Source organism: Wolffia australiana, chromosome 11, assembly GCF_029677425.1.
Source record: "Wolffia australiana isolate 7733 chromosome 11, ASM2967742v1".
NCBI lineage: Eukaryota > Viridiplantae > Streptophyta > Magnoliopsida > Alismatales > Araceae > Wolffia > Wolffia australiana.
Genome location: NC_135845.1, coordinates 13,546,198 through 13,656,284, shown reverse-complemented (window position 1 = coordinate 13,656,284; position 110,087 = coordinate 13,546,198). Strand labels below are relative to the sequence as shown.

Sequence of the window (110,087 nt, the reverse complement as noted above, 5' to 3'; positions counted from 1 at the left end):
TACTGGTCTTAGCTTATTCATACTCCAAGCCAGGATGGAATCATTCTCAAATTATCGTCAATTCCTTGAAATTTCTAATATCTATCAAACACTCAAAAAATCACTGTGAGATCCAAACAGCTCTACGTTGCCGGTATGAGCCAATCTCTCTATGAGATCACAGAACACCCAGAGCAAAGCACATTTACATACATGATAAACGGCCAAAACAAAAGACAGATAAAATTTTAGTTATCAGGCATATATGGTGACCAGATCTTATGGTGTTCTTGAATTTTTAGCTTGGTTGAAATTCCTAGATAATTTAAGGATACTTAAGAACATGCATACTCAAAGACCCGTCATTGTTCAGAAAATTATAAATAGAGATTTATGGTTATCCATAGAACACTGATGTAAGGATATATTTCCTAATTTATATTCCAAATTGTTTTGGATTACTATCATATTTTCGTTGTGGGAAGAACCCTTGAATCCTGAGCTCTTATTTTCGTTTTGGATCATTATCATAGGTCCCTCTTGTATCGTCTCCTTCTTTTATGTAATTTTGTAGTTTCCCTCCTTTGTCCTCCTTCAGGTTCTAGAACTTTCACTCGTTGACCAAAAGGTCACACAAGGTGGAAGAAGAATCAAGATGACAGGTGGGAATACAGATCAAATCAAAATGGTCATTGTTGCCATTCTTATAACCAGTCGTCGACTTGAGAGAGACAAAAATGCCACTTATGTCAAATATTAGACTTTGAACCTCCAAAACTTATTGTAAAATATTGGACAAAGAAAATTATGACATGATTTCAAAATAACCTGATTTCCAGATAGGATTTAGGCTATATTGGCTAGAAGCGTAATGCTGATTTCCTAAAAGTTCCCTTTTCACTTGTGGCCCATCCAGCTGTATTTTCCTTTATATCTTTTGGATACATGACGTCCCTTGAAATATAAAGATGTTAGTACATAATAAAATATCCAGGAATATGAAAATGCTACATAATAATTGAACACAGATTAATTAAATTATAAATTGAATGTATCTCATGCATGCTGGAGATTCCAACTTAAGGCACCCCATAGCACTCAATGGTAATGTTTTGTATTGGCCCTCTAGTGCTTAGGGTGCTGCACCCTCAGGGGGATGTCTCTTTTAGTAGAGATCCTAGGGTGGGCTGAAGCACACCCCTCCGGCCGCATTCCTATGGCCACTATGCTGGGATTTAAGGGCCTTGATTAACACTATGCAAGATCAATTAACCAGGAAAAAACAAAAAAAAGCATCTTCAAGACATTCATATGTCTGACCTTTAGACATATTTACCTAAACTTCAAAGCACTGGATCTTCTCTTCTTCCCTTCAAAGTCTACTACTAGAAATCATATTTCCTCTCCATCTGGTTTCACTGGAAGCAATGCATGAGAAGAGAAAGAAAAGGAAGGGAGAGGATTACTAATTGACTCGCATGTGTATCAAATGAGGGTAAATAATTCTCTTTTTCAAAGTATAGAATATATACAATGAGAAAGGGTTGATCCACAAGGAGGCTACTGAATATGAATTTCTATGCCTTCCCATCATCAATTTCATAATCCAACCATATGGATGGATAGAGGGGAAAAAGAAGAAACTGCCCTCAAAATTTAAGATAAAGTGCATTTCTGTCTTCTAAAATTTATTTCACAATAAATATAGTCATCCAAACATTCTGAATAAATACAAGAAAATTTAGAGGAAGTAATTAATGCCTTTATTAATTAAATATATATATATATATATATATTGAAGAACAAAAAATAGTTTATTAAGGAGCTTAGTGTCAGAAAATTCTGAAAAAATACCAGGCAATCCAGAAAAAATATAAAATCACTAAAATGCTCTATTAATCAGTTTAATAAATGATAAAATTAAAATATGGACATTTTAATAGAAATTTTATTGTAATATGTGTGATATTTTATTAGTAATCTGCATTTTATCACCTTGATGGATGTGATGTGTCCATCAATCACAATTGTATGATGTATTTAAGTTTGCTGAATAATTATTTAAGCATTATTACTCACGTATAATGTTTATCATAAATCCTTGAATGCACCCACAACTTAATGAATTATGATGAAATTTGATACGGTGATTACTAGTCTTCAAGCATGTATTCCAAATATTCTTAGTAGTTGAATATTCGAGACATAGATTGAGTGATGAAGATATAATATCACTATATTATCCTACTTATATGATAAGTATGAAAAATCTTGTGGCCATTAGTGTGGAGACACTAAGGACATACAATGGGTGTTATTTAGAGAAAGAGTTCACTGAATTAATATGTATGGTTTCCCATAATCATATTACACATTAGTGTAAATGAGGTTCATTCATGTCATGGTTGTTTAAGCGGTTCATTGAATTGAGACATTAAGGACATCTTGTATATGGGCGGTCATGTTTTGAATAAGATGTATAAGTCTCTAACCATGGAATAAAACATGGGATTCATCTTGTGTATGTGATTCAAGTATGTCTCAGATCAAACAGAAAAATAAATACATGAAGCTGATTGAGTGGTCATGATGAGATTGTCTGCTCTCAATATAAGAAGAGATTGACTCAAAGAAGAAGATGCACCAAATCCCTATTAATGTACTAGGAATATTGGAGGTGTTCTGTAATGGTCCAGTTATGCATTAGTATTAGCTGAAGGACAACTTAGGGTTTGATGACTACCCATACCCTAAGCCATTTGAAATCCTTGCACATCAGAAGAATTATATAAACATGGAATTGAGAGACTTAAAAGATTACTATGTATCGTCTAGCGGTTGAGGTATAGCTTGGCACCCCATAAAATGGAAAGTTAACCTATCTATTGGGTTAAATTGGTTTTTGATTAATTACTCTATGTCAGTGTAGTTAATTACCAAACTTTATCAATAAATAGTATTGGGCCATTACAGTTATTAACTAGATTGACACACAGGCCTAGAGGTTAACCCACATAAGATTAAAAGGACATTGATAGATACACTTCATTCGTAAGGAATTTTTCATAGGCCAATAATTCCACTAGATGGTCTTGATGGTAAAAGATAAATTAGATCTTCATTTAGACATGGAGAAGAAGAAGAGACAATCCAATAGTCCTTCGATCACGTGGATATGTCTATAGGCCTTAACAGGTGGGGTTCCACAGACACCCAATCAATTGCCAAGCGGTAGCCTGCCCATGTGCTGGACATCAGCCAGGTTTTCTCAGCACACGAATGGCTTGAAGGCACTCTCTTACGGAGGAAGTCAATGGTGGAGAAAGTTCTTCATGGTGTACTTTGAGTTTCCTATGTTTTAGAAATAAGTTGTGAATTAATTTCATGTTATGCTTCATAGAAAGGGCTTTCCAAACATTCTATCAGGGGCCCAAAACCCAACATCCCATCTATTTATACTATATGGGAAATCTTCATCAAAGTCCTTAGGAAAATTTTGTAAAAGTCCTTGTATCAAGGAGGATTTAAAAAAAATCCCTAAGTTTATCCATCATCGTCGCAAAGTGTTGATTTTGTGACCCTCTAGACCCATGTATCAGCCGAGACAACAACCTCATTGGTCCAATAACCTTTATCAGACAACCTTATTAATAAGTTATATCACTTATAGGTTAATTAATCAACAAATAATTTAACCTACCTGATTTTTTAAGAACGTAGTGGCGGTTATTACCAACCCAAAGGTTGTGCTCATAGACCGATCCAACCAAGCCCTAGACACCACCTCGGGGGTTTATATACTTAAGATGGAGTTTTTATAAGAGTTTATAGGTGTGGAGCGAGTGTAAACATCCCAATTACACACGGACCCTACTCGCCCACGCCCATGATGAAAAGGAAAAAAGATACAATAGCGATACCATTGCAGGTCGTGGAGGAGACTTCAGTCGCCTATAGCTTGTTCTTATCCCTTGGATTTGGTGATGCATGGAGGATGTGCATTCTTCGTAGAGGTGCACAAAGGGCACAACATTTAGGTGAGATATTGTGCACGCACACCTCTAGTGCTCCATACAATACGCCACTCGGGAGGATCGCCATGCGTAAGGGTGCGCCATGTGTGGAGAGCTGGCAGGCCGAGTTTCTCAATGCAATGGCAGCCATTAGCCTCCCGAGGAAGATTGTGCCACGTATTATAGAGGGAAGGGGTGCGAGAGCATACCGCATAGTTGGCAAGTGCATCCGCCATTATAGACTCTTTAAAGAAGAAAAGAATTTATCTTGTCATGCGACGCATCAAGAAATGGCTACAGAGAACTCATTGCCTCGTATGACCCATTTTCAGATGCTCACTACCTATGTGTGATGTTCTTCACATCTGGGGAATCCCGATTGCTTTGACCTACATCACCACCCAGCTACAGATTGTTTGTTGGCACCCACCGCCAATGGGGTCTCAAGCTCAACGTGGATGGTGTGCCCAAAGAGAACCCATGCACAGCCGTCGCATGACACGATCAATTCTTTTCTTCTTTAAAGAGTCCCCAATCTTCATTGCATGATCACCCTCCCCCTTATATAGTAAGAGGGAGGGGGTGTGGGTGCCCTAATGGGCCACCTTAGGGAGGGGTCCAAACAAGGACTCTTCCCTATGGATCAAAACAAAAAAAAACAAAACCAACAAAAACAATGATAGTGGGGAGGCCCATGTACACAGTGTGGGGGGGCTCCCTACAATCAAAGGAAATGACACCGACATGAAATAAATGACGATGAACGAAATAAATGATGATAGGAAGCTATCGTCAAAGTTAGCATCAGAAATTCAGGTTCTTTACGTCATCTCAGGCTCCGCGACACAACTGTTGACGAGTCTGGGCTTGATCTTTAAGATGGTCCTCCATCACTCTTGGTGAGCCCACTTGGCGTACTTGGACGATATGAAGTGCCCCAACAAGGAGCTCGTGGTACGCATATGCCACACAAGTGTCTTTTCAAGCATGTTTTGGACGTCTTGAGGGCGCATAATACCTAGACCCCCCCTTGTTTGTCGGTCAACATAATTTTTGCCAAGAGACCCAATAATGTCGGTTGCCTCCCTCTAGGTGATCTGACCATAGGAAGTGCGCACATAGGCACACCACATAGCAAAGAGCAATGAGGGATATAGAGTGTACCGCTAGGGTATGCAGCATGATGCTCATGAAGATGGGGCGTATGAGTGGAATGCACCCCTTGGGGGTGTAGAAAATAAAGTTTCCATCCTTTGAGTTACTTTCTCAGCTTTACCAACAAGGCATCAGAACAATGATGATGCGTGGGCCATCCAAGATAGTTCAAATGTAGGCATCCTTGTGAGTATCGAGTGTGTTGATGGATGATGTATGAGTATTTTACAATGGTAGATGGTCCTACCATAAAGCAGCTCTTTGAGGCATTGAAAAGCTGGCCTGAGGGCCTATCAAACGTAGTAAGTTCACTCGTAAGCCCCTCAATGGTTTTTTTTAGATCGATGAAGGAAAACAATCAAATCATCCACGCATAGAGAATGCGAGATGATTGGGCAATCCCTTTTTTAAATATGATTGGATGAATCTTCGGGCGGTCACTCGTGTGAGTAATCGATTGATGATCTCTTCCATTAATATGAAAAAGGTGGTTGCGATATGGTCACCTTGTTGTACATTATGTGTGGCAGAGAAGAAACGAGTGGAGTTTCCATCCACAAACAGAGAGAAATGGTTGTCTCTATTACAAGCATCAATCAATGAATGCATTAGTGAAACCAAATCATCGCAACACTCTGTTAAGGAAAGTCCATTCGATTCTATCAAAGGCCTTCTCCATATCAAGGTTGATGATGACGTTTGAACCCCGAATATGAGTGCCCAATGACTGTTCTAACTCATGAACTAGCATGATATTGCCATGGATCTGTCAGCTCTTAACAAAACCACACTGCTTAGGATAGATGAGTCTATCAAGGAAGGTCCCATGTCAATTTGTAATGATTTTAGATATAACCTTGTAGCTTACATTACAAAGACTAATGGGTCAAAATTCTTTAAAATAAATTAGATTATCCACTTTTGGGATAAGTGCATGGAAATTGTATTTCCAACTTCTAGGAAAGACTTTATGTATAAAGATCTATTTGATAGACTGCACTAACAAGCTACGTAGAACTCAACTAAAAAGCCATTAGGCCGTAGGGCCTTCTTCCTACTAAGTGAGAAGACCACCTCCTTGACCTCTGTGTTTGCCAGAAGGGCCATGAGTATGGTATTTTCCTGATCAGTCATGAGGTGTGGGATGGAAGAGGTAAGAACGGAATGAAAGTAGGTTGCTCCAGCTGTTGCAAAATGTTCCCGATCTTGATTACACATCCCTAGTATGTTCGTATAGTTAGGTCGAGATCTATGTCGGATTGATGCATGAAATAAATGCGTAGTTCTATTTAGGGAACGACAATCATCATCCGTCACATCACACATCACTGTGATAGAAACGTGACGGATGACGTGACAGTGACGGTGACGGAATTTAAGGGTAGTGACAGTGACAGTGACGCGTGACGAGGTTTATGTGACAGTGACGGGGTGCCTTGGACGTGTGACGTGACAAAATGTCCATCATGAATGACAACCATGACGTGACATTTTAATAATGAATTCAATGACTGAAAATTATGAATATAATGAATTTAATAAATTGATATACTGATTGAAAAATTAATGAAATAGTGTCTTTTGTTTTATTATATTGAGATAATAAATTATTGATGTAAAATTGTGAATATAATTAATTTCTTGATGGAAAATTAAAGATTTAGGAAGGTTTTTCTTGAAAAAAATCTAATAATTATTATATTGAACATGAAATTATGAATATAATAAATAATTTCATGACATTAAAATTAAGAATTTTATTGATTTGTAAAAATTCTTTTTAGTAATTAATTTACAGACAGAAATGTGTGTAAATAATGTATTAATTAATTTCTTGAAGGAGAAATTAAGGATTTACTGACATATTTTTAAATACAATTTAATAACTAGTTTATGGAAGGAAAATTATAAATAAAATATCTTTAAATACAACCAGAGATTAAAAAAGTAGCATATCTTTGTCCTCTTTTGGATGAAATTACCGCAATTTTTCTAGGAGTGCTAAGTATTAGAATTTTTTATCTTATGAACGCACCCAGCCACGAGGGGCTGAAAGTGTTATGGCTGGCCAGCCATTGCCCGAACTAAATTAGCCCACATGGGATTGCCCCCAATATCAGACAAAAATTAATGCTTCGAGAACATAATCATGTTCATGTCTGCCTAAATTAGCCCACATGGGATTCCTCCAAATTTCAGACAAAAATTAATGCTTCGGGAACATGATCATGTTCATGTCCGTTCACAAGCATTCATTCCATACAGAAACTCATGACATAATATAACAAAAAACATTCTCAAAGAGATAATTAGAGGAAAATTGTTGCAATGGAGTTTAGAGAGACCCCGGGGCCAGCTGCGTAGAATGTCTCATGTGCAGTCGGTTCCATCTGAGACATCATATAGACATGGTTAACATCACTTTCTAATACTACATTATTCGTATAAAGATGGTTAACATTACTTTCTCAAACTACATTAAGTGTGCATTATTCATATAAGCATGATTAACATCATTTCCTAAGAGTGTCATTTTTACAAAAATGGTTAATGCCATTTTCTAAGAGTATGTCGTTCATATAAACATTGTCAACATTATTTTTAAATAGTAACAATACACGAAAATAGGAATGGTGAAACAGATAATATAAGAACTTTGGTTCAAAGAAACAGGTTTTAAAGACGATTTGATCTCTAAAACAATGTCAAAAAGTGGATTAAGGAAGATCGACAAGAGACAACAGGGATTCTGGCCATTAGTGATGGAGTAAAAGACATAAACTGCCAGCTAAGCATCATGAATGACTAATAAACAATTGTTGAAGCTTCAGAAAATAAAAAAATTTAATTTCCTAAATGGAAATGCTCCAGAAATAGCTACCAGATAAGTAAGCAGCTACTCAACAGTTTGTATATAGTTTTGAAGAAGTGGTCGAAAAGAATGGAAGGTGAATGAAACAACGATTGAAGACTCCAAACAAAAAAGAAAAGAGAGTTTTCACTGTCAGACCATGATAATGAGATTGGATTCCATCATTAGCCATGAGATAAACAAAAAAGAAGAAAAGAGTTGGCATCGCGATATCAAGTTCATACAAGCAAAGCAAAGGAGAAGCAAAGTGATATGGCGCACAGAAATGATGAGTCATCCATTGGCAAGAAAGAGAAAATTCACTCATAACTCTGAGGCCAAGCCATTCTATAGGGAAGTGTGTAAGTAGTTAAGTTTTGAAAAAATAAAACACACTTTAATTGCAGGGATCATGGTCAGTTTTTCTCGGAATACCCTGAATGACAAGGGTCATAAGAAGATAATCAAAGTGTAAAGGAAATACGACTCTCCAGTATATAAAAATTCAAATTGAATACATGGATAAAATCATTAAGACCATAAAAGTGTGGAACATGAATCATCACAAAGTGGAGAAGAATAATACAAGAATAAAGGTGTTGATCTTTGTTAGACTGCATACATCAGCTTCAAAGGACTAACTATGAATAATCTTTTATCTGATGTGATGGATGGGAATGATCATATATAGATGATGTTTCAAAAATAATGCATTTGCCAATAAAAAAGTAAGGTTGTAAAGAATAAAAAATGTAGAGCATTAAATGATTACTAATGAAAGAAGAAAAGTACATAAAAGAAAATATTTGGCTAAAGAGATAACTTTTTGGATGCCTATCTCCACTGTAGCGGGTAGCAACAACGACTTGGAGCTTAAAATTAATGAAATATAGCTTGAAACTATTGTACTACTAAAGGGTAAGGAACAAATTAGAATCAAAAGTAAGTTGCCTTACTTGGATGAAGAACAAAAAGAACCTAGTGCTTTCCATAGTATGGAGACACCTGAGAAATAAGACACTAGGGAGAAGTTAGGGAGCTATCATATTAGCTCAAATATAGTTAACACGATGTGGGCGTCTTAAAGATATTACTTCATTTTGGGAGGGGTTAGAATCTGGATGATCCATTGGCCAAGTGGAAGCAAACTGAACAAAAAGTGGGTTATTGAAAGCTTGTAAGGAAATAAATAAATCTTAAAGTGGGTTATCTTTCGGAACAAGATTTTATGTAGAAATTAAGAATTCACATCTCTTTAGGACTCCTGGATCAAACTCAAGGAACAGACAAATCCGAACATAAAAAAAATACCATCAATGTTTGGTATGCTAGAGCAAGATATACAAGATATAGACAGGCACGTGGAGGTAAAATAATTCATTAAATGAGAACTATACTATCACACACACAAGGATGTGTATATGGGACTCATCGAGCCTTGATGCATTACACTCATAGACAAGAGGTTAAATCATCGTCTATAGTAAATTATCAATCTACTCTTGATGAAGAGTTTAATGTTTAATATCTAGATATTGAAATTAATGTAAAAATTTGATTTTTAAAATAAAATGAATATCAATATTCTGATTGAGAACTCAAGGCAGATTGCAAGTTAGTTTGGTTATTAAAAAAGGTACTTGCACTTGGATCAGGACAAAAGACATCGATAGGGGTAGAAGAATGGAAGAGACAATTTTCCCAACGATGATCGCCATAGCGACAAAACAATTGTCCAATAAAATTACCTTAGAAGATAGGACCGATAGAAGTAGATTAAGAATAATGACTTACACTAGTCTTCGTCGTTAGAAAAGTCATTCACACTATGTCCATCACACATCTGAGCATTCTCGACACGTAACCAACACTTGACTGTGACCAAGAGCTCAATGCTTTCAATAGTAAGACGTGCCCGCTTGAAAGTGACGACTGCACGTCTTGCGGAGAATAAACATTCTGCTGGGGCACTGGTTGCACATAGTGAGAAACTCTTGTGCAAGGGTAGAAAGTCGCAGGTAGGTTCATGCACCTATGCGTGCCCACCATCCTAGTACTGTGCCTATGTCCTTCCTCTCCGTTGATTGTAGATACGTCTCCAATTCCTCGTTGGAGATGGTATCATCATTCCTTCTCCCTAGCTGGCGCTATGCCATCGATGAGTTGTTAGCCAATCATCATCCTCGCGGTCGTCACAAATTATATCTTGGTCACCCTATAGGGGCATAAGTTGACAGACAAAGGCCAATGCATCCTGAATGCCACTAGAATTGAGTGATGCTCCCTTGTTGAAAGGGTCAAGAATTGCTGTAGTTGTTGTCACACGATTCCTCGAAATCATCTTCTTATATTTCAACAACTTACACTTAATGCTCTCACAAGATATAGAGATGAATGCAATTTGAGTAGCGGTCATCTTTGTTCCCGATGTGAATATTGTAGACATATCAAACTTGAGCAAGATTGTGTCGATATGTCGCATCAGCACCTTCAAGATGCGAATGACTTCCACGATTCTCATTGTCTTCAAGCCACTAACATAGTTTGTCATCTTGTAAAATGACCCTAGAATGTCGTGAAAGTTGGTCAACATTTCCCACTCTTTACATGAGAGTCTCATGTCCTTATCCGTTACAGACAAGATTTTGAAATCCATAAAATCTATGACTTCTCGCTTCTCCAACGCGGCATGCAACATGTCATGCGTACTGGTCCACCGCATTGGTCAGTCTAATGAGATTTGGTTGTGGTTCTTCTGCATGTCTTTGCACGTCTTTACGTACTGTCTTCTTCATTGTGTCGATGCTCAGATGCTTGTCACTAAGTGCCTAAGATGGGCAACCGCATCCCCCAGGACAAGGCCAGTGTCATGAATGACCATTTGCGCATGACTTGTCACAGCCTCCCGCATGGCGTCCAAATCATCTATATCAGTGTCGTAATCACTCATATGGGGCGTTCGCAAAGCAGCTGTTCGTAGTCTTAGGAGGAGGTGTGTTCAACAATACACGTAATGATTTTAATGGAGCCTGGACGATGATGTTCAGCACGTGGGCAGCATACAAAACATGTTGGTCCTCTGTGAAATGGTCATTCATTGGCTTGAGTTCCTTTGCGAGTGTTGCTATCATTCGCTCGTTACTTGACACATCGTCCGTAGTGATAGATCCAACTTGCATGCTCAAAAGGTTAGTTTTACAATAAGGTAGTACGAACCAAAATGAAGCCAGACGGGATGTTGCCGACCTTCATCTTCAACCCGAAGTCTTCCAATTCTTGGAGGACTATTGTGCTCATATTCTCACCATCGTGCTTCCCCACTAGCTCACATATAGCAAGTACACGTTCACATAGTTCCCAACAGTTGTTCGCCCAATGAACCATGATGCCGAGAATACCACACGAATTCTCAACGGTCCATACATCCACCGTCAATGAGAACTTGGGGATATTTACCAATAACTCTATGAGCCTCCCCTTCATGGTCCAGTATAGCTTATGCATTGCAGCCTTTATTGCCTTCGAACCTAGTGGGTCAGTTGTCATCTCCACAATGTACTTCCACATAATCTTGAACCACACATTGTCCACACTGGCCCATGGGGAGTCCGTGAGGCAAAAAAACTGTACTATGATCTCCTTTGTCTTGTCCATTGTCTTCATGATGACACCGCCCTGCCCGTACGCCTCAGCTATTGTCTGTTGATTGGGATTAGTGCCCTTTAGCTTATTGTATACTCTGCCATGACTGGACTCCAAGTGCCTCCAGAATATGTTTGTCGACCCGTCTTTTCGTCGCTTCAACCTATTCTGTAGTGGGTCAACTTTTTTGTTGCAGCATAATAGGCACGACCATATGCCTGACCCAACCTCCATGAAATATCACATATTTCAGCCTTCCCTTTGCGTCTGGGACGTGACGGCCCTACCACCGGTAGAGGGGTTTCTTGAACATCCTCCTCCGATGACTCTACTGCCAAGTCAACACACATTTCGCCAATTGGAGTTTCCATCGGCGACTTTGTCATAGAGAATAGTGAAAATTCTCATTTAGTCAAATTCAAAAATTAACTGATTCCATGGATAAATCACCATGAAATTAACATAAAGATACTATGAACATTAGAAACAACATGTGCAACTATTAGAGCTACGCCATCATCACATGGGCACAATTATTTATGAGATTTGGCATAAATATTTTTAAAATTTTAAGTTTCCTATTTGTCTTTTGAGAATTTGGGGGGTGAAGAAAATCACCCCATGTGAAATAGTGAAGAAAAAAATCATTAAGACTCTTAATTTATGGTGTGTCACCATCATTCTAAACTCAAAAGGAATCACAAAAATGCAAACGTGTAGATAATGACTGGTTTTAGATCACATAATAGATATCAGAATTATGGAGCCATGTGTGTAATTATTGCCTTCAAGCGTACCTCATTTACGGGGCACCCAAAGTTTGACATTGAAACTTTCATACTACGAATGGTAATTCAAGCAGAATGTCAGAATTTTTGGTTTTCGAATGACCTCTCCTTGATGAGATTGATAGACAGATGGATATCTGGATTAGAGGAGTGAGAAACAAGCATAAATTAATTAATATTTCTGAAATCTGCAAGTATTAAGGAGTACATTGATAGATGGAAGATAATTAATCAAGTCGGTACCACAAAATTGCATGTCCATTATGGAGATAAATATTCTGTTAGATAATCAATCAATCATACAAGATGGCTAAAAAAATGCATGTGTGTACAATCAGATAGACATGAAGGTAGATCAGTATATAAGTAGATAGAAAAAGAGACTGAAACATAGAAAAGGAAACAAAAAAGATGTATGCAGTCACATATCAAGATTCGAAGAGAACTGATAGACATAGTAAAATAGAGACATTAAGATAAAAATATAGAGAAATAGATGGTGTAGAGAGGGATGGAGTAGGGAGATAGAGAAATAGAGAGAGTAGAGAGGGATGGAGATAGGGAGATGGAGAGATAGAAATTGGGAGATAGAGAGAGTGAGAGTAGAGAGTGATCGAGATAGGGAGATAGAGAAATTGAGGTTTGGAGATAGATAAATAGGGAGAGTAGAGAGGGATGGAGATAGGGAGATAGAGATAGTGAGAGTAGAAGTCATAAAGATAGGGAGATAGAGAAATTGAGGTTTGGAGATAGATAAATAGGGAGAGTAGAGAGGGATGGAGATAGGGAGATAGAGATAGTGAGAGTAGAAGTCATAAAGATAAGGAGATAGAGAAACTGAATTAGGGAGATAGAGAAGTAGAGAGAGCAGAGGGATGGAGATAAAAAGATGGAGAGATAGAAATAGGGAGATAGAGAGGGTGATAGCAGAGAGTGATCAAGATAGGGAGATAGAGAAATTGAGGTTTGGAGATAGAGAAATCAGGAGAGCAGAAAGGGATGGAGGTAGAGACATAGAGATAAAGAAATAGGGAGATAGAGAGAGTGAGACCAGAGAGTAATCAAGATAGGGAGATAGAGAATTTGAGATAGGGAGATAGAGAAGTAGGGAGACTAGAGAGGGATGGAGATAGGGAGATAGAGAGATTGAGATTGGGAGATAGAGAAATAGGGAGAGTAGAGAGGGATGGAGAAAGGGAGATGAAGAGATAGAAATGGGGAGATAGAGAGAGTGAGAGCAGAGAGTGATCGAGATAGGGAGATAGAGAGATTGAGCTTGGGAGATAGAGAAATAGGGAGAGCAGAGAGGGATGGAGAAAGGGAGATGGAGAGATAGAAATAGGGAGATAGAGAGAGTAAGAGCAGAGAGTGATCGACCTAGGGACATAGAGAATTTGAGATAGGGAGATAGAGAAATAGGGAGAGTAGAGAGGGATAAAGATAGGGAGAGTGAGAGCAGAGAGTGATCGAGATAGGGAGATAGGGAAATAGGGAGAGCAGAAAGGCATGGAGGTATGGAGATAGAGATATAGAAATAGGGAGATAGAGAGAGTGAGACCAGAGAGTAATCGAGATATGGAGATAGAGAATTTGAGATAGGGAGATAGAGAAGTAAGGTGAGTAGAGAGGGATGGAGATAGGGAGATAGAGAGATAGAAATAGGGAGATAGAGAGAGTGAGAGCAGAGAGTGATCTAGATAGGGAGATAGAGAGATTGAGAGATTGAGATTGGGAGACAGAGAAATAAGGAGAGCACAGAGGGATGGAGAAAGGGAGATGGAGAGATAGAAATATTGAGATAGAGAGAGTAAGAGCAGAGAGTGATCGACCTAGGGAGATAAAGAATTTGAGATAGGGAGATAGAGAAATGGGGAGAGTAGAGAGGGATAAAGATAGGGAGATAGAGAGAGTGAGAGGAGAGAGTGATCGAGATATGGAGATAGAGAAATAGGGAGAGCAGAAAGGGATGGAGGTATGGAGATAGAGAATTTGAAATAGGGAGATAGAGAAATAGGGTGTTTCAAAGACGCCAACATTGCATACACAGATCAACTTTAAAATATCATCAGAGTTAACTCAGATAACCACTGATGCTAGATCAAAGAGACACTCTATTTGCACAAAAACTTTGGAGAATCAATGGAGAAGACGACTTACTACTTGACGGAGAAGCTACTCTTGGCGGAAGTAGGCCCGGACTGATGGAGAATCAATGGAGAAGAAACTCAAAGAAGAGCTTGACCTAGGAAGAACTCTCTCGACCTGGCAAGAGCGTTCAACATGGAAAGAGCTCGACAGAAAATCAATGGAGATTGGAGAAGAGCATTTGACTTCGACCTGACGGGGAATACTTCGAGAAGGTAAGCTCTTAGAACTTCTAATTTAGGGACTATTTTCTGTCACCAACGATGGTGATGTTATGGGACGACTCTGGAGGGATGCGTGATGGGTATGTGACAGTTTTTTTTTAAAAACTGGGACGCGTGACATGACTATGACGTGACAAACATATCATCACATCACCATCCATCCCTAACCGTCATCCTTTCCATCACATCTGAGAATTTACGTCCCGGACGTGTTGTTCCCTAGTTCCATTTCCCTCTCTAAGACACTAGATACATATTTTTTTGGAGATAGTAAATCTCTTGTCATCACATGGCATCATCAAGCTGCTTACTAATTGTAATCTTCTACTCTCCAGCTGCATCGGTCTCGGCTCCTAGAATTTGGGGTTAAATAACTATGAGCTCTGTCTTTAGCAGCTCAATTCGGGGCTAAATAACATGTAGGTGCACATCCCCGAATACGTGTCTATTCCACTATTTTTGGTGGAGTTTGAGATTCCTCAGTCGATAACTGAAGTTCTTCACATGCGATGTAGAAATTGCTTCATGCAAGTGGTGTCACACAAAGCTCTGAAAAATCCTCATGTTGGAATCAGATGGCTTGGAACCAGAAAAGAGGTCTAGGGTTTGTAGCACTCAAGTTCGGGAGGAGGATCAGTGAGTGATAATAATAATACGATAATAGAGCATTGCATCAGGGCAATGCCATTTGTTAAACAATGATCAAGCCTCTCATGTATGCGAGCATCTGCTTGTTGCTCATTGAACTATGTCCAAATCTAACCCATAGTAGGTAGTTCAATGAGTGATATCGGGTGTATGAAGTCATCAAATGTCTCCACGGACCTCAACCTAGGGGGTCTTGTCTGCCCAGCATTCACTAACTACATGTGTCCAATTGAAACCCCTGGTTATAAACCAAGGGAGATCAAAAGGCCGAGGGTAGTCCTGAATATGATGTGTGAGTTCCCCCATAGGGCATGACATACTAGGTCTCGGTGTGATGCATAGACAATTATGAGTGTGTAAGGCTGTAGGGAACATGGTACTGCGAATGTAACATATTGTAATCCTTTGGCAAGTAGCTCCATGAATAATCTCTTATCCATAACAACTAGAGCCTATTTGAGGAGTGATAATAAGAATGATTCGTTCCAAGTTTCGTCATGATAGAATGGATAGTGTTCAATGTAATCATTGATTTAATAAGCCTATTGATGAGTCAAAAAAGATGTGACTGAGTGTGATGGTTACTATTCCAAATAAGACTTAGAATCATAACTCGATGCGTCATCTAGTATCAAGCCCATCTAATGGATCTAAAAGGGAAAACACACTCGATGTTACTGTAGTATGTCTAACCCCATATATACAAGCTACACCTCTTGCCCCATACGATACAAAGGGAAAACATATCCAATGGGGTTTCAAGCTAGACCTCTTGGCCCATATGATACAAAGGAGTATGTCAACTCTCTCATGATACCTTTACCATCGTCGGCATATCTGTATAATGTTCCATCCACACAAGACTCTCAAATGACTTAGGGTAAAATTAATCATCAAATATTGATTGGTCATTTTAGTTAGTATTAATATATAGATAAATCATTAGAGAACACATTTGATAATTCTAAAAACATGGCTAGGAATTTAGCTACATCTTAGTCGTTGAATCAATCTCTTTTAATACTTAGGGTGGAGGATCCCATCTTTACCAGACAATGACTTTCATGGACTTGTTGTTGCATCCGAACACTTAAGCTAGCCAAGCGCTAAAACACAATCACATGTTTTGAGACTAATCATCACAATATTATGATCTCGTATGATAATGCTCTTAGTCATTACAAGTATTCATAAACCTATGCTATAGGCATATCACATAGAATGTGATTGGCTTGAAAGCCATTGACTAATATAATAATATGCATGTAAGCATACATATATAAAGCCATATTATTCCATCATTGTTTTTTTATCCCCAGTCTAGTGAAAAATTACATTTCATGCATTGAATGGTCCATTGTACTATTTGTAGATTTTCTACTATGAATGTTTAAATGATTTACATATGAAACATCTAATATATGGTATCATGAATTCATTTTTATTTTGATGTTGTGACTTTAATAGGTGGAATATATTTCTAGGCCTAATTATTTATTGGAGTACATTTTTATAATGTGTTAACAGTTGTATTCAAATAAAAATAGAGAAAACTCTGAAATGGGATATGCAGCATCAGGTGGCAAACAAGCGCATCAACATTGAAGCTAGCTGATGGCCATCAAGTGCCAGTGGTCAAACAGATGCAGCATGACAAGGAGGCAGAAAAAGATCTGAATAAACCCATACAGAGGAACATGAAGGGCCCAAGTAAAACCCCTCAGAGTTGTGCAAGCATGGATGACAATAGTTGTGGAAGCGCACTGAGGTAGAGGATGATGATCAATGTCCCCATCATTTTTTATTTGGAGAATTTCTTTATAAAGTAATTCTTGATTTAGAGATAGATTTGAATTGAAATCATTAGACTAAGTGTCAGAAATGGAGTGTCTTATAACAGCCTCACAGAGGTATTTTATTGAACACCCTCTATTCATGTGAATTTGTGTTAAGTTTTGCATATTTCCCTTCTATCTCTGCAATAGCGCTGCAGAAAAATATAGTTCCCTAAGTCTATAAATCCTTCTATATGAAGCACTTCTTTAACTAGTCTACTCTCTTCATCTTCTATTAATATTTATAATATCTCATTATTATCAAATAAAAATATCTCATTATTTCCTATCATTAACAATTGTTTTCTATATTTGATCTCTTGCACAGTTTCTTAAAAATTAAAAATATAATTTACTCGTTTATCTAAAATTTATCTTCCTCAAATACTATAACTAGCCCTCTTATCACAGATAACCTGATGGTGCATGCCATCTCGAATCGTCGAGGACGTCGTCCGGTCGGCACTGAGTATGATGTCTCATTACTGAAATGGATAGTGGTATCAAACATCGACGGTGTCATCGTCCGACAGATGAAACTCTAACGGGTGGATGTAACTACGACGTGATGGAGATGTGTCCTATGTGTCATACGTGCAGGCTCCGACTCGAGGGAGGCGCCGAGCTCCGAGCTTGGATGGGATCGACAGGTGATGGTGACGGTGGCCTCTTGAACCTCGTCGAAGCGACGAAGCCGTCTACGGCCAAACAGAATCAATCCGTAGGCTGCCACGTAATGGATGGACTCGGCCGCACCGGTAAGACACTCAATCTGTCGTAGTTTCTCTCAATTGTTCCTCTCTCACCTACCTAGCCCGAGCATGGTGAAGTCAATATGAAATTATACTGCAAGAGATAATTAAACGAGCAAGGGAGAGGTCGGTGTACCTCGTCGGCACGTGGCTGGTGGTGCAGAATTTGTCTACAGTCGGCGACGGTCGGAGTGGGTGTGGCGGAGAGGCGCCAGAGAGCTGATGGCGGCTCGACAGGCGGTGCGATGCCAGAGAAATGGTAAAGGTTGGAGGAGGAGGGATTGCGGTCGGGGCCGAGATGAACCGGCTCAAGCATAATTCTGAATCCGGGAGCGCCCTTACGGGGACTGGTGCAGGCAAATTCAGTCTGGCGACGTGAGCAACGGTTTGACACGTCGGCAGCACGTAGGTCGACCCTCGGGCAGTGGTCGAGAGTTGGTGGTAGACAATCAGGGTCGTGGGATTGACGGGCAGTCGCTCTTGGTTCGTTTCGGGTGAAGAGAGTAACCTTGATTGACCAGAGAGGGCCCTAGCTTTTGGTAAAGCGTCACCATTGATCGGAATTGTAGTGCTGTGCCGCTGGAGATGGGTGGTCGTCTGAAGTCTAGTCGACACGGCGGGGGGTCAATGTACCGACGTCGATCGAGCTCTTGCGGTGCCCACGACCGAAATTGCTGACACGAGCTTCCTTCCGTGGATGCCGGGTCGTCGTTCAGGTCAAGGGAATCCCACTCGAATGGAGGGTTTTCTCTTATCTCTACCTGATCGGTCAACTCCAGCAGAACTCCAATTGATCTCAGAAGTCCAGTTGAACAGCGGAATTCCACGTGGTCTGACCGGTCGAGAAGCCGTTTGGTGAGACGGAATTCCGTCGGGAGAGTCCTCCCCTCAACAGATCACCGAAATTAGGACCGCCCACATCAGAATTGGTCGGGCAACGGAAACTGACCGGAGCTGATGAAATAGTTGCCGAGGATCTGTTCCATGTGGTGGAATGCCAAGGGCGAAGAGGGCAATTCTGACCGTGAGAATTGGCCGCTCAGAGGGAAGGGACGACAATACTCACAATCAGAGCGAGATTGTGGGGGTAGGGAAGCGTACTCGACCCCCCAATTTCCACCTTCTTCCCTTCCGCTCCCTCTTCCTCCTTCCTCTGTATCCTTCTCTTGAACGAGGAAGGGAGACCAGAAAAAAAAACAATGCGAATACCCTCCCGCCTCCCTCTTCCGTTATAAAGGGGGAGGTCAAATCGGCCCCCTAAGTGGCCTTTTATATTTCAATTTCCACATTCCCGATAGAGGGGAAATTGAAATATAAAAGAAAAAGGGGGAAGGACTAGAGGGCCCACCCCATGATGATGAAAATGGGCGTAGACGGGACGTGTCGCAGTGCGACGAAAACATGACGACGAGACCTGAAAAACACAAAACATGACAAAGAAACGATGAAAATCAAAAGTGACGAATGAGCCTATTGCACCCGGTTGTTGACGACGATGGTGGGCGGCGCAAACGGCGTTGTCGACAGTAAGAGATGGCGTGCGCCATCATAACCTCTCCCAATCAATTGATTTAAATAAAAATAAAAACATATCCTCTAGTAAGTTTATTATCCAAATTAATTTCTCCTTTTGTCTCTCCCTGTCCAACTTATTTACTGTATATCTGATGAACTTGAATTTACGTATTTTAATTATGCCGTTGTTGTGATTTGAGTGTCAAGCAATAAATTTATAAACCTCACTTATTTTAGTAAGTAAGCAAGGGTCGATCCTCAGGGAGGCTAGGTATAGAGATTAGGTGATTTCAATTTAGATGAGAGAGAAATAACCATGATTATAAGAATGTAATTTTAGGTGAGAGATGAAGAATTGTTGAAGTTTAGGAGTTGACAGTGGATATGAGATGATTTTCATATATAATTAGATATAATAGATGATGTTTTTAGGGGTTTTGGAATGGGTTTGATGAAAGAAACAAGAAATGGAAGAGAAATGAACTAGAGACAATTTTTAAGGTGTTTTTATGTTGAAATGAGTAAATCAAACTGAACTAAAAACCAAATAACACCTAGAATATGAAATAGAAAGAGAAACAAGGTTGGAATAACTCAAATTGTCACACAATCCCGTTGTCACACGCCAATCCTTGGCTGGGCAATGCTAGACTTGCTCCGATCGCTTGCGTTCTTGAATCTTGCTTCCAAAATCACTCCCAAGCATCAATCAAATAATGGTGGGAATGGGCTCTTGCTCCTCTCCTATCCCGTCTGGTAGCCCTCTGCTAAGATGAGATCAAAAGACACAAAGATAGAGAAAATATAGGGATTTATAGAGGCTACTTAGATTAAAAGGGGCATTTTGGTCATTATATTTCATAAAATATTTTAGAACTGAAAATCAAGATCCAACCATACCAAACGATAGATAATATTTGACGAAAGCTTCCTTAAAAATTTCATTTGATTCTGACTTGTGGATCAAAAGATAATAAGGTCTCAGTTTGGATTAATATGAGCTGTTAGATCAGTGGACCTGATAATCCACCGACGATGGGTCAGGTGTCGGGCTCTGGCTGGGCGCGACCGTGTCCTTTTAAAAAAAATATTGGCTTTGACGTGGGCTGCGATCGGATGGTCCATGATATTAATATTCAACTTTGAATAAGGCTTGACTGGGGGGGCATATTTTTAATGGCTATCCAATCGCGTTCATCGTGATCGGATGGCCTGACAAACTGATGCGCGTCAAGTGTCAGAGAGAGAGCGAGATGTTTTTAATAGCAGCCGTCCGATTGCGATGATCGAGATCGGGCGGCTGTCTTCTCTAACAAATTTTTCTCTTAGAGAAATTTTTTCGAAATCCTTATATTTATTTAAATTACAGAAACCCCATTTTCCTTAAAATTGTAGGAAATTACAGATAGCCCCCTCTGTAGTAGAATTGCGATATCTCTCTAATTTAAGATCATTTTAACCCCAAATTTTCTCCACTGGATCAAGAATTTCGTCCTCTATCTTTTTAAACCATCAAATAAAATATATAATATATATAATTTGGTTTTAACACATAATGAACATAACCCTACTGATGGGGTAGACTCGGTCCTCGAGTCAATTCCCTAGAGAGAGGGAATTGATAGGTTGACTTCTTAAATGCGTGGATCATCCTAACAGAGTTGGATGGCCCTTTAAGTGTTTACTAACCTTATTTTTTATTCTCCAAAGTCAATGGTGTGTCTAGTCCTTTCTTGGCATTGTAATTGTGACCATACCGCAACGACTTACCTATCCTTGCATCCAAATACTCATTGTGAGACGGAACCATTTGACTTCTGTGAAGTCAAATGGGGTTAGTTTGTAAAAATAAACACATAAATATGCATAAAATGATGCATGCCAGGATTAAAGCACTTATTTCACATAAATATGGTATTTCATGTTAAGATAGGCACAAATGCATGTTTTAATGATAATTTATCATCGACAAGTAGCATTTTACTCTATGTATGCAATGAAAAATTCATGCTTATCAATATCATAATAAAAAAATGAAAAGACATTTTCTACTATATATCTTAACATCAATCATCATCCCAATACTTAAACAAATTCTTCTCTTCACACTTATCCACTGCATATCACTTGTAAACAATGCATATATATCATATTTTCTCACCCAAAATAGTATTCTCAATATTATCATTTCTCTCTTCTACCTCTATCTGCCTCCTAGTATTAAACCATTCTCTGCTATCTCATAATATACAACCAAATTCTTCTTACTATTATGGTTCTCTTAATTTTAAAATTTTAAGAATTCAAGCAGAAGTGGTGAATTATGGCAAGACATGATCCTGAGACTATAGGAATACACATACAACAAGTAAAATAAGTGATATAGCATACATGAATCCCAGAGTGGTATTTGAGTAATGAATGTCACAGTCATGGTAGTGGTGCTTGTCTATTCACCAAAGACACGTTATGGAACGATGGCTGTATTTTGAGTATAAGTTGAGAGTATATAACAGTGCATTCGATAACAGTATTTGATCACATGCATCAAGATGTCCAAAACGGTACTTATGTGGTTACGACAAGATCCACAATCTCTAAGATAAAGGGATATAAACTAAATCCATGTCCAAGGTAATGGAGATATTGAAGAAGGTGCTCTCCAGTGCTTTCCACACATGAGTACTAAATAGAATGGTCTTTCAGATTTTTATGGTTAACTATAGCCAAAGTCATTCTAAAGTTTTGCATGAATGAAGAATTATAGCTATGCGGCAACTGATGATGGTAAAGGATCCATGAGATAGTTGACATGATCCTTTATATCCTCTTGAGCATAACGTGTATCTTGGTGCCCACATAATAGGAAATCAACTTGAAGATTTAGTAAAATGCTTTAATATGTATTTTTATGAATGTTCAAAGTAATGCATTCCCCAATATGGGTTGTGATCAAACACAATAGGTCCTCAATCAACTAGTTGACTAATTGAAAGTGAAGCTCAAATATCCATCCATAGTTATATTAAAAGGCTACTTAATTTGACCACATCGCGAACAAGTTAGATTTTTGATGTGGTCCTAAATCAAAAAATCTAACTATGACATGAAGGTAAACATATTTTGTAACATTTTTCAAATATTGGTATGAATTTGACCTCATTTGATTGGTTTAATAACTTTGTCAAATTGTTATGGAATTTCTAATACTGACAGGTCGACCATATGATTGTGGTTATTGGTATAGGTTGATTCTAGATTCAAAGGAAAGAAGGCTGGCATCCAAATTTGGTACATCCTTGACTTTTCTATAAGTTTGACATCTTTAACATAATTTTTATATTTATTTTGAGATTTTTTTCAACTTATGAATAGTTGTTAACATCCATACAAATCCATAGAACTTTGAATCACATATTTTGGTTGCATTTTAAAAGAGTTACTGGGGTTTGAACTTGGATGTGGAGGAATTAGATGATCAACCAAGAGCATTGAAACATTAACCTCTGGAGATTAATTTGATTTGTCTTTGAACATTTTGTGTTCAATAACAGTTGTTTGTAATTGTGTAACAAAACCATTCCAGATATAATTGTCTCATTGGGTTTAGGATTAAAACATATGTTGTAGTTTTAAGCACCAAAGGTCAAAGACAAATCAAGGAGTTTCATGCAAAGAAAAACATGGAGGAGAAGATGACTTCAGGTAAGAACGACCACAAACATGAAGCTATTCCGACAAGGAAGTCATAATTACATTTTTTAAATTTTGATCTAAAAATATTCCTGTTGAAATACATGAAATTAGGCCTTCTCTTGAATACTACTTACGAATTGGTTGTAATAAGTGTTGTTGAGGAGAACATATTTTTTAGAAATATATTAATCTTGATAGATCTTTGTATGCAGTCTGGTTAAGGCTTTGGGGGCCAAGTTGAAGTACGTCAAGCAACGTCGTTTGGTGGAAGACTTTAGGGTTGAGGACGACAGAACTTCAACAAAATTTCCCTTTATTTATATCCTTTTTCAACCCTATTTCCAAGTGATTTTCTTGGAGACATTCACACAAACACAGTTAGTGCACATCATCACCTCAGGATGGATACTCTAGAACAACTTTAAAGATTACCCTACCCTGTCTAAAAATATAATTGTGTCTACCATTTCCTCTTCCTCATTTTCTAAGTAGAAAATTCCTAGGTTACTTAAAAAATAAAATTTTAAAAACAATATATCTAGACAACCTAATTCATCCCCTCCTCTTAGGTTACTATTTAGCCACTAAAATTAACACATCTTATTTATTGGAGTAAATTATTATTTATTTAATAAATCTAGATGATAATATGGTTAATTAATAAGGTTCAACCATAAATATTATTCAGCGATTGGAGTTGTTAATTAGAATGACACATGGGCCTTGAGGGCCAAACACATAAGATGTACTCTAAGCTTGAGGAATTCAATGAATTTTCCTTGGGGTTCTCATGAACTTTTCCTAACATGTAAATAGGGAAGGGTGAACAATTTTGTTACCTATGCATTTGATTTCTTAGTGTCCTCATCTTTCTTCTCCTGCTATTTCCAATTTATGCTTGAATTATATTGGATGGTTAGAAACGTCACTCATAATTTTGTTATAACAGTTTGTGGGAACGATGGAGAGATCCAAATATTTGAAGATTGCATGGACATATCTAGAGTCCAGATATCTAATTCACTAGCAGAGACTAGTCCAAGAAGTCTTGAGAGGCAATTTTTTGTGTTTCTTGGTTGAAACACACATTTTTTCTTCAATTTCTACTACAGAATAAATTTCATATTTTGGGTCTAAGCCATGTAATGATGGAGCGCGCCTAGACGACATCGATGAATCGTCGTCGGAGCCTTCTTCGCCGTCATCAACATCACCATTGGTCCATGCCAAGCCCGACCGGCATGCCAAAGCGTCAGTGAGGACACCCAGGTTTAAATACCCTGGGTAGAGCACGTCTGCGTCCGTATCACTGCGTTTTAAGTATCTGTTTTCAGTCGTTTTGATTTCTCTTTTATGCTCGTCACGGCGAGTGCACCTTACTCGTCATGACGCTTCCGTGTCCTTCTGTTTTTGTATCCGTCCATGTCATTTTCGCATCATTTTAATGTCTCTAGTTTTATTTTTTTTGTAAAAGGGGGGGTTACCTAATGGGCCTCCCTAATGGACTCCTTGTAATGGGACCATCACGGCCCTATATAAGGACATGATGAGCCCCACATTGTTTTCAGATCTGGAAGTTGTTTGTTGCAGTTATCGTCATTTTCAGATCTCATCAAGAGAAGAGTGGAAGAGGAAGAAGGGAAGAAGAGAGGGAAGAAGGGAGAGGAAGAAGAAAAAGGAAGGGTACGCCAAGCCGCCGGATCTATCTTGCACCCAGGACGACACTCCATCACCCTGTTGGGTTGACTTGTCACCTCAGCCATGCAGCAACTATTCATCGACTGTGAGAGCAGTGGCTCGACCCTTCTGAGTGGAGGGTTCCCAGATCTTTGATGGTTCACATTGCATCATGCGGAAGTTTGCTTCATCCTGACATGGAGTCTCTGATCTTGACAAACGACATCGTGCACTCCCTGTCTGCGTTCTCAAAAGGTTTCCAAATCGTGGGACGACTGTTGTCGGCAACTGCCTGCATCGCAACCCGCGCATCAATGAGTGTCGTTCTGACCCGACAGTGCGTCATTTCATCTCCACCGTTTGCGCGTCCCGTCGAAAGAATCACTATGGTGATCACCGATCACGGTCGAGAGTTTTCACCGTCAAGAATCTCCGCTGGTCGCCGTTCACACAATGCTTCCGACGTTGGTTCCTCAACATGGAACGCCATTAGCGCCCTCGTGTGATCTCCCTGAACGAAATTTTCTGCGCCGATTGCTGACCGTTGACTGCGTGTGTCCTCTGACGGACTCTCTTCATCGACTAATTGTATCTCTGTATGGAGCGTACACATTGATTCAATGCATCCACACCATCTTGATGTGCCTGGAATCTGCCTAAGCAAACGTGAAGTCAACTGGCTGTCTCGAACAGTCTTTGCACGAATGTATCACCCCTTATTCGTGTTTGTCTCCAGATGTTGCTCTGCACCAGCTCTAGTGTTGTCGAATTCGCGCAGAGCCACGTGGTCACCTACCCTTCATGCCGACAACCAAGACTGTGTAGTTTGTCGTGCCAACTATAAGTGCACTGGTTACGCCCCTCAATCAGGCCTGACACTTGAGCACTACGGTCGATGCTCGCATCTCAGCTTTGTCTCTCCTCGACTCTTACTTCCGACATCGACTCCTACAAGGCCCCCGTCGTCAGTCAAGCAACATCTGTCTCCATCGCTCATGCCCGCATCACCTGTGCACCGACAAAGATATTGATGACGAATGCCACCACCGATGAGGTACGCCGTTCCCCTTGCTTGTCAGTTTAATTACATCTTCCAGTATACTTTTCATTTTCACTCCACCGAGCCGGGTTAGATTAGGTGAGAGATTATTGAGAAAACTTCAATTTGAGCGTCTTCCTGGGTACGGGCCAAGCCTGTCCGTTACGTGCGAGCCCCAACAAAATTATTCCGATTGGCGTCATAGTCGCCATCTTCGCTCTGACGAGGGTCAGGAGGCCACTGTCATCGTCAACGATCGCTCGCTCCGGAGCTCAGAACTCGGTGAATTCCCACTCATCGGTCCTGCACGTACACTCCACCTAGTCACATTCACGTTAGGGAATTACCCATCAGACGATGCCTTGGTCGATGTCCGGCATCATGTAACCTAACACAACAATGGTTCATTAGTAGGAAAAATGTGGCTAGAGATTAGCTCTTTGTATATACTATGGTTCTAATAAGATTTCTTCTTACATACATTGTATTTCACTGACCCCTTACAAAACACCTGGATTGGGCATAATTTACAATCCCTTGCATGAGTCATTTAACTAAGAGCACTTCTAGGTTGGAATAGATCATTAAATACTACAAGTTAAATTTTTATTAGAAATTTGTCTGAAATTGGTTACCATTTTGTCTACACATTATAATTTTTGACATTGATTTGCACCATCTTCACCCTCAAAATAAGATCAGGATATTCTTGATCATTCTGGTAATCTATCAAGCCCTCTCATCTATTTTGCTACTATTTATACCATATTTTCCCTTATTTTACTGAACATAACATTTTGATCAGCTAAACCTTTTTCTCTGCATATCAACCTGCAATCATCACAACAGTATGTAACAAAAATAAATTTATCAGTTGACATCATTGTGAGGGAACCAAGTCTCTATTACTTTAAATTTTAAATAAATAAATAATTCCTCCATTTCAGTTTTTGAGTGAATATAAACTGTCTAATGATTGACGTGAGATTTATCTTGGAGGAACATGAGAACATCTGTGAACTAGGGTTGGTGGAAGAATGATAAATGACATTTTGGACTGAATGGTTGTTCATTCAGATAATTCATCTGCTTAGAGGGCTCTTTTTTGTCTAGATTTCTGTCCATTGAACTTTGTTATTGTCAGCATTATATTGCAAGAATTATTCTGTCATACATCATGACAAAAAATTGAATGGATGATGGAATTTTGGAGAAAAAACAGATAAACTATTCCCCTAATCACCTCTCATTTTCCTCTAGTTCCTTCCCACCTGTCTCTCCCCTTTTTCCCTCACTCTCTCCCAGCCTCAAAATCAATCACTCCCCCACTTCTCTTGTTCATCCCTATCTCTTTTTCCTTCTATCCTCTCTCCAACCATCTCACACTCTTTCCCTCTTACTCTCTTCCTCCCAAAATTATATCACCCTCTTTTCCCCTCCCAATGCCTCATCTTCATGAATTTTTCTTTTTACCTCCTATCCTCTCCCTTTATCAATATGTTTCGTGGCATCTCAGTCTCTCCCTTTATCCAGAAATCTCCATTTTCCTCACACTCCTTTCTATTCACCCATCTTCATGTCCCGCTTACTCTCCCCCTATCCCTCTTATTTTCTTCCTGTCCAATATATCTCTCTCTATGTCTCTTTCCCTCCCATTCTCTTCCTTTCCTGATTCTATCTCGCTTTTTGCCTACCAAACCATGCATCTACCTAACTATACCAATTTCTCTCTAACTATTTCCATCTCCCGATTCTCTCACTCTCTCTTTCCCTCTCCCATTTATCTATCTCAATGTCCCACTTACTCTCCCCTATTCCAATTCTATCTCTTTTCCTTTCACTCCCTCTTGCTATCCACCTAGCTTCATTTGCCTCAAACTCTCTCCCGCTATCCACTGTGACTTCTTTCCTTCTAACTCTCTCCATCTATCTACTTTTCTCTCTTTCCATCTCAGTCTCTCCCTCTACTTACCTATCTCTCTCTCTCTCTCTCTCTCTCTCTCTCTCTCTTCTCTCCCAATTGATCTCTGTCTATCTCTCTATTTATCTGTTGGTCTCTCTCCCTCTCTCTCCCTCTCACTCTCTCCCTCTATCTCCCAATTTTCTCTCTATATATTTCACTCTACGCACCTTTTTTTCTATCCCTCCCACTCTACCCACCTATCTCTCTTTCATCTCATAATTTACTCTCTATATCTTTTCCTCTCACTCTTTCCTTTTTAGTCTACCTCCATTTCCCATATCCCTCTCAATCTCTCTCTCTCAACCCACCTATCTGTTTTCCCTCTTGTCGTCTCCCTCTCCCAATTCTCTCTCTACCCTACCTATCTATCCCCCTCTCCCTCTTCTAGTTTGCTTAAATTGTGCACTTTCTATTAATATTTATTTGCTTTTATTTCATTATCTTCCTTTTCATTTTGCTAATATTTTAATTTAAGATTCTCCTCTGATTTGGTTCTTGTATATTTCTATTGTCCCTATCATTTTTCTTGTACGTATTTGTGTTTTCTTTTATTTATATTATCTTCATTTTGCATTTAAATTCAAACAGATGTCAATAAAAATTGTATTCTTGAGATGGAACAAAGTGTAGATAAAATGCCAACCACTTGGGATGAATGTGAGAAAATACAGAAATCAGTAGAAAATAGAAATGATCACAAATATAGTCATAAAGTGAGTTGCCAAAACATTTAGAGGTCACTGAGAGGAAACATTTTTGAGTACTTCATTCTGGGGCAACTCAATGGATGTAAGTGAAATACATCACTTCATAAACATCAGAAACAAAGTGTACTTATAATGAATCAAAACTTAGAGCATAAACACATTTTTTCGACTTCTAGAAGCAGTCCATCATAAGATACACAATCAACTTCAATGCATAGTGACTTCACAATGGTTTGTTGCATATATATTTAGAAACCTGTCGGTGATGACACAGTACTATAATTTGATTAAATGATTAAAAGTTTAGAGTCAATTTCATTTGGAACACAAGTTATCTAGGTTTTCAGTGTTCGCGAGTAATCATTAGTGATTGAGATCGTCATATAATAATACATTATTTTAATTATTATTGAACAAAAATGTATTTGAGATAATTTGGGCCATTTTAGAGTCATTAACTCTTATCACCTTTGACATAATAGCAAGGTAAAGGTTTCTTAAAGAGATGTTATAATTATGAAGAAAATAATTAATCTGGATGAGAAGGATTGATCTAGTCGATTGTATGGACTTCTTACCAAAAATCACTCTTGATTTGCACATTATGACAAAAATAATATCTCTAACTTTTCTCTTTAAAAGGATTATGAAATTAAAGCCGTGTAGCTATCAACCGATTATAAAGAGGAAAAAACAATGAAAAGAAACAAGGCACATGTATAGATATTCTATTCCTATTTCTATCTTTACCTCATTTAGACATCCTATAGAAGTGGCTATTTCGAAAGGCAATACACTATAGGATCCTATTTCTTAGCCTGGTTTGTCCAAGTCTTTTGAAGTTTCATCCTTTGCTCATCTTTTCAGGAAGTATAACTATCCTGGTTTAGGAAGAGGCATTGGGGGATCAAACGATGGGCGTCAGAAATTTAGGAGCCTACATCTATTTCCTCCCATCCATTTCCTCCTTTCCTTCATTTGTCCTCTCTTTCTCTCTTTATCCACACATTTTCTACCACTCTCTCTCTAGAATTTTTACTTTTCTCAAACTCTCAACCTCAATATTCCTTTAAAAATATTAATAAAATATTAAGATAAGATAAAGTATTATGATAAATTTTCATTCCTTTCTGATACAATATTAAATTCTAAAAATTAGGTACAATTAAAAATAATCCTTGAATTCCTTCAAATAAATTTTCACTACTAAACCCATTTGTCTAATTTCCAACCTTAAGAATAAATCCAAATTTAATTTGATTGTCCCTGTGGATTGGTATAACAGTTTAGTGTAAATATCATAAATTTTTTTTTTCTGAATTCAAAATTAAAACAATGAGATAAAAACCCAGAAAATTTGGACTTAATAGGTTTATGGAGTGAATCAAGATAATGTGAGAGATGGTACAATACATCAATTTACACAATTTGTTGGTAAATTTATCAATGTCAAGGATACCTATTGAAATGGTTAGACAATTGAAAACTGGAAGCATTGGAGCTTAAGGAGTAACACAGAGGAGTGCTAAGTGAACTATGAATTCACATTTCTGAAGGACCTTTAACCACATCTCTTTTATATTTCCAGTTCAATATATTTCCATACCCTTTTATGAATCCTGGTCAAAGAAGGAATGGGTGAGGGATCGTGGGGACATGAGTGGTGTGCATGAATTGACTGGAGTAAACTTTGTATACAGTCATGGATAGAAGAAGGAGATGGCGGTGAATATGTTTGAGAGTGGTAGAGTGGAATAAGATATGTGGATTTATAGTCACTGGTCAAACCAGGAATGGGGGCAGATATGTTAACACAAAGATTGGAGTCGATTATGGTATGTGGAAGGGAGAAACTTAGACTATCCTATGGGATGGTGTTACACAGTCAAGTCCAAAGCTAAAAACATTACCCTGATTACATGCGCTCCAGCCTCAATGCTTGGGCAGGATCATTGAGAATCCTTCATTTGTGTTGCGGAAGTCTCTTTGGAAGGTTTGAGATTGCTTAAGGGCTAAGGAAAGAGCTAGGCCCAGGACCTTAGAAGAACATCAAGACATTTTTTATTACCACACGAGTAAAGTTACATCGGTGGCTATAGCCATTACATAAGCACAAGAACAACACCGAAATGTAGAGGTGACTTGCTGTCCACGTCTGTAGCCAGTGGCACTCTAGTGCCTTGAGGCCCGCAGCCCCACACAGGTGCATGTGTTCACCGCTTCTACAAGCGTGCCCTTGGGCCATGTGCCATATGCACATGAATTATGGCCCTTGGCATGCCCGCTAATCGATTGTATCGCACGCTCTGACGTCCACCCACAACAACACCATGCTCAGGGCTCAGCTTTGATGCTGCCCGCACATCCAATGCCCGTGCTGACACCTCTTCTACTTAGGGCCTATGCACCACATCACTAACTAGAATGAAACTCCAAGTGCCCTGTAATTGTCTTGGCGTTCCGCATGTCATGGCTACCCCTTGTGACATCTGGATGCCTTAGCCCCATGGTGGGATATGGTCCCGTCCCCATGATGGGTGTACATGCAAACCGTGGCACACGCATCATCGGCCCATGTGCACGGCCTACGCTGATCTGACGTGCATGTGCACCATTGACCATGAGGATCATGTGGGTATTGGCTTTAACAACCAAGGGTGGACATCATCACCCGTGATGCCTGTGGAGTTCACGTGGTGAACTTGGATTCCAATCCTGAGTCCAAGTATGGGGGTTTCCCCCAAGGGTATGGGTGCCTGCCCACTCTGTGTAGCTAGCACGCAAGCCTCTCTGCATGAATGACACCTAATTTGGGGCCTTACAGATGGTCACATTTAATAAAGGATGAAAAAATGATTCTAAAAAGAATAGGACATCACACTAACCTTGTCATCACATACCTAATCAGCTTATTGATGCTTATTGTTTAGAAATCTTGATCACCTATGTGTTCATTCTGATGCAGGACAACTAGAGGGATGGATGCTGACGATTAAAGGAGATAGGATGGATGACAATGGATATGGGTGCCGGACGTGGTTGAGGGTAGGAGGGATAAAAAAGACCACAAATCCACACGATCAATTTTGAAAACTTAAATCCAATGAAGTAATGGTGGTAAAGCCCCTTTCCTCGTCGAGGGCGGGAGTATTGTCTTCAACCCCCGTGACGATGCGTAAGCACCAAATCCAATACTTTAAATTCGCGTTCGTGGGAAAACGCACGAGAAACCTAATCCACTAATCATTGAGAATTCCAAGGAATTCAAAGCAAATCCGGTGGCGGTGGATGAATCCTCGAGGAATACTAGACGGAGAACACACGACACCAAGATTTCAGGCGTACCTCAGCACCGGAGTGCGTGAAGAGGCTGCGGGAAATTCTGGTTGTATTAGGGCTCGGCGTTCCATGGCCCACAGGATGAAATGACTGGACATTCTAGGCATTGATCGGCCCTAGCAAGGACGTGGGGTGAGTGGCGAAAGCCGATGGTCGGTGTGCGCTGGTGCAAGCGGTTTGGTGTGCATGAGCACCGACAGGAGATGGCCTGCGCTGGCACCGACGGGCGCTGGCGTGCACGGCGCCTGTGGGCGCTGGTGTGCGTTGGCGTCGGTGGCGCGGGTGTGCGCAGGCGCTGGCGTGCGCTGGCGCCGGCGGGCGCTGGCAGGCGTGGCGCCTACGGGTGCTGGTGTGCACTGGCACCGACGGGAACTGGTGTGCGCTGGCGTCGGCGGGCGCTGGTGTGCGCAGCACCTGCAGACGCTGGCATGCGCTGGCGCTGGTGGGTGCTGGCGTGCATGGCGCCGGTGGGTGCAGGCAGGCGCTGGTGTCGGCAGGAGATCTAGGTCAGATCTCTAACCGGCGGGGCAAGGAGAAAGAGAGAGAGAGAGGGAGGATGAGGAATAAGGAAAGGGAGAGAGGGGCGAGTGGAAGAGATGGTGGTGGAGGAATCAGGGCAGCGATGGCGGCAACGGTGGCGGTGGTGGCGTTGACGTCGGCGATCCGGAGAAGAAGGAGTTGGGGAGTTGGGGCAAAGTACTCCAAGAAGAGAAAACAACTCAATTCTTGAAATAAACTTGCTTAACTGTTTCTTGGAACATTGGCCTATACTTATAGGCCTTGGAGGAAAGAGAAAATACAATTAAATAAAAACAAAAATAAAGACGAGCGACATGGTTTCGTGTCACATCAGGGGGCAGTTCTTGATCTGTCTTTGGCGACGTGTCAGGATGCCTGAAGGGGCGTGCGTGGGTGAAGGCGTGCGTGGGTGAAGGCGTGCTTGATGCTGGCATGTTGACTTGGTCCGGTGACGAGGGCGGCACGTCCTTATCAGTGGCGTTGACTTCTAATGACGGTGGTGGTGCATCCGGTGTCGATGCGTTGATGTTGTCGCCACCACATTCACTCCTCCCTCTTAGATTTTAAAAAATGCATCCAAACGTCTTTTAAATGAGAAAATTACTTATTTAATCGTAATTAGAAATAAAATCCAATGGTACCTTTTTAAATAGATGGGGGTGATAATCCTAAAATTGGTGTGTTTTGGTATGAGTTAATCATGTTGTTAGGATTTAGATATGAAATAGCATTTAAAGTTTCCACTTTCAAATATAGGAAGTATATAATGTGAAAGGGATCAATACAAAAGAAGGAGAAGACCTAAAATCTTAAATGTAATTTATGGTTTTGGGAAATAGAAATTAAACACAAAAGAAGAAGAGGATACCAAACAAAGAAAAAGATGATAGCAAAATGAAATAAATTCTGCAACTTTCCTAAAACATAGTCTCAGCGTGATCCTAGCAATGAGAGAAAAACTATTTACTTTTCTAAAATGGTGTGCACTCGTGAGTGATTAATGGATTTTCAGTAGCAAAATTATACACATTTTAGCATCATTATATGCATCATTTTACTTAAACCATCTCTATTCCACTATGATTTTACTCTTGGTGCATTTTTATGAAATTTCAGAAAAACTCCATATTTACTACTAAAATCATATCCAAATGTTAAAGAAAAAAAGGGGTTTATTATTTCATTTGTAAATTACTAATGATTGGGTAAAAAGAAAGGTGCTATTCCCAGACTAGGGGACCAAACAACGGCCATCAAGCAAGCCGCCAAGCCAGCGAGCGCAGTGCACTCAAGCCAGCCCAGCTGCCAGCGAACTTCGTCGTACAAGGAGCTCTAAAGAGTAGGCCCACATCGAGCCCAAGACAGGCCCACAGAAGCAAGGATCACATGGGAAATGGTCTGTCTTTTATTTTGATTCAGTTAAAATAATCCGTGGACATTTATATAGTGTCTCATTTCTTAAAGATTTTCAATATGGGATTTTGATCCCTAGTCTATTTTGGATCTGCGGTGGGCCGGGCATTTAGTAATCTATTGATCGCGGTCCAATGGGCCGCGATATTAAAGAAAACAAAGTAAAAAAGAGATCGGGATTCGAGCCAACCCCGCCCGAAGCCCGTGTCTTCTTGGGCTCTCATTAAATAGCGAGATATAATCTCAGTCGTCCAATCTTCTTAGAGAAGATTAGACGATGAGATCTATTTTGCTCAATTAAACTGTTATTTCTCTTTTTAGGCTGATATGGATGCTGGGCCCTACGGTGAACGAATCATAGACAGCAAAGGCGACGTGGATTGCTTACGTGGACGCTGATGAAGCGCTGATGTGGCGAAGGCTGGGGTGCACCATAATAGGGGTCCACGGCTGCTATGTAAGCGTTGGCGTTGCCATTTTTGTCTACCCTTGCTCTTGGCCGTCGACGTTGGCTGCAATTTTCGGCCAGAGAGGGGGGACCGCTGGGTGATCCAATGGCTCGGGAGGACCCCCAGGGTCGTCCCCCTCCATCAGACAGCCAAAGGGACTTTCTCGTCGCAGGAACAAAAACAGAGGCGGAGGTCCCTTTTGAGCTTGGAAGCAAGACAGTGGCGTAGTGACAGCGCTGGTAGTTGCGGAGGATCGAGAAGGCTTCAGAGAGGATCCAGAAGTGCTTAATTTTGTGCCAGAAAGGGAGAGAAGAGAGGGGGAACATGCATACCAACGCTATGCGGCGACGATCGGCGTCGCCATCCCCGTTCTTCGATTCACAGCAAAATCTGGTAACTTTGAGCTCTTCTCGGTTGACATTTGGTATTTGATACTTTAAGTGTTATTCAGCAATCTAATTCAGTTCAATCATGATTTATCATCGGGATACAATTTGGGCATAGTATCAAACACCTGGCGTCTTAGATAATTCATTTTCTATTTCATCTAAGTTCATTTTTGAAACCTTTTTGAACGATAATATATATACCTATCTACAGAACTTATCATAGGTATTCTGTCGAACACCTCAGGGCGTTCAATAGGACTACCCATTAACCACCTATCTTCAACTATAAATAAGCGTATATAATATATACGGCGTATAAATATATAATATTCTCTTCTCGACCTCCTCTTAATCGTTTGGTTGAACACCTCTTGGGCGTTCAACTAATTTGAATCTTGCTCCGAACATTGCCCCTAAAATCTATAAATGAATATCAAGAAAATATAAACACATACACAACAACATATAGTAACACTCATAAATTTCTCTTGTAACTAACTTCTACTAAAAAATATAGTAGTCATCCTTAAAATTCTTATTAATATCTTTACTACCTCTTAACTTTCTTCTAATTTCTTATCACTAAAATTTCTATTTCTCTTTTTAATTACTAATCCCACCATCCTCAAATTCTGCTCATATTCTCATAGAGCTCATCAGCAGTCAAGTGGGTAACAGTTTGTTTTTTTATAGAACGTCATAATATCTTATAAAAAAGGTCATACTTATTTCATCATTCCACCTAATACTTATCATAACTCTTACTGCATCTCGTATTTCTTTATTATTACTAGTATATCTAAGTATAAATAAATATTATATCATCTATCACCTACTAGTTAGTCATCTGCCATTGCACCCATTATCACATTAGTAATTTTACTATCGTTGCCCCTTCTTATTATCTAGTAACCCAAATATTAATTATATCTTTAAAGGCCAGTCCCTATGGAGACGACCTTCCTCCACTATACGTTTGAGTAAGCTTCATATTTTATCAAACTTTATTTGATCGTGGGCGAATTAAATTTACAATGAAATATAAAATTAACACATAATTTGCCTCCATCAGTGAGCCAAGGTTATGCTCTCACTAAATAACCTCTCCTCAAGCGTGAATATTTTGTCCACGCTTGGCATTTTGGAAATAAACAAGAAAAGGATCAAGATTAAGAAATGCACTAAATTAACCCAAGGAATCAAAAAAAAATTGACTTAAAAATTATTGATGTTTTCCCCCTTTTTAGACCTTATTTGAGCAATCCAACCGTATTGATAGAAAGAGGACTAAAAGACAAGAGCACCCTGAGAATTTCAGGTTGATCTGTCGGTTGGATCCCATGATATCAAGGATTGAAATCACTGAATCCTGGTCGTCCAATATCTTCACTCTCTCTCACATCATCTTAAGCTCATTTAGAGTTTCTGCATCCATATTTTCTCGAAAATGTGCAACCCAATTGGAGCAATACTATCGCTATTGATTACTCCACTCTGTGAAAATTTGTGCGTTGAATGTGCACAATAATGAAATCCCAATCATTAATTATTAATCAATAGCAGAATATCCCAGATAGTTGGCTAAGGGTGTGACACATGACCTGGTCTGCTTTGGCATGTGTCATGAAATGTGCCATGATTTTCCCGCATGCATCTATTGCACAAATAGTATCTCTATTTTTATCGGGTGAAGGATGTATGGGAATTAAACGCAAACTATTTTCCCAATTATTGTTCACACACCATGTGTCACATACGTGTCACGTGGACATGCAAAATAAATCTATTCCTTTTCCTTTTGGTATATACTCTTTTTGTAGAAAATTATGGTAAGAAATAATCTGAAGGATGCATTGTAATCATTGGCTACAAGTGAATCAGATTGTTACTTCTGAAGAGCATATTAAATCAATTATAAATGTGTTTAAACTAATGGAATAATTGAAATCAATCATACACTTAGAAGATTATTTTCTTTATCAATTTAAGTTTTGAAAATGCTGTAGAATACCCAGAATTTGGTAAAGTCAGAATATCAATATATACATATAGCAAGTTATTTAAGTTTCAGTAACATGCACTTATGATCATTAAAATGAAAATAAATATCTAAAATATATGAATGCATAGCTAAATTAGTATGTTTTTCCTAATCATAAGGAGGTCAGAAAAATTAGATATGGATGGTTGCGACAAATTTGTGTAGATGAGTAGATATTCATATATGGATGCAAGATGGATTGATGTTGAGAAGAAGATAGTGATGTCAGTGCAGCGGAACCAAACCTAGATCCATATTTTCTGACAGGATCGAGGGGATTTGATACTGATGGAGAGTGCCTCAACTTTTCATTCCCTCTTAACTTTGGTCAGCTATGGAAACCAAAAAAACAATGGATCTAAGGAGAAATTTTCTTTCACTCAGCCTACCAATGTAGGTGGAATAATTTACATTGAAAAGGGATCAATTTGTAGATCTAAGGTTATGGATGGATAGAGGAGAAAATAGACAGTCTACCCTTAAATCTCATTAGATAATTCAAGATTACGAGGGTTTTGATGTTGCATCATCCTCAGTAGTTATTTTTGCTTTCTTCTCATCAATCCAGGTTTCAGATCCCCAACATGTCCATGAATCATAGGATTCACCAAAGATTCCCCCAGATTATATAATCATTAAAATGCTGTTGTGTCACATTTTGTTAAAGAAAATTGCAACTTCAGGTTCTAAAAAATGTGGGCTTCATAATATGTGTTCATTCCTTTCGTAAACTAACAATGTTCCAATCTTAAGAATTTTATCTGCCTTTCAAATTGAATTTATGGTCAGTAAATCACCATATTTCGTGGCTGACATACAGGACTTCAAAATCAGTCTTCTATATTTGTTCACATATTCCTGCACCTTTAAATGAGCAAGATGTGAAATCGTGATTCACTAATTAAGACATGCTGACTTGTAATGACAAAAAGGTGGCTTTTTGAAATGATTAAAATGTCAATTATTAACACCAGCCATGGATTGGATGTAGCTATTAATTGATAATAATCCAAATTAATCAGATTGTGCCATCAGGTAACGAGTGTAAAACTCATAAATAAACCTAGAGAAATATCTAAACCCTTTAAATAATTCCATAATATATAATTTTATTCGTTAATATCTTTAAAATATATAGTTTGCCTTAAAAGATAATATCTCACGAAATGTAATATCAGAAAATGATAAATAAAGTGTTGTATCCTAGAGACAGGAAATTGATAGATAGAGATAGAAAGTGGAATAAAATGCAATGAAATGCAAGGGAATGATGGGGTAAAATATTATTATCCATGCCTTTGGTTCCTAATGCCTCTTTCATTAGTTTTTTGCAATTACTTGTGGTAGAGTCGCATAAGAATAAATATCGCATTCTTGTGCCACATTATTTACACTCACAAATTGATAAATAAATATCCTTAAAAAATATGTATTTATTGATATTTTTAAAATTAGACTTTTTTAGGATGTTTTTTAGGATGGTTTACATCTATAATTTTGGTTTGTTTTTTATTATCTTTTTATGTTTCGAATTGAGAAAGTATGAGAGGGTTTACTCCTGAAAAATGTTAACTTAAAGAATCCAAAGTAATCAGCCACGAGAGTGAAAAATATGTTTCATATTTTGTCAATTTATGTGTCATGTGTAATGTTTGCATAGGAAAGATCTGAGACTCGCATAACTATGCTTAAAGGTCCAATAAAAAGTATCAAATATGCATCTTCATAAAAAATGCATGATATAAAGATCCAGAGTGCTCATTATCAAATAGTAACCATACTGTGAGAAAAAAGAGAGAGTGACAACGAATGCAGGAGACAACTCTCCAAATGTGACCCTATAAAGCAGCAACCCACATTCATTATGATCCCTCGTCATCCCTTCTCTGCTTTTCTGATATTGCTAGTTTATTATTAAAAAAATTTATTCCCATTTTGCTCTGGACCCAACCCTAGCCTTAAAGGTACCCAAAACCCACATCAACAATTCACCCCAATCTCTCATCGCTTGTAAAGGCACACCTAAAACATAGGTCAATCTTTGACAAGACACCAAAGAAAAGCAAGGGGAGAGGAAAAGGACCCTCATGCCCACACCAATGCCAGCTGTGCAAGGCCACATCTCTTTCAAAATTGGTCAGCCCACCAAAAGAGGGCCAAGAGAATCTCTTAGGCTACCAGAGTTAGGTTCAACTATTCACCTGTCAACCTCCTCTTTGTTCCCATGATGCCATGTTTCTTCCACCCTTTGTTTCTCGTTTTCAGAAGTAAGAAGCCGCGTTCTTTTTTAGACTGTTGGCCCCTCTTACTTCTCTACTAACACCTTCTCTTTTGAAAAAGATCGTCATTAACACTGCCTTTCGCATGGGCCACGTGTAAAATTCATGATCAACGTAGTCATTCTTCTCGGTGGATGTGTTTGGGGGTACGTGTTCGAGAGGCATTGGTGGATGCCTCCCACGGAACAACTCATGGGTGAAATCAGCAAGTATTGGAAGCTATAGAGATTTCTGTCCCCCATTGTGCGTGCTGCATGGCCCCCCACAGACAGATGGATAGATAGATATATTATTAAAATCATATAAATATATAAAATGGACGGATAGGAATCTAGATTGAGAATCGCTTGTCTTGCTAAACGACCATCCCTGTATTTACTGCCTAATAGAAGAAAGATTAGTAGATGGATAGGAAAAGAGAGCCAGAGAATGAGATAAGGAGAGATAAGAGATCATGTCAAGGGTCTAACCCTCACTTTTCTTGGCTATGAAGATGGGTGGAAGGGGAAGGAGGCTAGGATAGAAAGAAAGATCGATAGGGGTTAGCTAGATATATAGATTGACATGGAGAGAGAGATAGATAGATACATTGATAAAATCATATAAATATTTAAAAGAGACTGTAGGAATCTAGATTGAGTACCTCTAATCTTGCTAAACGCCCATCTCTGTATGTGCTGCCTAGTGAAGAAAGATAGATATGTAGATGGATAGAAAGAGAGAGAGATAGAGTGTGAGATAAGGAGAGATAAGAGATCATGTCAAGGACCTAACCCTCTTTTCCTGCCTATGAAGAGGGAAGGATGCGTGGATAAAAAGAAAGACCGATAGGTAGGTAGATAGATAGATTGACATGGAGGGAGAGATAGATAGATAAATAGTGTGCGTGTGTGTGAAGGAAAAGGAGAGGTAAGAGCCCTTGTCAAGGATCTAGCCGGCTCCTTTCTTGCGTATAAATACTGGTGGAATGGGAAGGCTGAGTCGCCAAGAACAGTCTAAGGACGTGAAAAGAAGAAGAAGAAGAAGAAACCGGCTTAGCTGGGAACGAGGCAATGGCTTCTAAGAAAACCTTCTTCGTCTTCATGAACTTCGACCCCGAGTACGAGCGGCTCCGCAAGAACAGGTCTCTCTCTCTCCCTCTCTATCCCATCCATATGTCGCTCTTTCTATCTCTCCTTATCTCTCTCTTGCTCCTAATATGTATTTCTTTATTTCTCACCCTATATATCTCTCTCTCGCTCGCTCTCTGTATTTGTCTTTATTTAAATATCTCGCTCCCGGTATATGCTTTTCTTACATCCCTCTCAATCTCTTCCTCGCTCACTGTACATGTCTTTCTTTATATTTCTCCGTATCTCTCTATCGTTCCTTGTATGTCTTTCTATCTTTCCTATATCTCTCTCTCCCTCCTCTATCTATCGTTCTCTCCCTCCCTGTTACGTCTTTCTGTCTATCTCCCCCCCTCTATCAATCGTTCTCTCTCCCTGTATACGCCTTTCTTTCGATCCCACAGCCCCCCTATTTATCTTTCTCGCTGGATGCGTTTTTCTTTCTCTCCCTGTCTGTATCTTTCTTTCCACCGCGTTCTCTCTCCGAAGAAGCTGACTTTGGAAATGCTGCGACTTTGCAACAGAGCAAGACAAGATGAGTTGGACATATATCTCTGTAGGAAGCACGAGAGGCTATTGGCGGAGATTCTGGAGCCTAACACGTACAGGAAGAAGTCCTCTCTCGTCATTGTTGATGGCTTCGCCGTGGAGATAACCGATGAGCAGGTCAGTTAAGCGCTCAATCTTATTCATTTTCATCATATGCTAACTTGGATGCCATCTCGTTTCTTTCTTTATATAGGCTAAGCTACTTAGAACTTCTAAGAAGGTGAGAATCGTAGAGAAGAACCAAGAGCTAGAATGAGCTGATGGAGAAACCGAAGAGCGAGAAACTATTGGCGATTTTATTCCGGATATATGTGTTGTTATAACCTTGTTCATTGCGGGATTTATATACCCAATGATGCATCTACATATGTGCAATTAGAATCTTGACATTCCCTTGTATCTATTCTCTCTCTCTCCCTCCCAAAAGAATAATCTTCTTCCTTTCGGTGTCTCCATCTTGGAAATATATCAAATTAAATGTAAGATTAAAGATAAGTATAACAAAATGACAGCTGATTACCAAAGGAGAGAAGGATGATGTTTGAGACCAAAAATAGATCGGAATGGAACAGTCCAAATGAAGCAGGAGAAAGAAACAAAACAGCTGCCAAACAAATGACGGGGAAGAACATGATGTATTTTCTATGGTAGATTTTTCCACATATTTCCAAAGAAAAAAATGCCCGAATGCTTCCAAGTAAACCGTCCTAGTGTCTTCCTGCGGCAAACAAACACGAGGCCATTAATTGGATACATCCACGGGTTCAGCTGCGATTTCTTGACCTTACCGAAGGCAAACATTGATGAAATTTTGTGCGAAAATCAACCTTTATTTTCTTTTTATGTATGGGTGCAGGTAATAAATACACTCATGCTTTCTGATGGCAATGCCGGGGAATCGGAAGAAGTTGATTTGCATGCTGTCCGCCTACCCCATCCCCTCTTGGAAATCGGGACACCTACTCAATCTAGAAAGTTGCAACGGAGCTCACAGTAGCCTTCTATAGAGAGGAGAGAGAGAGAGAGAGAAGGTGCTAAGATAGGTGGGAGAGGAGAGACAGCCAGGGGATCTCCCATTGGTCAACTGTTCACTGCTACACGGCTGTTCGGTGCATTCTACACAGAAACTTTCAAGGGGGACGAATGAAGAATAGTCGCGTGTAGGGGTGGAATACGAGAACATTGAGGTTCTCCAACCTGGCTGTACTATTCACTATGGGTGAAAATTTGCGGGAGAGAGATAGAGATAGAGATAGAGATAGAGATGGACAGATATTTAGATAGAGATAGATAGAGAGAGAGAGATATGTACATATAAATGGAGGGGGAGAGAGAGAAAGAGATAGACAGATATATAGATAGAGATTGATTGAGAGATAGAGATAGAAATCGAGAGAGAGATAGAGAAAGAAATGGATAGAATGAGAGAGATATAGATAGAGAGATATAGAAAGAGATGGATAGAGAGAAAGAGATAGAGATAGAGAGATATAGAAAGATTGAGATCGAGAGAGAGATAGAGAAAGAGATAGAAAGATAGAGATCGAGAGATCGAAAGAGAGAGAGAGAGAGAGAGAGAGAGAGAGAGAGAGAGAGAGAGAGAGAGAGAGAGAGAGAGAGAGAGAGAGAGAGAGAGAGAGAGAGATGGATAGAAGAGAGGATCGAGAGAGAGATAGAGAAAGAGATGGATAAAAAGAAAGAGATAGAGATAGAGAGAGAGAGAGATTGAGAGAGAGATAGAAAGATAGAGATCGAGAGAGAGATAGAGAAAGAGATGGATAGAAGAGAGCGATTGAGAGAGAGATAGAGAAAGGTATGGATAGAGAGAGAGCGATTGAGAGAGAGGTAGAGAAAGAGATGGATAGAGAGAGAGCGATCGAGAGGGAGATAGAGAAAGAGATGGATAGAGAGAGAGCGATCGAGAGAGAGATAGAGAAAGAGATGGATAGAGAGAGAGATAGAGAAAGAGATGGATAGAGAGAAAGATATAGAGATAGAGAGAGAAGAGATAGAAAGATAGAGATCCAGAGAGAGATAGAGAAAGATATGGATAGAGAGATAGAGATCGAAAGACAGAGATAGATAGATAGATAGATAGATAGAGATCAAGATAGAGAGAGAGAAAGAGATAGACAGATATATAGATAGAGATGGATGGAGAAATAGTGATATAGATCGAGAGAGATAGAGAGATCGAGACTGTGATCGAGATCGAAATAGAGATAGAGACAGAGTTAGAGAGAAAGAGAGATGTAGAGATAGAGAGATAGAGACAGAGGAGTAGGCATCAGGGATTGGATCGGATCGGATCGTTCGAATCTTGATCAACAGATTCGAACAAACACAAGCCGATTCAAAAGATTTGTTCGAATCTTTCGATCGAACAGACCCTTTGTTCGTGTTCGATTGAAAGTTTTGAACGAAAAATTTGGTTTGTTCGTGTTCGATTACCATTTGTTCGACCTTGTTCGAACAAGTTCGAACAATTTCGAACAAATGGCCAGCGGCGCCAGCGACCGCCAGCGACTCTCTTTGGTGGCCGCTGACTTGCACTGGTGGCCGCTGGGCGGCGCTGGCGGCGGCTGGATGGTCGCTGGCTGGCATTGGCGGCCGCTTGCCGGCGCTGGCGGCCGCTGGCCGGCACTAGCAGACACTGCCCGGCGTTGGCAGCGGCTGGATCGTCGCTGGCTGGTGCTGGCAGCCGCTGGCAGGTGCTGGCGGCTGCTTGCAGGTGCTGGCGGCCGCTTGCAGGTGCTGGCGGCCGTTGGATGGTCGCTGGCTGGTGCTTGGCGGCCGCTGGCCGGCGCTTGGCGGCCGCTGGCCGGCGCTTGGCGCAGCTGGGCGGTGCTGGCCACCGCTGGGAGCTGCTGTCGGCGCGGGCGGCCGCCGGATTCGAACATTCGATTCGATCCAATTCGAACAACATGTTCAAATCAGATCTTATTCGAACATTCGATCCGAACAGGCACCTTGTTCGAACAATCCAATCTGAACAGATGCTCAGATCGGGTTCAGATCGGGTTTGAATGGGGCAGAACGGTGTTCAGATTCGTTTGTTCGAATGCCTGATCCGATCAAACATTTGAACGATCTGTCCGAATCCCCGAAGCCTACAGAGGAGAGATATAGATAGAGAGATGTAGAGATATAGAGATAAACAGAAATAGAGGTAGATAGAGAGAGAGAGAGAGAGAGCGAGGGGCGCACATCTATCGGCTGTGGTCCGTTCACAGTCATCTCCAAAGCATCACGTCAGACGGCAATTTGTCTTCAGAAAACTACCATCCTAAATCCGTCAGCACAAAAAGCGTGAGAGAATCTACCTAGAGTTGCGGCCATGGTGTAAGCCCTGACCGGCCCTATGAATGCTGGCCCCAACACAACCAACCTAGAAAAGCTTTACTAGTGAAACCAATGAAGACGATGCGAGGAAAAAGGTGGCTTTTCCCTCTAGAACATTTTCTTAGCTCTATAACAATCCCCCAGAAATAGTGAATTTTTAAGAAAAAGCCTTTCTTTATTCATAGCAAAATATTTTGCTTGAAATTTTATTAAAATATTTATCCTCATATTTCCAAACACAGATGATTAATAATTCTTACTCATCTAATAAAGTTATGGTTTCAGGTCTGATGGAGCGCGCCAGCTTACTCCATCGGAGTTCCCATCCTCGCCATTGACGGCCCGCCAGGTTCGCCCCCCACCCGACCGGCACGCCAAGGCGATGGTGAAGGCATCCAGGTTTAACACCCTGGGTGAAAAGCACGACCGCATCATCGCACGTTTTGAATTTCTTGCCGGCTCGTGCTCATCCTATTCGTTGTTTTATCATGCTCGTGTTTTCGTCTACGTCGTCTATGTCATTGTCTCGTGTCGTGTTTGTCGTGCGCCATGTGGCCATGTCTTTATATCTCTTTAGTTTCTTTGTTTTTGTTGTAAAAGAGGCCCCAATGTATAAGGGCCCCCTTAATGGACCCCTTACTGGACCTAACTAAGGGGCCTATCTTGACCCCCCATATAAGGGAGAGATGGGTCCCCTAGGATGGCAGATCTGGAAGTTGCATTTGGCAGTTATCGTTCATCATTCCAGGTCTCACCGTGAGGGGAGAGGAAAGGAGAAGAAGAGGAAGAAGGAAAAGAGAAGGGGAAGGAAGAAAAGGAGATGCTAGGGAAGGGAAATCGCTGCAACGCCGCCCTCTCTTCGGTTAAATTGCACGTTCGTGTGCGTGCCACGGCATCGTCTCTTTCTCTCATCGGCGGAGTTGCACCCTCACCTGCTCGATGCTGACTGCCACTACAGCGCTGCACTGCCTCTGACGACCGCCCTGCGCAACCTACACGGAGCCTTGTACGGCTGAGACCTATTGCCGACGGCTCGTCTGCGTTTTTGATCGTGTCTTCGGTCAACACTCGGCGCGAACGTCCTTGCGTGGCAAGGTCCGCTGGCCAGATCCATCGCGCGCGTTTGTCTTCGCGTTTTCGTTCAACACGCGGTGCGAAAGTCCTTGCGTGGCAAGATCTGTCACGCGTGTTTGTCCTCGCGTCTTCGGTCAACACTCGCCAACAAGATCTGACGCCCCCTTGCGTGGCTGTGAACGTCGCCTCCTCCAACGACACTACGAACTGAATCCTTTTGGGTTCGCCTGGCTACGCCCAAGAGTGCCCGCTGGCAATACCCGTCATCGCCCTTGCGTGGCTGTGAACCCCGCCTCGCTCTACAGCTTTACGAACTGGATCAATCTGGTTCGCCCGGGCACGTCCAAGTGCGCTACCGCCGTTTCACGAGCTGCATGTTCTATCCTGCATGCTAGCAAGCGTCGCCCAGCTACCCCAGTGTTTCTGATCTACCCGTGGACGTATGCGCCGCCCCGCGGGAATTTTGATCGGTCTCCACGCTCGCGCGAGCACAAGCCTCTGCTGCCTACCCACAAGCAGCACACTGCGTCGTCACTCTTGTGCCACCACTTTGATGCTGACGTTGTCCGCACACAGTGCCATTGAGCTCTGCTACTGCTCACATCAGTTGCTCAACCCGGTCGCGCCAATCCTTCTTAGGATACGCTATCTGGGACGGCTGAATGCTTGAGCTGATTTGCCTCCGACTGCACCTCCTCCTCATCCTCGACTACCTTCAGCACCCCACTCCAGCGACGTATCCCGCCGCTTGTTGAGTAGCACTGCGCTCGTCTCCGGCATGCCTCAACCGACTTACCCATACCAGCCCTCGCACCGACAACGACGCCGACGACGAACGCCGCCACTGACAAGGTACGCCGTTCCCCTTGCTCGCCATTAAATTACGTCTATAGTATTTTTTCAGCTACACTCTACCGCGCTCGGGTTAGATTACGTGAGAGAATTTATCGAGAAAATTCTTTGGTATGGGTCGAGCCCGTCCATTACATGTGAGCGCCAACAGAAATTCTTCCGTTTGACGCCATAGTCACGGTCGTTGCTGCGACGAGGGTCAGGAGGTCACCGTCACCGTCATCAGTCGTCCATTCGGGCCTGTACGTACATCCACGTAGGATTCACGTCATCAAGTAGTTACGTCTCCTAGTGAATTACCCTTCGGACGACGCCATCGACGATGTCCGACATCAAGGTCTCTATGATTAGTTACCTCTCTCAGAAACATGGTGACATATTGTGAACCAGTAAAATCGGATCGAACCAGCCAGTTCAGTTCAAACCCGCTTTTGTTTCAGTCTGTCACACCAAATTGACCCAATTGGATTGACGATTCTGCTGATCGCAAGCAGTCAGTTTGGCTGGTGACCGGGTCATCTGCTACCTGCATGTGGTGCATGCAATGATTGGTGGTGGTTGGCGAGAGTGATGTGCAGTACCTTAGAATGGATGTAACTTGGAATATAGATTGAATTTTTGGCGTGGTTTGGAAGATTTTAGGATATCCAAGGAATGTTTTTCTAGAAAAAATGAGAAGAAATTTTAGATCAAAAAGATAGTAGATCACACAAACCTCATTGTCACTTCCCCCAAGGGCCAAGCAGTTTGTTTTCTCCAACAACTTGGATCAAATATGAACCCTCTCTCACAATCTCTTGTAGAACAAGAATGTATCAAAGAAATCTGATATGAAATGCTGCCGAAAACAAGTTTGGAGAAGAAACCTAAGATGGAATAGACATATATGAGAACAGAGTTTAAATGGAGGTGCCCTAAATCTCCCAGCCCTTAGATTTGATTCCTAGGGTTTGGAGCGTTAGGATTTCTTATTTTGTAGGCCTTGATCCACATCCTTGATGACTCACATTAAAAAAAATACTTTTCAAAATCAGATTTGTGGGTTAGTTCTCCAATTCTTCCCTTTATTGGACCTAGCTCTCAAAAGGTTTCAAATGGGCTCCAAAGATGGACTTGTGTACTAGGCCTGTTTTACACTCCGGGTCATAGCCTGGGTTTATTTTTTTGTTCTAGGATGTGTGTTGGGTTTCAAGTTTATATCATTTGTATCCAAATTTCACCATTTTACTCACCTAAATCATGTATTTCACATAAAAATTGAAGAGGATGTGAGAAAAAAGTACTTGACTCTAAGGAGTCAATTGTGCCTAGTCTTAAAAATAAATTAGGAAAATGTAGTAGAATTTTTCTATACCTTAAATGATGAATAATCCAAGTAAAAACTGAAAACTAAATGGCAAAAATCATAGTCACATTTTTATTGACTTAATTTGATGTTATCAAACAACCCCAATCACATAATTGAAATACCCTTAGGAATGCCCATAGATTTTTCATGAATCATTCAGTTCTATTAATAAAGTGATGGGTGTTAAGTGGCCGTCAATCCAAATCACACCACCATGTTTTTATTTAAATTAATTGTATGGAATATTAGTTCATTGATGTTTAAAATGAAGTCCATGAATACATGTAATCACCAAGAAATTTTGATGAGATCATAATACAGTGATCGTGAGTCTTTTAACATGTATTCTAAACAATCCTATTGGATGGATAGTCGAGATAGACATCGAATTATCCGCATAGAATAACAATGTCTGATCCTACTTATATGATAAGTATAGGTGATGTTATGGCTACTAACGTGGTGACACTAAGCACACATAGTGGATGCTCTATGGAGAAAGAGTTCACTAAATTGATCAGAAGAATCCCTGAATGGTACTATACCTAAACAACAATCAGTTTCATTCATGTCATGGTTTTATAAGTGATCAATTGACATGAGACGCTAAGGACATCTCGTGGATGGACAACTACATTTTGACTATGACATATGAGTCTCTAATTATGGGGTTCAAGCAAGTCATAGCTTAGATGTAGTAAGAAGCTCACGGAGATTATTCAATGGTCAAGATAGGATCATCCACCCTCAGTATAAGAGAAGATTGACTAAAGGAAGACGATGCAGAAAATCCCTGGCCAAGGTAGTGAGGATATTGGAGAATCCATTCTCTAATGATCCCCTTTACGCATCAGTACTAATCAAACGACGGATTAGGGTTTGACAATCAACCATACCCTAAGTCATTCGAGAGTCTCACGTGGATGAAGGACTATACATGTAAGGTAATCGACGATGGTAAAGGTTAGATGAGAGAATTCAAACACTACTCATTATCTTATAGAGCATGAGGTGTAGCTTGGCACCCCATGAGATGAAAATTTAACATATCGATTAGGTTAAATCGATCCTCTGTTAATTAATCTATGTGTTGATATATTTACCTAATAAGGTTGGGTAATAGATGTTATTGGGTCACAAAAATTATTAATAGAATGATATATGGGCCTAAGGGTCACACCCATAAGATCATAAGGGCATTGGTGAATATATTTTACTTAAAAAGTTTTTGAGAAAACTTAAGTGAATATAAATTAGGGAAGGGGAACCCATTTCAGTCACCCAGATCAGCCAGAACTGGGAGCCCCCTTTTTCTCCATTCTGATCCCTTGTCTAATCAGCCAAGGAGAGAATCTACATAGTGAGAAGATTTTCAAGATTTTTTAAAAAAGCTAGAGAAGTAGAAGTAGAGATCCAAGAGCAACAGGATCATGTGGATACTTCTAGAGGACGGGCACATGATCAGCTTCAAAATAATCTCGAAGTGAGCAAGTCAATGGTGGAATCAGTTCCCCATAAGGTACATGTGATGTATTGATTTAAAGATATATTTGGAATTGATACTCACTCCCGCTTCATGGAAACACATGCTTTCCATGACTGAACCAAGGCACCAAAACCCAACGTAAAGGACACATTATATGACAACTTAGACACCAACCTCTACATGGCATGTAAGTCAACCTTCTCCTAGCTTAGAAAGAGCTAATAAAGATGAGAAAAGTAACATACTATTCTCCAGGTCTGATGACATGGATAAGAGGGACCTCATAATTCTCAACAAATAGGTGACCCTCTCATCTCTCACGGGAATGGACACTTTTGCTAGTATGCTAATAGTTGGTGCTAAATACATACGCTATCTTTCTTCCAAATTATATGGGGATTAGATCTGTTTCTCCTCCTACTGAGCAGAATTTTTAAAAATAATATTATGGCATGAAAAAAAATCATAAAATGGGAATTTATGCAGTAATATACTATGAAGAAATATTCAAAATATAAAACCTCTTACTAATATTTCTGGAGCACTTTTAGAAAAGTGCCAGGTTTACCACACAATGTCAGTCTTGATTTGTCCTCCTATGATACCAAAAATAATCCAATATTATGATGATAACCTTTCAATGATATTTAATGATTTTTTTTTTACCTTTAGGCTTGAAAGGTATTCCCAGATGGTATGGTCCAATTGAGGATACATTTATTTTTCATGGTTTTGTATCTTTATGAGCCCAATAAATTAAATACATTTTTTACGCCTCAATATATGCTACTATAAAACTATATCTATAGAAATCATACATTCATATCTATTTTGAAATTATTATTTCAAAATATTATATTAGATCACCATATATATTGCACATAATTACATTATTTTTATAACCTCAAATGGTAAACATATAATTTTCAGTTGCGTCATAATGGTCTCATATTTGAATCTGATTTAAATTTCATCTGATTAATAAGAACACTTATGTCAGTATAAATATCAAAATTTCAGACATCTAAGTGACCTATTAAGACTCTATGGTTTGATATTATGAATTCAATCTCTATACATGAAATTCTTTTAAACCCCTAGATATGTCCCACAGCCTAGATTTTTCTCCCAAAACTTTTTTTGGTCCGATGGTGGTGGGATATATTTAACTCCAATAACTTTACATGTTCCAATCCATTTATATATACACTTTGATAACACCCTAAATTTGGTATTTATTTCAAGCAATCAGCACAGTTTTATGCATTTAAAGAGTCTAAAATAGGGTTTTTATTATATATTACATGTTAATTAATTTTTGCAAGTAAAATTTTCTTTTTCCCTAATTAACATGTTATATATAATAAAAACCCTATTTTAGACTCTTTAAATGCATAATTTTATTTCATGTAATTTTATGAATTTTATTGAATTTATTTAAGCATGGAATAATTTTATTTTAATGAAGATGCAGGATTAAAATTTTATATTCATGTTAATTAATGGCAGGACGAATTACTGATTTTTCTAGAATTTTCTAGTATTTTTGGGAATTTATTCGAGGAAGAAATTAATTTTTAAATGAGAATAAAGTATATTTGTGAGGAAAATATGAGTTTTAAAGTAATATCTAAACTTGGAGGGGGTTTTCTTAAATTGTAGTCGCAATTATGCTTTTAAAATCACTCTCGGTCGTGTGTGCAGGCGTAAAGATACGATTAATATAGTTTCAGGGTTTTATTGCAATTAACCAAGACTTTTTTTAATTATTTTCAGGAAAATTGGAGGAGAGAGAGCGCGAAAAGAATATATACATAAATCTTTCTGAGCGGCATCGATTTGTGCTTGTGTATTTAAACAGGGAAGTTTGTGCAAAATTCTGGGCCATTCTCTCTCTGGGAGGTAAGTTCACCTCGCATGCTGTGCATGCAAAGTGCACACGCAAGAGGTGACGTGGTGCTTTGTGATTGGTTTAAAATATGAAGGCACACAGGTAAGTGCAAATCGCTATTTATTATGTTTATTTTTTTGTTTTTTCTTTATTTTTATTCCAGGACATGGGGTACCTGGTGCGTTGAGAATGAACCCGCCATTTGAAGTTCAAAATGCATCAGCCAATCAGAAAACAACACGACATTGTGTGTCAAAGAAAAATTAAATTAAATAAATGAAAATTGATCCAACGGCTATGATTGATCAGTTTTCATTTATTTATAAATTTTCATCCCGAAGTCTGATTGAGGTGATTTTTTTATGGATTTGCTCGTCTCAACCTCCATTTTGTATCTGTATGGCTGGATCATTCAGATAAAGCCTACATTGATGGATAAAAATTAATTACTAAATGAGGGTAAAATGGTCATTTTTACCATGTAACCTAAGTGTAAAAGCCAAATTTTGAGAGGAGGGGGTCATTCTGGAGGTGGCTCTATCACAGCTGCAAGACAGAGAGGAGCTTCATACTAGATCAACTCTATTAAGTGCTTTCTATTTCATTGTATTTGATTTTTAGTGTGATTTGGATTATGTGTTAGTAAATTTTATGATTGTTCTTCTTGATCTTGGTCTGCATTTCTAAATTGCTTGGCTTGAGCATAATATACAAGCCCATACTAGGATTGAGAGGAGAAATTATGAAATTGATCTAGCTATTCCATTTGCACATTAAGAAGAAATTATAAAAAAAGTTTAATTTCTAGGAAATATTAGATTGCCTTTATGATCCAATAGTTAGTAAATTTTGTTACCAAATTTCCCAAAATCAAATTAAATAGAAATCAGATTTCTTCTTATCCCCTTTAATTGACCCCTTTGATCCTTTTTATTGGATCAAAGAAGTCAATCTAGAGCTCCTCACTTCTTCTATTCTTCCCATCTCTTCTACCCTCCTTTCTAAATTCTTCCCCTAATTAGGGTGATTTGATCTTCAGTGAAGATTAAATTAACTCTAACTAGGGTCAAATTATTCAAGTAGATCATCAATTGAATTAACTTACTAGCTTCCCGTGGACGACACCTCTACTTATCATTATACATCTTAAGTGAAGGTTTTATAAACTTTATTGTATAAGCTAAAATTAACAACGATAAGGGATAATAAAATTGCATAATTTACCCCTATTTTTGGCTTATCACACTTAAAATAAAAATTGGTTTCATGATTATAGTTTAATTACCCATTCCAGACACAAAATATAAATTCTCAAAACTGAATTTATAATCCTTCCCTAGAGCAATAAATAACTTGTTTCAATAAGCATACATAAAAGCATACAAAAATGAAGTGATATGCTTCTAAATTTTTTTTGTCTGTTTGAATATTTTTATACATATGGATCAAATTTCATGATTTCATCAAACCTCCAACCCCTTTACTCAAATATCAGCCTTGGGTAGGCCGAGACATATGACACTTGCCTCAATGGTAATGAAGTGATTTTTGGTACTGGTGCATTTTTATATTTTAACTTACATAATTTTGGATAATTCATATTAAACAAAAACCATTTTTATACATATGGATGAATTCCCTGAATTTATCAGACCTCCCCCCCCCCCCCCCTTAAACATTGTATACCCAAATATCAGCCTTGTGTAGGCCGAGACATATGAGACTTGCCTCTAATCTAACGAAGTTATTTTTTGTATTGTTGAGTTTTTATCTCTTCATTTACATAAATACTTTTTAAATAATTCATATTAAATGGAAACCATTTTTAATACAAATGAAGAATCAATAGTCATATATATTAGAAGAAGAATAGTTAGCTTTCTGAGCATTTTATGTTGAAATTTTTAGCCTCATTGTTGTTTGGATCTTATTATATCGTTATACCTTATTGTTTTGTGTAAAAAACGCCTAAGTAAAACATTTTTAATGTTCTGGATTTATCTTTATTTTCTTATTTCAAGCTTTTAGTATTTTCTTATTATGTTATCTCTTTTTCTATCACCCACTAAAAAAACTCGGCAAATTCATTTTAATCAGATATTTATATGGATATTATTTCTTCTAATTTATATTTTTAGTGCATCACTTTAATGTAATATTATTAAAATATATTTAAGCCCACATGAACATAAAACTATTCTGGGATATCTAACAAACTTTAAGAGCTACCCTGTTTCATTCAGTAAAATTCTGCACAGATGGTGATTAAAAATATCAGCTAGATCATGTACCAAAATTTTACTTTGAACATTGATTCAACCATAAAATTCAACTACACTTTTAATAGTAAAATTTGACCAAATATTTCAATCAAATATCAAGTGTGTTGATCACGTTCTTTGATAATTAATGAAGATATTATCTCAAAGTTTTCAAAACATTTTGAATTTCATTGACAGTTTTTATTTATTTTGGTGAATTTATAATCTGTAGTAAATCTGTTTTCTATTAAATCCATATATATATATAAATTTTCTTCTGTGAACATAAATAATTTCTAATCCGCCAACATCCAGTTGGACTCCAGTTTGAATAAAAGATAGAATGAATAGAGTTATAAACCATTTTATGTATATACACTCGGAATCAGATGATATTTGAAATACCTTAAAAATGAATTAAGGAAGTGGTGGGAACAGAAGACTTGAATTTTTTTTGTCAGACAGATGAAAATATTGGAAAATTAAGATATGTTTTAGCTCATTATGAAATAATAAGTATGATAAAATAATTTTTTAAAAAAATTCTTATGGTTCATCTTTTATAGGGATGTAAACGTAATAAAAATGACTGAAAATATATTTTAAATAATCTATTAATTTAATTAGATGGCTTTAGAAAATTTTGAGAAAAACCAAATTTCATAATGAATATAGAGAATTGTTAGTCCAAACCCATTAAAAATATTAATGATACTTATTTAATTGAATCTTATTAATCCAAAGAACTAGAGATATAGTATTTTGAAATAATTATGTTTGAGTATCAATATTAAAATTTTGAAAGCGAAAATTAGTCAATGTTTTCCATATTTTCAAGAATGATTTTATTATTGTAATAAAAAGTATGAAGTGGACTTGAGTTCATATTAATGAATCACGTAATTAATATGTAAATTAAGGTTCTAAGAAATTTGGAATGGGCTGGTGCATTCAAATGGCATTTCTAAATAAGAAAATTATGTGTGTGTGTTAACCTATGCATATATATGTGTGTGAGTGTGTTAGTGTATACATTATTATTAATTTTAAATAATTAAAAAAAATTTATTCACTAGAAATTAGATTCTAACAAAATATTTTTTTCAATGTATGGGACTCCTAAAATTCTGAAAATTTTATAAAATATGAAATTCACGTCTTACCAGATAAAATATCCAGATTTAATTTCTTATCGAAAGCCATTTTCATTTATCAGTGCCATTGAACAACATTCAGCCACTATTTTTTATTTAATCAAGAGTCAAATACATATATATGCATATATATAGAGAGAGAGATTTACATAGGATAAGAAAATTAGTTTTTGATAGATATCATCAGATAAGAAAATTAGTGGATAATTCCACAGTTTCAGTCCCTAAATAAAAGTATCCTTTCAATTTATTTTACCAAAAAAAGACTCGCATAGATTCAATGAATGTAATTAAATAAATATTAAAATATACAAATTATCAAATAACTCTCTTGAATACATTAGAATATAAATTTGATTGTGACATCTGTAAAAGATCATTGGATAAAAAATTATTTGCTTAATAAATTTAGCGTCCAAAATCCCTAAAAATAGTATAAGATATAAACCCTTGAAATATTTAAATTATTTTTACCGATATTATGACATGCCAAATTTCTTATTTTAGAATTCAAAGTAAAAATTCAATAAAAATACCAAAACATTGAGACAAAGATTTAATTTCATCCTAAAATATAATTTGAGATTAAGTAAATATCATTTATTATAGTTTATTGAAAATAAACATATAAATTACACAAATTGACTCATAAAAAACATGTTATTGTGGATTTACGCAATTGAATAGAATATATAATCTTTAGTTGATGTCATATATAGCATAATAATCATAAAAACTTCACATTTATTATGTCAATATCTTGAAAACTATTAAAAACACAAATTCAATTTTCTAATCTCTTTGAAAAATTAAAATATAACAATTGTGTTGTTTTTTGTTTGATTGTGAACTCAATATGTTACCATAATTCTATAGAATCATCAGAAAACAATATTCCCTCAGTTATTCCAGGATTTATTATTATTCAACTCTTCTCCTGTTACAAAATTATTGTCTTTATAGCGTTTTTGCAACATTAATCTACACCATGATTACCTAAAGTTTTTCCTTCTTTTCATTTATCTATCATCTTTTCTATTATCATCCCTCAGTTTTCGCATATATTCTCTTGTTCCTCATACCATAGTCTGCAACTGGGGAGCTGTATTTTTTATTACAGTACCAGAACTCAAGCATTCTTCTAAAAACAGTTGTATTCCTATTCTTTCTTTCTCTCTCTCTCTCTCTCTCTCTCTTTCTCTCTCTCTCTCTCCTTTAATAATCCTTCACATAGTCACCTATTTCTTGATCTTATCTATTCATTTTTTATTCTTTCTCTTTTCTTATTTTCTTTCATCCAGTTTCTATCTAGTCTTCTCTCTCACTGACATCCCCTTTTTTCCTTCAATTTTGTTCTCCCTAACACATTCAACCAATTCAGTCATTCTCTAATCTCTTTCTGACTCTGATTTTCTGCCTATTCCTAAATATTTCGCATCGTTTTTTCATCATATTTTAGAAGAAGAGAAATATTCTCACTCCAAAAGCTATTCATTGAGAAGATGAATTTAATCCACTACATAAAAATATTTATAACTCCAAAACCATAAACCAGATAAAAGCATAAATATCATTTGATAAAAGGGTTTTCCCTTGATGATTGGCACATGTTAAAAAACAAGTGCTTTATGTCCATAACTCATGTCTAGGGAAGGTTGTTTTGGGGCATTTTAAGAAAATGTCAAAATTTAGGGAAAATCATGGCATTCATCTAAGCATGAAATTAACCACTAAAAATTATAATACCATGCATATCAAATTTATAAAAACTTACAACTAAAATGTAATTTTGATAGTATTAATTCATCAATTTTCATGTTGTCAACATTTTTATCTTACTTGGAACAAATGTTTTGACCAGACTGACAAATATTATGCATTAAACAGACCAGGCTTGTCACATTAGTGATTAAATGAAAAAATATCTGAAATCAGTAAAATCCATATATTCTGTATTTCTTAACAGTATTCACAATTAAAACCTATAAAATAAATCTTTTAACCCTTTTTCACAATAATTTTGACTCAAAAGATCTAATAAAATTGAAATATCTTCTATATATATTTTCATTATCATGTTGATGAGTTTATTTTGTCTCCACGCTTTATCATATTCAAATATTTTAATGATTCACCCAATATGAGCCAACTAAAACATCGGCATTTACCTTATCCTTTGTATACCCAAATCAATTTGATTTATCTAAATTTTTTACTTATGATAAATGACATACTAAGCTCTATGTATTAAAACTTTCGTATGAAAAAACGTTAGCTGTGCCCTTTGACGCTACTGCAAAAAACTATTTTACTTGTAATAACTAAGGTATTAATTATTAACTCCACACATCTTAATCAAGCTTAATATGTTTCTTGGTTTTTTTTTAATTATGAGATTTTTTGGAATGTTCTTATGGTAAACTATGGGTTTATATTGGCCAAAATAAATTGGAAAAGGGTTAAACATATAATTTTGAGCATGGATTTTTGAGAATCTATCAAACCACTAAATTTGGTGTGTTAGATTACTTTTTATCTTCATTTAACCCCTATGATATGCTTCCTATTTTCTATCTCCCATAGAATAAAATGGCATTCTTAATTAAATAAAGTATTCCAATTTTTTCATATGTCAAGAGTAAGCCCAGATTTTTGCATTAAATGAATTTGATGTCTAATCTGAGTATAGAAAGAAAAATATAGTTGAAATCAAGGAATACTTTGAAGTTAGAGTTGCTTGAAACTCAAGAAGTTAGTTTTTTATTTGAGAAGTACCATCGCTTCACCCATATTTATAGTGTATCTAGAATATTGATCTACGTATTTTTATTCTGTCAACCTGAAGCTAATTATAACTATTTAACATATTTTTTATAACAAAGTTCAAGAAGTATAAAAAATATATTTTTGCAGATAATATATCATATACATGGATAGTATGACAAAATAGTGAGTTGAAACATGTAAACAAAATGAGAAATTATATTTGTAATAATATTAGGGAATATTAGCGAAGAGAAATCCCTTAAACTTTCAATACAAGAGTCCTTTTACAAAGAGTGATATCTTTCATACCAATAAAAATATGATAAATAGGTTATATTTATGGGATAATATGACGGTAAACTTATGAAAATGTGATTGAGTTTTTAGGGACCCTCTTATCCAACTCTTATAACTTAGATACTTGTACTCGTACAATATGCAAACAATATAGTTTCAAATTGAATCATTTAACTTGGATAAATCATTTAGATATATCATAACTTGTGATCTGAAAGAGATCATGCAACTCTTACATTTCTTTATATTTTTTAATTATATTATGTGACTATAAAATTTTATTTAGAGAATGATATTTTATATTAATTTAATAATAAATGTAAATTTTGAATGATAGTATCATGTGGCACCAAGAGATGGTGCAATTCTCCAATAAAAGAAACATGAGAACACATCTTGTCTAACATGTACGAAAAGCTTCCTGAATATTCTTCTTAGTATGTATTAAAATAAATATGTTATCATCATGACATAAGACATGAACACATCAGGCATAGATCCTGACCTATTTCATGATTACCGATAATTTAAATTAGGCGGTTATGTTGTCATTTTCATCTAAAAATACCCTTGGCGTTACAATGTACCCAGGAACTGCATTAAGTGATTTAAATGAAACTCTGTCTATTTAAAATATTAAAAATTACATAATCTATTTGTCAATTATTCAATATAAACAAAATTTAAATATACTTCAGTTATTATCATGAAAAAAATACATATTTCAAGTGTAGTGAGACCATATAGCGATGACCACATTGAGTTCAGTATAAGATTTAATGAAATAATAAGACACTTAAATATCATGGAATATTTGGGATTAACAATTAAGCATACATTCAAGCATTGATCAAAGATCCAATACATTTCCATACATACAATATAGAAACTATGTGTGAAAGGTGAACCATACAATGTTATGACCTAATATTTCAATTATAAATCTTGTATTTGGTTACATGTAGGACACTTAACATCAGTTAACGGCGATATTATGTGTAGAGAGAGTAATACTCATAATCATAATAATCAGTAAGTTCATATGTGCATGCTAAATTCAAAAAAGTATTTAAATAATTAAAACATAAAATACATTAACATAATGACCATTAAGCAACCAACAGTGTTTTTATTATGGGTTTGTACTTAATTTTTTATGTAAAAAATTTACTAACTAAGATTTTAAATAAACTATTCTGTGTTTGAATTTTTATTTGGAACCATATTCTCACATATGGTTCCCATTTTGGATAATTTTCCCCAGATCTAATATTCATTATTTGAAAAATTATAGGTGCATATCATTTAGGTCCCCAAAATCTTGTAAAATGGGATGGGTTATTTTCCTAAGAAACAATATTTAGTTTCTAATTCTGAAAAAGTTTCCTTTATTTATTCTGTAAACATTACTTTTACCTTAGAAAATTTTAATTTATCAGTTTTTATGTTACCTTATGGCTGGAGCCATATGAGTGATTTCTAGTCCTCATGTCCAAGGCCATCTATTTTTTGTCTAGTTTTCATGAAGAACCTGTTTTACTTGTTGATGATAATATAATATTCCATATACATTAGAATCATACTCATGCCAATCATCACACTCTTCCCATCACATTATGAGTACGCATTTATATTTCATCTTAAGGCTTCCCCATGGACACCAAAATTATCTTGGAACCAGCTTAAACACAAGAAACCTCTAAGTTCACCTTAACAGGTGATATTGATGCCAACTATACTTCCGGATCGTCCCGGACGAGGACGATGGACGAGATGGGACGAAATTTGTCCCGGCTGACGTCCATCATTTCCCCCGGGACGAAGGACGGGACTGTATTTTGTCCGGGACCGTCCCGTCCTACATCTCTTGGACGAAGTTTCGGACCGTCCCAACTCTCCTGGATGAATTTTCGTCCCGTCCGGACGAAAATAGAGAGAATTTCACGCCTCCAGCCCTAGTATTGTCCTTCGAAAGGAATTCGGCGTCGGGAAGCACGAGTCGTACCCAGTACCTTGCAGAGCCATCGGGTTGCCTTCTGAAACCCACCTTTGTCTTCCTCCATCTCTGCGAGTGATAGCGGTGATTCACCATCGCGAAGGTGTTCCACCGCCGGCAAGGTATGTTTTCTACATATCTATTCTTCTATCTATCTACCTTTCTATATATCTATCTCTCTCTATCCATCTATCTATCTACCTATCTATCTATCTACCTATCTATCGATCTTTCTATCTGCCGATCTAGCTATCTATTGATCTTTCTATGTAGCTATCTATCTACCTATCTATCGATCTTTCTATCTATCTATCTAGCTATCTATCTATCTAACAGTCGATCTAACTATCTATCAATCTTTCTATCTATCTATCTATCGATCTTTCTATCTATCTACCTAGCTATCTATCTATCGATCTATCCTTCTATCGATCTGTCCTTCTATCTGTCTATCGATCTATCCTTCTATCGATCTGTCCTTCTATCTATCTATTTATCTATCTTTCTGTTGGTCCAACTATCTCACCTTTTACCTATCTAACTCACTGGCGATCAAACCATGTCAAATTCTAGCTATTTATCGATCTTTCTATGTAGCTGTCTATCGATTAATTCCTTTTTAAGATTTCGCTCGTTAAATGTTAACAAAATGTTATCTCAAGAAAGGTAGCTGATGAAAATATTTATCCTATGGGACTATTCAGTTTGACTATTTTCGTTTCTTATTTTATTCTGTTGATATCTTGAACCTGAAAGATAAAAAAGCTGTGGAATCAATGCATAGCTCTCCATATTTCCCTTTAAATGAAGATATCAATTCCTTGTATCTTCATGGATAGTTATTTATGGTTCTTTAAGTTTTAGTCTTAACCTTGCGATTGAAATATTGAAATATGTTAACATTGATAGTTATTTATGGTTCTTTAAGTTTAAGTTTTAGTCTTAACATTGAAATATGTGATGTCAACTTCCCTATCTCTCTCTCTCTTCCTCACTCTCTATTTCTTTATATTTACCATCAGTTTGATGTTTTCTCTCTCTCTCTTTCTCTCAATCTATAAATCCATCTAATCCATCCATCCATCTCTATCTCTCTCTCTCTCTCTATATATATACATATATATATATTTCTCTAGATTACCAAGGTTATCCTTGGTAATTTATGGGCTAATTTTAGTCCGTCTTACTTAGGGTTCTTGCTTATGGTGATATCTCACTTGCGAAATATCTTCTAAATATGTGTCATCACTCTCACTCACTCTCTCTTTTTGTGTTTGTACAAATTTCTCTTTATCTAACGAGATTAAAATAGATATTTTAGGAAAATAGTTATCCATGACTAATTTAGTTTCAATGTCTATTGGCAAAAAAATGACTTATTTTATTGGAATATGAACAAATTAAGTAGAGACAACCCATTTCTATCCATCTCCCGTTCTCTGCATCTTTTCTATGTTTCCCTCGCCAACCAGCAGCATATTTCTGTTTGAAACACGGCGTTGTTTCGAAATATCAGTTTCTTGGAACTCTAAAAATATAATTATCTCTGAATTTTTTTCTTATTAAAAATTATTTTCGCTGTTCAATAAAATTTTTGCTTATGCGGGTTGGCGCAGGCCCAAGGCTTGGCTGCGTCGTCTCCTTTCTTCTAAGAAGCTCTGCTTGAATATTAAGTGTCTGGTACTTTTTCTCATTTTTTACCTGTGTGCCCATTGCTTCCTCTCTCTCCTTTTCATACGCATGTGTATGGATAAATTTGTGTTAATATAGGAGATATATATATATATATATATATAGTTTTGTCATCTATGATCTGCACATTTTTGATTTCATGAATCTCATAAACTATATAATCTTATGAAGACTTCAGTAGTTTCCGGACACTCAAAAGTTGGATTATGAAATACACAATTGTATGTGACAAAGATTTCATTTATTCAATTGTATAACTTGTAACAAACATCTCTCCTTCCATGTAGCTATTCTAACTATCGATCTATCTATCGATCTTTCTATGTAGCTATTCTAGCTATCTATCGATCTTTCTGTGTTGATATATTATTAATGCCTCGGCCCAAGTTTTGAGGCTAATATCCACGGTCATCTCCGAATAGTTTTTTCCGCATTTGTAATCCTTATGAATGTTGATTGTTGTACACATCTATTACAGTCTCCATTTGTTTAATCATACTTTAGTGTCACTTTAGTACCGTGTTCAAATTGCTATGTTTGTGGTTAATATGAACGAATATGTATTGTGATTAATTCTGCTATAGATATGGAGTCCACATCCGCTACCACTCCCAAGTCAACAGCTAGGGCTACGCCATCGGTGTCTGCGGAGTGCTACGCGGTAGAGATTGATGACAATGTGTCATCTCGAAATGTTATACGCAAGCGGTCTAAAGTTTTAGATCGATTTGTTGAACTTGGCCCGGACGAGTACCAGTGTACGCTTTGTCAAGCGCAGAACCCCACTCATAAGGTCATCATCAGGCGGAATAAGGATAGGAGCACGATTGTGTTCTGGAGACATATAGAGAAAGCGCATCATAAATATCACGATGAACTCAAGGGCGTCCACAAGAATTAGAGGAAGCTAATCCAATATGACTTTCTGTCACCCAAGCTTTACTTACGCAGCATCACCAAAGAGCGTACGAAGGAAGAGTTCGTCAGATTCATTTGTGACAACGATCTTCCGTGGCGACTTGAGAAGAAGAAGTCCTTCCGAAGATTATGGTTCTACAGGACGCAGTTGGTTGGTGACATCCCTGGCCCTGATGCGGTGAAAGCTACGGCTTCTACCATGTATACAGAAGTCCGAGGGAAACTAGTAGAGATGTTTGCTGAAATTCATAGCGTCTCTCTGACAGTGGACGCGTGGATGTCAAGAAATAACCTCTCCCTTCTAGGTAGAACTGCCCATTAGATCGACGGCGATTGGAAGCTCTGTGATCTACTACTTGCTATCCGGCGGAGCAAGGGATCCCATTGCGGCACCAACTTGGCGAGGCTCATCGTGGAGGTTGCATATGAGTATGGAATAGAGTCGAAGCTTCGTGCCATCACGACGGACAACGCGTCTAACAACAGAACCATGATGGCGTCAATTGTAGATCAGCTGAAGACTGTAAATCCACAATTCACTATGGATAGACATGTACCGTGCGTTGCACATGTTCTCAACCTTGTAGTCCAGTCCGGACTAAGGATCGTACGTAACCCTGAAGCACCAGAAATTAGCACAGTACGAGTTCGAGATCTTCAGCCATATGCTGCGTTGGTCACGGATGAACATATCGACTCGCAAGGCGACGAATGTAGTTCAACGACTTTTGCACCCCTGGGAGTAGTCGTCTCATGCGTTAGAGCCATCGTCAACGCTATTCAAGGGTCCACGCACCGGATGGAGAAATATGTTGATATGTGCAAGATGTTTGAGCTTTCGAACTCGAACAAGATTAAAGTGGACTGCCCGACGCGCTGGAACTCCACATTCAAGATGTTAGAGCGTGCTCTTGCGAAGAGGGAGGTACTCGACCATATGGTTGTGAGGTTTCTTTCCACATCGTGTAAGGACTACATGCTATGTCAAGAGGACTGGGATTTAATTGAGGAATATCTCAGTATCTTGGGGCCACTGTGTGAAGGTTCTTACTACGTCTGTTCCGCAAAGAGATTGCCAATCACTGACGTGACGTTGTTGATCTCGGACCTGAAGTCCCAACTTGAGCAAGCTATGTATAGTGCCGGGGCTACCTTGGATGACGAGCGGAGGGAAGCGTTGCGCTCGGCGTGTAGTGCCATGTATAACAAGTTGATGCAGTACGCAAAGGTCATTTGGGGCAATCACACAGTGGCGACGGCGGGAACCCTTGATTCATTCTCCAAGAGATATCGTGCATCCGTCATATCGGGAAAGCGTGCTTTCCTACCTCGGTAGTCTTCTCGACAGCGCGTGTACAACGAGTGCAACTGGGTGTGGTTCAGAGCAGGACAAATCAGCTGGAAGACGCCGTCCGGATCACTTTGTGTCCAACAAGCGACAATATACCCGTCCGTGCAAGTCTCGGTGCCCACGCGCAACACCTCGGCAGGAGCTAGAGAAGTATCTGAATATCCCGTGCAGTGAGGAGGAAGACAGTCCACTAAGCTGGTGGAAGGATGTTGGAACTCAGTACTTCCCGAACTTGACAAAAATTGCGTCCCAATTTCTGGCCGTAAGCCCCACAAGTGCACTAGTGGAGAGGCTCTTTTCAATTGGTCGAGGCATCACCACGTACCGTAGAGGTCGCCTAGATGTAGAGAGCATAGAGACGCTGATGATGCTCCGTGCATGGTTCCGTCGCGCAGAGCAATGCTCGTCTGACTCCGAGGATGACATTGACGATGATGACAGCTCTTCTGACGGTGAGTTACATTAGAACATTTTTTGACCTTTTGTTTTTGCATGTTTTTTTTCTAACTCACTCCTTTCCACTTGACAGCGTAAGAGCGGCAAAAAAGGAAGGTGGCCCCCATTTACATCCCTCTTGATTTACAGTAAGTCATGCTTCTTACCCCATATATTTTTGTTCCGTATGTTTGCAGTGAATATCTCCCTACAGTGTTGGTCTGAAATTTAGTTTAAATAACTTGGTGAAGTATTTTCCCCTAAACGAAGGGTGCATACTATTCGCCTGCTCCCAGGCTTAAGCGAAGAGTGCAGAAGAGCGTGCCTATCTTCATGTTGTCTTCAGTATGCATGTCATGCTCACCAGCCTAACAGTTCGATGTGTGAAATTGTTGGGAAAATAAATGAAACAGGAACAAGATTTCAGCTGCCCGTGTTTATTCTTATATCTTCTATGTTTCTTTTTAATGTGGTTTCTTCATTCCATCTAATGCTGTTCCTTTTTTCAAGTTCCTTCTTTCTCTTTGTTCGTTCCTTCTCTTCCTCTTCTCCCTCGCCCTTCTTGTTTCATGTTGTCCTCTCCATTTCTCCCCCTTTTTTTATTTTTCCTATTCTTCTTCTTCGATTTGATTACTGTTGTATGTTTCCTTACGACTTTGATTTGATTTCAATTTGAACGGATTACATGTGGGACATGTGAGACGGCCATCTCAACACCGACTAATTTTGCGCGAGGTGGAAGGATGGGTGCATGAACTCTGCCTCAAGATTCTGTCCCAGCTTCTGAAAAAACACTCTCTATTTCTGTTTCACCTTTGCTGTGACTGAAGCCTGTTTTTTGAACAATTAATTTGTGTTAATGTGGAAACTCCAAAAGATATGGATACAAGTCATCAATGGCGCACAAGACTCAAAATTTAAGCACTGCTATATAATGATTCAGATGTGGACTGCCATCACCAGGATCAAAGTGTTGAATGTTGATAGTATCTACTATAATGAATCAGTGAACTTAATTCAGAGTTGTGAATTAAAAATATACCTTTGACTGTTACGCATGTGATGACGAAGTCATTATCCAAAAAATAATTTAAAATATATATTTAATCCTAGTTTATATTTTAAACATGTCCACGGGTGCACCTAAGGTTTGTACTTACTAGAGTTTAAACGTAAGTGTACTTTCGAACCTCAATTTAAAAATCTCTATTACTTTTATCAAGGTCAAGTATTTTATTTAGAAAGATATCAAAATTATAACTAAGATGTGTCACACTTTTTCCACTCTTTCCATGAATTTGTTACATGAGTGAAATATCTCAGAATCAAAAAGAAGAAAAAAATATATATAGAGAGAAAAGAAAAAATATATAAAGAATACAAAAAATAATTATAAATTATCGTCCACTTCGGACGTCCACCGTTCGGGTACCCCAGACGAACAAACTTTCCGTCCGATGGGACGAGATTCGTCCCGTCCGGGGTACGTCGGACAATTTTTCATCCGCGCCCATGGACGGGACGAAAATCTCGTCCCGGGACGAAATCTTCATCCCGTCCGCATCCCGGAAGTATAATGCCAACTAACCTGTTCAGACCGGTCTGGCTTGCTAGAGTAGATATCACAAGTTAGAAATCTGAAGTAAATCGTGATGGGGTGGAAGGAATTTGGGATGGGTGACCACGAGAGAAAATTTCGGGAAAAAAAATATAGATCACATTATGTATTAATTAATACCACGTAAAATGCGCAAGTCATGGGCAGAAATGAATCTCTCTAAAAAACCCAGAATTTTTAAAATAAAACTAACCTGTTAAAAAAGAACCCTCTTTTTAGTTCATAGTATGGCCTTCAGGGCACGGCTGGTTCGTCTACGAGCACAAAACTTGGGTTGGTCGTACCCGGCGGTGTTTTTCCCAATAAGAAAAAATGTTTTATCTAAAAATATATTTTAAAAAATATAGATCACGTGATTGCATTACTACCACGTAAAATGCACAAGTTCTGGACAAAAATGAATATCTTTAAAAAATCCAGAATTTTTAAAAGAAAACTAACCTGTTCATAAAGAACCCTTGTTTTAGTTCACAGTATAGCGAAATTCCTCCCCGGTGGCTTCCAGGGCACGGCTGGATGAGTCAGCGAGTACAAAACTTTTATGTACGCATTTTTTTTCCAAAAAAACGTTTTATCTAAAATTATTTCCAAGGATGCCACGTCACCGCCACGCGGCAGAGAGGACAGCGCGAGCGGTCAGAAATCCCGCCGACGTGGAAGAGGGAGAGCCGGCAAGGGTTGAAGTGGACAGTGGGCCCCACGGGACAGCTCGAGCAGCTAATATCTGTGACAGCTAATGGGAAAGGGACACGTGGGTAAGCCTCATCCACGGGATATTCCAAAAAATCTGAGTCACCAGGTCGTCTGGCTCCCCGTCGGCCACGTCGCTCGAACACGGCGAAATAGGAAGAAGGGGGCACGGCCTCGTGGTGGTTTCTGCGCTCCACGAGTATTTTTCTTCCTTTTCTCGATCGATTTCTTCCTCGATCCGCTTAAATTTGAGGGCGATAGTTTAGTTGATGTTAATCTTCTTCCCCGATCTGCTGTTTTCTCTCGGGAATTTGGTCAGCGGTGTTCTCCGACTGCTTGAATCTCGCTGTAAGCTCTTCCTCTCATTCTTCGTTAAAATCTTGTTGAAGTTGCTAGGCTTTCATCGGTCACTGCAGATCTGTGGATCGACAGGGTGAGATTGATTTTGATGCATGCTCTATTTTGATGTCAACTCGATCTTTGATCTTGGTTTTTCCCCTCTGTGGTTAACGTTTTGTGGCTGCTAATCTCGCGTTCTCTTGAGGCAATCAGAACATATAAACGATGGTTTGTATTGGGGTTGTGTAATCGACTTGGTCCGTGCATGGATTATGAAAGTTTTATTTTCTCGGTGCATGATTTCGATGTAAATTCAGAGTTTTTTGTCGGGGAAATCCATCTGTCCTCTCACTCTTTCTTATTTTTATGTTCGGAAGTTTACGGGGGAATCACCCATCAAGATGCACATTACTTATTTGTTTTCTTATTTGGCGATCTTTGCAGATAATTGAGCAGAGCTGAGCTGAACAAAAAAACCACAAAGAGTATAAACTTATCTTGGCATGGGCGTTGTGAGTGTGCCTAGCTCGGCGTCTAGGCTTCCTCTTGGCTCGAATTCAAAGTTTTCGAGGAGCCAAAATTGCCGAAGACCCGTTATTCTGGCTTTCAAAATAGAGAAGAGGAAGAACAAGTCTTTCAGCTCCCAGCAAGACACTATAGCTCTGGGGATTGATTCAGTGAAGGATCCGAACAGCCCTGTGAAAAGGGTCTACTCAGATACCAAAAGAAAGGCTGTTTGCGTCGATGAGGCCTCATCCATAGCCGAGCTCGATTACGATGAGGTCGCTGCCGTTCTAGAAAATCTTTATAAGATCAGTCCCGGAGATATATCTCAGCTAGAGAGATCAGATCAAGCTCTGCAGAAACGCAGTAGAAGAAGAAAGATCAGTAAAGAGGATGCGAGTAAGAAGATGAAAGCGCCGGAGGTCTTCAAGAACGACAAGAAGAAGCCGAAGAGATTAAGTCTTCTTGAGAGAATATCAATGAAGAAGAAGGGCAGCGTGGAGGAGGGTAGCAGTAGAGATGTTTTGGACAGACTTGTGAGAGATTACTCTGTGTCGACAGATTTAGTCAGCTTAGATTGGAAAAAAATGAAAATTCCTGCTGTTCTCTCATCTTCGGACCATACTTTCCTGTTCAAACTGCTGCTTCCCGCGAAGGTGAATTATTTTGTTTGGTCGAATTATTCCTACTGTACTGGATTTTTCCTCCAGATTTATCATTATTTGATACGATTTAAGAATTGTATTCTATCAAGTGTAATTGAAGGCATTAATGCTGATTATTTTTGTCATGGAATTTTCAGGCTGCATTTGAAATCAAGGACAATCTGCACAAGGAGCTGGGAAGAGAACCCACAGATGGTGAATTGGCACGTGCCACAAACATGAGCGTTCTACAACTAAGACGACAGCTAGAAGTTGGCCACGCAGCAAGAAACAAATTAATCAAGGTTAGCATTTTCTTTCAATTCTAGTCAATATTAATTAGATTTTAATCTCTTTTTACTCTGCTCTATGCAGCACAATCTTCGGCTTGTGTTGTTCGCAATCAACAAGTATTATCATGAGATAGCCAACGGTCAAAAATTTCAAGACCTCTGCCAGGCCGGAGTCAAAGGCCTCATAACGGCCATTGACCGGTTCGAGTCAAAGCGCGGCTTTCGCTTGTCCACTTACGCTCTGTTCTGGATCCGCCATGCCATCATCCGCTCCATGACCATCTCCAGCTTTGCGCGCGTTCCTTTTGGCATTGAATCGGTACCACATCTCATACTCCAACCATCTTACTTTTTATTTCAAGTAGTTAGATATCGAGGAAGGAGACATGGTTGTTCTGTTCTGTTCGTTTGAAACGAACAAAAAATTGGCACAAAAGAACCGCACAGGGCCTTGTTCTTTTTTTTTTAACGAACAAAATTCGCACATTCGCAGAAATTCACACATTTTCACAAAACTAGAACAAAATTCGCACAAAGCGAACAAAAGAACCGCACACGGGTCTGTGCGATGCTCTGTTCGAATTCATTTTTGTTCTGTTCGGAAAACCGAAAAGAACGAATAATTCGCACAAATTCGCACAAAAATAACAGATGGATCAGTCTAGCAGGAAGCTAAGCCCTTGCATGATGTTCATCATGGTCAGACTTGCTTGAGATTCATCATGGTCAGACTTGCTTGAGATTCATCATGGTCTTATGACATAGTCACTGTGGGTCACACCATCATTACAGCCTTACCATGATAGCCATCACTGTAGATCAGAGGGCAATGTCAAACCCACACGAAAACCAATCCGCCGTGATTGGTGATCTACTCTGCTTATGGGCATCGATCAAACTCACATGAAGACCTCACTATGGTTGATGCCCATCATGATCAGACGGCAGCGTTAAACTGGATCAGTGGGCATAAACTCACATGAGCATCTCCCTAATAACAATATCATAATTGTTAAATGGGATGCGACCAAACCCACATGACGACCCCATTTAACATCCATCATGATTAATAGTCTAATAAATAGAATTGGTCAAACCCACATGAATCCTTAGCATGACATCCACTAAAACCGTAATAGCAAGTCTATCATGGCATCCATCATGATAAAAGTGGGTTTATGCAGGTTAGGCAGGAGATCCAACGAGCCAAGTTGGAGCTGACCTTCGAGCTCAAACGAGAGCCAACGGATCAGGAGATTGTGTCGAGGGTGGGGATCTCGCCAGACCGGTACAAGGACATCTTACGAGCCTCCAAGCCCGTCGCCTCCCTCAACGCCAGACACGCGACCACGCAAGAAGAGTTCATCAAAGGCGTTGCTGATGTGGACGGCGTGAGCGGCGACCGACGACGGCAGCCTGCCCTCCTCCGTCTTGCGCTCGATGATGTGGTATTTCCTCTATCTCTGTTGACTTTTCAGTATGTTTGACTTCTGAATCTAGGCCTTTATTCTTTATCCATGCTCTAAAGACAACTTTCATCTGAATCTTCATTGACTTCGTAACATGAAGACGTATCTAAATTGACCACGACACGTGGCGCAGTTGGATTCGCTGAAGCCCAAGGAGAGCCTGGTAATCCGGCAGAGGTACGGGCTCGACGGGAAGGGCGACCGAACGCTGGGGGAGATCGCCGGGAACCTGAGCATTTCGCGGGAGATGGTGCGCAAGCACGAGGTCAAAGCCCTGATGAAGCTCAAGCACCCGGCCCGCGTTGACTATCTCCGCAGGCACATCGTTTGACCATTGGGCCTCTCCAGAAAAAAATGGGCCCCACCTCGCCTCTGTACCATAACCGCCCAGAGTTGACTTTGACCTCGTAGAATTCCCCCCCCACGCCCCCTAAAAATTTGTATAGCCGTCCGATCGTGTAAAGATTATACGAGATTGTTGATCCAACGGCGGAGATGAGAAAGATCTAGGATGAAGGGCCGAGGAGGACGTCTTTATAAGGCGTGGAGAGGGGGGGAGTTCGGTGTTCTTCGACGATGAGAGGGGCGGAGCTCTCCCTGTCTCTAGTAAGTCTCTCCTGAGCTCGGCCGCGGAGCTTCTCTAGCCTGATTCCGTCCATCTGCTGCAGCTTGAACACTCTCACCACGTTGAGCAGGCCGCCGAGGATGAAGCACAGGCTCCCGCCGAGGCTCAGCCAGATCCAGCTCTCCCCCTGCGATTGGAGATATTGTCCTCAATTTGATCGAAAATGCACGTTCGTTGCGGGATTTGATCGCCTGATCGAAAGGATCTGGATCGGAAATGAGGATTTGGCGGACCGATTGAACGCGATCTGGTTCGGAAATGAAGATTTGGCGGACCGATTGAACGCGATCTGGTTCGGAAATGAAGATTTGGCAGCCTGATTGAAAGCGATCTTGTTCGGAAATGAAGACTTGCCGGCTTGATTGAACTGATCTGGATCGGAAATGAAGATTTGGTGGCCTGATTGAACTGATATGGATCGGAAATGAAGATTTGCCGGCCTGATTGAACTGATCTGGATTGGAAATGAAGATTTGCCGGTGTGATTGAACTGATATGGATCGCAAATGAAGATTTGGCGGCCTGATTGAACTGATATGGAGCGGGAATGAAGATTTGCCGGCCTGATTCAACTGATCTGGATCGAAATTTTTTTATTTTTTTCAGATCGGAAGTTAAGATTGACTGCCTGATTTAACAGTTTTGAATCTTAAATGAAGATTGGCGGCCTGATTGAACAATCCTGCGTCGGAAATGAAGATTTGACAGCCTGATTGAACAGTTTTGGATCTTAAATGAAGATTGGCGGTCTCATTGTACTAACCTGCGACGGAAATGAAGATTTGTACCGGAAATGAAGATTAACGGTCTCATCGAACTTATCTGCTTTGGAAGTGCGGATTGAAGGCCTTCACTTATTGGGATCGGAAATGGAGATTCATTCACGAAGGGATTGCAAAGATCCGGATCGGAAATGGAGAATATCCGCCTGATTCTTCCGATTTGAATCAGAGATGAATATTCGTACGGAATTGAAGGGCTCTTGATCGAGACAGGACAGTTGAGGCATGAATATACAGATTCGAATCGTACCGCGATTTCTTGGCTGTTGTAGATTCCGCCAACGAGGAACAAAAGGCTCCCAGCGAAGAACGGAATCTGGACGAGTTTCTGAAGAACTTGGACGTGGCCACCAGATCTCTCGTACACTTGGCAGAGATCATGGATCGATCCGAGAAACCACAGCGCCGGTCCCGCCACCAGCATCCTCGCCGAGTATCTCCTCAACTTCTCGCCATCAGCCTTCTCTCTCTGCGATCAAGAACACCAGATCAGAAGCGCGCAACAGATCAATCAGAACTAGTGATCGAAAAAATCAAATCATCACCGCAATGAACAGCAAGAGGAAGGCGACGAAGGCGAGGACGGATCCGAGAAACTCGACCGCAGGAACGGCGATCTCCACGAAAGCCAACTGGAGATCAAGAAACAGGAGAGAAAGACGGAAATCGATCCCGGCGAGATGCGCGGCGAGATCGTGCGCTTGGACGAAGGCGAAGATCGCGAGGCTGATGAGGAGAATCGCGAGGCCGGACGAACTCGAAGCCGCGGAGAACTGCGCGAGGAATCCGCCGGAGAGGAGGATCGCGGCGAAAATGTAGAGGCCGGCGTTGATATACTCGCAGCGATGGCGAGCCTGGCGCGTTCCGTAGCTCCTGAACTCCCTCGCCGTCGCGAGCTTCACCATCTTCTCCCGCTCGATCGGCGCGGAAGATGGAGAAGAGTGTAGAACACTGGTAATAAGAGAGCACTTGGCGGGAGAAGGGTCCGCCGATGGACACGTGGCGACACGCATGGCCTCCACGTGTCCAGGATTCGATCTCATCGGTCGGCTGATCGGTTGGTCGATGATCAGATTAGTTTGTTCCGACTCCGGGACGAGGGACGGGACGGAAATTCGTCTCGGGACGACTGGACGGGACGGTTTTTGTATCGCTGGACGAAAAATCATCCCATCCACGCCCGTGCACTGTAGCCGGACGTCGGACGGGACGAAACTCGTCCAGTCCCGTCCGGGACGATCCGGCACTATTGTTCTGACAGATGATCTAACTGGTGATGGCCCCAAAATTCAACGTCCAGCCAACCGATGAATGGACTTTTCTGATCTTCAGATTGCGAAATGCCAATTCGATCCGATCCGATCCGATCCGATCATTGATCAGAGCAATGTCCCAGATAGACGTGCCGTCCGAGTCGGGATCCCTAAAATGGGAGACAGCTGTCAAGGATAATGCACTGTTCCTAGGGCCGTCGATGCCGGAGACGTGATCCTAGATGACGCGGCCAGGATGGGGTGGATTTTCTGAGACATTGGGCCGTCATTTTGGAAGAATTTTATGATACACTAAATTAGTATGTGAATTATGACATAGAATATTGCTATATTTAATATTATTATATTCAGAATATGAGCTTCCATATTTCTTTATTTTTCACCTCAAAACACATAAAAATAAATACACTTTCACTTATGTTCAGCCTCTTATTTTCTTAAGATCATTATTACCATATTTGGTGAGCTTTTAGATTTGATCTACTTTCTGATTTCAACGTAATGTTCAGAATCGTCAAGAGACAATATTGAATAATGGATGTATGAATGAGGATACCAAAAACCTAATGGTTGTATTGTTAGGATTGCAGCATGAGTTTATTACGAAGAGAAGTTATAGGCCCTAACGGGCCCTCACATATTGGCCATTTAAGATCTTCTAACACTCCCTTCATCCTGAAGCGTACAAGTCAAACATGCCCAACTTTTAAAATAAAGTATCATAGGAGACGCCACCAAGGTTCTTGGTGAAGCTGTACCCCAACTGATTGAAGGAAGTCACATGCATCATAGATCTGACACATTGTGTAACATTGCTATGAACAAATAACATCATAAACCTGATATATTTAATCTGTTCCCAAAGGATTGGGTTCCCCATCATGAAGATTTCCACATGGTTATCACATTGTCATAATCATATAAAAGGTGATCCCCATGTTATCCTGCAAGGAGCAGAGCAATGTCTTATCACAAACTATTTTAGTCATAGCATGGTGATGTAAGATGGGTGGGGCCCATGGTGATAGTGACAGGAAGGCAGTGATTTTGAGGAGGCATTGACAAAGGTGATGGAGCTGGCAGCGACTCCAAAGACCATGAAAAGATGACGAGGATGTAGCACTAGCTACATGCTAGTGAAAGCAGGCAAAGATAGTGTTACCATAAGATAACGCGACGCTGCAGCAGCGGCGACTACAGGTGATGGCAGCAAGATCATTGTAACTGATTTTTTTCTCCAAAAAACTTTGCCTTGTGGGTGTCACAAGAGAGCTTTATATAGCCTCTCAGAAATGTCCCCTTTTTATTTAAAAGGGAAAATACAATAGAAAAAAATCATTTCAAAAATGAAAAGAAAAAAGATAGAATAATGGGCTTGTTCCTCACCAAACTATGCCACTTTGATAACTTGACTCTAAAGAAGGTTGTGTGGTGCGGTCCGGTCTGAAAGTTCACACACTTATCCTAATTTTTTGGTTGCACCAAAACCCTTGTACAATGTTTGGGGCAAACTTCTGCAGAAATTCCCATCCCGCATTGCATAAATTTGCACAAATGATTGAGAGAGAAAGGGAGGAGAGAGAGGAGCCAATGAGAGGGATAAAATGATTAAGAAAGATAGAGGGAGGGAAAAGTGAGCGGGAGAGAGGAGAACAATAGAGAGAGAGAGAGGGAGAAAGAGGAGCGAGCGAGAGTGAGAGAGGAGTGCTGAGGCAGAGAGAAGAACGATAGAGAGAGAGGAAGAGAGAGGAGTGAGCGATAGTGAGAGAGCAGAGAGAGAGAGAGTGAGCAACGAGGGAGAGAGAGAAGAGCAATACGAAGAGATAACGAGGGAGATAGAGGAACAAGAGAGAGAGAGAAGAGCGAGAGAAAGAAAGAGAAAGAAGGAGAGGAATGATACAGAGAGAGAATAGCGACAGAAGTGAGAAGGAGAGAGATGGGCGATAGAAAGAAAGAGGGCTTAACAAGAGCGATATAATATGATAGAAGAGAGAGCGAGAGAGAGAAGCTTGATAGAGAGAGAAAAGCGAGTGAGAGAGAAGCTCGATAGAGACATAGGATTAAGAGAAAATTCTTCTCTTTTAAAAAAATTAATTTTTCATAAATTTTGCACGCAATTGTACATTCACATCGCACAAGCCTTTGTGTGATGTCCAGTGCAATTATTCTGGCAGCTGCACGATGTGTGGTTTGAAAATTTGAACTTCACTGCATGCACCAAGATCACACCGGTTGCACGAAAGGACCTTCTCTGCTTGACTCCGACAAGATTAGGAGGTTAACATAGGTGGTGTTGACAAGAGAAGGGAGACCCCCATGCTTGGTACAACCTCTAGATGATGCACATCAGACGAAAGATTAGGAGGGCCTTAGGAACGCATCATGTGTTAAAGATGGCACTGTGCTGAAAATTTCAGTCTAGCTCTGTCTCTTTCTTCTATCCACCCATACACTTGGATATATAAGTAGACCCCTCAATTCAAGGGAAAATCATCATGAAATTTCTCCTACTTTAGTAAGCCAAGTGAAACCAAGTGATTTGCAAGATCCATCAAATTGATTGAAGTTAGAAAGTGAAAGAGAAGTGGAGGGGCTCTCCTGTGATCATAACTTGCCTTGATTTTGGCAGAATATAAGGATCTAGAGTGAGTCGTCTTCAATTGACTTCACCATATTCTTCTTGACATCATCTACCTATTCACATCCATCCATTCTTGTTTATACATCCACATTAATCTCATCCATCAAATACATAAACATTTTTCATCTCCATTTTACATGTCATCGTCATTCACGACACCCACTTCTTACATTCATTATCCTCCTCCTCTCATTATATTCACAATTTATGTGTATCTCCTCACATCCCTTAATTACCGAGTAAAAGGTGTTTTAAACCCTAATTTACTTTCCCTATGAAGATGACCCTTGATCATATCTAACCAGTGAAATAGTTTTATGAGTCTAATGTTAATAAATTTGTATTGACTAAATCAAATGAAGTGGAAAAATTAAACACCCCAAAATTGAGTTTATAATCTAGTGCAGCTGCCTTTGTGAATATCTTGGCAATACTACACAATGTTATCTCTCAAAGGCTGCACCATTACTTCTTATCCCTCTATATTCAAAAGACCTATGTTGTGTTGGTTAAGGTTGCTTGACATTGAGCAAAAGATCAAGAGGGGCATGATGCTAAATTCCAAATTTTGGTCCTTGAAAGTTTATTTGGATGATAGCAATCCTTAGTCATAGGGATATAGACCTGATCAATGATATTCAAAATGATGTAATCAATATAGACATCTAGGTTAATCCTAACCCAGATGTGGCCATCCTCACGATAGTGTGATCATTCATGCATATTGTGAATCCAAAGATAGTGAGAAGGCATCTAATTTGAGTAAACTCGATACGATGGCTCTTTTTGAGCCCATAGATAACCCTTCAGCGAAAATATACCCGAGGAGTCACCCCATATGAAACAACCTTAGAGGTTGCTTATAAACACATGTTTACCCATATCGCTAAAAAGAAAAACATAAGAGACAAACAATGATGCTCCACTATGGAGAGCAGAACATTATTATATAGAAAGCCTGTCTGTGGAGTGATAAGTCCAAATTTGGGGGTTTAATGTCGTTATTTTAATCCAGACATAACCAACAATATTTATAAAAAATTTCATTTAAATCCTCTATCGTTAATATAGGGCAAGAAAGGGGTCGATACACAGAGAGGTAGAAATTTAATTTCATATTTTTTTAAGCTTGAAATGAAAGAAATGAGTTTAAAAGAGAGAAATTTAATTTATGTAATTTTTTGAGATTTTTAGTTAATTTATACAATTTTATATGATTTAAAGTTAAGCAGAAATGCAAATAAAACACTAAAAATATTTTAGACTAATGTTTCTAGGTTTAATTAATCCCCAGAAGTAGAAAATATATTTTTATAGATTTTTCTAAAATTAAATATACAACAAAAACCACTATAAATAATAAAAAATGAGAGTTAGAATTTTTTATAATTTGTGTAAATCTTAAAATCACTAGAAATTGGGAATAATAATTTTAGGGATTTTTCTCATTTATTAATACTTTTAAAACACTAAAAAATAATTAAAATTTAAATGGGGGATTCGACTGGTTCGATCCAGTTCAATCCGGTTCGAACCGATTCGGACCATTTGGGGCCTCTCCGGGAGTAGCCTAAAATTTGGCGAAGTCCTGAAGGGGGTGCCTTGTGCCCAGGGGGGATGCCTTTGTGCGCGTGCACAACCGGCTGGCGGAAGGCGCTCCCCCCCCCAAGCATTGTCGTGCAGTGCACTCCACTGCACGGCACTAGCGATGGATGGGGAAAACACGATTTCAACTATAAAAATAGAATTTTTTAATATGATCTTTTTTAGAGACAAATTGGAGATATGATGGAAGGTCTAGAGAGAGATAAGAACTGGTAGAGAGAGAAAGTGGTCAAAATGAGGAGATAGAGAGAGAAAATGAAGAAATGGTGTAGGAGTTTGAGATGGAATTTGAAGGTGAAAATGGTGGAGATTTCTTATGAAATTTTGGGGGAACAGATTAGGGGTATGGATGAAGGTCTAGAGAGGTAAACTGTCAAATCTAGGGTGAGAAAGTAGGGAAAATAAATGTTTAGAGTGAGAAAGTGATAGATTTAAAGGGGAAATAGATAGAGTGGAAAATGGAAATCTAAGTTCCTTAAACCTCAATGAAAATTCATTGATCACTCAATGCTTCCTCTCAAGTCTGGATCCTTATATTTTTCCAGCATCAAGCATTTTTCAATGCAAGAAAGCGATGAGATTAAGAGAAATATTCAACAAACGTACATCAAGCAAGTTGAACAACTTGGATTCTGACAATGCCGTGTCCTGCTGGCCAGCCACTTGCTAGAGCACGTCCAGAATGAGGGGAAATGAGGAAGAAAATTTTATTTATACATTGAGAGAATTACTAAAATACCCCTTTGGGCATTTTCTATTCTCTTTTCTTGTCATTTTGCCTCTTTTTCTCCATTGGGTGAGAGCTTTGCCTTGTAACTTTCAGCTTCTTCCTTTGTGAGGTGTTTGAAAGCCCAATAGGCAGGTCAGGCCGTGGCCCAACTCCCTCAGATTTCCTTTTTGGAAGCCCATAACACCATTTGATCATCTCCAGCCCATTTGTAGAATAATTGAGCTCCAAAAAATGCTCCAACTCCTTGATATTCTCCAACTCCAAATCATTGAGAGTAGTATCTTCTAATTCCTGTAAATTTCTGCACTTGTGGAACTGTAAAATACTCATCAGTAATTAAACTGCTTGCCTTCAAATAAGTCAAGGAGTTTAGTTAAAATAACCATAAGGTGGAGAAATTGAAATTTATAGCTAATGCATAAATATTCAGTTAATTTAAATAATAATATGATAAATTCCAAATTAATAATACGAAAATCATCTCAAATTTCTGCAAATAAACATGCATTTATCATGTTATCATGGAGATCCATGAGCTACCAGATGGCCTTTATGAGGTGTAATGGAACTATCATAGTTATACTTTAAGGTGAAATCTCACTTAGAAATCACAATGTTGGCAGGGGCGCACGTGAAAAGCTTCCATTTATCATCATCTACCAGTGCATGGGAATGTAAGTACATGACAGCCTTCTATGAAAGAACGTGAAGAGCTTCAAGATATGTCTATGGAATTGACTCGGAGACCACATAAAGGGAAAATATGCACAGGGTGGGGTGAAAATCATCTTCAGTGAAAGACGGTGTGTTGAATGCAAGAGTGTTTGCCTTTACACAAGGCAATGACAATATGAAGATCATCTGAAGATGGAGGTAGACGAGAACCCGAGGTCAAGGAAAGAGGCTAGAGAGAACAGTTTTTTCACCAGGGAAAAAGAGGCAGTCAAGAGTATGTGGGGCAGTGAAATCAGTAGTGTAGTCTCAAGTCAGAGGGTCAACAAGGTGAGGTGGAGAGTGAACAGAAGGTGGAAAGTCAGGGCAGAGATAGTATGCATAAGATGATAGATATGCCAATGAGAAATAAGAAGTATCCTCATGGAAGGCAACATCCTTTGAAGTGACGTAGCAGCTAGACGTCAGGAAAGTAAGCATAGTAGACCCTTTGAAAACTCCTTTGAGGGCACAGGCGTAAGTTAGAGAGAGAATTATGCTTATAAACAAAAGTGGTGCAGTGAAGGACTCAATGGGGTGAGGAAAATAGAGTGAAATTAGGGAAAAGGTGATGAACTGAACATCATCTCCTATAAGAGAATAAATAAATTGATTAGGAAGATATGTGGCAGTCATTAGGGCGTTCTACCAGAGATAGTGTGGAGAATTCATCTCATTGAGGAGTGGGCAAGTAATGTAAAGTCGATCTTAACAAGTTCAAGTGCATTATTAGTTTGTAGGATTTCAAGGGTCATGGAGAATTGGGAGATAACCTTAAAGATAAAATTTTGGACGATGGAAAGCAGTTGGGAGCGATTCTGAAGGAGATATACCATACTAACATGTGTATTTAGGGAGAAGACACTAGGCAGAGATATAAGTGGTGATGCCAAACAAGATCAAAGGTAATAGAAGGAGAAATTCTGCTGTGGTAGAGATATAAGTGGTGATGCTTGTCAAGTTGACTCAAGTCACATAAAAAATAAGAAAAAGAAGACCATGATTAAGATTTTTTTACTTTAGAAAAAGAGGTTGGCAAAAATGACAATTCCAGTTGGGGGAAGAATTAGAAGTAGAGTTTGTAAAAAAGGCAAGGAGAACAAAAAAGGGAGTTTCTAATGTGAGTTTGTGAATATCATGTCCATTCTCACGCCTAAATACAACCCATTGTGTGGTATGCAGATCTGGGAAGACAATAAAAAGGGACAAGGAGACGTATTAATTAAGAGCACGAGTTATGCAATTAATTAATCATAGGTAATTTATAAGCTAGGAACATATATGAGGTTGTGTAAGGGAAGGAAGGTGAGAGTGGCATGGCCATGTATTTTAATGGAAATGCTCAACAATAAGTAATTGCAACTAGGGATGGGCTGAGGTGGTGTAAGAGTAGAAACGAGTGAAGGGTTACCACTCATATGAATGGAGGTCCCTGAGTAGATAATTCATGCCAGCTTAGAACCTAGTATAGCATGGGTATCTTACATAGAATCATCTAAAGTGGATGAAAATTTTGAATAGGTAGAAGCATATGATAGAGTTGTCATAACATGATTCCATGATTCATACTCTTTGGGGGTCAAAGTCCTATGAATAGTTAGAATAGGAAAAGAACTATATACCGATGGAGGGGCAGTGAAGGAGCTCTAAGGGCTGTGGTGGAGATCAGGACTTGTGCCCACTCAAAATTTTCAGATTATTAACAATGCTTGTTAGAATATGATAATCACAAACAACATGCTATTTTATGAGTAATTTCATGCATTTTATGTGCTTATTGTCATTAAAATGATTATAAATGCATGTTACTAAAGCTTACAATAAATTCATACACTTTTATACTGAAGTTCTTCATTTTCTTAAATTTATGTATTTTTAACAAAAATTTATTACATTAATGTCATAAAAAATATAATCTCACATGTCAGAAAAATATATTTTGATCTATTTAAATAATCTTATTTTACCCTTTAAGTATAAATAGGGGAAGACCTTGAATAAAATTAACCCACAATATAACTTTTTAGATGCATGTCTTCTTATCTCTCTTGGCTCCCCTCCACTCTTAAAGTAATTAGAGTGGTGTAACACTGATAATAGATTTATAATGGGGATCTTCGAGACGGAGGAGGTTTGACGTGTTGGTGATCATGCGGATATGTCTATAGGCTGCACACATGAGAAACTAAGCACGATGACTCAAGGATTTAATAAAATTCAGATCTTTCATACAACGGTGATTAGATCATTGGCTTTTGAGGGTCGATTAGAACTCTGCTTAGTCCTGTTGTGCAATTCGTCAAGGTATCCTGTCAATTATGCCCTAAAACTTCATTGGCATTAAAAATCCATAACGGTAATGGGGAAGATCATAGGAGCACTAGCAAGAAGCAGCCATAGTGACAGAATACAATAATAGTAAAGTAGGACATGACGCAGATCAACAATAGAGAACACAATAAGAGCAGGAAAAACTATGGAGTGACAACAAATTAGAGTAGCGGCAGCAGGTTGTGGTTACAACAAAAGGCCCAAGAGCAATGGGTAGGTCATGCTAGTGGTAGCAAGTGACAACAGTAGATGTCACAATCATGAGCCTTATGAATCTGACACCACGTCAACGCTGGGAACAAAACTTCTAATCGTTACATTGATTAGGGCTGGTACATTAGTTTATAACATTAGTGCATAACAAAGAGAATATGTAGGCCCAAACAAGCCATCCCATATTCGGCAGAGGGAAATCTTCTTGGAAAATGAGATAATGTTTAGATTATTTTCTTTGAAAACAGTTGACTAACTCTTTCCTAAGATCATTATAAAGTGTTAGGGTTGAAAAACTATTGATTTTTTATATAATTCATCTAAACCTCAATAACTGTTCAATTTCTGGTAAGAGTAATAGTATCATAGGAATACCACTCTTAATCTAAAATTGAAATAAAGTAAAATTTTGTTCTGAGATGAACAGAATTCAGGTGGAAAGGGAGAAAGTCAACGAAGTTCAGAACCATAACAAAGTAGGAAGCTTGATTTCATGATGGCGAGGACGCCAACACATTACCGTCGAACGCGTCGCCATGGTCAACCAGAGTCAACACTTCTGCTATGGACCCAACAGCAAATTCAACCGAAGTCAATACCAAAGTCAACACGCCACAACCGTCAACAAGCACGTCTCCACCCGTGCACGTCCCTATGCACGTCATGACACGACGCCAGAGGCAGATCCACAACTGCCCTTTGGCGTGATACGGCGCTTGTCTTTAATTTCTCGTCTCTAATTTCTCGTCATTTTCTCTTTCCTCCAAGGCCTATATATAGGCCATTGTTTTCAAGAAACACTTAGGCAGTCATAATTCAAGAATTGAGTTTTTGTTTAACTCTTCTTGGAGGACTGCCCAAGCCTCCCTATCCCCTCTTCAACCCTACCTCCGCCGCCGCTGCCGCCACCGCTATCGCCGCCGTCTCGCGTCGTCAGCCTACCACCCCTTCGACCTTCCTCCCTCTCTCTTCACTCTCTTTTCTCTCTTCTCTCTCTATCCTTCTCTCTATCTCTCACTCTCCCCTTGGCCGCCATCGAGGCTACCCAAGGGCCGTTCTAGTCTACCTCCATCGCCGCCCAAGGCCGCCCCTTGGTCGCCTCCCAGGCCGCCCCAAGGGCTGCCCAAGCAGGGCCGCCCCCAAGGCAGTCCTTGGCCGCCCGTCCAGGCCGCCCAAGGACTACCCGCGCTGCCCCCTTCAGGATCGCCCCAGGGCAGCCCCTTGGCCGCCCGCCCAGGCCGCCCCAAGGGCCGCCCGCGCTGCCCCTTTAGGGCTGCCCAACGCAGCCCCTTGGCCGCCCGTCCAGGCCGCCCCAAGCGCCGTTCGCGCTGCCCCTTTAGGGCCTGCCCAGGGCAGCCCCTTGGCCTCCCGTCCAGGCCACCCCAAGGGCTGCCCACGCTGCCCCTTCAAGGCCACCTAGGGCAGCCCCTTGGCCACCCGTCCAGGCCGCCCCTAGGGCCGCACGCGTTGCCCCTTTAGGGCCGCCCAAGGCAGCCCCTTGGGCACCTGCCCATGCCGCCCCAAGGGCCGCCCAACCAAGGCCGCCCTAGGTAGCATGGGCGGCCCCTCCCAGCCGCCCAGGCTGCCCAGAGCGGTTCGCCCCAGACCGCCCGGGACTGGTGTCCTTGTCCGTTTGCTCCATCCGTGCCCGTCGACCTCCACGCTCTCCACCAGGGCCGTACAACGCCCAGAACGCCCAGACTATTCGACCAGTGGGCCGCTCGACGCCCGGATTCATCCAGCCTCATCACGATCGGAATTTTCCGCCCCCTCTTCACGCACTATGGTGCCGAGGTACTGATAACACCCTAATTTCGGTCTTTATTTCATGTTATTAGCATGATTTATGCATTTAAAAGGCTTAAATTTGGGTTGTTATCATATATTTACACAAAAATAATGCTTCCAAGTAATTTCTGATTTTTCCCTAATTTTCTGTTAATTATATGAATTTTTAAGGATTTATTGAAGCTCGAAATAATTATTTTTGGATGAAAATGGCACATTAAAAAGTTTATTTCGACATTTATCAACATGGGAATTAATCAGGGAATTTTCTAGAATTTTTAACGAATTTTTAGGAATTTTCTGGGATTTATTTCAAGAAGAAATGCATTTATTCTATGAAAAAAAGGCATATTTATAAGAGAGAAAAATGTATTTATGCAATTTCTAGACTTTTCGGGGCCTTCTTGCAACGTTTCGTTGCAAAAAGACCCTGAAAACAGCTCTCGGTCGCCACGGCAGGCGTAAAGATCCTATTTAAAATCATTCAGGGTTTTATTGCAATTTTTAATATATATTTTTAATGTTTTAGGAGAAATCGGAGGAGAGAGAGTGCGCTAGGGGCATATACGCAATTACTTTTGGGCGGTGTCCAAAAGCAATTCCAGGCTTTTTAAGGACTTTTCTGCAAAAAGGAGGATTCAAAATGCGCCAGCCAATGAGAGAGCGACACGTCATTGCGTGTTTAAAAACGAAACTAATAAATAAATCAATTTTAAATCCAATGGATTAAATTGGTTTAAAATTGATTTATTAATAACTTTTGATCCTGAAGTCCGATTGAGATGATTTTTTAATGGATTTGTTCGTCTTGATCCCCTCTTTCTATTTGTACAGTTATATCATTCAGATGTAGCCTATATTGACAGATAAATATTAAGTACTAAACGGGGGTAAAATGGTGATTTTTACCCTATAACCTAAGTATAAAAGCTAAATTTCGAGAGGGGGAGCTCATTCTGGATGGTGCTCTATCACAGCTGCAAGACAGGGAGGAGCTCTAGCTTGGATCAAGTTATCTGGTACTTTTTTTCCTTGATTGTATTTGAACTTTTATGCATTTTGAATGAATTAGGTTAAGTTGTTTGTTTCTTCATCTCTATTCTGATCTGAACTTCTAAATCGCTTGGCTTGAGCGGCATGTACAAGCCCTGATTAGGATTGAGAGGAGAAATTGAGGGATTTACCTTGGCATTCAATTGCGTTCCAAAAGAAAACTCTAAAAAATTTAGTTTTAATTCTTAGGAGATTAAGATTTCCCTTTTTATTTCTGATTTAGCAAATTCTCAAAACCAACCAAAACTTAAATCAAAAATTTCTTCCAACCTCTCTAATTGAATTCTTTGATCCATCCAATTGGATCAATTAATTCAATCTAGAGCCCACATTTCTTCTTTTCATCTCATCTCATCTACCCCCCTCTCTAAATTCTCACCTAATTAGGGTGACTTGATCCTCATTGAAGATCAAATTCACTCTAATTAGGATCTAAAACACCAAAAATAAAATCAAATTGAAATTCCTACTTGCCTCCCTTGGACGACACTCATACTTATCACTATACATATTAAGTAGAGTTTTATAAATTTTATTGCATAAGCCAAAAATTCACAACGACAAGGGCTAAAAAATTTGCGTAATTTTCACCCCTATTTTTGGCTTATCAGGTACGCCTGAAACCCTTGGTGTCGAAAGTGTTCTCCGTCCAGTGTTTTCTCGAGAAGTTTCCACCGCCGTCAGAATTAGATTTGGTTTGGATTTTCCACTTCTTCTCTCTCTTTCTTGAGTGTTTCTTCGCGACGCAAATTCGTATATTGATTTTGGTGCTTAGGCATCGTCGCGATGGGGGAAGACAGTACTCCCGCCCTTGATAAGGGTCGGAGTTGCACCACCTGATTTTCATCAGTTTTAAAGTCCGAATTCGACCGTGTGATTTCTGTGGCTGTTTTATCCCTCTAGTATCCGATCCATCCCTAGTCGTCCATCTACCCATAGTCTGTCCCGTCAACCCAGTCGTCCATTCCGTAGCCGTCCTACGTCATTTCATCCTCTAACATAGACACTAAACTGAAAGTCTGTACCTTTTCCCTTCATTTGGTTGAAGAACAATTCCTTCATCCAAAAAAATCTGGACAAAGCACAAAAATTTGGGAGGAAAAATAGAAGAGGGGAGGAACAAAGAGAGAAGAGATAGTTAAGAGTGAATTAAAAAAAGATGATTACAAAGTAAAAAGAGGAAAATTGAAGTTATGGGGAAACTGAAATAGAGGAAAAAAAGTGAAATGACAAAAAATAGAACAGAAGAATGAATAGAGCAACAAGTGATTGATAAGAAAAATGAGGATAAAGAAAAAAGAGGAGAAAAAGACAAGATGGGAAAGGAGGGGGTGAGAAGAAATAGGTGAGAGAGAAAAGAGACAAGAGGGTGAGGAAGAAAGAAATAAGAGACGATTACAAGTGAATAGAAAGATAGCTCTATGAAGTGGTGTTAGGTCCCTAACTAGGCGGCATTCCCTGCCCAGAGGCCTGCGTGCTTATTGGGAGGGCGTGTCCGTGTATTTTAGGCTCACGACATTAAAGGACTGGGTCATTATGGGTAGCGATGCCCAAATACCTGATCTTTCAGGCCATTGGCCCTGTACGTGGTGATACACTGCAGACGATGAACGTGCCCGTCCACGCCCAAGGCGGGACGGATCAGGTACGGTCCGCGCGTGTTGGGCGTGCAGGCTGATCAGTGTGTGCGCGCGTGCGCCAAGCGTCGTGCGCCAACGCCAAGCGCCACGCTCGGACGCCAACGCTACGCGCCAGCGCCGAGTGCTGCATGCGGGGGCAGGAAGCATTGCGCGCGGGTGCGAGACGCGCAGGCCGGGCTGCGTGCCGCGGTTGCAGCGCGCGGAGTTGTGCGGGGTGCCACGCAGCAGCCGCGCGGGCAGCGCGCGCATTGCGTGTGCGGGGCGCCGGGCCGGGAGTCATTTCGCCAGGAAACTAAGGCATGTGGCACGTTGAGCGCTGAGACAACACAGAGAGCATGTAGCATTCCCGCGGGTAGTGTTGGGTGCACAGCGCTCAGCTCGGGGCGTCGAATGCGGCGGCGTCGCGCGGACTGCGCGCGAGAGTGTTGACACGGGTGCCGGTGGCGTGTGTGATCGTCAAGGCAGGGGTGGCGTGTGTGACCGCCATGCCTGCAGGCATACGGCGCCCGCCCGGCGCACTTGTGTAGCGGCAGTGCAGGCGCGCGCGCAGAGCGGCGGCCTTGAGGCGGTGTGGTGACACTACCTCGGCACAAAGCGCCTCGTCTCGTTCCTTGTATCACCCCTCGTCTTCCCCCATGTAATTATCCCCAATGATGATGTACTCTTTATGATATCAATGCAATGACCCTATTCCCTGACGAGGCTGCGTCTCCACCATCTCCTCTGACCCCTTCTATGCGATCTTAAGCAATCTACAAAGCTTCCGCTGCAAGAGATCAAGGGTGCTCAGTGTTTTGCCCTGAACATTGAGGCCGGCACACGCCAAATTCGAGCAAGAGACCTAGCTTGGGATTTGACCGTGTGACAAGTGGGAAGAGAAAAATAGAAGTTATGAGCAAATAGTAAGACATGATAATGAATTCTTAGGAAAAAAGCAAAAGAGATAAATAAATAGAGCAAGAACAGATGTATAAGAGAAATGAGGATGAAGATAAAGAGGGAAAAATTTTGATGTAGGGAAATTAATTTTATAAAATATTGGGGAAAACTATAAAGATATACAAAATCAGCTCAGCAAAACTGTCTAAAAATCAATATGCCACTTGAAATATCACCTTCCTCACCAATCTCCATCAAACTTCTCCCCAAAGCCCATCTCCACCATGAGGCTCTGCGTAGTTAGTACGCATCGAGTGTTACGAGCCCTTGAAGGTTACCATCTGTGGCCAATGGAGAATAAATGTTCTGCCTCAGTGCTGGTCTCGAGGTTTGCACTTAATAATATTCTCATCAAGTGTTAATCTTCAAAGTGCAATGACAAATATTGTTGCATAAATCATGCTCTTCTCAAAATTTATAATTGTCCTCTAAATTTATCTTAAACAACTATTTATAAATATTATTCCTCAGTACACTTATAAAACCAACATATTTACACTTGCAAGGTGATAAGAAAAAGTAATCGAGAAATACCACTCCGATCAGGACCGTCCGATTTCGAAAATAGAAGAGGACGAACGGTCCAGATTAATCAATTTATTCATCAGTACACTTTTTGTTTTTATTTACAATAAAAAAATTTGCAAGGTAATAAGAAAATTAATCGAGAAATACCACTCTGATGGGGACTGTCCGATTTTGAAAATAGAAGAGGATGAACGGTCCAGAATAATCAATTTTATTCCTCAGTACACTTATAAAACAAAAATATTTACACTTAAAAAATTTTGCAAGGTAATAAGAAAAAGTAATCGAGAAATACCACTCTGATCGGGACCGTCCGATTTCGAAAATAGAAGATGAACGGTCCAGATTAATCAATTTTATTCCTCAGTACTCTTATAAGACAAGAATATTTACACCTAAAAATTTTTTTGCAAGGTAATAAGAAAAAGTAATCGAGAAATACCACTCTGATGGGGACCGTCCGATTTCGAAACTAGAAGAGGATGAACGGTCCAGATTAATAAATTTTATTCCTCAGTACTCTTATAAAACAAGAATATTTACGTCTTAAAAATTTTGCAAGGTAACAAGAAAAGTAATCGAGAAATACCCCTCTGATGGGGACCGTCCAATTTCAAAAATAGAAGAGGATGAACGGTCCAGATTAATCAATTTTATTCCTCAGTACTCTTATAAAACAAGAATATTTACGCCTAAAAAATTTTGCAAGGTAACAAGAAAAGTAATCGAGAAATACCCCTCTGATCGGGACCGTCCGATTTCGAAAATAGAAGAGGATGAACGGTCCAGATTAATCAATTTTATTCCTCAGTACACTTATAAAACAAAAATATTTACACTCAAATTTTTTTGCAAGGTAATAAGAAAAGTAATCGAGAAATACCACTCTGATCGGGACCGTCCGATTTCGAAAATAGACGAGGATGAACGGTCCAGATTAATAAATTTTATTCCTCTGTACACTTATAAAACAAAAATATTTACACTAAAAAAAATTTGCAAGGTAGTAAGAAAAGTAATCGAGGAATACCACTCTAATCGGGACCGTCCGATTTCGAAAATAGAAGAAGATGAACGGTCCAGATTAATCGATTTTGTATCCGTTTATCGTCTTTGTTTTAAATTAGTTCTACAGAGTGAAGAAGATCGTTAATGGGTACGAGGAAGCGCGAGCGCCGGATCTCCGCCGCGAGGAGCGATCCCCCAAGAATCAGTCCGCGGCAAGGAAGGAGTAGTGCCCGATGTGGTTGGATTTCGATTTTTCTTTTTCTTTTCTTTGTTTTTGCTTCGATCGTCCTCCTCTACTTGAAAGCTGGCAAATTCAGAAACTTCCGCAGTATTTCCGAAGATAGCCCGATCCTTTCCGTTTATGAAAGGGGGCTGGTTAAGAGAGAAATTACGTACGGTGAAGTTATCTCCGTAAGTAGAAGAACTGATTCCTTTTATTATTTAACCGGATTGTTTTGACAGTGTCTCAATTGCATGATTTTTTTGTTAATTTGAGTGCTGATTATTTGTTTTTTAAATCTGTAAATCCAGGAAAACTCAAGAGTCTCGAAGAATTCATCGCTCCGTCATTTTCAGAACCCGATCCTCGCTTACGTGACGCCCTGGTACGTGCACTATTTTGTATTTCGTTTATGGCCGAAAATCCAGAAAGAATATTCTAAGACACAATTTAACAAAAAAATCTAAATTCCCTCAAAATTCTTTGTGGATTAAATAGTATGTTCACGTCGTTATTATAGGAATTCTCGGGGATATGAATTAGCGGAGATGTTCTGCTTCAAACTGACCCACGTATCACCCGTTTGGTACGAGTTGAAGAGGTCTGAACACAAAGAGAATAATTTCACTCTTTTCTCTATTTATTCTCTTTAATGCCTTTTTTTCTTGCTGTTTCTAGTGATAAAACGACATATTTTCTCGAAGGGCGGCATAATTATGATTCTGGGTGGATTTCTAGAATTAAGACCAACCCAAACATTCTGGTATGCCCATAAACCCACCTCTGGCTCCAACATGCGTTATTTAGAACTTTGAGCTCCATTTTTCCTATTTTCAACAAACTCTCTTGTTTTGTTGGATCTCAGAACGGCTTTCGTAATTCTACCAATTTGAATAACGTAATTTATCTAAACTCTGCTAGGTTCTTCCCAGAGTTGTCCTCGAATTGTTCCACTCAGAAATGCTGAAAAAGGTCAAACTGCGGCAAAAAGTCATTGATATCATAATCTCTGAATGCAAGTACGTTTAAATGGAGTGGAATATTTATAATTAAATTTCTCCTTGTTCTTCCCTTGCTCATGCGTTCGTTGAATCCTTAGGCAAATGGGATATGATGGGATTGTGCTGGAATCTTGGTCAATATGGGCAATGCATCATGTTCTACATGATATAGAGATGCGCAGGAGGGTTAGTCCAGCTACTTAATCTGACACTTCATTTCCTAGATGGGATTTTCATTTCCTTATTATAAATATAAACTTAAATGGATTTCTATTCTTAGGCAGTGGAGTTTGTGAAAGAGATGGCTATGGCTCTGCATTCTGTGAACTACTCTGCAAGAACTGGAAGGCGGTTGGAGCTGATCTTTGTCATTCCAGCAGTGCGGTCGAAGCATCTCAGAGAACATGACTTTGGCATAGACGACTTTGTCCAGCTCGTTGACTTTGTGGATGGCTTCTCACTGATGACATATGACTTTTCTGGGCCCCACAACCCTGGCCCCAATGCTCCTCTCCCCTGGATCAAGTCCACCCTTGATCTGCTGCTTAATGACCCAGCTATCTCACCCGAGGCTGCTCGCAAGATCTTTGTTGGCATCAACTTCTATGGGAATGACTTCCTTCTCTCACAAGGTCAGGATAACTCTTAATACCCATATACTCTTTCTCTCTCTGCCTGTCTGTGTGTATCTATCAATAGATCTATTTCTAATATCTATCTCTATACTATCTATTTGTCTTGAGTATATAATATAAATCTGAATATATATCTCAGTATCTTTCTATCACTGTGTAGTTTTGTTTCTGTCGTTCTACATCTAGCTCTGTTTGTATCGATGTAATTAAAATATCTATATGTCTATCTATATGTGTCTGAATATCTCTTTGTAAATATTTACGTATCTAACTCTCAAAATACATATCTTTGAACGTACCTATCTATTTGAATATTCATCCCTGTATCTATCTATCTATTAATCAATTTTAATTCCTATCTTTGTACCTATTTATGTTTCCAAATATGGAACTATCTTAATACCTATTTCGGTGTATATCTATGTTTATATCAGTGTCAATGTATCTAAATATCTATTGTTTTATTCATCAATAAATTTGAATGCGTAAAAACCTGTCTCTCTCCATAGGTGTATATATGTGTACGTGTCTAAATATAGTCATCCATTTCTCTATTTCTCAGTCCATCAATGTGTTAATTTATTGATCGTATATATTTTCATGCAAGTATCTAAATATCTATTTTTATCTCTCTCATGATATTGATTAATTCGATCTGGTTGTAGATGTGGGCAGTGAAGCCATCACTGGGAGGGGATACCTCTCTCTTCTTCAGAAACACAAACCAGCATTGCAGTGGGAGAGAGAAAGCTCAGAACACTTTTTCCTCTATGAGGACGACAAGAATCGACGGCACGCCATCTTTTACCCCTCATTAGCTTCCATATCTTTGCGTCTTGATGAAGCACGCTCTCGAGGTGCTTCCCTCTCAGTCTGGGAGATCGGCCAAGGATTAGATTATTTCTTCGACCTCTTCTAACTCTCTCTCTTCAATTATTTCTGCATCTTTCTGTCTTCAATTCTCTCCTATCTCTGTCTTCAATTTTTTCTGCATCTCTTTCTTCAATTCTCTTTTTATCTCTCTTCCATTCTCTCTGCATATCTCTCCACCTTCAATTCTCTCTTTTTCTCTCCCTTAGATTCTTTCTGCATTTCTCCCTCTTCAATTTTCTCTGCACATCTCTATCTGCAGCTCTCTCTCACGCAAATGATAAGATATAGCCCACAATTCTCAATGAGTAAAACATTGCTTCAGACTTTTCAGCTCTCTCTCTTTCTCTCAGTACAAATCACTCAAGCCTAACTCTTTTTATTTTGTACGAAATTTAGGCCATATTTCTTATAACTGGCCAATATTTACTTTGTATTCCTCAATCATTATCAATCTAGTGCTGCCTAGCATCAAGTGGCCAATAGTTGTGTCAGGGTAGACATTATCTGATATTTGACCCGTCCAATGCATTTTGAAGGGCCTTGTCACCTGGGCCTCAAATCGGGTCCTGCTGTGCATTTTGAATGCTATAGGACCAGCAATGCGACACTATGAGAGTTATTTGAATGCATGGATGATGTAACCAGAAGGAGGTCAGGATCGAATGACTCGTGTTACACCACAGGGAGGAGCGTACGGTGGGATATGCAGTAATGCAGACGTGATGCAAGTGAAGTAAAATCAATGAAACTATACAAAAGATGCCACGGATCTTGGGGGTAAGACCAGAGTAACGACATGAGGGTCTAGGGCAGTGGCAGGCTCCCAATGACTCGAGTAATAAGCCCGAAGGTCCACTCGAGGGGATCAATCACTGTCCATGAGCTTGCACGACCGTCACCGAGAGCTATACAAATCTGACACCAAAAATAAAAAGTCCCTAACGTTAATTTGGTGGCTATTCATATGACTCAAAAACTCTCAGTAGTGGAGCAGTCGAGGATGGCACTAATGAAGATAATAATACTGAAAATAAGGGGAAGGGATGTGTAACCTACAGGTCCAGGCCCTGAGTGCTTGAGGCGTAGTCATCGATGGCGAAGGGGGATCATAAGACCCATCAATGAGGTCACGATCAGTTGATCAGCGACGACATGGGAACTCGACAAACACCGAGCAGTAGACGAGTGGCCGCTGGCGATAGTGTGCGTAGGAGCGAATGCCAATGGCGGCGGCACGACGGAGAGCATGGTGACGAGCGTGAAAACGAGCACGGCGGCGGGCACCGGCTGGCGGCCCGCGAGCAAGACGGCAGGCAGTCAAAGTCAGGACCGTAGCGGGAGGCCGTGAGGGCGACGGTCGTAGGCGGAGCCACTAGGGCGGTGGTCGCAGCAGGCAGCTGCTAGAGCGGCGGTTGTAGGGGGGCCGGTCGTAGGGGGAGGCGGTCGGCGGCGGCCGGGGACGGCCGGAGGCAGCCGGGGATGGTCAGAGGCAGCTGGAGACGCCCGGAGATGGCTTGTGGACGGTCGCAGACGACTGGGGACAGCCGATTTCAGCTGCCGGAAGCTCAACGGTCTCAGGCGACTGGGCGATACGGCTAAGGGGACGTCGAGAAGACTCAACACGGCAGTGATCGTGTGCGGAGAAGGATCATACTGATGGCTGACTATTAGGTCATCGACGGCAGCAGTGATGGTTGTTCTTCTGACATCGGTATCGTATTCGCGGCGGTGATCTGGTGATGGTGGATCGTCTGATGATGTCATCCTCGACCTGCTCAAACATAAGCTAAGATAATCTCCCCAGCGGAGAGGATGGGACTATGAGTGGAAAACTCAAATGTTCATCAAGCAAAGTCCAATCATTTCTTGGGCGTATCTTCCCTTATATCGGTTAGGGGGATTGCCCTAATGGGCCCAATTAGGGGAACATCCAACTTGGGGGACTTCCTCTAATGGGCCGAACAAAACCAAAAAGACACAAAAAAGAGATGTCGAGAGGCCATAACACAGGGGCCCTCAATAAATCCACAACGAAGAGAAATGTGTAGAAAATAAACAAACTATGGAGGCATGTCACCAAGCTGGAAACTTGAAGCTTGGGTCATTTGAATTGGCTTGGGCTCCACGACGTGACTGTTGACGAGCTTAGACTCGATCTTCCAGATGGTCCTCCATCAATGGAGCTCAAGTTAGGATATTTCCCCTTTAAGAATACCACTTGGGAGTAACATTGCACTGCTAATACGATGAGCTTCCTTTCATTAACTTCATGACACTTATAGATATTATATATGGTTAATCAACTCAAATATATTGAGTACATATAAGAGTTCAGGAAACTTTTGATCCTAAAAGTTCTATTGACCTTTGGCAAGTCTATGAAAATATACAACATAGACAAATAATGAGTTCAGTTCTAGACCTGATGGTATACATCATATGTGAGGTTTAATTGAGATAGGGGACAGGTCACTCATAGTACCAACCTCAACCTACAAGCTAGGCTGTTTCATGCTTACCCAATCAAAGACAAAGAACTGGGTCTGCAAGTTTGCATCTTGACCATTAATATAATATGTTTCAGTGCTTGACCATTAATATAGCTATGCAAAGAATCAATTCTAGGTTACAGACTTAGAATATGTGTATCGTGATAAATATACAAAGTTAGTAATCAGTTAAGCTTAAATGGAATAGTCAAATATTCTTTCATGCCATCTGGTCTGTGTCAAACCGTGTGCAACACTGGCTGAATGATTGTAACATAGCAGTTTTTGGGGAGAAGAAAAAAAAATTGTGTTAATTGTGTCTACTAAGAAAAAATGTAGTCTACATTTAACATCAAGGTCAATATATCAAACCTATGAGTTGAGACGTAAATTTCATAGGATGCAAACTTGTGTCTTGCAGGACTGATCAAAACTTTCGGCCAACTAAATAACATAGTCAACTCAAAGTGTATGAAATAGTTTATTGTGAGGAAATTGTCTCACTATTTTTTCAATACGAAAATTGGTTGCTTAATATCTGTTTTTTCCATGATATTTAACCAAACGGTCTCTAGTTTTTAAATGTTTAGATCAGTATTCCTGAGGTTTTATTTGACATGTCATTACATTTTTATCAAAATATAGATATTTATAAGGTCGTATTTAAAATAAATTTTAAATCAAAATGATGGAAGAAAAGTTTTAATTTATTCATTTACAAGAAAATATTGAAATGAATCATCTAAAGAGTCATATTACTTTTTTCTAGTGAACATTTTCACGTAGAATATAATGAATCAATGAAGGTCAATCAGACTCCCGAGATTAAAATCTTTAACCAATCAGATGGTCAATAGTTATTGATAATGGGCTTCCTTGGATTATGAAGTGGATGAAAATAGTATCACCAGAGAGAAAAAGGAACACATAGAGATAGACACAAAATTAGCAGGAGACACTTTATAATTCACTCTCCTTCTCGCCTAAAGGAACAAAATAGTAACCCACTTAGTTGGTCAGTGTACCAAAGACAAGTTTTTTTGTGGAATCTTGTTGTTGTTAATAAAATGTCCAAAACAATATTGAATTTAATAAATTAAGGGAATTGAGCTATAAGTCAAAATTTGGTCGTTTATACAACATGCATCCTGGCGAATTCACATGGACAAATGGTTTTGCTGTAGTTTTTCATGATGAACTTAAAACGCTTGATTACTCAACAGATGTCATAAAAAGGGAGGAGATAATAGGTGATAAGTGGAAATATCTTAAGGCACTCATCTGATATCAGCTGATAGAAACTAAAATCAGTTGGTTTAAAACAAAATTCAAAGATATGTAGGTGAGATAGGGAAAAGTCATTAAACGTAGTTCAACAGAAAAAATAACCTGAAGCTTTGATGTGGTGTCCAGTATGTAATTAAGAGCAGTGTACTTTTCCTCTTGGTTCATCTCAAGTCCTGAGTAGAGGTCTTTAGTTGGATCTCACAGACCCATAATCATCCTACCATACATGCTATAAAATGGAGAACTACAATGTGCATGCCACATGACATGGACCACCGCACTCCTCTGCAGCCCATGCAGACTGCCTTGTGGGTCAAACACATACTGTCTGGCTATCTTAGAGCTAAGGTACTCAGCCCAATAAGTATTCTCAATAGGCCATCTCTGCAGTGCCAACGTGTATTATCAACGCGGTGGCCTCATATTGGTCAAATGCCCTACTTGGGACTGGGAAATCATTAGGTAGCAGGGTCATGAGCTCACAAAACTTGCATCACCTTGGTCATCATATGGCATAGGTGTTGTTACGCAGAGAGTCACATGGGGCACTTATGAAATGAAAGTCGAAGTATAAATTTCACCCCTAATTAATGATGATTCTAAACCAATAATTAAACATTGAAGTTTGATAATTATTTCAGTGGTAATGAGTGATGAAACATCACTAAATATTAGTCTTGTGAAATTATGATCGTAAACACCCTTAAAAGTCATGAATGTTCAAAGGCATCAACCATTGGCCAGGTGCTTTGGAAAAATCAAATGAGGGAAAATTTTGGGTTTCACTGTTTAGATTTGATAGACCCCACCAGTGGGTTGTAGGAAACTGAATTTGTCATGGGTGAGTGGCCCAGACAGGTGGCTGAGTAAATAGATAAAAATAATTTGATATATATAAATAAATATTGAATACCATACTTTTAATCCTACAAAAAAATCTAACATAACTAAAAAAATTATTTAAAATCATGAAATATTTAAATGCTTTGACACTTTCTTATCAATCATCTTGACAATATTTTTTAGGTATAAATGACTTGATGTATTGCACTTGTTTGAGATAAAGCTGACCCCCCAATAAAATCTTTAAGTACCACCTCAAAGATTGGAGGATAAGGTTTTTAAATTAAACTTAAAACTTCAGTGTTTTATAATTATTTGATCATTTCTTATTCCTTAAAATACAAAAGGAAGTTGTCAAATATTTGTCGATGAAAATTTATTTTGACAAATACTGGTATTTCAGGTTAGGAATCCATATTCTGGGAAACTTCCACTTAACCAATATCTTACTTTTCCAAGAGCTTTGAAATAGAAATAAATCAGGTTATTAATGCAATCTGAGACTTCATATTTTAAAATATTCAATGAAGTCTCATTAATATTCGTATATGTATTTCATAAAAATGATATTTGGTCATCCACCAAAAAAACATGGTCGATTACCATTATCTCCCTCATTTTAAAATAGTTGAATACAGAGGATTCTTAAGTTAAAGTCTCTTTTTTATCTTTACTTGAAATAGGTATCCATCTATTTTCTTGTGACTTAATCTATCATTATTAAGTTTTACCATTGTTAATTGACTTAATATTTAAGTAAAAGTGGTTATATATCGTTTATCATGAATTACAAATTATAGTTCCAGGTTTTGTGTTTGATCACGATGATTCTCCAAATTTAACTTTGTTTATTATGTTGCAGTGTATGATATATAGTTTGGAAAAGGAAATCAAGCTTATTATTTTATTTTCTCTTCAATTTTAAGTAAAAAAAACTATTTTAAGTCCTAAAAACTTGATTGCATTCACCAACTGATAACTATTCTAATAGCCTTGAGAAATCCATTCAGAATTTTTCAGTTCCTATGATTAATATATTCAATTATAATACCTATATTTTCTTTCATTTGAGACTATATGTGTGACTTTAGTGTACATGATAAATTTTTATTTTTCCTATTTCATTTTTTAAAATATAAATAGTTTCACAAAGAAGTTGTAGATTACTTGGAGATGATATACTGTGTTAAAACTTTTAATCAATGAATTGAATCATGGAAGCCAACATGCTTTCCATTGATTGATAAGATTATTTTCTCCTGAATATTCTTTTTTAAGTCTTAAAATTCATATTCATAAGTTATACTCACGAAATAAACATTCTGACAGTACCTGCCTAATATTCTGATTTGTCCGAAAATATATGTACCATTTTTTAATGTGGATTTCATGATGAAGAAATTTCATGAGCTTAATAATTAGTTAAATAATAGGAATTTTGAATTTATTCTCAGAATTGAACTCGCCATTCTAATGAATCTAGAGTAATCAAATAGACAGAAAATTCTTGATAAATTATTCATTATATTTCTTAGACCAAATATTTCTTGAAACAGGTTTTCAAAAAATTTCTTCACAATATTAAAAGGTGAATGACAAAGTGTGTTTATAGTTATCTTCATTCAACATAATGAAGAATTCAATTTAATTAAGGATGTTTTTTAAATACACTGATAATATGAGGATCGTTTTTTACATTTCTGACAAATAATTAAAATTTTGATATTTGATTAAATTAGTGCATTGATAATGTAGAAATAAAATTTTTATAAATTATAAATATATTTAAATTAAATATATTATTATTGTGTTTTATAAGTAAATTTTTCATTTCATGAGGTATGAATGAAAAGGTATATTTTAAATTTTTTTGCTTATAAAAATTTTGAGGAATTTAGAAGTAAAAATTATTATTTTGATAAGTGTTTGTTTAGGATAGACAACTGAGAACCCTTAAAAATTTTTCATATATTGGGATACTTATTTTAATTTTTATGAAATCAGGTCAATGTTTTCCAAAAGAAACCCGTTTAATTTTAAGCATATGAGAATATATTTATTTTTTAATCAAGATAAATTTAGGTGTATTTAGATGAATAGTGTAAGCTCAAAATATCATGAACCATCCTCAATTGATGTATATATTATTAACATCCTAGTACTTATGAACACTCCTTCTATTGTGACATCCACAGCTGGCCAATGGGATCCAAGATAGCTCACGTAATAGTTTCCCATTTGTGTTGTACGTTCATTAAGTTGAAATTAATTCTCATTAATCATTTATTAAATAAAAATCCTAATGATTAAATGTTATAATATGTGTATCCACATGTCTCTGAATAATACCCATATAAATCTATGCTTATTTTTTGCTCCATGAATACATGACCAAATATTTACACCACCACATTTCAGAAATTCATAATCCATGTGAAGCAGCTATATTCATCAAATTTCTGCACCATATAATACTAAACATTGAAGAATCCTCAGGGGGAGAGGAAGCTCTGAGGAGAGAGAAAGATCTGAGGAGAGAGAGAGAGCTGAGGAGAGAGAGAGAGCTGAGGAGAGAGAATGCTTCGAAGAGAGAGAAAGATCTGAGGAGAGAGAAAGCTTTGAGGAGAGAGAAAATGTACTAGAAAACAAAACGCCTTACTTTAGGGTTCTCTTCAAGAAGGTACATATAGAGGGAACAACAGAAGAAAGAGAAAAAAGAGAAGAAAGATATTGAGAGAGAAAAAGAAAAATAGAAACATATAGATTATTCAACAAACATTAATTGTAAGAAATGCAAAAAGGTCCCGACTCCAGCTTCTCTTTTATGAAATGACGATCAACTTCAACAAGTTTAGTGTGGTCATGTTGCACTGGATCATGGGTGATGCTGATAGCTGATTTGTTATCACAAAAATTTGAGTAGGTTGATGACGCGATTGCTTTAGTTCTGCAAGAAGATTAGTGATCCATAACGCCTCGCAGAGACCTTTTGCCAGGGCACGAAACTCTGCTTCAACACTGGAGCGAGAGACAACGGATTGTTTCTTACTACGCCATGTAACAATATTTCCACCAAGAAAGGTACAGTAACCCATCGTTGAGCGACGATCAACATGAGAACCAGCATAATCGGCGTCAGTATAGAAGTCTGATTGGAGACCACCATTATGCTTGAATTCTAGACCAAGCCCAATACTACCCATAAGATAGTGAAGTACATGGTTGGCAGCATGCATATGATTCACTTTGGGAGAATGCATAAATTGACTTAACAGGCCCACGGCATAAGCGATGTCAGGGCAAGTGTGAGTTAGATATTTCAGCTTACCAACCAATCTTTGATACTGTCTGTGGTCAACAACCTCCTCATGCTCCTCCAGAGATAGCCGGTGATTCACTTCAATAGGAGTGGTAAGGGGTTGGGAGTCCTCTGAAGAAGGTACGTAATATATTTCCTCTGGCAAAAGAAAATTCCAGTCACAAAGTATGCCACCTCAATGCCAAGAAAGTAGCGTAGGAGGCCAAGATGTTTGATATCAAATTCACCAGCAAGGTGAGCCGCCAACTGAGCCCCCGCATGTGAGTCATTCCCCGCATGTGATAATGTCATCCACATACACAAGAAGCAGTGTGACGTCCCCAGACGAGGAATGATGATAGAAGAGGGTATGATCACCATTGCAGTGAGAATATCCAAAGAGTTTCATCGAGTGCGTAAAATGACCAAACCAAGCATGAGGAGACTGCTTTAAGCCATAGAGAGTTTTCTTGAGATGACACACCAAGGGGGGTGCGGAAGAAGGAGCCCCATAGCCGGGAGGCAAGGCCATATAAACCTCTTCATGGAGATCACCATGAAGAAAGGCATTCTTGACATCGAACTGCTGAAGAGACCAATCATGATGAGCCGCGAGGGCAATAAGAAGACGAACAGTGTTCATCTTCGGAGAGCAGTGGGAATTTTGTCACAGGCAAGGGAAGGGTTCGGGGCAGCCGGAGGTGGAGAGGGTGGAGGGGCTAGTGAAAGGGCATCGCAGGAGGGAGGAGAGGGTGGTGTAACAGGGAGTGGTGCAGGTGTCGGGGCAAGGGCAGTCAAGGGACGACGTCGACGACGATGGTAAATGGTCCCATCAAATTTTTGCGGAGGAGCGGAGGTGGGGAGAGCCAATGGAAGAGTAGTAGAGAGGAGAGATAAGGAGGAAGATGTAAGTAGAATAAGGAAATCAAGGGACTCATCGCATGAAGAGGAAGGGGAAGGAGAGGACGATGAGCTAGGAAGGTAGAACGGAGTAGACTCGTCAAAGGTAACATCTTTGCTCACGAGGAGGCAATGAGTAGAAGGGTGATAGCATTTATATATTTTTTTATGAGAAGAGTAACCCACAAAGACACAACGGAGTGCCTTAACATCAAGTTTATCTCGAGAAATATGATGGTTAGCAATGTAGCAGGTGCACCAAAAGGTACGTGGAATAAGAAACTCTATGATAGACCCGATGTAGGGCATCGAGAGGGGAAAGATGAGAAAGAACACGAGAGGGAAGGCGATTAATGAGGTGGATAGCAGTTAGAGAAGCTTCACCCCAAAAATATTTGGGCATATTCATGTGAAGAAGGAGAGAGCGAGTGGTATCAAAGATGTGGCGAAATTTGCGTTCTGCGAGACCACTCTGTTGAGGCGTGTAAGGACAGGACGTTTCATGGATGATACCATGAGAGATGAAGAATGTGGAAATGGTGGAGTTAACATAATCACGGGCATTATCGGAGCGGAAGCGTTTGATAGACGTTGCAAATTGATTATGGATGAGGGCATGGAACAAAATGATAGTTGCAGAAAGATCTGATTTATTTTTTAGGAGATAACCCCATGTAAAGCGGGTGGAATCATCCATAAATATCACTAACCAGTGGGCGCTAGAAGTACTAGAGATGGGGGCTGGCCCCAGATATCACTGTGAATGAGGTAGAAATGAGAAGATGAACGCGAGGAGGGGTCAGAAGGAGGATACGTTGCCCGAGTATGTTTAGCTAACTGACATGGTTCACAAACAAACCCATCCACAGGACGTCCATGAAACAAATGAGGGAACATTAGTTTCAAAGTAGAGAAGGAAGGATGTCCCAAGTGATGATGAAGAAGCCAAAGAGTGTCTTGGGCTGCAGTGGAGAGAGTCACACCAACAGCAGGGACTGAAGGAGAAATAGGTGGAGAGTGGTGAAGGATGTAGAGACCACAGCGTTCCTCAGCAAGTGTAGTCATCTGCCCCGACACCTTATCATGATAGAAGCAAGTATTAGGGTTGAAAAATAACTCTTGGCCAAGATCTTGAACAAGGTGACAAAGGGAAACAAAGGCTAAGGGTAAGGGGGGGACACGGAGAACATGTTTGAGGGTAAGATGGGAAGAGAGTTGGACACTCCCAACACCGGCCACAGGTAGGAGTTGGCCAGATGCAGTACAAACTTTATGAGAGCTAGGAGAGCGGGTGTAGGTGAGAAAACACTTTGAGGAGGGAGTTATGTGAGCGGTGGCACCTGAGTCAATGATCCATTGCATATGAGAAGAGGAAGAGGAAAATGTGTACCGTGATGAACCAGTGAAGTAGAGTCAACCAATTAAGACTGAAGGAGTTGCCAGAGTTGGTCAATTTCATCGCGCCTGAGTTGATCTCCCTTAGAAGATGTGTCGGCGGTAATCGGTTGAGGTGCCCCAAGAAGCGATGTAGAAGACGCCGTGGATGGTCCCGTGAAGGTAGGGTATTGATCGGAGGCACCGAAAGTGGTCACCAAGTGACTTTGGTGAGCATTCTTTTTTAGTAACTTGTAGCACGTAACCTTAGTATGACCACTTTTCTTGCAATAATTGCAGAAAAGAGAAGAATCTCCATGGGGCCCGTTACCTGTACTCATCGACTTCTAGGCTGTGGGAATCACGTGAGGTTGCAGCACTGGGGAAGAGGACGTATGAGGGTGCCCACCCCGAGTAGGTGTAGGTTGTGAGTTCCCCAGCGGCTGCACAGCCCTTTCCCAGACAGGTTCGGAGTGAAATATGCCCAGGCATGTCTCCTCCATCTGAGCGGCAAGAAGGGCCTCCTTGAAGGTTGGAACCTTTTCCTGATGAATAAGTTGGCTGCGTAGAGACTCGTACTCGGGGTTCAGCCCCATAAGAAATTTGAAGACCCCGAGTTGGAGAACATACCCATGATCAACCGAGTTGGGGTCAGCAGGCATGTAGTGGTCCAACTCTGCCCAAAGAGATGTCAATTCCAGGCTATAAGCTCGAACAGATCTGGGGCCCTGAACTAAATTAGTGGAGCGAATCACGAGTTCATAAATAATGGCCAAGTTGTTTCGCTTAGAGTGAGATTCTTGAGCAGCATCCCATATCTCCTTGGCTGAGTTTAGAGATAAGAATTCTGCAGCACATGATGGATTGATACTGTCGAGAAGCCACCGATGAACCACACCCTCAATATCAAGCCAATGATCATAGTGCGAGGTAGTGGGAAGTGGCGGCTCTTCTAAAAGATGCTTCATAAGTTTCCCTTTCAAAGTAATTCAAACATACTAACACCATTGAAGAAGATTCAACTCAGTTAATTGAAATTCAGAAGGGCAACGAATAGTGCCAAGAACTCAATTCGAATGAATGAGGAGACAGCCCCAATGGCAAAGAGGCAGCGGAGGTTGTAGAATCATTAGATGCCATGTTGTCGATAGAGATCTGGCAAGATTATAGGAGCGAGGAGATACTCTGACTTGAAGAAATCAAGATGGCATTGATAACGCCGAGTGATGCTGATGGTGAATGAAGATCAAGGAACGCTAAATGGAAGGCCAAGGAATGAAGGCCGAGAAACGTCGGCTGGTTGAGCTTGAATCTGCAGGAAGGTTGACCGAAGAGCAGCTCAGGACAAATGTCTAACAGGTGGTAGGCAATGAGAACACGCCGAGCAATGAAGGACAAGGAATGAAGGCTGAGAAACATCGACTGGTTGAGCTTGAATCTGCAGGAAGGTTGACCGAAGAGCAGCTCAGGTCAAACATCGAACATGTGGTAGGCAATGAGAACACGCCGAGTAATGAAGGACAAGGAATGAAGGCCGAGAAACGTTAGCCGATTGAGCTTGAATCTGCAGGAATGTCGACTCAGGAAAAATGTAGAACAGGTAGTAGGCGATGAGAACACACCGAGCAATGAAGGCCAAGGAATGAAGACCAAGAAACATCGGCCGGTTGAGCTTGAATCTGCAGGAATGTTGACTCAGGACAAATGTCGAACAGGTGGTAGGCAATGAGAACACACCGAGCAGGTCGAGCTTGAATGCCGAAGGTTCCTTGTTGGCGTTTGGTCGAGTTTGAACAACAGACATGTAGAGCTTGAAGGTCAAGCTCGATGGCAATAGATCAAGCGGTAGATTGAGCTAGATGGCTTAGAGGAGAAGGTTCTGATACCATGAAGAATCCTCAGGGGAGAGGAAGCTTTGAGGAGAGAGAAAGCTCTGAGGAGAGAGAAAGATCTGAGGAGAGAGAAAGCTCCGAGGAGAGAGAAAGTGTACAAGAAAACAAAACACCTTACTTTAGGGTTCTCTTCAAGAAGGTACATATAGAGGGAACAAGAGAAGAAAGAGAAAAAAGCGAAGAAAGATATTAAGAGAGAAAAAGAAAAATAGAAACATATAGATTATTCAACAAACATTAATTGTATAAAATGTTAAAAATCCCTAATCATAAGAAGGAATAACATCAATACCAAGCCTGGAAAAATTAATCTGAGTTAAGGGTTTATCTCAAAAGAAAATGTTGAATTCATCTGGATGTTAGCTTTAACAAAAGAGGGGACAATGTAGTATAAATAAGATAGAAATAGATGAGAGGAATGGAGAAAATATCATATTGATAAAGAACATCAAAATATAATTTTATAACTTATTGCCTCTCATGTAGGGAGCACTAAGGATATGACTACCCTTCTTGAATGCAATTTGGACCAGCAAATTGTATTTTATCCTCAACCACATTGTTTCCACTTTACAATGTGTCTCTAGTAGTCCCCATTTGTGTACTCCTTTTTTATTAATAATTTTCACATCAATGTGAGTATGGTGTAATAAATTCTCAAAACATTTAAATCAAGGTAATTTCATGACACTCATCTTAACATGTAATTAACCCATAAAAAATAGTCTAACAAGTATAAAACAAAATAATCCACAAGTTTTAATGTATTTTTATGGTTAAATATATTCATCAATATATGTGCTATAAATAAATAAATTAATTAAATATATTCAATATTTAAATGAATTCATATTTGATGAATTTAACCAAATGAATAGGTTCAGTCATCACCACGTGAGGTTCCAAGCAATACTTTTTTCTTTAAAAGGTAAAAGGGGTTCATTTACCCTTTCATCTAATCTTTTTATCATCAGTTACCATGTGCATATAATGTCTAATCCATGGGGCATTCCTGGAATGACTCTGGGGATGGTCACGGTACAAACCCTGATCAGTCTTCCTATTTAGGAATGATGCATTGGGAAATGATCATATAATTATTTCTCTGTTATTACCACTAGCTTTTCAAACAACTTTAATGGATTGCATTGTCTTCCTTCAGTTAGTATACCCATATACAGAGGTTGAACAATCTCATCTTGACCAGACAAACATTTTCATGGAACATTTTCTGCATTTTATCTAAGCATGCTCGAATCCTATGATTAGGGACTCATATGTGATAGCAAAAATACACCCATACATCTAGAATATGGCTTTGTTGTATCAGGTCTGCAGACAACCTAACTGTGAAATGAATCGATCTGATGGGACAGCTTGGGATATAACCATCCATAGGTTCATACATTGTGAATCTGTGAACTCTTTATCCAAAGGTTACCCACTATAAATCCTTAGTATCTCCAAATTGATTAATACAAGGCCAACATTCCTCATAATAAGTGTGGGAGAAGATTTTTTATTCTATCCTGATATTTCGATGTTCTTATCCTATATCAAATGAATAGTAATGTTAAGGGTACACCTCTATAGATGAGAAATCACCATATTATGCTCTCATCATAATTAACTTATTGGAATTCATTATAAGACTCACACATAGATTATAATAAATATCTCTTGTATTAATGAATGTTGAATGAGATGTCTAATGTGATGTTGTATTTTTGGCCATTTATAATTCCATGATACAAGACTCCAAATAAAGTGTTTCAAAAAGTATTTTTACTTAGTGTTTTCAAAGTCCAATTAGAGGCATATTTGTTATTCTGCACGAGTGTGACGTGAGACATTAATTATGGCAAAATCCAAAAGCATTTCTAATAACAAAGTGTGTTTCAGGAGGAACAAAACTAAGCCTGAACTAAAACTCTGCCCCAAACAGGAATTTACCTGTGTTTGAAATCAAATTCAATGTATCAGTTTTTAATTCAATAAGTTTGCTTTTATTTCAAAAATAATCAATCAACATCATTTTTAAAAAACCATTCACATTGATATAATAATCCCATTTCTCAAAATATGAACACAGAATAAAAATTATTTTAATTCTTCAGGCCTTTTGGAAATTGAAATAACTATACTTTCCATTTTTTTTCATTTGATTTTTATCGCCTTTGCACTTCACTGTGATCCTTTCCCTTAAAATGCATTAAAAATAATTTAAAACGCACTAAATACGCATGGGATGGCTTGTGACTCAACATTGAAACACTAATTTTTTCTAGGTTATTCCAACTAAAATGTGGAATAACTTGAAACCTAAAAATAAATTAACAAAATAGTTTTAATCAGGTGGTTGAGGGTTGTGTCTAGAGGGGATCACAACAGCCTATTTTCCTTAGGAACGTATATTATGTGTCATCTAATTCTGCCCCAAAAACCATATAAAGTTGTTTCAAAAAATCCCCCTACTTTTTTATTTCCTTCTCATAGACTCTAATTATTTTGACTGTATAAAAATTAAGCTTAACTAGTGCCTGAGTATGGCATGTTTGGAAAACTGGGATCTCGACAAATATAATGGACCCTAAATTGTACAATCTCCCGGCCCTTCTAATCTTCCACCCCAGTTTCCCCTCCACCGTGGAGATCGCTATCCAAGGAGCATGGGTGATGGCCGTCCAACCCGCTCCCGCCCGACAACAGTCGCATTCCCGCTTCCGACTCCATGTCGCGACGGCCAGGAATCGCGACCCCCAAATTGCGGCGTTGATGATTCGGAATGTCTGATTGGACTTCTCCATTGGTTTGAGGATCCCAATGAGATTGATGACCCCTTCGTTGCGGGCTGCCCAAGATTTCTAGTGTTCCTAGGGAAGCCGACACCACCGTTACTCCAGCTACATCGGTGGACCAATTCCTTCACGGTGGCTGGTCCTCGGCCAAGCTGAATGGTACTCCCTGGATTCTACCCATCCGCAGAGGAGTCTTACCGCTGCTGAACCCCAAGGCTGCCTATGGGAAATTCCCCCCGTGACGTGGCTTCCACGACAGCCACGATACGACTCCTCATATCAGGGGCTAGCTTACCCAATGGTCTAGCGGCCGCCGACGCTCCATCTTTGGGACGGGAATTGTACCCCCATTGCCGACGACTGGTGGCCACTTATCGCGTCGGTGTCTAAACATGGGATAACTGGGACAGGCCGCAGATCCGTTGGAAGCCTGAGTCACCACTGCCGGCTCGTGACGGCTTGGCCCGCCTCCGACTACCTGACGCTTCTGGGATTCCCCACCCCCCTGCAGGTGAACGATCATTGCAGCTCGCACTTGCTACACGACTCCCCCCCGGGCCGACTACCACACATTAGCCCGGACGGGTTCGGCAGAGTTGCTTGAGCCACAGTACCACCGTTGGTTGCTCCATTGCCTCCTCTCCTTTGACCTTTCATCAAGCGCTCCTGCGACCTATCGCCAGACGAGCTGTTGTTCGTTCTCCAGCGCCTCTCCATCACACCCACTCTGCCCGCCGCAATTGTCAACTATTCTGCTCGATGAGCCCCGCGCCGACGAGGTACGCCACCCTCTCTCGTCGCTCGTTTAATTATCCTTTGTAGTATAATTTCTTCTTGACTCCACCGCGCTTTGTCTAGGTAGGTGAGAGAGGTAATTGAGAGAGACTACGACAAAATTGAGCATCTTACTGGTACGGATGAGTCCATCCGTTAGGTACGAGCCCTACAGATTGATTCCATTCAGCCATAGATGTCTTTGTCGCTCTGACAATGTTCGAGAGGCCACCGTCAACATCACCCAGTGACCGTGTCCAAGCTTGGAGCTCAGCGCCTCCCTCAAGTCGGGGGACTGCACGTACGACACGTAGGATGCCGCACTCTCATTGCATTGTAGTTACATCTACCTGTTAGGGTTTATCATCCGTCAAACGATGACCCCGTCGACGCCCGACATCACTATCGAGGTACGGAGCCATCATCCTCAGCACTGATTGGATGACGTCCTCGACGATGTCCGACATCAAATTGGTATCAGAGCATCGTCTTGATACGCGTCCGGGCGACGACACCTCCGTCTTCCAGCATCAGTTTGACTGAATGGCATGTAGACTTTTTATGGTAAATTCATCAAAATCCATAGATTAACTTGAATTCAATGGCCTTCAATCTTGACTCTCCATCCCCCAGCCAATGGGTTTAGATTAGTTCAGATTTATTTTTTCATATCAGGAACTATCCATATGAAGATAAACGACTTTATATTGTTCAAACTATGCAACCCACACATGAATTGGATTACTACCTTCATGTATGTAAATATAATTGATATTTGACTAACTTGTCAATGGGCCAAATTAATGATTACGGCCTCCAGATTTTTATGACATATTGAGAACTAGTACTTATATTTATAGCAAAATATTTATATAAATCATCTGCCATTTGACTAATGAAACCTGATAACCAACATTAACATACTTTAGATATTATTTGTAAATCAATGAATTCTTTCTAAAAGAGCATAAATATACATGAATATAATAAAATATTGCAATATTTTGAAAATGATTGTTTTGGAGAATCATTTTCAAAAAAAATTAAACACAAAACTTATTTGAAACATTCAGAAAAACCCATATCATCTAAAATCATGAGAGGAATTGAAGATACAGGGGAAACAAGTAGAGCATTTCAAAATCAACAAGAAAAAGAAATATCCAACTTGTGGGAAATATTCTTGAGGTTTAACTAATTCTGCAGATAGTTCATGCATAATTTTCCTGCATCATGCACAGTGCAAAAATAGGAGAAAACATTTATATTTCGACACGTATTCAATTGGAGATGAATGTGATTCTGAGAAACTTCAAAATCTACACCAATATACAAGAGCTGATAGACATTAGGAGAATATAATAATAGTATCAGAAGATAGGTAAAAAATGGTATATTGGACCATCTTGTTATAAGTTATTGAATATCCAATGTTTAATGCCATTGAAATATCTTCAGTGATAATTTCTTATTGAATATCCTTAAAATTATAATTGGTTAAAATTATCTTCCGATTGATAAGTATTTGAATCGAATAAATAAAGAAACTATAAGTGGATCCTAGTAGACTTTGGGGACTTTAGGTTCTGAAGAAGAGAATATTTTGAGGCTGAGTCAAAGGAATTAAAGCACTTTCACCCTGTGGATAACTTTGGGATCATGGACGACAAAGCTTCCCCCACATTATATTTTCTTGGCATCCATTTCATGCCTTATTTCAAGGTATCTTGTGTCGGGGGAATTTACACAACCTTGGTTAGGGCTCATAATCATCTCAGGCTGGATACTCTCAAACAGCATCAAGGACTAACCTAAGCTGTATAAAACAATAACTGAGTCTACACTATCTTCCATCTCATTCCCTAGATACGTACACCATATTTCACATTTTTAATTAGATTAGAGTAATTAAAATTTAAAGAATCTAATCCACCCCTTTTCTCTGAGTTATTTAAAGTTCAAAAATTGTAATGATGGTTTAGTGGGGGATGAAACACCAACTAGTATGATTATGATTCACTGATTCTCATCAAGACTCCATATGGTGATATAAAATCTGTAAACTATATACACATAGACAGAAATATTGATTAGTACTTAACTATTTGACTTCAAAACATTTAGGGTAAGCTAAAATGTCCATAACGTGCAGAAACTGGAATTTATAAGTGATGCAATAATACTCAGTTAGTCAAGGTAATAACAAGATATAGTGAATCTTAATTAGTATAAAACCATATAAAATGCATGGAAATAACACTCTCATCATCATCTATCAATAGGACGCCTGTAGTTTGTCCCATCTAAAATATAGGTTGAACCCCATTTTGTTCTACATCATGTGATGCTGGCAGGTACACTGTGATGTAGCCTTCATGCAGTACATTTATATTGTTTTGAGTACCTTCTCCTTATCTCTCTATGTACCTATCTACCCATTAATTTATATGTCAGCCGAAGACCTTTACTTTTGCACCTTTATCCTTTCATATATGTGTACATACCCTCTAGGGTATTAAGTGTTAACATTTTACTTAGAATGCCCAATTAGGGCTCACATTGTAACCCTATTAGGACAGTAGGGAATACCTTGTAAAGTAAGAGAGTTTTATAAGTTTCTTGTTCCTTCCTCTCCACGCATTTTCTGTTTTCGTGGTGAAGCAACATAGGTGAAGGCCCTAGAGTAGCACCATTGGTGATACAATATTATCTCTATCTATCTAATTTTTACTTCCCATCGATATATTGGTATATCTAGCTTGTCCATCTACATGTATGTGTGTTATCTATGTATCCTTCTATCTGGGAATATATATCAAAATATGTATCTATTTTTTCAGCAAAACTTAATATTCTTGAGGATGCTTAAAAACTCATTTGAAATACTATTTTTTATTTAAGAAGCTTAATCAGCCATTCACATGAGTCATCCCATCTTGTCTCTCCTTTTTTCATCTCATTTTTCTCTTGGAAATTAGACTATATCTTGTCACTCTCTTCTCTTTCTCATTCAGTCTTCTCTCCCTCTTTCCATGTCACTTGATCATTTCTATCTACCATTTGAAGTCCAAATTTGTAATCCTTTGAGGGAATTTGTGCAGTGCTCAATGCAAATTTATGCACAAATTTCCGCCAGATATCATGAACGGGATAGGTGCGACCAAAAATTTGCTCAAGGGGTGTGAATATTCATACTGCACCGCACTGCCTTCCCTAGCTGGCGGGTAACAATTGATTGGGAATTTATCATCATGAGTGACAATCGAGATGGAGGCACATACACACTGTCAAATGATGGAGAAGAGTGTATATTAATGTCCCATTTATAACCTCCACTCTCATGATGATGGCCAAATATGTTTGCAGATGAAGTCAAATTTGTGGTTTTTTACATTGTTTTAAAAAACATGTAAAATTTTTACTATTAAAATAATATGAATCGTTAGTGATGATCATTCTTTATCTCCTTAGAGAATAGATATTGGTGATTAATGCTGTTTAAAATGTTAATTAGGGAAGGATAATAGTTATTTTATCAAACTTCAAATATGGTGAAATGATATAGATGATAATTATTTTTCTTTTAGTCTGAGTTAATCAAAAAATAAATAAATATAGATGATATAGATGATAGTTAATATAAATAAATGAGCCAAATAAGTGGGTAGGTAAATGATGATGATATGTAAATCAGATAATGATTGATGATATGGATGAGATGGATAGATGTGGATGAGTAGACACAGATGAATTGATGTGGTTTTTTGTTTGTTGATGGATAAGAAAACATAAATGTTTAGAAGGATATGAAAAAGCAGGCACACCATGGAATTTCCCCAAAATATATGCCCATTTTCTATAAGGATCCACTCTGATTTTTCCACCTGTATCCAAAATCATCTCTAAAATTCCTGACATCATAATCTGCATTTTTCTTCTCCTCAAGTCAAAACATATCACATGTATGTGTTTTCTCATTTGCCAAAGTCGCATTGATTGTGATTTAAATATATTATAATTTTTATTAGTCCACAGCTCCCTCCTTTTTCCAAGTTCAACAATGCATTGATCATCATTTGAATTATAGGATTTTTATTGGTCCATATCGTCCTGCATAATTAAAAAAGGGACCCTTCTCAGAATTCATTCTGGCTTAATTATTTGTGATGCCATAATGACACATTTTTTTGTGATAATGAATGAGCCAGTTGTTGACTGTGCGAAGGATTACCCCCAATTTAAATGTAGTCAATTATTACACATCAATACACGTGATTTAATCCATAAAAATTATGAAATCTCTTCACATAATTCTATAAAATATATTTGATTTTAAAATTTTATTTAAAATAGTTTTTGACTTATAAATTTCATGTCCTAAAGGAAATAAAAAATATATTCTGATTTTAAAATTATTTTCTCTATAAATTAAATTTCAGATAAACATAATAATTTTTTTCCAAAAATCAGAACACTGTTCTAAAAATGTAACATTAAGTGTGTCATACATTGAAAATTAGCTTTGTACAAATTCAACCACAAGCAAATATGGGGGACTTATTAATCACTTCATTTTTGGGAAATGTTTTTAGGATATTAACCCATCCATTGTCATTACACTTTAGAATGAACTCATGAGACTCACATATTCTCTTATGATCTTTTAAATTGAAGAAATTACATTTATACATGAAAAACA

At 39.2% G+C, this 110,087-nt stretch overlaps 4 protein-coding genes and 1 long non-coding RNA gene across 6 annotated transcripts; 4 read left to right on the top strand and 1 right to left on the bottom strand.

Moving 5' to 3' along the window:
* Positions 1 to 40,032: 40,032 nt before the first annotated feature.
* LOC144709432 (uncharacterized) lies at positions 40,033 to 41,108 on the top strand. The gene is made up of 3 exons (XM_078582984.1): positions 40,033 to 40,181; positions 40,692 to 40,833; positions 40,910 to 41,108. The coding sequence occupies exons 1-3, from the start codon at positions 40,111 to 40,113 to the stop codon at positions 40,970 to 40,972; spliced, it is 276 nt and encodes a 91-aa protein (XP_078439110.1). The 5' UTR covers positions 40,033 to 40,110; the 3' UTR covers positions 40,973 to 41,108.
* Positions 41,109 to 44,772: 3,664 nt separating this feature from the next.
* LOC144709890 (uncharacterized) lies at positions 44,773 to 51,379 on the top strand. The gene is made up of 2 exons (XR_013583141.1): positions 44,773 to 45,984; positions 50,595 to 51,379. It is a non-coding gene; the product is annotated as an uncharacterized LOC144709890 (long non-coding RNA).
* A 14,625-nt stretch (positions 51,380 to 66,004) lies between these two features.
* SIGE (sigma factor E) lies at positions 66,005 to 69,623 on the top strand. 2 transcript variants are annotated; one of them, XM_078582603.1, is made up of 6 exons: positions 66,005 to 66,086; positions 66,671 to 67,386; positions 67,533 to 67,679; positions 67,750 to 67,986; positions 68,852 to 69,115; positions 69,270 to 69,623. In XM_078582603.1, the coding sequence occupies exons 2-6, from the start codon at positions 66,730 to 66,732 to the stop codon at positions 69,465 to 69,467; spliced, it is 1,503 nt and encodes a 500-aa protein (XP_078438729.1). In that variant the 5' UTR covers positions 66,005 to 66,086; positions 66,671 to 66,729; the 3' UTR covers positions 69,468 to 69,623. The 2 variants fall into 2 exon arrangements, with proteins under 2 accessions (XP_078438729.1, XP_078438728.1); XM_078582602.1 differs by having other exon boundaries at positions 66,056 to 66,235.
* Positions 69,591 to 71,473, bottom strand: LOC144709171 (polypyrimidine tract-binding-like protein). Its single transcript, XM_078582604.1, has 3 exons — positions 71,089 to 71,473; positions 70,794 to 71,012; positions 69,591 to 69,888 (listed from the first exon to the last, which is right to left on the bottom strand). Exons 1-3 carry the CDS (start codon positions 71,446 to 71,448, stop codon positions 69,643 to 69,645), a joined length of 825 nt encoding a protein of 274 aa, XP_078438730.1. The 5' UTR covers positions 71,449 to 71,473; the 3' UTR covers positions 69,591 to 69,642.
* Positions 71,474 to 87,142: 15,669 nt separating this feature from the next.
* On the top strand, positions 87,143 to 90,205 carry LOC144709829 (Glycosyl hydrolase superfamily protein). The gene is made up of 8 exons (XM_078583476.1): positions 87,143 to 87,415; positions 87,536 to 87,609; positions 87,745 to 87,825; positions 87,903 to 87,987; positions 88,146 to 88,243; positions 88,324 to 88,411; positions 88,506 to 88,857; positions 89,526 to 90,205. Exons 1-8 carry the CDS (start codon positions 87,149 to 87,151, stop codon positions 89,777 to 89,779), a joined length of 1,299 nt encoding a protein of 432 aa, XP_078439602.1. The 5' UTR covers positions 87,143 to 87,148; the 3' UTR covers positions 89,780 to 90,205.
* Positions 90,206 to 110,087: the final 19,882 nt, after the last annotated feature.

What these genes read in the sequence shown, in the direction of transcription:
- SIGE (XM_078582603.1), top strand. Translation starts at nt 66,730, where the DNA reads ATGGGCGTTGTGAGTGTGCCTAGCTCGGCGTCTAGGCTTCCTCTTGGC. An exon ending in TTCCTTTTGGCATTGAATCG is followed by an intron (nt 67,987 to 68,851) that starts GTACCACATCTC and finishes GGGTTTATGCAG; the next exon opens with GTTAGGCAGGAGATCCAACG. An exon ending in GTCTTGCGCTCGATGATGTG is followed by an intron (nt 69,116 to 69,269) that starts GTATTTCCTCTA and finishes CACGTGGCGCAG; the next exon opens with TTGGATTCGCTGAAGCCCAA.
- LOC144709171 (XM_078582604.1), bottom strand. Translation starts at nt 71,448, where the DNA reads ATGGTGAAGCTCGCGACGGCGAGGGAGTTCAGGAGCTACGGAACGCGC. An exon ending in TCCTCTTGCTGTTCATTGCG is followed by an intron (nt 71,013 to 71,088) that starts GTGATGATTTGA and finishes TCTTGATCGCAG; the next exon opens with AGAGAGAAGGCTGATGGCGA. An exon ending in ACAACAGCCAAGAAATCGCG is followed by an intron (nt 69,889 to 70,793) that starts GTACGATTCGAA and finishes CTCCAATCGCAG; the next exon opens with GGGGAGAGCTGGATCTGGCT.
- LOC144709829 (XM_078583476.1), top strand. Translation starts at nt 87,149, where the DNA reads ATGGGTACGAGGAAGCGCGAGCGCCGGATCTCCGCCGCGAGGAGCGAT. An exon ending in ATCATAATCTCTGAATGCAA is followed by an intron (nt 88,244 to 88,323) that starts GTACGTTTAAAT and finishes TTGAATCCTTAG; the next exon opens with GCAAATGGGATATGATGGGA. An exon ending in ATATAGAGATGCGCAGGAGG is followed by an intron (nt 88,412 to 88,505) that starts GTTAGTCCAGCT and finishes TTCTATTCTTAG; the next exon opens with GCAGTGGAGTTTGTGAAAGA.
- LOC144709432 (XM_078582984.1), top strand. Translation starts at nt 40,111, where the DNA reads ATGGCTTCTAAGAAAACCTTCTTCGTCTTCATGAACTTCGACCCCGAG. An exon ending in GAGCGGCTCCGCAAGAACAG is followed by an intron (nt 40,182 to 40,691) that starts GTCTCTCTCTCT and finishes ACTTTGCAACAG; the next exon opens with AGCAAGACAAGATGAGTTGG. An exon ending in TGGAGATAACCGATGAGCAG is followed by an intron (nt 40,834 to 40,909) that starts GTCAGTTAAGCG and finishes TTCTTTATATAG; the next exon opens with GCTAAGCTACTTAGAACTTC.